Consider the following 115,589-nt stretch of genomic DNA (forward strand, 5'->3'; position numbering starts at 1 on the left):
GGATTGGAAGGGACCTCAGGAGGTCATCTAGTCCAACCCCCTGCTCAAAGCAGGACCAATTCCCAACTAAATCATCCCAGCCAGGGCTTTGTGAAGCCGGGCCTTAAAAACCTCTAAGTCTCTTCCTCTCTGCGTCTCAGGGTAGGTTATTCGGCAATAAAACACCTGCGTCTGACCCATATCAGCTGACTTGGGCTCAGGCTGTAGGGCTATAAAATTGCAGTGTAGACCTTGGGGCTTGGACTGAAGCCCAAGTGTCTACACTGTCATTGTACAGCCCAGGTCAAAGTCAGCTGATAGGGGCCAGGCACAGGTGTTTCATTGCAGTGTAAACATACCCTCAAGTTCACCCTCACCCCCAATCTGAGAACGAGGATAACAATGCATTTGAAATCCGCAGGTGAGACTAGATGCAAAGGAATCTCAAAATGTGCCTACGCATCTAACAACGCAGCTCTTTCATTCCACAAGCAAGGAAGAAAAAGAGTCCAAAGTTAATGATCAACCAAAAACAGTTTCCCCATACCTCTAGTTTCACTCCATATTCCCTACACACTGTCCAACAAGCCAGCGTAATGCATTTTAATACTTTTACTGTCACTTAATAAATCAGAAGCATCGTTGATGCCACAATAGGCAGGACCAATTCCTACCATTCCAGCAAATGCAGGAGCAGATATATAAGCAGTTATACAACAGTTTTCGCAGTCCAGAAAACATTCTTCTACAGTTGCATTCCCTCTCCTATACAGAAGCCAAGCTAAGATGTTTTTGCTGCAAACTGTTTTATTTATGCCTATGCATAAGTTATTAAGCAGGTGGAAAAAAGCCTCCGTTATTATGTTAAAGAAAAAAAAAAAAGTTAAGAAGCTTATTGAAATGCTAACCCTTACAAGAGGGGGCAGGGACATAAAACCTCTACCAAAGGAAGCCATAATAGGTACACTCTTTACACTGAAAAAAAGTTTCCAATGAAGCATGGGCCACAGTTACGCTAGTATTTTAGAGTGACTTTTGAAAAGGATTAAGTGACTTTGAGAAGTCAGTGGGACGCGTGCGGTTTCACAGGAAAGTTTTACCAGTAGAATCCACCATGTGAACACACTTATTCCCGAAGAGTGGCTTTCCCACCACCAGTTTAGGTTCGAATCCCTTCCCAAATGACAAACTGACAGGAGACCCTCTTATTCCAGAATAAGAGTTATACCAGTATCATTTATTAAGCAACCCCCAATAGGAATTGGAAAAGTCCCCCCCACCCAAGAAAAGAGTGACTAAGACACTGACAAATTACATATCAATTGTAAAAAGGAGGTGCTAAGAAGCTACCACCATTTTAGATTATGGGTTAAATTTTCAAAAGGACTTAGGTGATTTAGGAGCCTACGAGTATGTCTACATTACAGCTGTTACAGTGGCAGCTATACCACCGTAGCGTAGACACTCCCTACACCATTGGAAGGCGTTTTTCCTGTCAGTGAGGTTAATCCGCCTCTCTAAAAGGCGGAAGCTAGGTCAATAGAAGAATTCTTCTGTTGACCTTGACGCAGCTACACCAGGTGTTAGGTCACAAAATTTTTCACAGCCCTGAGTGACGTAACTAGGTCGATCTAACTTTTAAGCATAGACCAGGTCTAAGCCCCACCGACTTTCAGTGACACTTCAGAGCCCCAAGACCTACCTACCATTTTGAGAGGGGGTGGATTTACTACAGATAGGATATGTCTATACTGCAGAAGCACTAAGTCACTTTTTAAAAATGGGACTCCGGTGCTTTTGAACATTTTACCCTATGACAGGGTGGGTTGGGAGATTTTTTTTATTTTGTTATTTAAATTATACGGTTTTTATTTTTAAAAATAAACCTGTTTAAAATGAAATCTGAATTGAATACAAAATATATTAAGGCCTAAACTTGTTATAATCTCTTAAAATATGTAAATTAAAAAGATAAATATGCTGTTTTGTCTCTTTAAATTACAGTTACCATCCTAACGCAGCTTGACCCAAATCACGAGAAAACGTTAATTTAGTAACTATATCATTCACTATTTTCTAACACACTAACACGTACAAGAATCTGAAAATATTAAGCTATATTATTGCTTATATAAATGTATTTATAGCATACTCTCCTAAATAGCAAAAAGTTGTACCAAATCTAGTGTAAAGATACTATTCAGTAGTAAATCAACATATTTTAATGGTTATATCAACCAATATTCTTTAGAAAATAACTGAAGTACAAATAGAAAAGCTGATTAAAGTTTGACTTAAATCAAGGCTTTCCAACTTGAAATCAATCCACACTGCCTTATACTAGCTGGATTTTAAGAAACCCAATTCAGTAGTCCCCATTTGTTCTTTTTACCTATTTTCTGCATTTCATTCAACGTGGCTAGTGAAGATTGATCCCCAAATATGGAAATAGATTGGTCACTTGCCTGGTGGAGTATCTGAATTGCAACACAGAGAAAATGCAGGGGGGTTTTAAAACCCAAACATGCTTTCCTTATTGATTTAGAGCCGGATCCTGCAGAGACTTGTGCATAAAGATAACCACATACATGAGAACAGTCCTGGTTTGGGCCCCTGTTCAGCAAAAGCTTTGAAGTTGGTAGGAGTCCAATGTCTTTAAGAGCTTTGCTCAAACAGGGCCTGGAGCCATTAGTTAATACTCCAAATAGTCTCTCTTCAGATACTTCCTGCCTAGGTATGCGCAGTTAGAAAGACTAATTCCAACAACCTAGATACATGTGAGATGCCAGATTTTAGAAATAAATATTTAACTTAATAGTAAAATAAAACAAACGGTTACATGAATTGCATCATGTCAAAATTCCCACAGATTTCTGTTCGTGTTAACCTTCCATTTGTCAGTTTCAAAACAAATGGCGCTTTTGAAAACAGTTATTCAGATTCACACAGACCCACCAGTAAATATTTAATGGCGGACATAAATACAGGAGTAAGGAACTGCTCCTCAGAGCGTGTAATGAATCTGCACCTGGCTGTTTTTCCCAGTACAGTGCCAAGGTATTTTAGAATACTAATGTGCATGTCGCTAGTTTGGTGTTTGGGGATTTGGCCTTTCTGAAAGTTAACCCCTTAGTTTGAGAACGAATGCAAAAGAGTGAGGGAAAGTAGGCAGACCTAGAATAAGCTTTAAAAGGATATCGGGTAGTTCAATCCCCTCCTCCCCCCCCAAAAAATGCTTTTCCATAATGCACTTCTTTGTATTATTTCAAGCACTTTTGTTTGGAGTTAGAAAGTCGCCCAAAGAGCCCGCAACCCAAAACGAACACAACAGCGTTTGTGCTAATGCAGTGGTTTTCAACCTCTGGTCCACAGACTACATCTCCATTTGAAATTTTTTAGGGGTCCACAAATGAAAAAAGGTTAAAAGCCATTGTGCTAGTGCAGGAGTAGGAGAGACTGAAGCTAACACCTGTCCTGTATCATTATTATTCAGACTAAAACATGACGAAAAGCAAGACCAAATCAGCAGTTTTTCTAATAACACCTTATTAAATTCTTCCAGTTAGTAGTCTAAGGACTTTAAGAATCACATATGGTATGTGTGGGGGATTTTTGCATTTTTTTAAAAACCTGTAGGAATATCCAAGACAGACAGATAGATCGTGGGTACTATTTACAGAAGCGCTTAAGTGATTTAGGAGCTCAGAGCCCCATTGACTTTCAACATGTTAGGGGCCCAAGTCACTTAATCAGTTCTGAGAATTTCAACCTATACCAGTAACATGACACATACCTTGACAGCATCTTGAATGTTTTACTTGTATATTGTTTGCCTATTTGCATATTGAGGGTCACGGTGAGCAGCATGAAAAACCCTACTGATGTCAATGGGCTACTCAACACATGAGACTGGCCATACTGGGTCAGACCAATGGTCCATCTAGCCCAGCATCCTCTCTTCCAACAGTGGCCAATGCCACGTGCTTCAGAGGAAATGAACAGAACAGAGCAATTATAAAGTGATCCATCCCTTGGCGTCCCAGCCCCTACATCTGGCCATCAGAGGCTTAGGGATACCCAGAGCATGGGGTTGCATCCTTGACCATCTTGGCTAATAGCTAAATTCATTGAGGATGGGTCCATCGATGGCTAATACTTTTTTAAACCCAGTTATAATTTTGGCCTTCACAACATCCCCTGGCAACGAGTTCCACAGGTTGACCATGCTTTGGGTGAAGTACTTCCTTTTGTTTGTTATGCAGCCTATTAATTTCATTGTGTGACCCCCCTGGTTCTTGAGTTATGTAAAGGGGTAACTAACACTTCCTTATTCACTTTCTCCACACTATTCATGATTTTAATAGACTTGGATCATATCTTTCCTCAATTCTAATATATCTTTTTTGAGATGGGGTGACCAGAACCACACACAGTATTCAAGGTATGGGCATACCATGGCATTATGATATTTTCGGTTTTATTATCCATCCCTTTCCTAATGGTTCCCAACATTCTGCTAGCCTTTTTGACTGCTGATGCACGTTGAGCGGATGTTTTCAGAGAACTATCCACAATGACTCCAAGATCTTTTTCTTGAGTGGCACCAGCTAATGTATAGCTGAGATTATGTTTTCCAGTGTGCATTACTTTGCAATTATCAAGCAAAGATTTCAGCACCGGGTCGTTGGATTATAAGCCCTTTGGCACGACTCAGAACCCTATTCGCCAATGCCCTGCACTTTTTAGTCATTCACACCACAGCAAAAACACACATATAAATACTACCCTTTACAGCCCTTTTATATTCACTTGGCAACGTACAGGGCAGTAGAGACTGAATCTCTCCCTCTTCTTATGTGTGTACAGCTCCTAGCACCCAAAATGTGCTACCACAATAGGAAGCAACTACATTGCAGTATATTAAGATTAAGGGTAAAGTGACCAATACACAGACCAGTTAGTTTTTTTCCAAAAAAATAAAAAGACTTGAGGCCCAAGAGAGATCCTGCAAGTAACTCTTTGCCCCATAATTATCATGTGTTCTCCTAAGTGAGATAAGGAATTGTCAACAGGAATAGCCACACAAGCCGCCCTTTAATCTACCAGAACTCTTTAAACAAAAAGAGCCTATTCAAAACCAGACCAACTGGTTGGGGGGGGGGGGGGGGAGAAGGGGGAAATGAAGGAAAAGAAATCCCCACAACCAACCTGTTAATGTATTCTAAAACAAAGGTTGCTACAGTAGGCTAGAGACAGAGTTATTATTGAAGACAGATACCGAGGGCCAATTTAAAAGCATTATGTAAAAAGGGAACAAGCGAAGGGAGATGCCAGCTCTCTCTGCCTCCCTGGCCAGGAAATAATATTGTGGTATTGGATTAGGACAATTCCTAGCTCTTATATAGCTCTTGTTGTTAGTAGATCTCAAAAGCGCTTTACAAAGGAGATCAGCAACATTATCCCCACTTTACAGAAAGGAATATGGAGGCACAGGAAGTGACTTGCCCAAGGTCACCCAACAAACCAGTGACAGAGCCAGGAATCAAACCCATGTCTCCTGAGTGCCAGTGCAATGAACTACCCACTAAGCCACACTGCCTCCCATGATGCATTACATAATCCTACACTCAGCCTCTAGATACCAGCAAATGGGATAGGAGACTAGGGAGTATGATGGTAAAACTTCAAAGTCCCAACAGAGATCAGAACCCCACTGCACTAGGTGCAGCGCAGCTCTACAGTTCGAGACACTCCGCTCCCCCAAGGAGTTCACAATCAAGACAGTTCTGAGAATTTCAACCTATACCAGTAACATGACACATACCTTGACAGCATCTTGAATGTTTTACTTGTATATTTGCCTGTCTTGATTGTGAACTCCTTGGGGGAGCGGAGTGTCTGGAACTGTAGAGCTGCGCTGCACCTAGCGCAGTGGGGTTCTGATCTCTGTTGGGACTTTGAAGTTTTACCATCATAAAACAATACTAACAACATATTTAAAATGATCTTCTCTTTAAAAGAAAAACAGAATACTGTTTGCCTGTTTGCATATTGAGGGTCACGGTGAGCAGCACTGTAATCCATGAAAAACCCTACTGAGGTCAATGGGCTACTCAACACATTATCCCTAGGAGGCTCCTATGCACAAGGCTAAGCAACTTGCCCAGCATCACATAGGAAGTCAGTGGCAGAGCATGAACTAAACCCAAATGTCTCGAGTCCTACCCACTGCCTTCATCACTAAGCCATCCATCCCCTCTGCACTTAGAGCTTAAAGATTCCCCAACAACTCATGCCATCAGCCTGGGTTTGTGGCAGTAACAAAACGCTTGACAGGAGCGCTGCTTTATTACACAAGCAAGAGCACGGCATTCCTAATTATTGTATATAAACAAAACAGATACCATGCTGAAGGGTGCAGTCTAATTAGACAGAACAGGAGTACATGATGGAATATTTCATCCTTCAGCACAGTTTCCATCCTTGAGGACAGTTTCTTAACTGAAGGCCCTTGACAGAAATGGAACACAAATTAAAAGACAGGTTTCAGAGTAGCAGCCGTGTTAGTCTGTATCCGCAAAAATAACAGGAGTACTTGTGGCACCTTAGAGACTAACAAATTTATTAGAGCATAAGCTTTCGTGGGCTACAACCCACTTCTTATGCTTATGCTTATGCTCTAATAAATTTGTTAGTCTCTAAGGTGCCACAAGTACTCCTGTTATTTTTACAAATTAAAAGAGTACAAGATTTTAAGCCTAAGCCATCTATAGATCAGACACTTGGGAGCTGATAGCAATTCCACAGAAACAATCATTCTGCAAAGACACCTATCTGTTTTGTTTTGTTTTGTGAATGGATTGTATTTTTAAAGTGCCCGGTCAGGACACCTTTTTACACAGCTACAAAATAAATGCCACAAGATGTGGTATCAGAACAATACAGGCATGGCAATGATTGCTGAACCTAATGTATTAACACAATGGGAAGGAATTGTCTTAAAAAAAAGCCCCAAGCCTATAAAGATTAAAAGAATCACAGCATAGTCTTCACATTGTAACCAGCTGCTGAGTGTAAAAAATAAAAAATAAAATCTAGGGCTCAGATTTTTCTTCTGATTGAAAAAAAAAAAAAAAAAAAAAAAAAAACACACTACTGGTAAAAATACCATCCTTCAGAATGAATGTTAAAGGAGGGCAGGGCAGTGTAAGAAGCTGCACATTAAATTTTAAAGATACTGCATTACAGAAATTCTGCAACAGGAGGTGAAACCCAAGTTATAGCACTTTAAGAGTGTCAGTTTGCCTTAATATCAAAATTCACAAAATTTGCTGGGTCCAAGACACTTTTTCAAATTAAGGTTTCCCTGAAGACATTTGTCCCCTCCTTCACTGCAATGTGAGGCCTCACCAGGAGTCTTCACATAAAACAAGATAATGACCATCATGTCAAGTTAGGATTATCCCAGCACTTAGGACAGTCAAGGGTTTGGGTTTGGTTTTTGGAGGGTGGGGGGAGAAGAAAAGATGAAGCAGAAAGATGAAACCAGACAACTCCAACCTATTCACTTGTCATGCAGTTACACACAGCTTCTACGTCTAGGCCAGTGCCACTTGGCTCTTAGAGGGAAACTCACCTTGTGAGAACTGAGCGACTAAACACAAACATTTACAATACAATAACTAGTGCAAAAAGTTCATTGTAATTAATTACAGAGTTGGCAATCACCCTCCACTAGATCAGCTAAAACAGAAGTTCTCATTTGCTTTACATGGCAACTGACAAATACAGAATTCTTCTGTTCAGTGAGGTATATCAGGCTAAGACATTACAGGTTTGTTTACACGACAGTTTTCACAAAGCCTAATCTTGTTCCTTCATCTTCAGTGAAGACAGTTTGTTTGGATGTGAAGTATTTCCATCACACACACACACACCATAAGAGACTGGTGAGGGGCGCTCAGGAACAGCAGCATTGTTCTGAATGCATGGGAACCAGAGAGTGAAACCGAGTAGTGAGTTTCAATGTTTGCTCTAGTTTCGATCAGCTTGGGGAGGGGAGGACAGGGAGGTAGCATAAACATTAGCAAACTGCACGTTCAATTTTAAGAACCCTTTGGATTTTAATCATTGCAGGTGTTGTCGGCAACACGGGGAAAAGATTCTTGTGCGTTCTTACGGTGTCCCTTTAGAAAGTGAACGCAACAGTGTCCACGTCAGCGTAGGGTGGCCAGATGTCCCGATTTTATAGGGACTGTCCCGATTTTGGGAGCTTTTTCTTATATAGGCACCTATTACCTCCCACCCTCTGTCCCGATTTTTTACGCTTGCTATCTGGTCACCCTACGTCAGCGTCACAAGAGATCATATTCAATTCAGCATGAGAAAGATACACACAGGTCTACAATTAGGGCCACAGACCATTTGCTGGTCACTATTTGGAGAACTGTGCTACCCACAATTAAGTTGAGATTTAAACACAGCTACTAGTAACTGGTTAGATTATGTTTTTCTACTGGGCACAGGGCTATTTGTTTGCTTTTAGGTCATGGTGATTTAATGCCGCTCATATCTTTCATCATGACAAACCTGGAGTCCGAAGTCCCCGTTTAGCCACAGGGGCTAAACTGTGTGGAAGTAGCCGGGGCTTCGGCCAGAATCCCTGCCAATGGGCCTCACCAGCAGACAGACCCTCAAGTTCTGTCTCCATGTCTCATGCAGCCTCTCCACTGAGGCTGCTGACATAGAGGCCTGTTATGGCCATCCAGGATGGCAACGTTGCTAAGCACCTGGCCACTAGGAACTGGACGGAAAGCCTGTCACACAAGGGCCACTGAATGGCCATGGCTTTTAGTCACTTCCAGCCTGGGCTAGATTTGAGCAGGGGGTCTGGGGGTGAAGGGCTCTAGATACCTCCCACTCCCCCAAGCCAGCCAATTCTCACACCCCCAATCCCCAGCTGCTGTCACAAGCCTTGTAACACATCTGTGGTGTTACACACACACTCTCTCTCCAGCAGGACTTTATCTGGGTGGGAAAACCTCAGTGGATGCTGCTTCTCTGGGAATAATGGGGAAAAGTTGGGACTTGGGACAGGTGAGCGGGGTGTCTTGTCATAGGAACAGTGACTAGAACAGGGACACACCAAGAGGGGTCCTATAGGAGCAGGAGCCCAATATGAGGAGGGAGGACACACCAGAGTAAGGGGGGGGGGAAAGGTGCATGTGTTGGGGGAGGGAGGTAAGCACATCCATGCACATCAAGGAGAATTAGGGGTTTCCCACAGATGGAACCACCCAGGGAAGAAGGGCTGTTATAGGGGCAGATGCTATAGGAGAGAGATCCCTATAAGGAGAAGTCACTATAGAGGGAGTATAGGTCCCCAGGGGAAGAGTCCTTATACAGGCAGTGACTACAGAGGGAGGGAGCTCCCTATAGAGGCAGTCATTATGGGGGCAGGCACTATATGGGGAGAGCACATCCCCAAGAGAAGAGAACCCCTATACAGGGAAGCCCTATGGGACACTAAGTCACTATAGGGAACCAGCAGGTCCCCAGGAGACAGGGAGGCCCCCTGAATTGGTAAGCCCCTATAGGAGCAACAGCTATAGGGGAAGCCAGCGCCCTATAGGGGCAGGGCGGGTCCCAGGGAGCAGAACCCCTATAGGAGCCATGGCTAGGGGGGAGGGAGCCCCCTATGGGGGCGGGGCGAGTCCCAGACAGCAGAGCCCCTACAGGAGCCATAGCTGCGGAGGAAGGCAGCGCCCCATAGGGACAGGGGGCCCCGCACTCACCGTGCCCAGGCCGCTCCCCGCCGCGAACGCTCCTCACCTCCGCGCCCCACCGCAACCTGTTACCTTCACCCAGGCCCCGCCCCCGGCTCCGGCCATTGGTCCGGGCTCCGGCCAGACCCGCCCCCCCTCTCCGCGGCTAAAAAGCCACGCCCCCACCGCGCGCCACCCCGCCCTCGTTGGCCCGCGGCCAGCCCAGTGGGCGGGGGCGGGCAGGAGAGGTCACGTGACTCCCCCAGGAGGGAGGGGGCGCGCCGCCATCTTGGCGAGGGTGGGGTTCGAAGGAGACGTTAGCAACAAGCCCCGCCCTGCGCAGCCCCCCACCCCCAATCTCCCGGGGCTCCTCCCGAGCTAGCGCCCCTCTGGCTTGGGCAGCCCCCCCCCAGCCTGGGCAGCCCCCCGCCGCTCCCTCAATATCTCCCCCCAGCCTGATCAGCCTCCCCACCCCCCTGTGCTCCTCCCAGTGCCCCCCCACCTGGGCAACCCCCCCTCAATGTCACCCCCCAGCCCGATCAGCCTCCTCACCCCCAATCTCCTGGGCACCTCCCCTCTGGCCTGGGCAGCCCCCCGCCACTCCCTCAATATCTCCCCCCAGCCTGATCAGCCTCCCCACCCCCCTGTGCTCCTCCCAGTGCCCCCTCACCTGGGCAACCCCCCCCTCAATGTCACCCCCCAGCCCGATCAGCCTCCTCACCCCCAATCTCCTGGGCACCTCCCCTCTGGCCTGGGCAGCCCCCCGCCGCTCCCTCAATATCTCCCCCCAGCCTGATCAGCCTCCCCACCCCCCTGTGCTCCTCCCAGTGCCCCCTCACCTGGGCAACCCCCCCCTCAATGTCACCCCCCAGCCCGATCAGCCTCCTCACCCCCAATCTCCTGGGCACCTCCCCTCTGGCCTGGGCAGCCCCCCGCCGCTCCCTCAATATCTCCCCCCAGCCTGATCAGCCTCCCCACCCCCCTGTGCTCCTCCCAGTGCCCCCTCACCTGGGCAACCCCCCCCTCAATGTCACCCCCCAGCCCGATCAGCCTCCTCACCCCCAATCTCCTGGGCACCTCCCCTCTGGCCTGGGCAGCCCCCCGCCGCTCCCTCAATATCTCCCCCCAGCCTGATCAGCCTCCCCACCCCCCTGTGCTCCTCCCAGTGCCCCCTCACCTGGGCAACCCCCCCCTCAATGTCACCCCCCAGTCCGATCAGCCTCCTCACCCCCAATCTCCTGGGCACCTCCCCTCTGGCCTGGGCAGCCCCCCGCCGCTCCCTCAATATCTCCCCCCAGCCTGATCAGCCTCCCCACCCCCCTGTGCTCCTCCCAGTGCCCCCCCACCTGGGCAACCCCCCCTCAATGTCACCCCCCAGCCCGATCAGCCTCCTCACCCCCAATCTCCTGGGCACCTCCCCTCTGGCCTGGGCAGCCCCCCGCCGCTCCCTCAATATCTCCCCCCAGCCTGATCAGCCTCCCCACCCCCCTGTGCTCCTCCCAGTGCCCCCCCCACCTGGGCAACCCCCCCTCAATGTCACCCCCCAGCCCGATCAGCCTCCTCACCCCCAATCTCCTGGGCACCTCCCCTCTGGCCTGGGCAGCCCCCCGCCGCTCCCTCAATATCTCCCCCCAGCCTGATCAGCCTCCCCACCCCCCTGTGCTCCTCCCAGTGCCCCCCCACCTGGGCAACCCCCCCTCAATGTCACCCCCCAGCCCGATCAGCCTCCTCACCCCCAATCTGGGCACCTCCCCTCTGGCCTGGGCAGCCCCCCGCCGCTCCCTCAATATCTCCCCCCAGCCTGATCAGCCTCCCCACCCCCCTGTGCTCCTCCCAGTGCCCCCCCACCTGGGCAACCCCCCCTCAATGTCACCCCCCAGCCCGATCAGCCTCCTCACTCCCAATCTCCTGGGCACCTCCCCTCTGGCCTGGGCAGCCCCCCGCCGCTCCCTCAATATCTCCCCCCAGCCTGATCAGCCTCCCCACCCCCCTGTGCTCCTCCCAGTGCCCCCTCACCTGGGCAACCCCCCTTCAATGTCACCCCCCAGCCCGATCAGCCTCCTCACCCCCAATCTGGGCACCTCCCCTCTGGCCTGGGCAGCCCCCCCCCCACTCCCTCAATGTCCCCCCCAGCCCGATCAGCCTCCCCACCCCCTGCACTTCCCCCAGTGCCCCCCTCAGGCCTGGGCAGCTGCCCCCACCCCCCCTGTGCTCCTCCCATTGTCCCCCCGCCTGGGCAACCCCCCACTCCCTCAAAAACAACAAGGAGTCTGGTGGCACTTTAAAGACTAACATTTATTTGGGCCTAAGCTTTCGTGGGTAAAAACCTCACTTCTTCGGATGCTGCATCCGAAGAAGTGAGGTTTTTACCCACGAAAGCTTAGGCCCAAATAAATCTGTTAGTCTTTAAGGTGCCACCAGACTCCTTGTTGTTTTTGTAGATACAGACTAACACGGCTACCCCCTGATACTTGACACCACTCCCTCAATGCCCCCCCCCCCAGCCTGATCAGCCTCCTCACCCCCCAATCTCCTGGGGCTCCTCCCGAGCTTGTGCCCTTCTGGCCTGAGCAGTCCCCCCCCCCGCTCCCTCAATGTCCCCCCCCCAGCCCAATCAGCCTCCCCACCCCCTGCACTTCCCCCAGTGCCCCCCTCAGGCCTGGGCAGCTGCCCCCACCTCCCAGTGCCCCCCCACCCTGCCCCATGTCTTTCTCCACTTCAGATCTGTGTCTAGGCCAGGGGTGGGCAAACTTTTTGGTCTGAGGGTCACATCAGGGTTCCAAAACTGTATGGAGGGCTGAGTAGGGAAGGCTGTGCCTCCCCAAACGGCTTGGCCCCGGCCCCCTATCCGACCCCTCCCACTTCCTGCCCCCTGACTGCCCCCCTCAGAACCCCTCAACCCATCCAACCCCCCCTGTTCCTTGTCCCCTGACCGCCCCCTCCCGGGACCGCCCCACCCCTAACCACCACCCCCGGACCCCACCCCCTATCCAACCCCCCCTGCTCCCTGTCCCCTGACTGCCCTGACCCGTGTCCACACCCCCACCCCCTGACAGGCCCCCTGGGACTTCCATACCTATCCAACCCCCCCTGTTCCCCATCCCCTGACCGCCCCCCCCCCCACAGAACCTCCGCCCCTCCCCTGACTGCTCCCCGGGACCCCCTGCTCCTTATCCAACCCCCCCACTCCCTGCCCCCTTACCATGCCGCTCAGAGCAGCATGTCTGGCAGCTGCGCCGGAGCCAGCCACACCACTGCGATGCCTGGAAGGAGCTCGCAGCCCCGCTACCCAGAGCGCTGGTGGCACGGCGAGCTGAGGCTGCGGGGGAGGGGCTGGGGGTTCAAGGGCTGGGCAGGATAGTCCTGGGGGCCGGATGTGGCCTGCGGGCCGTAGTTTGCCCACCTCCGGTCTAGGCACTTCTCTGCACCCCTCTCCCTGATGTTCCCTATAGAGGCCTGGGCAATTTCCCCCTGTATCTCTTCTGTTCCTGGGGATGGGAAGGTTCCTCCCACCTCCCTGAACCAGTGTCCCCCAAACAGGCCTGGGGAAAAGCAGCTATCCCAGTGCCCCCTCCCCAGTGTCCTTCCCACCTACTCCCCCCCCAACTTTCTTAACACCGGCCCTGGGCATCCCTGCATCTCTTCCCATGTCTCTGTCTCTTGCCTCCTCTCTCTTTCCCTTTCTGTCTCTCTTTCTTCTGCTGCCCGTCTCCCTCCACAGTTCAATGTGAGCAATTTGTGGGCTTCTTCATCTCCAAGGTGCCCAAGGCACTGTTGGTGCTGTGCAAAATATAGTGCTCCTTTCCCCCCTGCTTTCTCACTGTGACTTAAAGCAGCTGGACTAAATCAATCTCTCTCTGATTTCTTAGCTTGCTGTACTGCCTTTCAGCTCCATGAGCTTCATGGCTTTATCTGCACAGCACCCCTGAAATGCAGATCCCCCCCCCAGGAGGTGGGCACAATGCCCCACATAACAATGAGGCAAGGGGAAGTTTTGGCCGTGGGTCACTTCTGTACTCTTAAATCACTTCTTTCCTTCGTTCCCTCCCACTAGTTTCTCTTTTCTCTCTGCCAGGACTCATGTGGTGTAAGTAAGTACACCTCTACCCCAATATAACGCTGTCCTCGGGAGCCAAAAAAATCTTACCGCGTTATAGGTGAAACCGCGTTATATCGAACTTGCTTTGATCCGCCGGAGTGTGCAGCCCCGCCACCCCCGGAGCACTGCTTTACCGCGTTCTATCCGAATTCGTGTTATATCGGGTCGCGTTATATAGAGGTAGAGGTGTATATAAGATATAAGTACTGAAGATCAGCGATAACTGGGTGAAATCTCCTGGCCTGTGTTATACAGGAGGTCAGATGAGATTGTATGGGCCTTTCTGGCCTTAGAATCTATGGGGGTCTACACTACAAATTTATATCAGTGCAACTGCAGCACATCTGGTGAAGACGCTTTAAACCAACAGGAGAGAGCGCTCCCTGTTGGCTTAATAACCTCACCTCCACGAGAGGTGGTAGCTATGTTGGCTGTGCCTCCCCAAACAGCCTGGCCCCCGCCAGAAGCTGTCCCGCCAACATAGCTCTGTCTACACTAGGGGTTAAGGTCGGTATAACTATGTCACTTAGGGGTGTGGGTTTTTAATACCCCTGCGCAACAAAGTGATATGGAAGTAAGTATGTAGTGTAGACCAAGCCTAACGAATCTAAGGCCATGCCTACGCTTACAACCTTACAGAGGCAGCGCTGTGAAGCGCGAGTGTCGTCGCGACGCCAGCGCTGCGAGAGAGCTCTCGCAGTACTCCACCTCTCCGAGGGGAATAGCTTGCAGCGCTGTGAGCGAGCGTGCAGCGCTGCAGGCGCTGATTACACTGGCGCTGTACAGCGCTGCACTCGCTGCGCTCAGGGGGGGGGGGCGTTTTCACACCCCTGAGCGCAGCAAGTTGCAGCGCTGTACAGCGCCAGTGTAGCCAAGGCCTTAGTTTGGGTTTGTACCTACATGCAGTATTTCGAACTCTTGTGATTTTTATCACAGGTTGCACTGTATTTGGAGTGTTTCTTAAAGCCCAAGGTCCTGGCAACATGCAATTAGGTGAGACTCTCCACTTTAATTAAAAAAACAAAAAACAAAAACCACCAAAGGCTAATGTCTAACCCCCAAGATTGCATGTAAAAGCTTGTAAACATGACCTGAACATGACCCTAAATGCTCAAAAAACAGAAGTCAACTTGTAAAAAAAAAAAGTATGTATTTTTAAAAAGATCTCCTTATTTTAAAGCTCATGTTGTGATTTTTGTTTTGTTTTTATAGCCTGATTCGTGATTTTTAAACATTTGACCATGCTGCATGTGTCTAAGCAGCATCAAGGACACTGGTGCTGTGTTCATTGCCCACTGTGCTGGCCATTCTCCCACCACAGTGCTGAGGTTCCCGTCCGGCCCTATTTAAGATAAGAAATAATGCTGTGGATCTCAAAGTGCTTTGCACACACTCATTTGCAGTATTGCTAATACAGTAATGATAATCCCTAGCTTTTATATAGCGCTTTGTCAGTAGATCTCAAAGCGTTTTAGTCAGCACTTATACAAATGTTGAGTCATTTACCCTCACACTAAATTAGAAGAAGGAAACAGGTGCAGAGAGATAAAATGACTTGCCCTAAGTCTTGCAGTGAGTCCATGGATAGAATCCAAGTTTCCTGACTCCAACTTTTCTAATCTGACTTCTAAACCACATACGTACTTCGAAGACTGGTAAATAATGTGCCTTTGCCACTTAAAACACAAACTCTTTGTAAGCTGTCAATCAAAACATAATGTCAAGTAATAGTGCATAGCCCCTGCGGCATCTCAAAGGTTCCTAATTATGCAAAAGGTGGGTCTGTATCAAAAGAGGATAAAGTCGAATATCATATAAATAGAGGTTAGTCATTTTGCTGGAGGTGCTACTGCCATGATGTGCATGTTGGAAGAACCATACAGAATAGATCAGTTCCTGACGTAAAGGGTTAGGAGTAGCTCTGTGACGTTCATCAGGAGGAAAAGTTACCCCTGACAATTCACAGTGATTGCAAAACTTCAGCCTAATGCAAACTGAAACGAACCCTGAGGGTAGGGCTAGGAGTGCCCTCAGTTCCCAGATAAGATGGGTGCATCAGGCCCAAGAGTACTTTGCCTTTCTCCCAAGGATTTCTGGGCATCTTGTGAATTCCTTCTAAGTGAGGTTTCTTGCGTATTACTGATAGGGGGAGTGAGGCTCAGACAAGTGAAGTGACTTGCTTAAGGTCAATCAGCCAGTTTGATGTCCCCATCCTCTCTTCTAACTACAAGACTAAACTCCTTCTCTGAGTTGGAGATAAAAGGAGGAGTCTTCTGCTTAACTTCTAGCCCACATAATGGCTGTGACACAAAGTTTACAAATCATAGAACGAGATGGTTATATAATGGACTTCTTTATCCTTTTCTCAGAGTGTGGGCGCTGACTCCACTATTGCATTAACAGATCCTGCTAGACTGTTCGATTAAAAAAAAAAATCTAAATTCCGTTTACTAAGGCCAGGTATGTCTACACTTAAAACGCTAAAGTGGCGCTGCTGCAGCCGTGTTTGTGTACCGCTTCAGTGTACACCCTCAATACAGGGATGGGAGGGGTTTCCCCAGCCCCGTAGTTAATCCACCTCCCTGAGAGGTGGTAGCTAAGTCAACGGAAGAATTCTTCTGTCAACCTAGCGCTGTCTACACCAGGGGCTGGGTTCTACAAAAGCGGATAGCAATCAATTCACTCTCAGGAACAGCCTTTTCAAGCATTGCGTTGCTTGGATCTTGGGCCCCAAAATTGGACATGGATGCAACAGGGAAGCAACTCCAAAGCAGACGTGTTCCTGCCCCTCATTGTCAAAGTGGTTCCTCAAAGCCTCTCTGATGTTAATAGCAGCCCTCTGGGCTCCTCTGACAGCCCTAGCATCTGGCTGTTCAAACTGTGCAGTCAAGCGCTCTGCCTCAGTGCTTCACCCATGAGCAAAAAATTGGAATGTGTGCGCCATCAATCGCCCCGCCACAGTTAGGGAAACCCATCTCTGCAAAGCCATCCACTATTTCATGCACATTTCTCAGAGTCACGGTCCTATGCAGCAGGATGCGATTTATTGCCCTGCACACTTGGAGTAATACAGCCCCAACAGTGGACTTTCCTACTCCAAATTGATTTGCAACTGACCGGTAGCAGTTTGGATTCGCCAGCTTCCACACAGCGATGACAACACGTTTCTCTACCAGAAAGGCAGCTCTCAATCTGGTGTCCTTGCGCCACAGGTCAGCACATAGCTCCATGAAAGTTGCTTTACACATTCTAAAGTTCTGTACCCATTGGTCATCATCCCACACCTGCATGACAATCTGTTTGCATTTGGAAAGACTTTTGGATAGACTTGACAAAAACTAGACAAGCCATTTACAACACAAACTTTGCTTCTCTGCAAAGAAAAAAGGACACTAAACTATCTAAACTGCTACATGCCACAAGGAGCCACCACAGTAGTTCCCTTAACCCACCCAACAATATTGTTAATCTTTCCAGCTATACTCTTAGCCCTGCATGACAATGCAATCCCACCAATCAGTGCTTGTTTCCCTAGCCCAAAAGCGATGGACTACCCTACCGTATGCAGCTGCTCTGTGAACGCACAAAGCACGGATAAATTGCTGCCGTCCATATCACACTCGGGTGCCTGCGATTCATCCTCTGCTAACTTTGCAAGTAACTCTGCGAGTAAGTGTGTTGCCATGCACGATGTCCTCACGAAAGCTAACAGCGCATAGGAGAGAAGTGCAAGATCCATCCTCTCTCACTGCAGATGCTGGCGCGCACTACACAGGGCTTAACAAGCTGGTGCTTGGGGCGGCCAAGGGAGAGGAGCGGCACCTGCGGCAATTCGGGGGCGGCAGGTCCCTCACTCCCTCTAGGAGTCGCGGCTTTTTTTTTTTTTTTTTTGCTTGGGGCGGCAGAAATGCTGGAGCCGGCCCTGGCACTACAACAGACTGACAGTTGGAAAAACGGCGCGAAAGGAAGCCAGAGACCTTTGGAGGGGTGGGACACAAAGCGGTGCATGACGGTACATTTTGCACATCCCAGGATGTACCGTGCTCCATTTCCGCATTCCCACAACACCTAGCAACAGATGGTGTCACCAGGCACTGTGGGATACATACCCACAGTCCATTGCTCTCGCTGTCGACAAAGGTGCCCCAAATGTGGACACGATCTGTCGACAGAGGGAGCAAATGTAGACACGCTTTGGCCACTTTGCTTTTGCTGATTTTCCCTTGGCAACATTAGTTTCATCGAAAAAACTTGCAAGTATAGACAAGCCCCGAGAGAGAGATCTGGAAGCAGAAGGGTGAGTTTTTAATTGAATGCTTGGCTACAGTATCCCATGTAATCTGCAAACAAAAGGTGGATAAACAAATGCAAATAGCTGCTGAAGGTGGGTCAGATAAAAAGCATCTGTCACTTTAGATGACTGATGGGCCACATGTCCCCCAAAAAACACAGGTTCTGGGTCCAGAGGTTCTCTCTCTCACCAACACAAGTTAGTCCAATAAAAGATATTAGCTCACACACATTGTCTCTCTAATATCCTGGGACTAACATGGCTACAACTATGTTGCGTACAGGTTCATTCAGGCAGACAGCAGGTAATACTGTGTTGTTATCACCATGCACATCCTGTATAATTAAATTAACTCTTTGCTGGTTTGCTGCAGATTTTCTTTGTCAAGATTTTTTTTTAAACTATGGTGTTCAAAAAAGATCAAAAGCAATATTCGAAATCCCACATTGGGGGCGGGGCAGGGGGAATCTATTATGGTAACAAAGTGATCGGTGCCTACAAAAGGGTTATTGCTTTATGGGAATACCAGTTAGGCCTGGGCAACACTAGAAAATTAAATTGGCTTACCGATGTTGCTCAGGGGTGTTAAAAATCCACACCCCTGAGCGGCACAGTTAAGCTGACCTAAACCCCATTGTAGACAGCGTTCCATTGACCTGCCTACCATTTGTCAGAGCGGTGGATTACCTCTGCCGACGAACTTCTCCTGTAGGTACAGGTATTGTCTACGCTGAAGCGCTACCGTGGCGCACCTGTGCCATTGTAGCAGTTCAAGTGTAGACAAGCGGCAAGCCCCTAGCGAAAGTACCTGTTTCAGTTACTTTCACTCCCCAGGGGATTTTTGGACTTTCATCCGGACCCTTGTCATGGCTCAAAGACTGCTGGTGATAAACTGAGTCAATATTTTGCTGTTATCACCACGTGGTCTATGAACCTTTTGAAATATTTCCTTAATAATACAGTGCTCAATTTCTTTTATGTGCCCAAGTAAATGTGTGCAGGGATTTTTACATTGATTTGAACTGATGAAAAAAATTAACTGTTCCACTCTGGTAAAATGTAGGTCCTTTAATATCATTGTAACATGGCAATATTGTACAGAAGTACCATATTTAAAACGATATCAGTTCACCCCCAAAAATCGATCGTCTCCGAAAGAGCTTTTATTTTGCTACTCTATCAATTACAAAAAAGCGTTTTACAAGTTTTTTTACTATTTTGGGAAGAAAAAACATTATTGTAAATAATCCATAGGTCTTGCAACTACCATAATGCAGCACATGATGGCCTCTTGGAAATCCATTGAGGGGGCAAGTATAGAACTCCGATCTACTGCTCCTGAAACTCAGCCCCCTGCCACTTGAGCTAGAATAATAATACCTACCTCTTATAATCAGTAGATCTCAAACTGCTTTACAAACAAGTAGCAGTATCCTCATTTTGCATATGGAGAAACTGAGGCACAGGGAGGGGCCGTGCCACATCAGTTTGCCATAGGTCACCCAGCAGGCCAGTGACAGAGCTGGGTATTAGAACCCAGGTCCCCTGAATCCCAGTCCATTGCTCTATCCATTATTCATGGTATGCAGTATAGGAGTTATGACACACAGTTGAGCAGTTCTGATCCCTTCCAATAGAGGGCACATTAGCCGACTCATTGAAATATACTGACTAACAGATATGTCACCGTTCATCCCTCTGGTATTTCTCACAGCTACTTTATTGTATTCTGCCAGTTTACAGTAGAAATTCTGAAAGATTCTTAACTATGGAAGATGCTAGGGGGTTTCTACTGCCATAAATACAGTCTATATTTAAACTGTTACAGTGGTATAGCTGCAGCACTTCAGTGTAGATTCTCTTGTTGATGTAGGTAATCCACCTCCCCGAGAGGCGGTAGCTAGGTCAGTGGAAGAATTCTTCCATCAAGTTAGTGCTGTCTGCACCAGGGGTTAGTCTGGCGTAGGTATATCTCTCCACATCTCTGAGAGACGTAGCTATGATCACAGGCACCGACTTTCCAATGTGCCGGGGAGTGCTCGACCCCCAGCTCTGCCCAGGCCCCGCCCCCACTCTGTCCCTTCCCCAAGGCCCCAACCCTTCTCCACCTCTTCCCACCCCCACTCCCAAGTCCCCGCCCCCACCCCACCTCTTCCTGCCTCCACCCACCCCGCCCCACCTCTTTCTGCCCCATTCCGCCCCCTCTCCCAAGTGTGCCTCGCTCTCGCTCCTTCCCCCTCCCCCCTCCAGAGCCTCCGGCATGCCGTGAAACAGCTGATCACGGTGGGCAGGAGGTGCGGAGAGAGAGAGGGAAGCGCTGATCGGCAGGGCCTGCCAGCAGAGGGGGAAGAAGAGAGCTAATAGGAGGGTTGCCGGTGGGTGCTCAGCACCCACCACTTTTCCCCTGTGGGTGTCCAGCCCCAGAGCACCCATGGAGTCTATGCCTATGGCTATGATGATGTAAGTTCCCAGAGTAGGTAACACAATGGATGCCTGAAATAGGTTTGTTGGGAATCCCCAATAATATAGGTTCTACCAAAGGAGAAGGAAGAGAATCACTTCTTTTCTAATGCACCCTGGTGGCACTGCCAGAGACAAAATGGACACCCATTTCCATCTGACTCTCTTGAAGAGTAAAGGGCTGAGAGGGCCAAGGGATGGAAGGTGAGAACATAAAGGGGTGGAAGATTAAAGGCTTTGGGTGAAGTTCATTCTGGGTTCATGCGGCTCAGCCATACAAAATAATATTAGTAACCTTTGATAAACCTGTTCCTGCGATTCCCAATAACACACAATATAAGTCATTTAATGATTACTTTGAAGCGTCCATCTGAGGATCTCCCTTTACAAATATTAATTAATTTAGTTTCACAGCCCCCAGCCTGGAAGGTAGCTGAGAATTATCTACATGCTACAAATGAGGAAACTGAGACAAAGGGAGATCTATTGGCCTAGCACTGCATATCCTCAACCTGCACTGACCTGGTAACACTCAGGCCATGTCTAAGTTACCATTTATGTCAGCAAAACTTATGTCGCTCAGGGGTGTAAAAAACCACACCCCTGAGTGGCATAAATTTCGCCGGCATAAGTTGTAATGTGCACAGCACTATGTCGGTGGGAAAGTTTCTCCCGCCGACATAGCTACTGCCGCTCGTGGAGGTGGTTTTATTATGCTGGCGGGAGAGCTCTCTCCTGTTGGCATAGAGCGTCTACATGAGCCATTTTCCAGCGGCACTGCTGCATTGGTCCAGCTGTGCCAATGCAAGCTCTCTAGTGTAGACATGGCCTAAGACTAGTCAATAGTAGGGTGACCAGACAACAAGTGTGAAAAATCGGGACAGGGGGTGGGGGGTAATAGGCACCTATATAAGACAAAACCCCAAATATCAGGACTGTCCCTATAAAATCGGGACATCTGGTCACTCTAGTCAATAGGGATGTTGACCCAGGTATTTAGGCATCTGGGAGTAAGGATCTGAGGGGGCCTACAACTCCCATTCTTTAACCCTCAGCACAGATTCCTGCTAAAGTCATCGGAAGTGGGATTGGGCCCAGAGTGGTTACGTGGAACGTCTGTGGCAGAACCCAGGTCTCAAGACGTCTAGGCTTGATCCACAGATCTGGCCTTCCTCCTGACAGCTCCTTCCTAGAACACACATCACAGTGGGTAGTTTGCCACGCATTTCTTTCATCCACCATTGTGTTTGCTGTGGGAACTCATCATGAACAGAAATGATGTGTAACTTGGCTCTAAAATGTCATTCAAAGAAGCTGGCTCTTATTATCAGCCCGGGAAATTATTTTCACTGAGTGATTCAGGCAGACATGTGGTTCATGAAACACAGTCTCCAAAATTGTTTTCTCGCTGGGTAATCAGCAGCTCGTTAGCTTTAATCATATCACTCCGCTTGTCACTTCCTTTTCTGTGTGTGTAGATGGCAGAACAAAGCATCACAGTGAGGAGTGAATGGTGCACAAGGGAAGGGGGATGTCATTCTACATTGCTGGCTTTTTGTAAATTGCACTGACAAACTCTTAATTGGATGCTGAGTAGTTTAAACAAGAGATCCCAAAAGGGGAGGCAGAAAGACAGCTGGGATGGATTTGCGTTGTCAGAAGTCAAGAGGAGGGGGTGGTGCAGTGTGCTGGGGCTCAGGCCTTGAACGCATATGGGATTTCAGTCATCATGGCCATTCAACAGTGTAACTTTCCCAGTGCAAATTTCTAGTATACAAAAATGCAAAACCAATACAGGGGCCCCAGTGCAGCTTATTCATGCTAAAAAACTGGGTAAATTGCATCAGTGCAAATAGCAGCTATACCTGTCTACATTAAATTTAGACTGATGCAACTATAACAGTGGCTGTAACTGGGACAAACCCCAACATACAGGAAGGCTAAGTGTTGGGGAATTGCATTCATACCAAGGGTTGGATTTAGCTCTCAACTCATTTGTCTGGTCTAAGTTTTTTAATAGAATTAGATTGGCCAGGGTATTGCACTGAGATGTTGTGACATGATGGATGGCATTGGGTTTTCACTCCATGCTGTTATACCAGCATGCATTACCGATTTGCAGGAAACCTCATGATCTTCTGAGTGGTAGAGGCACATCTTGCGATGCGCCAAGTTGGGATTCTGCTGGGAATATCTTGTTCTGCAACACACAAAAAGAGCAACTCTGAAGGTGAGGTAAATCGGCATCCTTAGGCCAGTCATAACTACAATGGCCAATTATCCAAATAAGACAGTTACATGATTATTATATTTACTTATGGATCATATTCAAATATAGGGGATAGCTTTGGGCAGGGAAGTTCTGGTATCCTAACTAACCTCAAGCCGCATGGCCAGTCCAGGGTAGTGAAATGTTCCTGCTGAAATGACGAGCAATGGAATAGTTAATAGCATTTTCCATGCAAAGCGCCATCAGTAGGGTTCAGAGTTAACACACCATAGCGCTGAATGAGGGCAGGTCACAGCTCCGAGAGTCACTGTTTCAGGGCGGCTTTGTTGCTATCAGGGCCTCGCTCACGGTGGCTGCACCCACAGGCCCTCCCAGGAGGAGCTGGGAGCCAGTCCCCACCCACGCCGCACCCAAGATGGCGCCCTATGGGACTCGCCTGTTTTCTGTGGGGGCCACGCTCAAGATGGCGGCGCCCGGCGTACGGCGCGCGGGAGGGGACAGTGGCTGCTGCGCCTGCGCGTGGCACAGACTCCGTCAGCGTCAGTCCGCGCCAGAGTGACTAAGATGGAAGCCGGGGGGATGCGGCTGCCGTTCTGGGCCGGGGGCGCGGCCCCGGGGGAGCTGTACAGCCTGCCCTGCCTCAGCGCGGCCGGGCCGGGCCTGGAGTCCCAGGCCGGGGGCGGGGGCCCCCTCACGCGGACCCAGTGAGTGACCGGGAGCCGCTTTCGGTTCGGGCCGCGGCCTCATGGGGGGCGGGGGAGAGCGGAGCCGGAGGGGCCAGCCCTGGGGGTGGGGGCCTGCGGGTGGAGGGGGCTTTGGGGGGCAGGGCGCCTGGGGGGTGGCAGAGGGGGCGGGGCTGGGGGAGGGGGAGCTGGGCGGGGCTGGATTGGGGGGGCTCGTGGGTGACTGTGGAGGGGAACTAGGGACTTGCAGATCTTGCGGGGGGGGGCTCTGAGGAGGGGGACGGTGGCTGGGCGAATCCACAGGGCCACGTGGGTGGGGTGGGGAGAGATGGCTGAGAGCAGGGAGGACACAGGTGAATTGCTAAGGAGGGGACAATGTTGGGGTCTTCTGGGAAAGGGGTGAACAGGGTTGTCTCCCCTAAGGTCACTGGAGGCTGGTGTTTCCGCAGCCCCTATTGTATGTGCCTGGGCTGCCCTGGCATTGTGCTTTCTGACCCATTGATCCCCATGTAATCAGCAGCCCCTGGGCCCAACCCCCCCATTGGGTTCATTTGGAGCAGAATTATAGTCCGTATCTGTGAGTCAGGCTCAGGAGAGGAGTAAGGGCCGCTATAGAAGAGTAATGCTGCTGTTGGCTGTCCAACTCAGGGAGCACTGATGGTTTTGCTGGTCTCCCCAGGAATCCCATGGTGACAGGCACCTCGGTGCTGGGAGTGAAGTTTGACGGCGGTGTGATCATCGCTGCAGACATGCTAGGCTCATACGGCTCTCTGGCCCGGTTTCGTAACATTTCCAGGATCATGAAAGTGAACGATAACACCGTGCTCGGCGCGTCTGGGGACTACGCTGATTTCCAGTACCTCAAGCAGGTCATTGACCAGATGGTGTAAGTATTTCTCCTCTGCTGACCCATGGAAGCAGACCTTCCCTCTCTCCGTTAGAGGGAGCCCCATTTCCCAGGCAGGGCAAGCTTGCACTCTCGTGCCTATGCTGCGGATACCTAGACGTTGCTCCGCTAGACTTTACTGTAGTAAAGAACAGAATTATCAGACACATAGATGAACACGATATGTTGGGGAATAATCAACACAGCTTTTGTAAAGGGAAATCATGCCTCGCCAATCTATTAGCATTCTTTCAGGGGGTCAGCAAACATGTGGACAAAGGTGATCCAGTGGATGTAGTGTACTTGTACTTTCAGAAAGTCTTTGACACACTCCCTCACCAAAGGCTCTTAAGCAAAAGTAAGAAAAGCGGGAAGGGCCTTTCCTGGATCAGTAACAGGTTTAAAATATAGTAAAGGGTAGGAGTAAATGGTCAGCTTTCACAGTGGAGAAAGGTAAATAGCGGGGTGCACCAAGGATCTGTACTGGGACCAGTTTGTTTAACATATTCAAAAATGATCAGGAAGAAGGGGTGAACAGTGAGTTGGCAAAATTTGCAGATGATACAAAATTACTCAAGATAATTAGATCCAAAGTTGACTGCAAAGAGTTACAAAGGGATCTCACAAAACTAGATGACAGGGCAACAAAAAGGCAGATAAAATTCAATATTGATAAATGCAAAGTAATGCATATTGTAAAACATAATTCCAAGTATACATAGAAAATTATGGGGTTTAAATTAGCTGTTACCATCAAGAAAGAGCTCTTGGAGTCATTGTGGATAGTTCTCTGAAAACATTTCCCCAATGTGCAGCAGTAGTCAAGCTAACAATGTTGGGAACCATTAGGAATGGGATAGATAGTAAGACAGAAAATATTATTCTGCCAATATATAAATCCCTGGTACGCCCACACCTTGAATACTGCGTGCAGTTCTGGTCGTCCCATCTCAAAAAAGATGTATGAGAATTGGAAAAAGTACAGAGAAGGGCAACAAAAATGATTAGGGGTGTGGAACAGCTTCCATAGGAGGAGAGATTAAAAATACTGGGACTGTTTACCATGGGAAAGAGATGACCAAGGGGGAATATGGTAGAGGTCTATAAAATCATAAATAGTTGGAAGAAAATGAATAGGGAAGTGTTATTTACCCCTTCACATAAAACAAGAACCAGTGGTCTTCTGATTAAATTAATAGGCCGTAGGTTTAAAAACAAACAAAAGGAAGTACTTCGTCACACAACGGACAGTTAACTTGTGGATCTTGTCAGGGATTGTTGTGAAGACTAAAAGTACAACTAGATTCAAAACAGAATTAGACAAGTTCCAGGAGGATAGGTCCATCGATGGCTGTTAACCAAGGTGGTCAGGGATGCAACCCCATGCTCTGGGTGTACCTAAAACTCTGACTGCCAGAAGCTGGCATGGTCAATGGATCACTCGATAACTGCCCTGTTCTGTTCATTCCCTCTGAAGCACCTGGCACTGGCCACTGTTGCAAGACAGGATACTGGGCTAGATGGAACATTCGTCTGACCCAATATGGCCATTCTTATGCTCTCTAGGTTTGCCAGTCTAGCATCTTTCATTAACACTAAAATAAGCAAAATATTTTAAATGAATGTAACACAGATACCCCAAACTAGTGTTTACAAAATTAATTAAACCAGATTTTAGCATCTCTGGAGCTGTTATTTTAAGTGGGAGCTCTTTGTCCGTCTGTCACTGAGAGTGCAAACTTGTCTCCATCCTTTAAGGTCCCACCACTACCACGCCTACTTATCTGGCTTTGAGCATGCAGACTAGCTGGAGATTAATACAGGGCTATTGATTCTTGATCTGCAGTCTCCTTCACCGCAAGAAGGAAATCACAATTTCTGCATGACAAATCTCTCCTCACAGGCCCAGTGTCTCTCCAACAAAGGGCCTATCAACAGGTCTCTCCAGTTACCCTTCATTTACTTTAGATCTATGGCTGATGATCTGTAAGAACGCAGAGCAGGTGTGTGTTTGCTTTAACGGCCTGTCAGGATTTAGTATGTCTTATTGCTAGCCTGGCTGGCAGGGGTGGGGGCTGTGGTTAAATCTAAATTAATGTCAGATGGTTTGTAGGTTTTTCTAAGTTGTCTAAAACTCTTCTCTATACTAGAATTGATGAGGAGCTGTTGGGAGATGGTCACAGTTACAGTCCAAAGGCCATTCACTCCTGGCTGACCAGAGCCATGTACAGCCGGAGATCCAAGATGAATCCGCTCTGGAATACTGTCGTTATTGGAGGCTTTTACAATGGGGAGAGGTAAGTCCCGCACAAGCTATGCGGGATGTGTAGCGTAACTTCTCTGCTGCGTTTCCACTTCAGGGACTCAATCCACTCTCCGCACAATAGAAATAGGTGTCATTTATAGTCCCTGGTAGAATAAAGCTCAGGGCTTGATTTAAGGAAGGACAAACAGTAAATTTGAAAGATCTAAAAATGTTTGTAAAGCATAGGAAAGGGCTTTCAATATGGTCTTATCAAACTTTTGTTATTAACTAATCTGAGGTCTTGGGGCATCACTTTGCTGCCTCTTTCAGATCAGACTATATCTTGTATCATGGTGCATGGATATTTTTCCCTTCCATTGCATGAGCCAGATTTTCAGTACTGGGGCACACGACTGCCTATATAATTTGCATATGCAGTTGTTGCAACTGAATGTGTAATTGCTTCCCTTGTGTGTGCAGGTGAGGCCTGCCTTTTGTATACACAGTTGCATGCTCCTGCCATTATGGCCCTTGGTGTCCCATAGCTCAAATGCACTCTCTCTCCCGCCCCCGTCCACTGAATTTACAGCCTTCTCCTTGCTTCTCCTCAGGGACAGCCTGTCTAGGAGAGAGAGCCCCCATTCCACACTGACTGAGGGCTTTTTTCCTAAACCACTTCATAGGGGAGTGGGCCCTCACTCTATCTAGCAGTACACATCCCGCTCGAATGCAGTCTGCTACAGAGGGAAATACTAGAGGGTATTTTAAAAAGAGGAGTAAGCAGTGTACTTGAAGGCCAGAAAATACCCTGACCCCAAGCAGTTCTTTTGAGTAGTAGTCTGGAAGTTCGTTTGATGCTTGGCCTCGAAAGAACTATCTGTTAAAACAGGAGCCACTGAACATTCCTTCCTTTAGTTGCCTGTGTGCCCAGAGTATCAGCTGGACTTCACCTTTTTCTTGGCTAGCCTGAGGGGTGTTTGCTTTGTCAACTTGTGCTGGAGTTGCATTTGTAAGCTGGCTACAACCCCAGGAGGGTTCTGATGTTTCTTCTGTGCAACCAGGAATGAAAATCTCCATCATTCTGTGTTCAGTTTTCTAGGGTACGTTGACATGTTGGGTGTTGCCTATGAAGACCCTACACTCGCTACTGGCTATGGAGCTTATCTAGCTCAGGTAAGTGCTTGTAGAACATTGATTGGGAACTGTAGAGAGAGGCAGCATAGTTTAGTGGCAAGAGCAGGGAAGTGTGAGTCAGAGGCTTGAGTTCTGTGCTGTGACTAGTGCATGCTGCTCTGTTGCTTTAACTGCAACTTCAGCCTCGTGGAATTGAGTTATTGATTTTTTTTTATTTTTTTTTTTTAAATGCAGCCATTAATGAGAGAAGTCTTAGAGAAGAAACCCATCCTGACGAAGGATGAGGCCCGGGACCTGATTGAGCGCTGCATGAAAATCCTGTACTACAGAGATGCCCGATCATTTAACAGAGTAAGTATCCTGCCTTGGTGTTCCCTGGTCATCCTGCAGGAACTGCAGTGCCTGTTGTGCTGGCTGAACTGACATGCAGAGTCCAGCCTCTAAGTTTGTGTGATTCATCTTCAGTCATGATACTCTGCTGTCTCATAGCAACTTCCTTCCCCTGACTTCAGAGTGGCTTAGAGCTGCTAAGCCTCACAGCACCTCTGTGAGATAGTGAAATGGGGAGTATATTTGTTTGAGATGTGACTTGCCCAGGATGTCACAGGTTGTTTGCAAAGCTGGGAAGAGAGCTCAGTCCTTGTTCCCTGCTCTTTTCAATCCAGCTTTTCAAGACTTGCAGTGGTTCCTCTATCCCTAGCAAAACGCAGTTTGCCAACTACCAGACAGAACTGGCAAGGAATCTTAGTCTCAAGGTTTTGTAAGGATATTTAAGTAGGCAAAATACACCAAATTAGCTGATGTTTCTCTGAACATTTCGGATGCGGGAATTGACATTGGCACTTATTAGAATGAGTCACTCCAGCTAGCTGACTTCAGATAAGGAGTGTCAGGGCTCAGCCTAGTCCTTCAGTTACCTGTGTATGACCACTGCTTTTGTTGGGCAAAAGGTAAAGGTAATTGAATGTGAAGCTAACTGAGTAGTTATGTTAAAGCAAATTAAGTTAACCCTAACAATTTTTTCAGTGAAAGGTGAGCTTCAGATATTCATTATTTGGTCATAAACTATTATTTACTCCATGTCAAAGCACTAGCAATCTCAGATTTCATTTGCATTAGTCAGGCTTTACTGGCAATTCTAATTGTTGATCTCCTCCTTAGTACGAACTTGCCATCGTGACCGAGAAAGGAGTTGAAGTGGAAGGACCTCTGTCCGTAGAAACCAACTGGGACATAGCACATCTTATCCGGTAGCTTGCCAAAAGTCGTACACTTCACTGAACACTCAAACTGACAAATGTCTTGTAACTTAAGGCCAGCTTCTGCCCTCAAGCTTCTGACTGCCCTGGGAGTTGAGCCTCTCTCTGGCCCTCATGGGGTGGGGGTTTTGTAGATTAACTTAACTAAATGCCCCCCCCCCCTTTTTTTTTGTGTTGCTCTGCTCTTGGAACAATATTCCTGCTTGGTGCAATACCTTGGGTGAACCTGGGTGCATGAATGTATAGTTCTGGCCAGGAGGGGGAAAACATTTCTTCTAGAAAACTGTCTTTTCTGCACCAAGGGGTAGCTTCTAAGGTATTTGAGGTTGGCTAAATCTTGGACCGGGTTGCTTTGTTTCTATGGCCAGGTTTTGAAGCCATTACTAGACAAAGGTCCCTAGGGAAGAGAGAGGCTGCTGACTTACCTGTTCACCAGTTTTCCACTTGTCTTGGCAACTGCCTTTTATCAAGCATTGTGTATAACACCTAAAATACCCAAATCTGTTTTTCCAGCTTACTGATGTTGACTCTGGTTTGTGTGTTCTGCTTGTCTTCAAACAACCTGACTTTTTAAAATCTCTTTAACAGGGGCTTTGAATGAAATCTGAAGAATGGCTTGACGCTGGTGCATCCATATCGCCTTTCATATGTACGGTGTAAATCAGTTATCTACCACAGCTCTGAGTGACCCTGAGTTATACAAGTTTTGTAAATGAAATAAATATGTTGAAACAAGTTTGCATGTTTATGGTGTTTAAGCTTGAAAATGTACTCTGCGTGGGACATCTAAAACTGGTGGTGTACCAGAAGAAAAGTCTCATTTTTAGCTTTACTGAACAAGTAACTAAGTCAGAAGCAAAGGGTCAGAGCATTTGAGGTTCACAGGGAGTCAGATGTTCCTCTGTTGAGAAATTAACTACTTCTAATGGTTGGTGGTAAGTGTAGATGTATATGAGCCTCTTCTGGAAGAGGCCAGGATTTAATGGAGCATCCAGTTTGTGCTGGCAAACTTACCTTTCACAATTGTCAGGGGCCTGGCTATGACTTCACCTTCGTTGATAGAAGGCTGTACCTGTTCTGTCCTATAAGCAGAGCATATTTATTATAAGACATTCTCTTAATCATAGCTGCAGCATGGGTGCTATATAGACCCTCTAATGCAGAAACAGATGAGGGATGGACAACAGTGGGGTCTCCTACTCTACACACCCCTTACTGGCCTTTAAGTCTAGCAGTTGGACATCTTGTCTTGCACTGGTCCTGCTTCTGTCAGTACAGGCCACGCACTACTCCCTCTATGCTTAGAAAGTGCTTTTATCCAGTGATCTCACTGTACGTACAGATTAACTTAAAATAGTACACACACTTCTGGAAATAGATCATGGAATGTACCCAGCTCACACAAGACTGTTCAGGTATATTACCTAAACCAACTTAAATTGTGGGCATGTTTACCATACCCTCAGCAGGGAATACTGTAAGCAGGCAACTATATTTTGCATCCATTTAATTTCCTTGTAGAGGGCATTGCACTCCTCCCAAGTACAGAAATCTCTTTCAAAGCCATCACAACATTTGGAATATCCAGAAGCAGTGGAAGACTGGAGTTGCAAACTTGAATTGAGGTAGGCAGACCTGCTGCTGCCCTTTCAGTGACTGACAGCATGGTTCATGGTCGGTGACCAAAGTTTGCTCTATAGGTTCCTATACTGGCTGAGCAGGACGCTTTTAATTGTAGAGGGTCTGTGCTTAGATGGAGACATGCTGAAGACAAAAGCTTCAGGTTATTATAATGAATGTGAAAATATGACTTACTTGCCAAGTTCATCGGCCCTTGCAACAGGAACCCTCTTCATTTCAGATGAGTTAACACTGTTATAAACAGTGTTACCTCATCTGTTTTGCTCTGGAGCTGCTGATCTCCAGAGTCTCCTGCTTATTTACTATGGAACTAGGTTTGATGATATCCTATTCCAGAATCTGGCAATTCAGTAACATTATTTAACACCATGAGGTGATACAGAGCAAAACGTCACTGTTACATCACTTATTCCCAAGACTGGTCATTCTAACCTAAAAGTGCAGTGTTCTCCCCTTCCTGCCCACCATGCTCCACAAGAGTTTAGCAGCTGTAAAGAGATCTTACTAGGCCAGCATTGCATTTACACAACCTGTTACATGCTAATAGCTGAAGTATTAATAAAAACCTGACACTTGGGAAAATAAAAATGTTTTGAGATGCAGTCTCTTTGCTTCCCACGTGCTCAGTTTCACAACTTAAGTAAGCACTCTGCAAAGCTTTAGTGTAGCATCCAGCAGTTTGGGATGACTTGGCATGACTGTAAGCCTGGCAAAACTAAGAGCTACCTGGTTGTAGGCCTCAGTCTCTCAATTTACCTTGAAGCTGAACTGAAATGCATTTCAGAAAAACATCAACCTTTAGTAGAGGTGCACACTTAGAGGTGTGACAACCACTCAAACAACATGAGCAGCCTGGAATACCAACAACTGTTGGAGAAACCGGGTCATGAATTTGTATCATGATCGGTAAAAACTTTTAGCTTACCTTTTAATCCAATACCAGGTGCATTACACAAAGTAAAACTATTTCCCCATTTTTATCCCCCGCCCCTCCCTACGGTTCCTTACACCTTCTTGTTAACTGCTGGAAATGGGCCATTTTGATTACCACTACAAAGTTTTTTTTCCCCTCTCCTGCTGGTAATAGCTCACCTTAACTGATCACTCATTATAGTGTGTATAGTAACACCCATTGTTTCATGTTCTCTGTGTGTATATCTTCCTACTGTATTTTCCACTGCATACATCAGATGAAGTGGGTTTTAGCCCACGAAAGCTTATGCTCAAATAAATTTGTTAGTCTCTAAGGTGCCACAAGTACTCCTGTTCTTTTTGCGGATACAGACTAACATGGCTGCTACTCTGAAACCAATTTTTAATAACACCATATGGAGCAAGTGCTAAACTACACCAGCTAGATAACAACACAGGGCTCCAACCTTTCCTCACAAGTAAGTCTGGAGGGGGAAAAAAAAATCAACGTGACTGCAAGTGTTGACTAGTGTGCCTATTGTCCCCATATTTAAGCACTACGCAGGAAAATTAGACTTGCAAAGACTTACTCACATATGAGTGTTTTATGAGCAGGCTTGTACTTAAAACATATTAAGTAGTCCAATGTCCTGTGAGGAAAGTACTTCAATATCTTCTCCATGGTGCAGATTGGAAAAACTTGATACCAAGAGGTTAAGGATTTCAAATTTTCAAACTTAGGTGCCTAAAGTTGAGCAGGGACTTGGATGCCTAACTTTAGACTCCAGTGACTTGGCCGGGGCTACATAATATCAGCGCAGAGCCAGGATTAGAACTTGAGTTGCTAGCTCCCAGCCTGTGCTCTGGTCACAGGCCTAATGCTTTACTGACCTTTGTAAATAGTAAAAACAAAACCTTTGCTCTTTAGCTTATAGCTGTCTTAAGAAAAAAAGATATTGCCTCCAAAGAATTAAAATACCAGTTCATTCAGTTAAATAGATGGTCTGACACATTTATACTTTCACAAATGATTCTGTATATGGCTGGTCTTCGACAGTCTTACAGCTCTTACCATTCACTGGTCTAACAAGAGGTCCTGCTAACATCAAATTCTAAAGGGACTTGGATGAAGCCCTTGAAAGAGAACCTCACCTCAACAGTGATTACAGTGAATGAACTAAAACCATTTAAAATTAGGAATTTTAAAAGTTCTGTAATCAAAGGGCCTCATCATAATAATAGGAGACAGTAGGATAACTTGGTATGAACATCATACAAAGAACTGCCCATAGCACGCATGGTCTTAAGACACATCATACAAGGACTTAGAGATGAGATGCCTCCACTTTTTTGGGATCGCAGGTCATGTGTCTATCCAACTAATACATTAGGAGGATAGTAAAGAATGCAGCTACATGTAGCTAAAATACTGAATAGTCTGCTTAAACTGGGCCATCTCTTTGCAACTGATTTACTCTTGTAATTATAATTCACGACTGCTGCTTAAGTTTCATTTAAATAGGGTCCATTTATCAGCATTTATGAGGTAAACAACTTAAAAACTTTAAGCTGTAGTTTAAGAATGTAGAGGTTGCAAAATAAAGATGAAATGCAATGAATGTTTTTACAGTAGACTATAAATACGTACGATTTATGCTTTTCAGACTTTAAAAAAAAAAAACACCCTCAAAGTCAGGACAACAGGCTGTCCCACTTAACCTACTGTAGTTAATATATGGCAGTTAGGGGCCAAACTCTGCTAAAGTCACATTGATTTTGTGGAGGGCTGCAAGGTACAAGTGAGGGCAGAATCAGGCTCTTAAGTGTTAACTACATGTAAACCCATTTCATTACTATCCCATCTCTGGCTTTTTTTCCAGACACAGTGAGCTACTGAGTCCCTTCCCAAGCAGGGGATTTGTGTACAAATTGAATCAAATCAGGAATTGGTCATGTCAAACAAAAAACTTCATCAGCTTCACATTTTTTGCAGAGTTCAGAGGAGCAAGAGAATTAATTTAGGATAATATGTACTTTTCTATCAAATTCACAAGAGCTAAATACTTCTCCATAATAAAAACACATGTTTATAAATCCATTTCCCTGGTTTTATTAAATGTTCCACTTATGTACACTTTAAAGATGAACCATTTACAGGTCTGCACATGCTGCCTCCTGCTTTCCTTGGGTAATAGGGAAGGTTCTCAAAAACCTCTATGGAAACAGAAAGGTGCAGGTGCTTCTGATTTTTGTATGTCAAAATGCTTTCAGTTTATACCATAATACATACAATTAAAAAACCCTCAAACATGCAAATTGTAGAAAAATTTAAGCTGGCAGTGAAAAATAAAAACAAACGTCTTCCTTTTGTGCACATCACAGTTTGTTTCATTAAATCAGATTTTCTAATTCTAAGGAACGTAGTGTCTGATGCCACTGGTTAAAGCAGGTTTATCAACTACTAGTAGTTTAAAAAGGTTGTTTAATGGTCCATATAGTTTTAGCTCCCATCTATTGTACAGGAAGATCAAGACAGGCTTGGCTTGTCTCTTCCATCATGTACCCTCTGTCAGTAATTCTTTGGAGCAAGGTGGGTGGGTGTCAGATGGTTTCCTGGGTGGAGGAATGAAACCATCACACACAGTGTCCTCCAGTTGTCATGAAGTCTACTCAAAAACGAGAGGCTGGCTTTAACACTGCACCTAACTCCCTAAATATAGATCTCAGTTCAACCCCAGTTCAAATACTAATGGCTCCTAAGAACCGTTGCTGGCATTGAACAGGCAAAATTCTATCCCCGTGTTTTACCCCGTGTCAAGATTCACAAGCAAAGTCATTGCTCTTCTTTTTCTTTTTTAAAAAAGAAACAAAAACCCAAATCTCAATGGCCAATAATAGAAGGTTTCACACATTAAAGCAATAATTCATATCTAAAGTTACTACAGAAACCTAAATCTCTGGGTCAAATGTTTAAAAAAAAAAAAAAAAAAAATCTGTGTTAAGACAACCAAAAGATTTATATACTGGTTCATTAGCTACATATTTTTTTTTTCCTTTCTTTAGAAATGGTCACATTGACGATGTAGTATAATTCAAAACATTTTTGCACAATAAAACAGAAAACTATGATACAGTGAGGTAAAGAAAACGCAAAAATATTCACCCACAATATAGCGTCAGAAAATACCAACACAGTGATTTCTTTCTTTTTTTTTAAAAAAAAGCACAAAACTTATAAATGAACAGCATAAATGGCTATTAATCTGAGTGATCACCTACAAAATTTCCTAATCCCACAAATCCACAGGGAAGTGTAATGGTCTCATCCAACATTTATTTAAAAAATAACCCTTTCTGGATCATGATTCTCAGATTAGTGCTCAGATTTCCATCAGATCCAAATCAGCATCTTCAAAGCCATAGAAGGATTCAGTCTCGCTTTCCCCTTCAAAGAGCTGGTGGAGGATTTCTGGGTCTGTAGATTCTTCGGCACGGGTCCTATCCTGGAATCCAACTTCTTCGTCCTGCAGCTCATCGCTCAGCTTCAGCTGCTCCTCCAGAGAGGCGATCAGCTCCTCCTGCATGTCAGCATTGCGTGTGGGAGAGTTGGCCGTGCCATCGGGGCCAGGCAGCACGCTAGCCACCAGGAAGGACTGCTGCACGAGTTCAGGACAGTCGCCAATGACTTCCAGAACCTCCGCCAGCCAGCATAAAACCAGCTGGAGGAGAATGTCTGAGTCGCATGTGGAGTCCGCCATTTCCTTGGCTTGCTCTTTCCACTTTTTATGCAAGAAGTTTTTCACAGTCCTTTTTATGCACACATCCAGGGGTTGGATTTTGGAGCTGCAGCCAGCAGGGACTACGGCTGGCAGAGTGCTGGATGCATTCAGTAAGGAAAGTACCTCTTCAGACAGATGTGTTCGGTGGCAATCCAGCACCAGCATGCCCTTGCTGTTCTGGCACTCCGTGTGCTTCTGCCACACTCTAGAAGACCACAGCTCCATGATTTCATCATCGCTGTACCCATTCTCCTTTGCTTCCAATATAATAGACTCCGGCACATTGGCAGGCTGCTCTACGTGACCCCTGTAGAACACTAGTGTTGGCAGAATGCTGCCATCAGCTAAGATAGCGAGGACAACGTCGCACCAGGGCTCCCCGGTCCCCACTGTCTGCAACGCATTCTCTTTCCTGTCGTCGCTGCTCAGTACCTCCACATCAAGGAAAAGAGAGATCTCATCAATGGCTGCGATCATGGAGAGCGGCAGGTCCTGGGTGTGGATCTGCCGCTGCACAAACTCAATGAAGCAGCTGGCATTTTCGTCTACGTCTTTGGGGAGAGGGTGAGCCACCGCTCTGCGGGTGTGCAGGCTGAGGTGGTGCCTGAGCATGAACCTCACTGCCCATTCGTAGGAGATCTTGAAGCCTCCCTCAAGGGACCGGCCAATCTTGGTTGCCTTCTGAAAGAGAGTTTCCTCATTCACAGGCAGCTGCTGCTCTCTTTGTGTGAGGACCCACTCTGCTAGCTTCTCTTCGGCCTCCAAGCTGAGGTACTTGCCTTCTGACAAAGATGCTAAGTTATCTTCTTGGAAAGCTTGAAACCTCCGCAGCCAGCGCCGGATACGCCTCTGAGGATTCCTGAAGTGCTCCGCTGCCTGTTCAGTGTTGCAGCACAAAGCAAACAGTACAACACGGAGCTTTTTCACGGACAGTTGTTCCTTTCTGCTTGCCGGTTCGGGCTCTTTTGCTGGCTGTTCTTCTTCTTGATCATCGATATTTAAGCACTCTTCCTCCTGACTAACTACAGGTCTCTTATATGCCTCTGGCACTGCTTCAGGCTCCAACTCGTCCTTCTCAGGTAACGAAGGCTTTGATTTCACAGTAGCAGCTTTACTTGGGGGATAGGTGGAGTATATGTTCTTCAGGAGTCCGTCATGGGGCTGGCTGTGCCTTGAAGGGAGAGAACACAAAGAACCAGCTTAAAACAAGAAAAACAAAAACAGGGAACAAAAACTAGAAGAGTATTTGGCAAATGAGAGCTGTCAAACAGTTTACCTTGAATGTGAAATCCAAGTGGGCCCTGAAAAAAGAAATATTTGGAGGTTAGTTTGCAAACATCAAGACAAACAACAACAAAAATCATTTTTCTAGGATGATGATCTTGTACCTCTACAGTGCCAGTCATCCTGAAGGATCTCAGCACAATTTGCAAACACTTTATATGTATAATTTCATACCCATAGAGTAATCACTGTATCCAACACTGAAACGCAGCGACCTCTGGGTTGATGCACAGCAGCTAACAATGCACAGTGACGCTAGACAATGACCATTAAAACCAGCAGAGAAATACTGTATTCATTTGAAGTCACAGGAGGAATATAGTTAGGCTGGATATAGGCCAGTAAATTGGAATTTGCCCAGGCCATTGGAGGTAACACCTTCCTTTAGCAAAATGTAATAGGGATATTTAATGACAAGCGTCTAGGATACAAGTTTTAAGCCTCATCCAAAATTGTAACTTCAGCAGCAGTACAATGCCTCTTAGCCTCTCACTGGTTCAATAGTCTCTCAGAGGAAGAGTAATTTACTAACAACATTCATGCAGCCCCTGGATGAGTCCCACAGCCCACAGCAATATAGCTGTAACTATTACCAAAAAAGGAAAGGAGATATTAAACCAACCCCTCAAACCTCCAGAATAGACAAACTCTCTCATTCTGTTATGAAGGGTCCACAACACTACACATCTACCTACAAGTCCTATGGCCTGGGTTATACAGCAGGTCAAAGTAGCTGATCACAATGGTTCCTTCTGACCTAATCTATGAATCTACTCTATGTTTTACATATAAATAGCATGGAAAGCTAGAGGAATACTAGACCAAATTCATCCCAAATAGATACACCAGGGAAGCATCTGGCCCATGGTCTATAAATAATTGCATTATGCCCAACATTACTATTACACTACAGTATAATGTGACATTTCTGCTCCATCTCAAACTCTTACCTCGGAAAATGATGTTACTGAACTCATGTGATGGGTTGAAGACCAGATGCTTGGCCATTGCATCACCTTCAGATGTTGCAAAAAGACAGGAGGCACAAGCCAACTTTACCCCGCTAGGAGGGGGAAGAGAAAAGAAGTGTGTAAGAACACCAGCATCACAACAAACATATGCATTTCATAGAAAGCAGCAACTATTAATAAAGAGATAAGGAAAGTTCTCATGGAGACTACAGAGGCTATAAAAACAGAAAACTTAGTTGAAATCCCCCATTAATATTACCTCCTTATTGACTGGGTATATGTCACCTCGGGATGGTATGAAGAGAGAAAATTTCTAGACACCATTACTGACTGCTTCTTGGAGCAGCTAGTCCTGGAACCCACAAGGGGAGAGGCAATTCTTGATTTAGTTCTAAGTGGAGCACAGGATCTGTTCCAAGAGGTGAATACAGCTGAACCACTTGGTAATAGCGATCACAATGTAATTAAATTTAGCATCCTTATAGGGGAGAAAATACCTAAGAAACCCACCACAGTAGCACTTAACTTCAAAAAGGGGAACTACACAAAAATGAGGAGGCTAGTTAAATGGAAATTAAAAGAAACAGTCACAAAAGTGAAATGTGTGGAAGCTGCATGGAATTTAAAAAAAAAAAACCACCATAATAGAGGCTCAAACTAAATGTATCCCCGCTCCCAAAAAACAGTAAGAGGACCAGAAAAAAGCCACCATGGCTAAACAACAGAGTAAAAGAGGCGGTTAAAGACAAAAAGACATCTTTTAAAAACTGAAAGTCAAATCCTAGTGAAGAAAACAGAAAGGAACATACATTCTGGCAGGTCACACATAATTAGGCAGGTCAAAAAAGAATTTGAAGAGCAACTAGCAAAAGACAAGAACTAGAAGTAAAAAAAAAATTTTTTTTAAGTACATCAGAAGCAGGAAGCTGGCCAAACAATCAGCAGGGCCACGGGACAATTGGGGTGCTAAAGGAGCACTCAAGGAAGACAAGGTCATTGAGGAGAAGCTAAACAAATTCTTTGCATCGGTTTCCACTGGAGAGGATGTAAGGGAGATACCCTCACCTGAGCCATTTTTTTTAGATGACAAATCTGAGGAACTGTCCCAGATTGAGGTGTCAGTAGAGGAAGTTTTGGAACAAACTGATACTTTAAACAGAAATAAGTCACCAGGACCAGATTTCTGAGGGAACTCAAATATGAAATTGCAGAACTACTAATTGTGATATGTAATCTATCATTTAAATCAGCCTCTGTGCCAGATGAGTGGCAGAGAACTAATGTGATACCAATTTTTGAAAAAGGTTCCAGAGGCAATCCTGGCAATTACAGTCTGGTAAGCCTAACTTCAGTACCAGCAAAATGGTTGAAACTACAGTAAAGAACAGAATTATCAGACACATAGATCAACATGATACGTTGGGGAACACCCAACACAGCTTTTGTAAAGGGAAATCATGCCTCACCAATCTATTAGACTTCTTTGAGGGGGTCAACAAACATATGGACAAGGGTGATCTAGTGCACACAGTGTACTTCGACTTTCAGAAAGCCTTTGACAAGGTCCCTCATCAAAGGCTCTTAAGCAAAGTAAGCAGTCATGGGAAAAAGAGGCAAGTTCCTCTCCTGGATCAGTGACTGGTTAAAAGATAGAAAACAAAGAGTAGGACTAAATTATCAGTTTTCACAGTGGAGAAAGATAAACAGCAGGGTCCCCCAAAGATGTGTACTGGGACTAGTGCTGTTTAACAGTCATAAATGATTAGGAAAAAAAAAAAGGTAAAACAGTGAGTTGGCAAAGTTTTCAGATGATACAAAATTACTCCAGACAGTTAGGTCCAAAGCAGAGTGCAAAGAGTTACAAAGGGATCTCACAAAACTGGGTGACTGGGCAACAAAATGGCAGATGATATTCAATGTTGATAAATGCAAAGTAATGCACACTGGAAGACATAATTCCAAGTATACATACAAAATGATGGTGTCTAAATTAGCTGTTACCACACAAGAAAGCAATCTTGGAGTTATCGTGGATAGTTCTCTGAAAACATCTGTTCAATGTGCACCAGTCAAAAAACCTAACAGAATGTTGGGAAACATCAGAAAAGGGATAGATAATAAGACAAAAAATATCATAATACCACCACATATAAAAACATGGTATGTCCATACTTTGAATACTGCGTGCACTTATGGTCATCCCATCTCAAAAAAGATAGATTAGAATTGGAAAAAGTACACAGAAGGGCAACAAAAATTATTAGGGGGATGGAAAGCTTCCATAACAGGGGAGATTAAAAAGACGGGACTGTTCAGCTTGGAAAAAAGAGACAACTGAGGGGAGATATGATAGAGGTTTAGAAACTCATGAAAGGTGTGGAGAAAGCAAATACGGACGTGTTATTCACCCCTTCACATAACACAAGAACCGGGGTCAGTAACAGGCAGCAGGTTTAAAAAAGCATAAGGAAGTACTTCTTCACACACCACACAGTCAACCTGGGGAAGTCATTGCCAGGGGATATTGTAAAGGCCAAAAGTATAACTGGATTCAAAAAAGAATTAGATAAAGTTTCTGGAGGATAGATCCATCGATGGCTATTAACTAAGAGGGTCAGGGATGCAATCTCATACTCTGGGTGTCCTAAAAGAAGCTGGGACTGGATGACAGGGTGTGGATCACTCAGTGCCTTGTTCTGTTTTCTCCTTCTGAAGCTTCTGGCACTCGCTACTGTTGGAAGACAGGATACTGGTCTGGGATAGATCATTGATCTGACCTAGTATGGCCATTCTTATGTTCTTATGACCAAATTCTGCCTTCAACTGCATAAGTGCATTTCCCATTATGTGCCACATGAAGTTAGCTCACAGTAAGGCTATGTCTACACTACCGCGGTAAGTCAACCTACGCTACGCAACTTCAGCTACGTGAATAACGTAGCTGGAGTTGACGTACCTTAGGTCGAGTTACCGTGGGGTCTACACCACGGGGGGTCGACGGGAGAAACTCTCCCATCGACTTACCTTACTCTTCTCTTCAGAGATAGAGTACAGGGGTCGACTGGAGAGCGATATGCTGTCGATTTAGCAGGTCTTCACTAGACCCGCCAAATCGACCACCGGTGGATCGATCTCAGAGCGTCGATCCGGGCTGTAGTGTAGACCTGCCCTAAGAAGTCATTAGGAGTTGCAGGTTATCAAAGGTAAAGTATGACCCAGGATCTTGTGCTCTGTTTAAACACTTTTTTGCTATTACAGAAAAAAAATATTGGATCTTCTTGAGAAGTGGATAATTACAGAAGATGACATAGTTAGAAGATCAGAAAATAAATCACTTTAGATGGTTAGGAAATTAAAATAAGATGTAATCAAGTTTGGCATTACCAGGCAGTATAGTTTTTAAACAAGGCCAAGTATTTTGGACTCTTCCGAGGAACGTGGTTGCTGTAAGATAAAAAACAAAGATATTTACTAGAGGCTCAGGATTATTCTGCATATTTAAGCCAGACAAAAAAATCTTGCACACTTATTCAGAGAAACCTGATCCTATTTTAGAATCATTCTGTTGCAAGTTTCCCTTCTTTCAATTAAGGTTTCAGGGGAATGGGATTCCTATCCCTGATTAAACTGCTTGACCCTGGCTCTGGGGGCAACTGTGCTGCATCCATCGTTTTCTAGGATCTGTAGGCTTGTGCGAATGTAGCATGACTCATTTTTGATCACAAGATAACAGATGTAGTTAATCTTTCAATTAACTATATACTGGAACCTGTTTTAGGAGCAAGACAGCAATATCCCTGCTCTGAAACCCACACCTCTCAGCGATTTGCACCAGAGGGCAGTTATTGACAGTTCTCACCTAGTAATGTCTTATTTGCCACAGTCACTGATGCTTAAGAACTTGGAGAGGTTTTTAGGCCCAATGGTCTAGAATAGAATCACCAAATCCTGATTCTGAATGGGAGGGCAGCTGCAAAAGTTAGACGGGATAGTTCTAGGTGGCTGGCAAATTAATGGGTATGGGTATGGGTGTGGGTGTGGGTGTGGGTGTGTCCCTTATGTGAACTGAAATCCACTGAGATTAATCCTCATCCAGCATTTGCCCTCAACTGTTCTCTCATCTCATTTAGACAGGTGTATAAAGAAACCCATTACCACCCTCTGCATTGATACAAACCAAATGCACACTGCTCTATAACCCACTTCTAGTGAACTGGAATTTACTGATGCCCCAGTAAAAGAGATTGACAATCTAAGGGGGGCTTCCAGTGTATTAGAGAGGTTTGCTTTTCTAGAGAGTCCTTTTATACCTACTTGATCATATGGTTGGCATAAGCTCTGGAGCAGCAAGTGCTATAACGACACAGCGAACAGTGGACGTAGGTAGGAAAGTGGTTTGGGAAATCTGGGATTTCGAAGCTGCACTCCAAGCACGTCTGCCTCCCCAGGACACTCCTGCAAATGAAAGGGGACATTCTCATCAGTGGCTGTACAGATACCTCGTGGAGTTACAATTCCTGTTCCTACAAACCCTTTCAGACTGGCAGACACAGAAGACAAAGCTAATCAGCAAACAGTGAAGACTGTCATTGACAGAGGCAAACTTCTAGAAAAAAAATGCAGTCAAACTAATCTCCTCTGACCTATACTTTCAGCCCTAGCTATATAGATTGTCTTAGTGTTAGCCTTTAGTTTCCCCATTTGTGACACCTCGTTAAGGAATGTATGCCATGTACTCAAATGCAGTGGACTGCCTTAACCAGAAAATTAAGGCTGCAGTGTGGGACCTCTAAGGAAGACAGTATGAGAGGGGGAAGAGAAAGAGAGAGGCTCCTCTGGGCTCTCTACAGGGAAAACCCCACAAAAGAGAAAAGAAAAAAAAAAAAAAAAACTTTTTAAATAATTTGACTTAATCCTGGTCTTGTGGAAAGCTGGCTTCTCCTGGCATGATAGTTCTTCCTGGCAGTGAACAAGCCGAAACTGCACAGTGCCGAGGAGCAGTCTGCCATCAATGGTGGCCTAACATAGCTGACTGCATTTTCTTTAACAACCTTTTAGTTTGAAACTTAGCAAGAAGTTCTGACATTTTCTTGACTGCTCTCTTCTGGATGTTCCTCTGGACGGGTGGGTACAGGAAGATGGGCTGGGGGTCCGAGGAAGTCGTCAGTGGAGTGGCTTCCTGCAAGGTGCCCTGTGGCGCATCATTCGAAGATACTGGCACCGTCCGCGGCTGTCCTCTAGATGCTCTAATTGTAACCTGCAGCAAATGACAGATACAGGCTATACCTCAGTTTTGCATATCTTAAGACACGTGCTGCCCCACTCCTGATCTCTGCTCCTCAGCTTTGCAATGGTCTGCTCAATTTAACATGGAATGGCAGGTGGAATCAGTCTGTTCCAACAGGTGTAGATTTGAAATGATGCACATTCTGCAAACACCTGTTTTATGGCATCTAGTAAAAACCGGTAGAAAAATGCTGCTGGAATTTTTAGGAAGTACATATTGATACTGTTGATATACTTCTGAGGAAATGTAGGAGGAGGAGTGAGGGCTGCTGTCTAGCTTGGATCCCTTACCTTGGTTCCAGGTTTCAGTCCTTCTAGCTGTTTGGGCTTTCGGAAAGTTTTGTGGTGCTGCAGCTTGTGTTCAATTTTATCCTTGGCAAATAGGAATTGCAGACGACACTTGTTACAGTGATAAACACTCTTCTTCTAAAGCAAAATAAAAATGAAATAGATTTAATTTTGGAGAATGGAGGCAAAAAGGGAAGGTTCTTGGGTGGTTTATTTTATTTATTTAAAGAAACCAAAACAATGGCTTCTCTTCCTTTTATCCCCTTGATCCCCTTGATCTCAAGTCCAGCCAAGTTTAGGGGGCATCTGAAAATACTATATTAAAAGTAGTTACTGGTGGTCTTTGTTCAGTTTCCAGTGGGTAAAGTGTCCACATCATAAAATCACCTTCACCCTGGCAATTGGTGCAGAGGTGCAGAGGCACCAACAACTGCAGGATCAAGAAAAATGAACTCTTCTCTTTCTCCTAGAGGGGGTTTTCTCCGAGTCACGGCTGAGGCACACTGGCAGAGCAGCACGTGGAAGCTGCTTGCCTTTCCAATGCCTACCCTATACCTGTTCTGTGGGTAAACTGAGGGCTTCCAGGGTTGTCAATCTGCCACCTGCCAAAAGCATTAACTTTACACAATTCAGAACTTAGAACTACTCACACTTAAAAGAGGTCACCATTCTAAGGCAATAGATATGGAAATAGAGCTTCCCAACGGCTGTAAAAAATGTGGTCTGTGGGATGGAATTTATTTTCTGGAATCTGAACTTTTCACCCAGAAGGATAAACGGCTGATATCACCCACCAACAATTACAACTTGGAAACAAATACCGACAGGGAACACACATGATTTCTCACATTAAATAGTTATTTGTGCTAAGGCAATCGTATGTGTGTGTGTGTGTGTTTTTTTAGGCCCTGATTCAGCTTTAAGCATGTGCTCCACTCCCACTGAATTCTCTGTGAAAAGTGAACCATTTTAACCAAAACTTTGCAAAGACTGTAAATCTAACTCCGTACTTGGGTTACCTGGTGCCTCATGAAATGCTGCTGGAAGGCATTGCCATTCTTAAAGACTTTCAGGCAATAAGGACAGAGCAGGTGCCGTGTGTCCTCGTGGATCATTCGGAAATGGCTATCCACTTCAGAGTAAAGCGACGAACGATATTGACAGACCTGGGGATGGACAAATGCAAACAATTAACATGGAAGTAATCTAGGAATTTATATCACATCTATCACTATAGTATATGGTTACTTTCACTGAAGCATCTAAGCAGCTGCTAACCTACACCCCCTTTAAGTTACTGAATGAACCAGGGCTTATCTGAAGTAAGCAGGAAGGGAGATCTAACAGGAAGTGAGACCTAACAGTGAGTGATCTCTCTCAGTTAAAAATGGGGCTGGTCAATCTAGGTAGATTCCTGAGCACCTGAGGAGTAATGAGCTCTGAAAGGAAGTAAATCTTATGCAGTCTTCATCACTCAGAATACAGGGCTACAAGAAGAGAGAGGTATCTTGAGGAGTCAGGGGGAACATCAGGGTTTACTGGGGGATACCCATAAAGAATAAAAATAAGACACTTGGATTTTTTTTAAAGAGACTACTATACTCTTAAAATTAATAGTTCTAAGAACAGATCTCTCCTGAGAATTCTGTTCTTTCAGATGGTTATAAAATTAGCAGTTAATGACACTATCCATCCAATCTAAAAAGAAGAGAGGGAGTAACATGCAATCAGGAATAATAGGTAGTTACTGAAAAGCAAGTCACAGTATGTCAGATAGAAAAATTCACTCAGGCCCTATGTCACACTGAAAAAGGTTACATTTTAGAAGTTTCTTATTCTTCTCCTTCTCCCATTGGACAGGCAGCAGTGGGGCCAATTTATGGAGGGTAGCATCTTGCGAGTGGATGCAAGCACTGATCTCAGGCTTAGACAGCAACTAGGGATGTAGTGAGTGAGTGACAGAGCCTTATCTTCTCCTCTAGAGTGACAGCTTCTCTTTCCTGAAAAGGCACCAATCTCCAGGCCCTCAATGCAAACTACTAGTGTTTGCTCCCTCAGCACTGACTCCAATGGGACTAATCACCTACTTAAGTGATTTGTTGGAAAGTTCCAGACCTCCTCCTGGACTTCATAGAAACAGTCTAAAGCACAGAGTTTAAAATGTGTGTAATACCTGACAAACGTAGGGCATTTCTCCAGGCTTGTGGGTATCCTTCATATGCTGCAAGAACATTGGCTCACTCTCAAATGCCCATTCACAAATCTTGCACTTCGCTGTAGCAGGAAAGAAAAGCAAAGTAACAGTTAAAACCCCCACAATACAAAGGTTGCAGTGAATGACTTTGAAATCAGATAATATAATTCCTTTAAAGGAAGTAAAATTTTACTGGTTCTCTCCTCTTGGATCTGGGGCATGTGATTTAAATCTATCTATCTATCTATTCTCAGCATCTTCTGGAAGGCATCACCAATATCAACTGAGCAGGGAGTAACCTTCTCTTCTTCTTCGAGTGCTGTCCCTGTGGGTGCTCCACTCCAGGTGAACGTGAAGCAATACCCACTATGGCTGGTGGGACTTTGGAGTTGCGGCAGTGATGACTGTAGACAGTACTGTGTGGCCTACTATGGTGTCTGCCGTGGTATCCTGCATGATAGCATAACGTCTGGTAAATGTGCGTTCAGATGTCCACGTGGCCGCCTTACAGATATCAGGAACGGGTACATTATGGAGGAAGGCAACGTTTGTTGACATAGCTCGAGTAGAATGAGTTCTGATGCCTTCGGGTGGTTGGGCATTCTGAATGCGGTAACAGGATCTGATGAAGTCAGAGATCCATTTGGAAAGCTGTTGCTTAGAGATAGCCACACCCTTCAATCTCTTGGTAGTGGAGACAAATAGCTGCGGGGACTTACAAAATGGTTTAGTCCTGTCTAGATAAAAGGTGATTGCTCGTCTGACGTTGAGGGTATGTAGAGCCGCTTCATGCGGAGTCTCATGAGGTTTGGGATAAAATGCAGGTAAGTATATTGGTTGGTTAAGGTGGACACCACCTTAAGGAGAAATTTAGGGTGTGGTCACAGGGTAACTTTATCTTTAGAGAAGGTTGTGTAGGGAGGGTAGGCCACCAGGGTGCTTATTTCCCCTACTCTCCTTGCTAACGTTATAGCAACCAAGAAAGCTACCTTCATAGACATGCGGAGAAGAGATGAGGTAGCCAAGGGCTCGAAGGGAGTTTTCATAAGACCCAAAGAACTAGATTGAGATTCCAAGCAGTTGCTGATGGATAAATCTCAAGATAGAGGTTTTGCAGGCCCGTGAGAAAGCCTTTTATTGTGGGGTGGTCAAAGAGGGAATATCTGTCCAGCAAATCATGGAAGGTGGTGAGGGCTGCTAGGTGTACTCTGATGGAGCTGAGCGAGAGCCTGTCCTGTTTTAGTTTCAAAAGGTAGTCTAGGATGTTAGGGAGGGTCACGGTATGGGGTGTCAAGTATTTATGGGAGCATCACACGGAGAAGTGTTTCCACTTTTGCAGGTAAGTCTTATGTGTGGAGTCTTTTCTACTATGCAGCAGGACATACCGGACTTGCTCAGAACAGGCTAGTTCGTGGGTCTGGAACCATGAAGGAACCATGCCATCAGGTGGAGTTTCTGGAGCTGCGGGTGAAGAAGCCGGCCGTTGTCCTGAGAAAGCAGATCTGGTCTGTTGGGGAGAGTCCGTGGAGGACGGATGGACATGCGGAGCAGGTAAGGATACCATGTCTGTCTTGGCCAAGCTGGGGCAATAAGTATGACCCGGGTCTTATCGTCGCTGATCTTGCATAGAACCCTGTGTATCAGAGGGATCGGTGGAAAGGCGTACATGAAGAGTTGTTCCATAGGATGAGGAAAGCGTCTCCTAGGGATGCAGTCCCAAATCCCACTTTGGAGCAAAATAGGTGGCATTTGCGATTCTGGGTTGTGGCAAAGAGGTCTATCGACGAGGTGCCCCAGTGGGAGAAGAGCTGTTGTTGTATCGTGGGATGTAATTCCCATTCGTGTTCTTTGGAGAAGTGTCTGCTTAGTGGGTCGGCGGTAGTGTTGTGACATCCGGGTAGTTATGAAGCGGTAATTTCTATGTGGTGTTGTATGCACCAATTCCATAACCGGATGGCCTCCATGCATAGGGAGTGTGATCGTGCTCCCCTCGTCTGTTGATGTAAAACATACATGCTATATTGTCTGCTAGCACCTGGATAGATTTGTTCTTTATGATGGGGAGAAAGCGAAGGCAGACTTGTCTCACTGCTCTGAGCATTAGGAGATTTATGTGCAGACGCGTCTCTAGCAGGGACTAGTGGCCCTGTGCCATGTGTCCCCCCAGATGCGCTCCCCAACCGATCAGGGAAGTGTCTGTGGCGAGCATGGGGAGCGTTGCTGGAAGGGAACGCCCTTGCAGAGGTTCTCTGGTCGTCCACCATTGTAGGGAAGCTAGTACGTTCGCTGGAAGAGTTAGCATCATGCAGAAGCTGTGTCTGCTGGGTTTGTAGTTGGAGCTGAGCCAACCCTGAAGACATCTCATGTGCAGCCTGGCGTACTTGACCACGAAGGTGGTGGCTGCCAAGTGGCTAAGGAGCTGTAGGCAAATTCTTGCCTGTATCCTGGGACGAACGGAGAGCGTATGTATGAGATGTGTAATAGCGAGGAATCTATTGTGTGGGAGTGAGGCTCTGGTTCGGATTGAGTCCAGGTGAGCTCCGATGAATTCGATCCGCTGTGTAGGCGTCAGGGTGGATTTTTGGAAGTTTATTTGCAGACATAAGCTGTGGAAGAGGGAGATGGCGAAACGGGTAGCTTGTAATGTCTCGTCGTATGAGTTGCCTTTGATGAGGCAATTGTCTAGGTAGGGGAAAAGTATGATCCCGTGTCTGCGGAGTTGGGCCACGACTACGGCTAGGGTCTTGGAGAATACTCTCGGTGCTGTGGAGAGTCTGAAAGGGAGTACCCTGTACTAAAAATGGTCGTGTCCTAGTGCGAATCGCAAGAAGCGTCTGTGGGCTGGATGAATGGGTATGTGAAAATAGGCGTCCTGTAGGTTGAGGGCTGTGAACCAGTCCCCTTGTTCCAGCACGGGTATTATTGTGCCCAGTGTGACCATCTTGAATTTCTGTACACACACAAATTTGTTCAGTCGGCGTAGGTCTAGTATAGGCCTCCATCTCCCACTCTTTTTTTGGGTCAGAAAGTAGTGGGCGTAGAACCCTTCTCCTTGATGTTGTGTCGGCACAGGTTCCACTGCACCTAGCTGTAGAAGATGAGCCACTTCTACGCGAAGTAGGTGCTCGTGAGAGGGGTCCCTGAAGAGGGATGGGGAAGAGAGAAGGGTAGGATATAAAAGGGATGGAGTAACCGGACTGAACTATTTCCAGGACCCAACGGTCCTGTGTGATCTGCTGCCAGGCATGGTGGAAAACCTGGAGGCGGTGGCCAAATGGGCAAATAGGCGGTAGAGTCAAGGGGTGGTCGTGCAGACCCTTGACCAACGCTTCAAAATTGTTGTTTGTTTCCCGATGGGTGGGAGGTAGCTGGGTGCGCTTGGTTTTGTCTGTGCCTAGGAGGTCTAGCGCAATTCCTGGCTATATCGTATGGTCTGGGCTGGGGCTGGTGATATTGTTGTGTGCGTGGCCTCTGATAAGGTTGATACTGTTGTCTCCTGGGAAGGGATGGGTAAATGTCCAGGGTGCGCAGGGTCGCTCTAGAGTCTTTCATAGTCTGAAGGACTTTGTCATTTTTTGGTTTGGTTTTTTTGGGGGGGGGGAAAAAGCTTATCTTTATCAAAGGGGAGGTCCTCCACTTTGGTCTGCAGGTCTTTGGGGATACTGGATGCAGACAGCCAGGAAGATCTGCGGATAACCACCGCAGTTGCGGTAGTGCGGGCTGCTATATCTGCCATGTCTAGAGATGCTTGTAGGGCTGTTCTGGAGTCGAGGGCCAATTGGTCAAGGACTGACAAAGTCTGCTTTCCTGTCCTCCGGGATATGGGAGGTAAAATCAAAGAGTTTATTGTAATTGTCAAAGTCGTAGCTTGCAAGTAGGGCGGAATAGTTTGCAATTCTGAATTGCAGGGTGGAGGAGGTATAGACCTTGTGGCCCAAGAGGTCAAGGCGTTTGAGGTCCTTGTCTTGCGGGGTGGGCCAGCAGTGCGGCTGTTTCATCCTGTCTGTCGCTGCATTCACTACAAGAGAATTCGGTTGTGGACGGGAAATAAGATGTTTATGTCCTTAGCAGGAACATAATTTTACGTTCAGCCTTTTTGCAAGTTGGTGGGATAGAGGCTGGAGTCTGCCAGAGGGTATCAGCTGGTTCTAGGAGTGTTTCATTTATGGGGAGCACGATCTTTGAGGGCACAGAGGGTTGGAGGATTTTGAGGAGTCTGTGTTGTGTCTCCTGGACCTCCTCTAAAGGGACCTGGCTGAGTGCCACCCTCTTAAAAAGTTCTTGGAATTGTTTAAAGTCGTCCACATTCTGTGGAGGTGGAGGCATGAGGGATCCGTCTGGAGCTGATGGAGAGTTAAGGGTCAGTGAATCAGGGTATGGTCCATAGCCCACCTCTTCGGGGGTGGGGGGGTGGGGGGATGTCAGGCGCTCTAGAAGTAAACGGAGCTGGAGATAGAGGCGCAGAAGAAGCTTGTGATCTGGTGGAAGCAGCATGAGGACGAGTGGCAGCAGGAGCTGGACAAGGGTACCACTGAGGCCAAGGCATGGGATAAGAGAAGTTAGGTGCCGCCCACCGGGGGATGAAGTAGGGAAACTGAGGCTGGTGGTTGTGAGCCGTGACCTAAGGCGCAAAAGGTTCTGGTGGAGGAGGAGAGGCAGGTGGGGAGAACTCCGCCTGCTGCTGCATATCAGGCTCGCTGTCAGTGAAGGTAGCCAGGTCAGGTGGGGAGAGCGGCTGGTCAAAGAGTGAGCACTGTGTGTCAAGGAGAGTCAGGCTGAGGGGCCACTGAGATGTCATCCTAACTTAAGAATTGCTGCTGCTGCTCCCTGGGCTGTGATCCTGCTGAGCGTGATCTGTGCTCAGAAGCATGCACTGACTTCTGTTTTGCTTTCCCCGGTGTCACAGGCCGTTTGTAGGTGCCCTGTGGGAGGGTCCCTGCCTCTGCGCTCCACAGGAGCCGTGGCTGAGGTGCTGGGACGGTAGGAGGCGCCTGCCTTTGGCGCTGTCAGCACTGAGGGTAAGGATCTTGCAGGAGACCCTTTACCCTTTTGAAAGTCTCTGGATGGAGACAGCTGGGCTTCCTGCCTCTTCGCATGAGAGGGTGAAGCCGCGCTCCCGATCAGTTCGGACCTGGACGGGGAGCGTGAGGGAGAGGGTTTGCTATTGCCCATCCCCATAGGCGGCTGTAGGGATTTCTCCAACAGGAGCATTTTCAGCCGCAGGTCCCGGTCATGACGAGCCCTGGATTTGAGGCTGGTATAATGGACACACTTGGCAGGGACGTGCGTCTCACCAAGGCACTTCACACAGCATGAGTGTCCGTCGGACCATGGTATAGAGCAGGGGTCGGCAACGTTCGGCACGCGGCTCGCCAGGGTAAGCACCCTAGCGGGCCGGGCCAGTTTATTTACCTGCTGACGCGGCAGGTTCGGCCGATCGCGGCCCCCACTGGCCGCGGTTCGCCGTCCCGGGCCAATGGGGGCAGCGGGAAGTGGCGCGGGCGAGGGATGTGCTGGCCGCGGCTTCCCACCGCCCGCATTGGCCCAGGACGGCAAACCGCGGCCAGTGGGGGCCGCGATCGGCCGAACCTGCCGCGTCAGCAGGTAAATAAACTGGCCCGGCCCGCTAGGGTGCTTACCCTGGCGAGCCGTGTGCCCAACGTTGCCGACCCGTGGTATATAATCTTGACAGGAATCACATTTCTTAAATCCTGAAGACCCTGGCATTATTGCACTAGGAATGCCGGGGAGAGTGTCTCAATGGGAGAAGAACTTGAGGAAAAAGAAGGTTTTTTTGTTGTGTTTTTTTTTTTTTTAAACTAGGTAACTATTCTAAAGGAAGGGAAATAACTGGGATGTTACTATTTCTATGTCTTTGTACTTGTTTCCTTCAGAGACCAGGGAAGGGGATCAGCACTGCCCCGAGTCCCGTCTTCAGCCGAGGACGGTTGAGAAGGAACTGAGGGGGGTGCGGGACACGTGCGCTCAGGCAGATTCTAACGAGACCGCAAGACAGCAGCTGAGCGCGTGTGTCCCGACCAGGCACTGCTACCGAAGATCTCCGGTCAATGGCGCCGGGACGCACCATCACCTGGAGTGGAGCACCCACAGGGACAGCACTCGAAGAAGAACTGAGTCGTCAAAGAGCATGGAAAAGCTCCATTTCCTTTGGCCCAGGCCAATGCTGCACTGTTTCCAAAAATACATTTTTGATCAGATTAGTTTAAGCATCATCTGAAGTCTATTTGGTAACCTCTATGTGAAATGAATTTGGAAGGTCACACCTAAGCTTAGAATAACAGAGACTTGATGGGGTAACTGACCTGACTGGAGCACTGTCATGGATGGGTTTAAACTGTTCAGGAAGGACAGGCAGGGGAGAAAAGGTGGAGGAGTTGCATTGTATGTAAGGGAGCAGTATGATTGCTCAGAGCTCCAATATGAAACTGGAGAAAAGTCTGTTGAGAGTCTTTGGGTTAAGTTTAGAAGCGACAGCAACAAGGGTGATGTCATGGTGGGCGTCTGCTAGAGACCACCAGACCAGGAGAATGAGTTAGACGAGGCTTTCTTCAGACAACTAACAGAAGTTTCCAGATCACAGGCCGTGGTTCTCATGGGGAACTTCAATTTCCCTAACATCTGCTGGGAGAAAATACAGCAGTGCACAGACAATCCAGGAAGTTTTTGGAGAGTGCTGGGGACAACTTCCTGGTGCAAGTGCTGAAGGAACCAACTAGGGGCCCTGCTCCTCTTGACCTGCTGCTCACAAACAGGGAAGAATTGGTAGGGGAAGTAGAAGTGGGTGGCAACCTGGGCAGCAGTGACCGTGAGATGGTCGAGTTCAGGATCCTGACAAAAGGAAGAAAGGAGAGCAGCAGAGTATGGACCCTGGACTTCAGAAAAGCAGACTTTGACTCCCTCAGGAAACTGATGGGCAGGATCCCCTGGAAGACTAATCTGAGGGGGAAAGTTGTCCAGGAGAGCTGGCTGTATTTTAAAGAAGCCTTATTGAGGGCGCAGGAACAAACCATCCCGATGTGCAGAAAGAACAGCAAATATGGCAGGCGACCAGCTTGGCTTAACAGAGAAATCTTCAGTGAGCTTAAACACAAAAAGGAAGCTTACAAGAAGTGGAAACTTGGACAGATGACTAGGGAGGAGTATAAAAATATTGCTAAGCATGCAATTGGAGTTGCAGCTAGCAAGGGATGTCAAGGGTAACAACATGGGTTTCTACAGGTATGTTAGCAACAAGAAGGGCTCAGGGAAAGTGTGGGACCCTTACTGAATGGGGGAGGCAACCTAGTGACAGATGATGTGGAAAAGGCTGAAGTATTCAATGCTTTTTTTGCCTCCGTCTTCACAGACAAGGTCAGCTCCCAGACTGCTGCAGGAGGAGGTGAGCAGCCCTCACTGGTGAAAGAACAGGTTAAGGACTATTTAGAAAAGTTGGACAGTCCATGGGGCCGGATGCAATGCATCCAAGGGTGCAGAGGGAGTTGGCTGCTGTGATTGCAGAGCCATTGGCCATTATCTTTGAAAACTCATGGCGATTGGGGGAGGTCCTGGACGATTGGAAAAAGGCAAATATAGTGCCCATCTTTAAAAAAGAGAAGGAGAATCCGGGGAACTACAGTTCAGTCAGCCTCACCTCAGTTCCTGGAAAAATCATAGAGCAGGTCCTCAAGGAATCCATTTTGAAGCACTTGGAGGAGAGGAAGGTGATCAGGAATAGTCAACATGGATTCACCAAGGGCAAATCATGCCTGACCAACCTGACTGCCTTCTATGATGAGATAACTGGCTCTGTGGCTATGGGGAAAGCGGTGGACGTGATATATCTTGACTTTAGCAAAGCTTTTGATACCGTCTCCCACAGTATCCTTGCCAGCAAGTTAAAAAAGTATGAATTGGATGAATGGACTATAAGGTGGATAGAAAGCTGGCTAGATCATCAGGCTCAACGGGTAGTGATCAAGGGCTCGATGTCTAGTTGGCAGCCGGTATCAAGCAGAGTGCCCCAGGGGCCTGGGGCAGGTTTTGTTCAATATCTTCATTATCTGGACGATGGGATAGATTGCACCCTCAGCAAGTTCGTGGATGACACTAAGCTGGGGGGAGAGGTAGATCAGCTGAAGGGTAAGGATAGGGTCCAGAGGGACCTAGACAAATTGGAGGATTGGGCTAAAAGAAATCTGATGAGGTTCAACAAGGAGAAGTGCAGAGTTCTGCATTTAGGACGGAACAATCCCAGGCACTGCAATAGGCTGGGGCCCAACTGGCTAAGCAGCAGTTCTGCAGAAAAGGACCTGGGGATTACAGTGGACGAGAAGCTGGATACGAGTCAACTGTGTGCCTTTGTTGCCAAGAAGGCTAGCAGCATACTGGGCTGCATTAGTAGGAGCATTGTCAGCAGATCGAAGGAAGTGATTATTCCCCTCTATTCGGCACGGATGAGGCCACATCTGGAGAACTCCGCCCAGTTTTGGGCCCCCCACTACAGAAAGGATGTGAACAAATTGGAGAGAGTCCAGCGGAGAGCAAAAAAATTATTAGGGGACTTATGAGGAGAGGCTGAGGGAACTGGGCTTATTTAGTCTGCAGAAGAGAAGAGTGAGGGGGGATTTGATAGCAGCCTTCAACTAGGGGGTTCCAAAGAGGACAGTGCTAGGCTGTTCTAAGTGCTGGCAGATGACAGAACAAGGAGCAATGTCTCAAGTTGCAGTGGGGGAGGTCTAGGTTGGATATTAGGAGAAACTATTTCACTAGGAGGGTTGTGAAGCACTGGAATGGGTTACCTAGGGAGGTGGTAGAATCTCCGTCCATAGAGGTTTTTAAGGGCTGGCTGGACAAAGCCCTGGCTGGGATGATTTAGTTGGGGTTGGTCCTGCTTTGAGCAGGGGGTTGGACTAGATCGGTGGTCTCCAAAGTGGGGTGCATGCACCCTAGGGGGTGCGCAAGAAGATCCTTCGGGGTGCGTGGCAGGAGGAGTGCTGCCGGAGCAGCGCCGCCTCCCCCCCTCGGCAGTTCGGCCGGGAGTCTAAACGGCTTTTTTTTTGCTTCGACAGTTCGGCCGGGAGTGCGTGCTCAAAAATTTTTTACTGATGGGGTGCGTGATCAAAAAAGTTTGGAGACCACTGGACTAGATGACCTCCTGAGGCCTCTTCCAACCCTAATCTTCTATGATTCTTAGCTTATAATGGATAAGTGTCCTGTTCACATTTAGAACAGACCAAAGAAAGAACCTAAGACTTGTATGGAAACAACAGTCCCATCATGCTTTGCAGATAAAATAAAGCTAACTTTAAGGAGTGGAATTTTACTAAGCATTACATTTGGCATGTTTTGAAATTCCTGTGATCGATATTTTAGCAATATTCTAACCACAAAATGCATGCAAGATGTATAACGACTACCATTGTCCAAAGAAAGTTATAAACAATGACTAGTCATCAGGTTTTAAGACAGTTGAAAAGTTACAAGAGATTGAGTAAGGCATAGTACCTGAACTTTCTCATCCCACAAGGTGGCACTGGTGGGGATGGTGTGGGGAAACAGATCTTATGTGTATAAACTGAGGACTTCAGTCTGCTTTCACCTGCACTAGATTTGTTCTATTGTTTAAAAGAATAAATAACGAGCCCCAATAAAAGCTCTGTGGAGCTAAATTAGCTCAGAATTTCATTCCTTTAGGAGGTTCATATCAGAACCTAAACATTATCTGATTATGATTGTTTTGGGTCTTGACAATGAAATCGCTTTGGACTAATGCTACAATTTAGTTTGAACTTTTGCAGGCATGCAAAAAAATGTAATTCCACATAACCCCACATCACAAACTGCATCATGATGGCATGGTCCCAGGATGGATAGACCTCTTTCTCCAGAGACTTACACTGAAATCCTGAAATAAACAAACAAACCACCCGCTACCACCACTTACTGGTTGATTCATAGGGACTGTGAACGTTCTCTAAGTGGCACTGCAGCTGGAAGGGGGTGGAGAACTGCCTGTAACAGTGCTGGCAGATAGTATGGACATCTACCTCCCCATTCTGCTGATCTAGTTCAACATGGTGTTTCATATGATTCATAAACCTGAAGGAGAGCAGAGAGTATGTGAACATAAATCCAAAAACATTCGCATCCATATCAACCCTGGAAATGGTGTGAACCAGACACTTTTACATTGGTTATTTTGGCATTGCTTTCACTAGTAGCAAAAACATTTATTTTCAAATAGCTAACTAAAATAACTCATTTTTGGCATAGTATTAAGATACTCTCTTCTCAGTAACCCTACCAAAACCAGGCCTGACATGACAGCAACACTCCCTCCATCAAAGAGAGATGGACATGACGTCCCTCACTCTGTGGCCCAGAGATGCTTCAACAGCAGTTTATTCAGCTCCTGGATAGCAGGATACATCTGACTCTGCTCTCTAACTGCCCACTGAAGAAGCAGCATCAAGAGGATAACAACTGAAATTCTCCATCTGCCATAACAAAGCATATCAGCTCAAAGTCAAATTTTAATACTATTGTAGCAATAAGACACTAGAGAGGCTTCTTGTGCATTGTACAATCTGTTCCACAACAGGAAATTACCTCTTCTCTTCAGCTCTCATGTTCAAACTTGACTGGATAAAGCAGTGGAGAACACTCTATAGTGGTTTCTAGGGACTGGACTAGTGGTAAGTTAATAGAACTTTTAACATCTGTAATTTCTGATTAGGACTCAGGATTCTATTATTCTAGCCCAGAGGTTCCCAAACTGTGGGCCGTGGCCCACCAGACAGTCCCGGGTGGTCTACTGGCACAGCCATGGGCGGAGTTTGGAGAGGACATTGGAGTTTGTGAAGCAGACAGTGACAGAGTGGCAGCCGGTGATGGCCCCTGCTCAGTGCTGGAGGAGCCCAGCACCCCCAGCAGGTGGCAGAAGGCGACATGGAGCCGTTGTGCGGTGGGCAAGAAGGGGCTGTCCCTGAGAGGTGGCAGCTCCTAGGGTGGCTGGAGGGTTCGTGGCTGTTCCCACTCCAAGCCACCGCACCCCACAATCAGGGTGACCAGATGTCCCGATTTTATAGGGACAGTCCCAATATTTGGGACTTTTTCTTATATAGGTGCCTATTATCCCCTACCCCCGTCCCGATTTTTCAAACTTTCTATCTGGTCACCCTACCCACAATCCATGGCTGTCGGGCCTCCTGGAATATCAGCTCCGCGGCTCTCCCAGTAACTAGGGCACAGCAGTGCTGCTCTGTTTCCTCCTGGACAATGACCATCACAGATAATGGCCGGGCCCGACCCGAGCGCCTGCCTCTGCCCAGCACTGGCGGCCCCCCCGAGCCTCTCTCTTGTTCCCGGGCAGGGGGTGCCTGTGAAGCACACAAGGGTGCTGGGTGGGTGACTCGGGCAAGGCTGCCAGATGACAAGCTCAAGGCACTCAGTGGGCTGCAGAGGCGGAGGGTGTCAGTGGGGGCTGGATGTGGCACCTGCCTGGCCCCTTCACCCTTTTGCTGGCCCTGCTCCCTGCTGAGGCGAGGGGCTGCGCACGCTCCACGATGCCCTCTCCCTGATAGATGCGTGGCAGCCATGCTGCATGCTAGACAGCCCCTTGCCTGATTTCCCATTTGATCACCCTGAGGGGACAATGGCTCACCTGCCTGGTGGGTAAGGTGGGAGGGAGCACTATCAAACTCTATATGTTGATAGTGGGGAGGGCATAATTTAAAGGTTCAGCCGTCCCCTGAACAGCTCAAGTCATACACACACACACACACCTCCTGGAAAGCAGCAAGAAGTGCCAATAGTGGGCCGCAGTGCCTACTGCAGCTGCAGGAGGGCCTCAAGGAAAAATGTTTGGGAACCCTGTTCTAGCCAAAAGAATTCTGGGTTCAGTTCCCAGCTCTCTGTCACTGACTCATCATGTGATCATGGGCAAATCATTTCACCTCTCCGTGCCTCTGTTTCTGACTTACCTACCCTATAAGGGGGGCTTTGGAACTTAATTGATTGACATAGTAACTCACTTTGAGATGTGCAGATTCAAGAACTGCGAGGTATTGTTATAGGGGCATGTGGCATTCCTCTTACCGTATGTTGTTCTTTAGCCTCTTGGTGCAGTGTGGACACCGGAAGGATGTTGGAACCTTGGGGAAGTTCAAAAGCTGAGTCACTTTGCCACCATCCCTGCCATAGTAGAAATCATCTACCAACATGATGAGTTTGCTCTGGGACGAGTCACCTGCATTTTCACTTTGCTCTGGAGCTTTAGCAGGTGGAGACAATGCAGGGATAGGTGTGGAGGAGGGCGGTGAAGCAACAGCTGCAGTTTTTTCTGGAGATGGAGGCTTTGTAGGCTGAATATTTGGTTCAGGTTCCAGGGATTTTCCTTTCTTGAGGAATTCAACCATTTCAGGGCAGCAGTACTTCAGGAAAAAGAAAAGCCACACTAATGATTAGACTGTACGTAACAGTTACTATATCACTACACATACAACGTGGGCTGTGACCTCATTGGTTCGCACAAGCTAAGCAGGCTGGGCCTCATGAGAGCTGGGATAGGGGCCCCCCAAGCAACCTTCAGGAAGTCGTGAGGTGAATGCTCTTCCCTCCAAGTCAGTATGGCTGGGTGAGACTGGTGCTAGGAGGGGCAGTGCTAGTGGAGGGACAGTCCTTTCTAACAAGATATAAGACAAGGTCCTGCCTGCCTGGAGTTATTAAAGATCCTGTGGCAGATTTTCCATTCCCCCATCAGATCGTCCTACCCTTCTGTGGGGGAGAACACTGTTCTTCAGTATTGCCCTATACAATCAACAGTACTGACTAATGAATTCTTCGTCTCAGAATGGTTACTTACACACATATGTCCTCTTAAAGCCTCAGTCACTCGAAATTGGGCATTGCATCTTGGGCAGACTTTCCGGCCACCATCTTGTAAATCAAATGTGGGGACAGGGGAAGAGCTGACTGTAATAACAATAACAATAATAACAACAATAATAAAAAACTGGATAAGCCAGAACTGGAATCTGATACTACCCCTACATTTCAATAAAAACTTGGACCTAACTTTTGGCCCTATTGAAAACGATTCATTTCAAGAGTAATAACGTTAACTGCTAACAGGACTTGAGAGGAGAGGTATGAAAACGTGCAGATTTATGACAGCTCATAGGAGATACACTGCACACTCAGCATTTCCCAGAACACAGTCACTAGTGTCCTAAGAACTTCCTGATAAACATCTTGCAGCTAAAATCATCTTCTCCCACTACTCCAATCACACTCCACTCTCCTTGTATCCTTTCATTGACTTCCTCCCCCCATCCACATCAAGTTCAAACTCCTTGTCCTCACCTCCAAACCAGGGCAGAAGTCCAGAATCTGGATGGCACAAAAGGTGGCTTAAAGCCAACTTTTGCCTCACTCCCACTGAGATGTGCCTTCTGTGCAGGAGAAGTAGCACAGAAGCTGCCCCTTTACATGTCTGTAAAGAGCTCTGTATGCCCATGGTGATATGTAAATAATAATTCTAACAATGGTAGCATGTGCATCGATAACACTGAATACACAGTAATAAATACAAGGAGTAATCAGGAACTCACATGATAAATATAGAACACTCACTAGGAAAAACTTTAGGGCAATGAAGACATGAAATTCAACTGTATAGCTGTTTAACATGTCTGTTTCCCCTTTTATATGCAATCTAGATAACATGCTTAGTTACTTGTTTTCTGCTTCAGAAACTGAGTGTTAGGAACATCTTTAAAAGTCTGTGCTTTCAGCAGAATCTAGAAGGCTGCCACAGACCATACCTTTCAGCGATGAGGATGAGGACTCTGAAACACTGGATCTCTGGGAACCATGTGCAGGGCTGCTATTAGAAACCACAAGTGGACCAGAGCTCTGGCCTAATGAAGGAATGGTATTCAGTGTGTTCACCAGCTTAGCAACCTCATTGCTGTTCTCTCCAGTTACTCCAGGTCTCTTCACAGTCACAAAGCTTGCAATGCTCACTGCCAACAGAAGGGACAATGGAGAAAAAAAAATTTAGGAACACAGGATCTGATATACCAGGCAAGACCCCTCATCTATCATGTCCTACATCCTGATATATCAGATCAAACTATGGATCTAACATGTCCCCCATCATCTACTGTACCACATAAGACCATTAGTCCAGTAGTTCTGGTATCCTGACTCTGACCGTGATCAATACCTGATTCACCAGAGTTGTACAAGGAGGGTTGGGGGAGGACAACACTCTTCTGACCCCCTCCAGCTATCAGCTTACACTATGAAACACAAGATTTGTCCTGTGAATAACTATACATGTTATTGATTGTCATAAAAATTATCCACACCCCTTTTCTGAATCTCACTGCAGTATTTGACTCTGACCTCCTAAATGTAATTACATTGTCTGGACCTCTTGCTGAAAGAAGCAGTATTTTTATTTGTTCTAAAAGTTGTTTGCCATTACTTTTGAACAATCCATCATTCTTGTATTATTGGACATCATAATAAAGGAATGACTAATTTCCGTTGTATCCTTCTTAATCTTAAAAACAGCTTCATATATAATGTTTCAAAACACACAAATAAGCAACACTCTGCGTTTCTTAGGGTCTTTCATCTGAGTATCTCAAAACATTTTATAAACACGAATTAGTTAATTCTCATACCCATCTGGGATATATGGAAGGATTATCCCCATTTTACAGATGGGTAAACTGAGGCACAGAGCAGTTAAGTGACTTGCTCACAGTCACGCAGTGTATCAGTGACAGAGTCAGGAATAGAACCCAGGACTCCCACACTCTAACCACTAGGCCACATATTTGAAGATCAAATTATAAACACTTGAGTCCCACTGCTTTCCCATGGGAGGTCTTACCTAATTTGGGGTTAGTAGCTTGACTGGATTGCCCTGGCTGCTGCACAGTTAACTGTCCAAGTGTTGTTGGCTGCGTTGAAGTAGGAGTTGTGGAGGTGCTGGGAGTGGACTTACTTTGCTGTTGTGCCTGGGACTGTGGTACAGTGCTCCTGATGGTAAGCGTGGCCGGAATGACCGTAGTGAAAGTGTTGGTAGTGGGTCGGACCGGCATGGTTGTACCTGGTCTCACCTGGGCCATTTGAGAGAAAACCTGAGGAACTCCAACGGTTGGTTTAACAAACTGGGTACCTGGGGCTTCAAAAAGAACAGAAAAACTGGTTAGATCCTATGCTCCCACTTGATGTGTCAGATATCTAACTGCTTGTTTCCCAGCAGCATTGAGCTCCCACAACTCCCACTAACTTCAGTGGAGGTTATGAATGCTCAGTACCTTTGAAAATAGTTTCACTTTCCAAGATGAGTGAAATGCAAGGGGAAACATCAGAGAGTGAAAACTACATTTTCATATTCTTCCCTTTTTAATAATTTTGGGTGGGATTTTCCAAAGTAGCACAGTTTTCAATGGGACTCATACTCTTAGTCATACAGACCCTGATCCTGAAAACTCTTACACACGTGCTTGGCTTTACTGCTGTGAGTGAGACTACTCACAGTAGGAAAGTGTTTGCAGGACCAGGGGCTTAGGTGCTTAAGAAAAATCCCACTCTTCAAGGGCTACTGGAAACATAGATAAGGAAACAAATTTCAAGATATAATATTTTTAGTTTATGTTCCTTTAGTTGGATAAACGCTAAACAACAGATTTCTACCACATGCCAGTTTAGTCTGTTTCAACTGATACACTGCTTACCTGGGACTAGGGTAATGGGTCTAACTGTTTGGCCTTGCTGTACGTTCAGAACAATTCCAACCTGATTCATTGTGTTTTGTACAGGCCGGACATTCCTTACTGGAAATCCCTGCATTTAAGAGGCAAAATTATTTTTAACATATTTATTTCAACAAACCAAAAACAGAGATAATCAGTGTGAAGTTTACCTATCACAATGTGGCGTTAGTTTCTGAATGGTCTTCCCAAATTACTTCTTTGAGGTTTGCTAGGTATGTTTCGGAGTGGAAGAGACAAATTCAGCAACCACAGCAGAACCAGTATTTGGTCAGTATGAAGTCTTTGCAACAATTTCAGTTGGCATTAGATCAGATCCTATATTTGCAAAGTCATAAATCCGATTTCTCTTCCTGTAAAAATCTGCTCAAAAAGATCCTCTAACCCCAATCTCCCTCCCACCCACCCCAAAAAGGTAAAGGTGAATGAGGAATTTTCACATTGACAGCACTAGTCAGAGTAAGTCATATGAAGTGATCAGAGTGACAAACTGACATAAGTATTAGCCAAGGCTGGCTATTCTTCCAAGCATTTTTATTCTCAGTTTTCCACAGGGTGTTTGTGTGTTTGTTATTAAAATAAAACTAACAAACAGAACTGACTGATCCAAGAGCCCAGGCTCCTCTGTGCCAGTCAATGGACCAGCACCATTCCCTTGTGTTGCCATAAGTACTGATAAAAAGGACTTTAAATATAAGTGACAAGTATATCGTTACAGAAGTACTTAGAAGTACAAATATATTGTGGAAATACTACTTATGCATTTTATAGGTAAAAAATACAAGTGCAAGTACTTTCAATGACTGTATTCCCTGGCCAATATATGAACAACTACCTAAATAATATAAGCACATAGTAGAAGAGAAAGAAAAAGAGCAATGATTAAACTTTATTTATATACACAAAAGAGAATGGAACAACAATGAAAAAAAATTACTTAAAAACGTAAATAAATGTCCTTTCCATTATATAATTTTTTATATATATTATGTACAAACAGCAGCTCATTGGATGACATGGGCATTTTCTTCAACAACAGTAGACTCTTGAACGTATCATCCTGAAGACAGTTCCTTCTTGGCAAAAAGATTTGTCTAGCACCACTGAATGATCTTTCCACTGGAGCATGATTGGCAGGGTAGTATTAAATTTGATAAAAAGTTTAACGACTACTGGATATTTTTTCAGTTGATCAAATTCATGAGATGTATCACTGAGGAGTTGGATACCAACAATTCTTAAGTGGGAATCAGATGCCCCTGATCATCAAAGCAGTAGAAATTAGTGGCATCTTTGGATGTTGTCACTTGATCTGTAGGCTTTGGTAGGCTATCACAACAAACCAGATCATGTAAAAAGAACTTCCTCTGAAATTTTTCTTTCAATCTGATTCAGCAGCCAACGCAACTTTAAAAAACATCGGTGTAGTACAGAAACAACAACAAATGACTTTGCACTTTTGTTAGTCACAGCTGCATCAAATGTCAAAATACGTACAAACCTTTTCTATGGCCTTCTTTCACATTATCTACCAAGCAAGAATTGTATTTTGGAAAAAATGAGTCAAGTCCTGATTTTAGCACAAGCGTGGTAGGCAGAACCACACCATAGAAAGACTATGTTCTCCTCCCCTTAAGTTTGTCAAGTCCAGTGGCAACTGCGGACATCACCTCCAACAAGTCACCTAGAAATTCCAGCTCTGTGTTGGAGAATTTTGGCAGTGGGAGACGCTCTAACACAATATTAACTCTATCAGGCATGTTGTAAATATGGTGAAAGCTATTGAACTCTGAATTCCATTGCGTAGAGGTAGGTTTGGGGATTGTTTTTCCAAGCGTGTCATTCACAATCTCAGAACTCTTTGAACTCTGGTATGCAGTGTTGCTTAAGACAGAGCACTTACCCACCACACTTCTGAAGAGACACTTGTATTGAGAGTTCTTAGCAAGAGTCCTAGAAGCATCAGTAGTTGCTACCAAGTTCAGAGTGTACGAAAAACAGTCATATGTAGTGGAAAAATATGTGGTGGTAAAATATACATGAACAGTCAGCAGTATCGCTTGTCAAAACTTCATCAATACTCACATGGCTACATCTATCAGAACGTGGGGTGTCCACTTGTTTACTAGCATCCTCCTCCACTTTCTTATCAGCATCATCCTCCAACACTCCAGGTCCTGAAAACAGCTTGAAGGCTTTAACAAAACTGCTAACACTGTCTTTGCCAAGTGTTATTTTTATTGAGTCCAGATCAAACTATGAGTGGATCTGAGTCAACAGAGAAGTGATCTTATTGTTACCAATGTGTTCCAACAAAGTGTTGGAAGCCTAAGACTGCAGACTCTTGTTGGATTAGTAGTCAATCCAGTGACAGGTAATACCCATGTAGCTTCTCGCCTGACGTGTCCACACATCTCCAGTTGTGCAAACATAATGTAGAGATGCCAATTTGTTTTTTATGCTTTCAAGAACCAAGTTGTATTGTCCCGGTAGTTTAATTTTTATTTTTTCGGGTCACATGACAGCAGCCTTGGGAATAATTCCAGTAAATAAAGTGCGAAAGCCACACCCTTCAACAGTTGACAGAGTCAGCATATCACTAATAAAATTGAGAATTAGCATGTCTATTTTTTCTTTGGACACTGCTCCATCACAGAGTCATTGCTGCAGAAAAGTATCAAAACAGGGGGCCTTTCACTTTGGGGTTTCCCCAGATGCTGTGAACAAGTCATCAATAGTTTGCTTGCATCCAAAGTCCTTTTCTCCATGACTTCTCTAAAAAACAAATACAAATCATTTTATTTTATTCAGAGCAACTATGTATATATTAATTTGTAATTATTATTCTGCTCAAATACAAAAGGAAAAACAAATGCTAAGTTGTGTATAAAACATACCATAAATACTGCTTGGGGTCTGCGTTTTACAAAAAAATGAATTAGAGTAAATATGGTATTTATGGCCTTTTCTGGCCTAGTAAATCACAATTTCGGGAAACATATCAAAACAGCAGTTCAAGAAATAATAAATATGTCCAACTGAGGGGAAAATATAGTGAGCAAAAAATGGAATGAACCATATTTAATTAATAATAATTATTTACCTGCATGTTTGGTGAAATCTGAGAACGCCTTCTGTTGTCTGTGAATTTTTGGTTTGCACAAACTACAAACTGCTTCGATAAAGTTCCCATCATCTTCAACAACATCTGAGAAGTAAGTTCTCACTACAATCGGCAACACTATTTTCAGACGCCATTAGTGACTGAAGAGATATTTCCAGATTAAAGAAGACTAAGAATATTTACAATTCAACAGGAAATGAAACAGGAAGTATAATCAATGATACAATGACTGGCAGTGGTGGCACTAGGCGGAAGCTGACAAAACAATTCCTTAGGCCCCAATTTCCCAATAGCCCCTTCAGCATTGGAGCATGCCCAGTACCTGGCAGGCATTTCTTATCCTACTCTGCAGGGTATGCAGCTACTGGGCTTGTTTTCTCAATGCAGCACACTGAGAGGTATGTGCCTGCCTGCTCTGCCCCTTCCCCCATACTGACTCACTCCTCCAATAGGCTGGACCTGTCATAGTGACCAATCAGAAATGAAGAGGGCAGGGCCACCACCCTCCCTGGCTGGTGGAACAGCAGGAACAACAGAAAAAAGCCCATGGCAGCTGGAACTGAGGGCCTAAAGTGCCCAACCCAGGACAGTGGTTTCTGGGGACGAACCAGAATCCAAGACAGTTTGAAAAAGAACTTGCAGATTTTTTTGATTTTTTTTTTAAGTTACTTATGATTTAGGTATCTTCAACAGCACTTAAATACAAGCACGAAGTACAGAATACATAAAAGTACTTAAGTACAGTTATGCAGAGTGCTTCAAAATATTTAAGAATACTTAAGTACATGGGAACAGAAAACTCACCTGTGTTGTTATGAAGATAGGTTGGCTGCTCACTGGTGAATTAGTAACATGGTTGGCATTCTGCATCACCTGAACAGGTCGTAACACTGGCTGTGTTACCATTGTGCCTAGCCCCGAGGTTGGGTTCTGGGTAAGGATTAGTGGCTGTCCACCTTGCTGAACAAGAGGGTTGCCAGCTGGAAGAAGAAAAACAGAAGTAGTTGTCAAATAAGATCTGCTTATTTTACACACCTTAAATTTTTCACACAGATTCCTCAGTGACTAGTTTTAGCCTCCACAATTTGAATTAGTTACACAGAACACATTTTAAAATATATTATCAGAAAGACCCACCTCGCCCATGCATCATTTTACTAGTCTGCACATCTGAGATTTTCAAAGCTGTCCAGGGAACTGGGCATCCAAATCCCACAGGCAGTTTAAAAAAATTTCAAAGATGGATTTCTCCTACCCCCCAATATAGCTGTTGAACATTGCTCCGGCAGCGTCGTGAGACTAGAAAAGTCTCCGAGCTGACAAGAAGAGAATTCCCCTGGCATGCAGGTACTACTTCAGGGTGAGGTAAACTGTCACAGGACCTCTCACAAGCCCCAGTGTAAGGGGTGTGCCAGTAGAACCACAATGCACAGCATCATAGAAATTCTGGGCAGCACTGCCAACCATAGGCAGTCAGAGATGGCTGAGGGCTGCCCTGCCCCCTAGAACAACCCAGTACTGGGAGGGCACAAAAGTGACCTTAAAGCCACCTTAGCCCCTCTTCCTGCTCCTGGACAGTGCTTGCATGTGCTGCACATCCAAGAGACACAGTACACAAACTCACTTTCAGCCTTAATATACAGAAAAACTATTGAGCACGTTTGGATCACACTAGAGCAGGGGTCAGCAACCTTTCAGAAGTGGTGTGCCGAGTCTTCATTTATTCACTCTAATTTAAGGTTTCGTGTGCCAGTAACAAATGTTAACATTTTTAGAAGGTCTCTTTCTATAAGTCTATAATATATAACTAAACTATTGTTGTATGTCAAGTAAATAAGATTTTTAAAATGTTTAAGAAGCTTCATTTAAAATTAAATTAAAATGCAGAGCCCCCCAGACTGGTGGCCAGGACCCGGGCAGTGTGAGTGCCACTGAAAATCAGCTTGCATGCGTGCCATGGGTTGCCTACCCCTAGAGTCATGAGAATATCCTAAAATACTTTAAGGCCTTTGCCCCTTCAGTTCAGAAACTCACTTTTTAAAAAAAAAAAAATTAAAAGAATGGTAACTCTTTTTTTGCCTAGCCTACATGCTGGGCTTAAGACTGTGACAAAGATAGTATCTTGTATCCTTTGAATTCAATATCCTGATATTACATGGTATGTGAAATATTCCATCGCAATCCCTTTGGTCTCAAAGAGTTATTATGCACCTAATGGGTCTCCTTGAGGGAATACCATTGCCTGTTACTATTATATGCAGTGCTGGTTTTGCTACTCTTGTTATAGTTGCCTAACACTTTCCCTTATAAAATGGCATTTTCAGTTGCAGTTAATTTTGCAAGATTTTGACTGTCCAGGCTAAATTTTTCCATGACAGGTGTCTGCCTCAGGCTGAATTTTCTTAGGAAAGTTTCAGCATAAAATGGTTCACCATTTCAGAGAGAGAGAGAGATTAAAAAAAAAAAAAATGTTGTTCTACTCGTTAGAAAAATTCTTACAGTGTTTTGTTGAGAAGTTCTAACATCTATTGGCTATGTAGCAGGAACTTTATATTTGCCAGAGGGATAACAGGGACGGGAGTGAGGTCAAAGGGTCAAACAAAGGGAACCTGACGGGGACACCCAGCAGAGAACCCCGGACAGCACCCACTGCTCCTCGAAGGCGTCAAGGGAGCCAGCGGATGCCGCCCAGAGGAACTCTGCCGGATGAGTGAGCGGATGGAGGATCGGAAATAGGCCCCACAGTCACAGGAGACCTCATCAGCCAACCTCCTCTCCCTGGTTTTACAGATGACCGTTTTAGCCAGGGCCAGGAGGAGGTTGACTAGGAGGTCCCGTGGCTTTGTGGGGCCACGGATGGCTCAACAGAGGTTTGTTAGGCACTGACTCCATTATTCTCCAAAGATTCTGTCTGCACCATCCCCATACAGCTCCTTTATGTCAACCACAGTGACCAGGCACCATTCCCAGAGTGCAACTAAGTATGTTCAGTCTTAGGGCTGCAGGGAACGTAGGGGCTTAGCAGGACTGTCCCTGAAACTGCCCCTCCTGGCACCCAGAGGGCTGCTGTGGCACCAGAACTGAGAACAGGGAGATAGTTTCTCCTGTGCGCTCAATGCTTCTTCAGTTGGCACCCAGGCAGCACGAAGGATGGAGAAGGAATAGGAGGAAACAACCTGACTGCACAAAAGAAAGGGGCTGGGAAGGAGCAAGAGAAGGGAGAGGAAGACGGAGCAGGCTAAGGAGACAGATGCCACAGGGAACTGGACCAGAATGGGAGAGGGACATACTAGGAAAGGGGAAAATAGGGCAAAAAGGTCTTTAACCACTGAAACATACTCTGCTACAGAACCTGCAATAGACCTCAGGATTCTGGAGTCCTATCATACCTCTGTTGCCACTAAATAGCAGTGAAACTCACTGTCAAATGTGCATCTCATTATCCTCCATGTGGGCTAGCCATCTGGGGGAAATAAGTCTTGTTAACTGAAGTCTATGCTGTGGACCTAAAGGTGCCAGTCTTGCTGATGACCCATGTGGGGGTCAATAAAATTCCATGTGATGGAATTTCTGTTTTGCAGTTTACTTGTTTTGTTTTAAGCTTAGGAAGTTAAATTAAAAAAAAAAAAAAAAAAAAAAAAAAGTTATGTCAAAAGAACATTGTGGTTGCAAAGTTCAGCATGTAAAAGTTAGATAATGCCCAATTAAGGTTGCACAGGCAACTTTAATTCACTCCCCTTGTGCATATACATTATGATACAGACTTTAATTACATGATCACAGAATATATTTTCCACAGAATCTCTCCCTCATTCAGTGAACAGACTAAAAGGTGCTCTGGGAATGAATCAAGGTTGTGTAACAAATGAGGCCGTGTCATCTGTATGAACCAGCCTCATTTGTTGCAGAAGTTGGAAAGTGTGTAGTGAATGAAGCAAAGAACTGAAAAGAGGAGAAAGTGGGTTTTGTGCTTATGGCAGTTGAATGTAACCCTAGAGAACAGGAATCTATCCCTGCCTCTCCCACTGAGTTCCTGTCTGATACTGGGTAAGTCACTTAATCCAAAAACTTCTCACAAGTGCCCACTGGATCGTCGTCATTTTCTGGGTTCCCACTTTAGAACACCTGAGACCTGATCTGAAGAAGTGCTAAGAGCTCACAACTGCAACTGAAGTCAATGGAGCTGTGCTTTGAACATATACAGTGCTATAAAAACACTAAGTACTCTGAATAAAAATCAAGCCTGTGGCATCTCAGGTTGGGCTCCTGAAATGAGTGGGGCATTTGACGATTTTGGCTTCAATCTGTCTCACATCCTCATCTGTAAAATGGGGGATAATACCATCTTACCTGACAGGGATATTGCAAAGATGAAATTCATTCACTAATGTTTATGAACTACTCAGATACCACAGTGACGCATTTCAAAGAAAAGCCCACGAGGAAATTTATAATATTGTATTCAGGATTTAAATTTGTGTGCAGTAAAAAAGGCATGGGGTCAGACATTAAATGATGAGGATAAAAAGAAGTATTGCATAGCTACCCATTCGGTCAGCAGCATTGTTCCTGTGCACTGATTGAGGCAGGGGTCCTGCAGAAAAAACAGTGTGATCATGCAATTAGAGAGTGTATCAAAATGCCAAAATAAGATTGTATAGGTAAGAACTCGCCAACCCGAAACAAAGGAATTTTGCTGGGATCTCTTTTTAATGAGTATTTCATATAGTACCATTGGCAATTCAGTAAGAAGTGTTATTCTTCAAATCAGTACTGAACTAATATTAGCAGGTCTGTGCTCGAGGATATGTTATCTTTCAGAAGAGTTATAAAACCAAGGTCCTGAACAATCATGGTCATTAAAGATCCCATGGCAACATTTGTACAACAAGAAGAGTTAGCAGTAGTATCTTGGCCAAAATCCAACTAGAATAGAACGTTACATACGCTGCAGTAACTGTGGTTCTTTGAGAAGCTTTGTCCACAAAGATTTTGCTTTTAGTGGGCACACCCCATCCATGCAAGATAGGATTATTTTGGTCAGCAGTGTTAGTTGGGGCTATGCCTGTGCTCCAGTTGCCCTTGCACCTCCCACACTCCCAAGCGCATAAAGGGCAGATTTCAGAGTAGCAGCCGTGTTAGTCTGTATCCGCAAAAATAACAGGAGTACTTGTGGCACCTTAGAGACTAACAAATTTATTAGAGCATAAGCTTTCGTGGGCTACAACCTACTTCTTCGGATGCATCCGAAGAAGTGGGTTGTAGCCCACGAAAGCTTATGCTCTAATAAATTTGTTAGTCTCTAAGGTGCCACAAGTACTCCTGTTATTATAAAGGGCAGAGTGAACCCAATCACCCCTCAGTTTTTTCACCAATAGAGAATCCCATAGAAGTAGGAATTAGTAGAACTGGGCAAGGAGGATAGGTTGTGTAATCTGTGTGGACAACACATCTCGAAGAACCCAGTTAATATAGAGGAAATAATCGTTCTTTCTTCAAGTGATTGCCCTGACAGATTTTATTCTTGGTGACTAAAAAGCAGTGTAGTTGTCCCATTGCTTGGAGGTGCATATTAGGAGTGCTACTTAAATAAATGACTGCAGAACAGCCCTACTAAACCAGCATCTGATCTGGAAGCTTCTACTAAGGAACAGTGTCTTGTAAGTGTGTGGATTGGACACCATGTAGCTGCCCTACAAATTTCAGATAGAGACATTCCTCAAACAGGCAGCAGAGGTTGCCTGAGCTCTAATAGAATGAGCTCTCACCTTGCTAACTCTCAACATATCCTTAGGCAATTGCAAACATACCTAGGTAACCTCTGAGAGGATACAAGTTGTCCTTTATTTCTATCAGCAAAGGCCACAAATAGTTTGGGTGTGAGCTGAATGATTTAGTTCTAAGTAAAAGGACAGTGCCCATACTACATCAAGTGTGTGAAGTTTAACTTCCCCTTGGGCTGAATGAGGTTTGGGAAAGAAAACCGGGAGGTGAATGGATTGGTTTTCATGGAACTGAGAGACAACCTTGGGTGAGGTCTAAGAGTGAAAATGTCCTTATGAAACATCATATAAGGAGGACCAGTCATGAAGACCTGAGTTGCCTCTACCCTTTGAGCTGATGTAATGGCTATCAAAAATGCAGTCTTCATTGACAAGTGGTATAGTTGCTAAGAGCTCAAAGTGGGGATCATCAATCCTGCTAATACTATACAGTACGTCCTCGCTATAATGCCCTTCATAATAACGAACCTTCGGCTATAAAAAACCCGGTCCCTGAATCCCACTTCGAGCTCCACAACTGCAGTGGAGGCTGACAGCTCCTCTAGCCCTGCCACAGCCACGAGGCTGGAGGAGCTGTCAGCGGCCTCCTCTCCTCTCGCTCCTCCCCCCCACTCCCCTCCGGGCAGCAGGGCTCTTTCACTATAATGAACCACTGGCTATAACAAACAAATGGCTTGGATCCCGACAGGTTCGTTATAGCAAGGGTGTATTGTACTGAAGTCCCAGGAGTGTGGGGCGCCCAAACTGGAAGAAAAGCCATGTATAAGGCCCTTCAGAAATCTTGCCACTGAGGGTGGGAAAATACCCTGTGACCCCTAGATAGGAAGGTGATGTTCAGATATTACTACTAGAGGGAGCCTTCTGGAGCTGATGGAAAGCCCAGATTGTTTCAGGGTTACCAAAAAGTCCAGTATTGGTGATTTTAAGGGAGAAAGCTGGTGGTGATGCCCACACAGAAAACCTCTTCCATTTAGCTTTGCAATTAAATCTAGCTAAATATTTCCTGCTTTGTAGAAGAATGTTCTGAACCTCAGCTGAACAGCTTCTTTTGGTGGATGTCATCTAGCCAGCATCCAGGCTGTCAGATGTAAGGAAACTGTGTCCAGGTATGGGATCTGAATGGTGATGTCCCAGACCATGTCAGGCAGAGCGTAGGTGAAGTCTAGCATGCTGTACAATGTAAGTACATGTGTTCTGGAAGTCTGAGACATGTTCTCACTCGTGTTCCTGCAGGAGTTTCACCTACATTTTGTTTGGAATCTCACTTGATGGTAATCTCTTGCTGATCTGGAGCCTAACAGTGCTCCTATAAATTCTGTACTCCAAATCAGTGTGGATTTTTGTCTGTTGTCTGCCACTCGGATATAGTTTTGTAGGTATGATCATTTCTCATGCTCTTGCTGAAGTCGAATGTCTTGCTCGCCTCGCACCAGAGGTTAACCAGAATCCGGCCGTGTTCCTCTGCCCAGCTAGCAGTGTGCCTGTTGAAGTAAGGCTAGACTGTGATTCCTTGTCTCCTCACATAAGCTGTCACAACCTTGGTGAATGCCCTTGAACATAAAAAGAACATCAGGCTATACTATCCATTCTCAGCAATGGGCATCAAACCTGCTGCCTTGTGGAAACCCCAGTCTGTGGGGCAGCAGAGGACCATTTGCGATAGTATCGGTCTCCTCTTCAGTTGGCTCCGAGGTCCTCCGCGGCCAACTGTAATATTGGATAGAGGAGTGCTTTATGAAGGATGGCTCTTGAAGTGACTGCTTCCTCCTTGGGATCGGGATATAGATGCCTGAAGAGTGTAGTCACCCTTGAATCCTTCAAGGAGTAGAGAGCCTCATCCATTCCAGTGTTGAAAAGTTTGTTACCCTCAAAGGAGAGATCCTCAATTGTTGCTTGGACCTCCCTGGGAATCCCCAAAGACTGATACTATTACCTCCTCATGGCTACTGCAGCAGCCATTGTGAATGCTGTAGTGTTAAACATGTACAGCTCAACCTGTAGGGAAGTGTGGGCAGTCAGCTGTCCCTCTGCCATGACAGACTTTGTGTTCTCCTGGGGTTCCTTGAGAAACTTGTTTATAAACTAAGACAACTTATCCCAGTTTAAAAAAAAACGTATTTCGAGATGAGGGTCTGATAGTCACCCTCATCCGGAAGCTAGCTGACAAATATACCATGCAGTTGAAGAAGGCCCCATTTCTTATCCTTTTTTCTCAGTGTGGACCTAGGAAGTCCCTGCTGTTTTGATCTCTCCTGAACTGCTGCCCCTACAAGAGAACCCAATGCTGGATGAAAATAAAAATACTTGAATCCCTGATCAGGAATGTGGTAGTCCTGGTCAGCTCTTCTGAATGTAGACAGGTTGGATATTTTTTGCAGGCTCCAGTAGCCCTTTATTAATGGGCATGGCAAGCCTGACTAGCATAGAGGGATGTAGAACATCCATGAGTTTGTGCTGCTTCTCTCATATCACTTCAAGGGCTACATCTAAGGTTTCTGCAATATTTTTCATCAGGTCCTAGAATACCTTAGACTCATCAACTGAGGCCAACATGGGTGAACTCACTGCCTCATCCAAGGCACAGCAGGCATCAAGAGTGCCCATCATAAATAGGCATCAAAGCATCACACAAGGAACAGGTCTTAAATCCTGGTGACTTAGATTCTGCAATAATGCTAGTACCCCAGCACAAGGGGAGGGATGTAGGCTAACTTATCTAATTATATAGAAATAAAACCAATGGGTGCAAAAAAGAGAAAACTTCACCAATCAGATATTATACACAAGGCTAAGAAAAAAAATGACAGAGTGTGCAGCGCAAGTAGACATTGCAGGGTTCCAACTCGCTGCCATGGGCAGTAAGAAGGAAGTGAGGGCCAGTTGGGCCTGCTTTTCCCTTTATGCAGTCAGATGGGGAGGTGTGAGGGCACCAAGGGTGACCACTGACCAAAAGAATCAGTCTCCTCCGTGTGTGTGTGTGTGCGTGCGTGTGCCAAAAGAATCAGTCTTCTGCACGGGTGTGTGTGGGGATCAGTGTGTGTGTGTGAAGCATAGCAAGAGTCCAATGTGAGTGGACAATCACTCGAATTAAATTATAATCTGCCTACCAAAATTCCCCTTGTAGTTTTAACTGGGCATAGTATTCTCTCTCACTTCCTGTCCTAAACTGTTGTATTTGCTGTATCCTGTCAGGCTGTTGTTGCGTATTAAAGATGGGGAAAATATTCCCTTATACTGTTTCAATATTTTAAGTGTGTAAAACACTTTGCTTCTTGGGGTGAAAAGTGCTACAGGAATGTAAATTATATTTTTATGTGACAGTGAAATTATTGAATCAAAACTGTCACACTAACGTGGAAGATGGACACCTACCACATTTTCATAAGGGCATTGCTGCTTCTTTTTTTTTTTTTTTTTTTTTTTTTTTTTTAAATTAGGGAACACTGTCAAAGCTGGCAGAAAATATTGGACCTTCTAGCTATATATGTAAACACCAAGGTGGGGCACAGAGGTAGAAGTAGGAATAATTGAAGGAAATAACAGGGAACATGTAGACTGAATGCCAATTTAAAATACTTGCTGGAAGTGAGATGTATTTATGAAAATCTCCCCAAGGAAAGTGGTGGAAGCCTAATCAATTCAGACATTTAAAACTGAACAGTAGGGAACAATCCTGCTCCAGCAGAGAAATGGACTAGAGGAACCAACAGATATTGTCCATCTTTAACTTTTGCAATTCTGTTATTTGATTCATGGACACACAAAGGTACCGCTGTCCACTCCACTATGTCCTTCTACTCCCCTTCTTCTGAAGGAGAGTTAGGCCATGTCTATACTAGTGAGCTTACGGCGATGCAGCTGTGACGCTGTAAGATCGCTCGTGTAGCTGCTCTAGGCTGATGGGAGAGAGCTCCCCCGCTGACATAGCACTGTGCACCCTATCCCGTATGCCTGCAAACGTATGTCGCTTAGGGTCCCCCCCACACACACACACACCTGAGCGACATGAGATTTGCCGACAAAAGTGGTAGTGTAGACATGGCCTTAGAGTCTAGTACATTTTAATACTGAAAAGGACAACATGCCCATAAGGGAATTCCTTCACAGGGTTTGTTACTGTAGGGTCACAGGCCCAGAAGCTGACTTTTTAATCAACATGGTGGATCTTGTTTAAGAGAAGTTAAATTTTAGGTCTGCTAGCCTGCATGCAGCATTGAATAAGAAACAATAATGTATTGGCTAGGAGAAGATGGATGAGCTTTAATGGACTTCTGCAACTCTATTTTGGAATTATTTTTAATGAGTGTAAAGCAAAATGCAACAAGACAACCTAGGGATGTAAAGAACTAACTGCTGAAAGCTGGGATGGCTCCAAACATGGCTCGTTTCTTGAGCCTTCAATGTAGTCTGCAGTTTATAACAGGATTTGACCCTCACAGTTACTGGGCCAGTAGATATTGCAGGGATTGTAGAGGTGACAGATGTCCCTCTGGCACTTTGCCACTTCAGTCCCTTCTGGCAGCAAGCCTAAAGGGATTCCCCTGTGAGCCAAAGTCACATAGTAAGAGATGGCATCAGCTCAAATAACACCACTGCTCCAGAAAGAAAAGTCCACATTCACAGCCAAAGAATTTTATTCTTATTGGTCTTAAAAGTTAATTGGCCGAGTTTTTCTCTGTTCTACCAGTAATCCAATTGATATTAATGGAGAAGTATGACAGCAACCAAAAGAAGAATGTAGCCTAATGTATGTAAACTAATGGGCTCTAGAGAGAGATAGAAAATAGTCATGTTTCTACAACTCCGTTCATCTCAAGGGATTGCAAAGCATTTCACAAACTTAAACTGATATTAGCAACAATTAAAAAAAATACAAAAAAAACCCCCCACCACCACAAAACTAAATTTAGTAGCAGTTAAGGTTGATGGACACATTCCATCCACTTAAAATCTTAAAAGAATGGAAATAAGAAGTTAAGACTTGTGCATTCCTTTCCACTTTCATATTGCCTACAGCGCTCGATAATGCACTCCAACACTCCACAAGACTTTCACTTCCATCTCCAACAGATACCAAAAAGCAATATATATCCCAACTTCATCAAACTCGCACTTCAGCACAATGGTCTACAGACAGTGGTCTCATATACTATTATATCAGCACATCCGACAGTCATGCATTCCATGCATTTGGGATGTTATTCTGCCTCAGTACCGTGTGGTCCTTGTTAAGCTTCCCCCTCAGCTTCTTCAGAGTATTTTCCTCTTACACACACCTCTTTAGTTAAAAGACTTTGCATCAGAATTCTGTAGTAGCCATAGTGTTACTTTTTAGGCCAAATGTTGGCCAAGAAATTGTATGAGCCCTCAGACTCACTCCTCTTTAGAGCAGGGCCGGCTTTAGACCGATTCCCCCGAATCAGGCCCCGCGGGTAAGAGGGCCCCGCGCCTTAGGCTCATACGGCGGCGGTCCGCTCCGGCAGCATTTCGGCGGCAGGGTGTCCGCTCCGGGGTCTTTGGCGGCATTTCGGCGACGGGGGGTCCTTCAGTGCCGCAGAAGATGTGGAGCGGACCCCCTGCCACTGAAGTGCCGCCGAAGACCCGGACCGCCGCCGGGTATTCGAATCGGGCCCCGCAGGTCCTAAAGCCGGCCCTGCTTTAGAGCATCCTGTGGCAACCATAGGTCCCAACATACAGTATTCCACCGTGATCTGAGAAGTAGGCAAAATATTTAGATGCAGCTCGTACGCTCCTGTGCCATTGCCATCCAGAATTGAACAGAGTTTTGGCAACACATGGAATGCTGCACACTATAATTCTTCATTCGTTTCTATGTCAGGTAGCCTGTGACTGAAAGACAGTCTACAACACACGCACACACACACACACACACACACACACACACACGATAGGGACCCTCATTTGGCTTGGCTCAGTCTATGTGACTGAAGTTTTTAATCTCTTCCTTACGGATTAAAAGAAACAGAAGGCAGAGACATTTGCACAGTGCCAATTGCTAATGCATTTCTGTAAGCCAGACCAAAAAAACAAAAACAAAAAAACCCAAGGTCTTAGTTAACTGAGACCACACCTCTTCCTTTTAATATAACTGTTGGAGAGACAGATATGTAGAAATGTAATATCAGCTGTTCATGGCCAGGGCATTAACAGTACTGCAAGCATCTAATTCATTAGGAAGACAATTTTATATACTTCTGTGATTTACAGAACACATACTGAAATTTTCTAACTAGCCTGCAGCATTATGTTAGTAATCTTGCTAAGCCTCCAATGTTCTAGATGCCCAAAGGGTTTGCTTGACACATTCAGACTCTATGCAGCAGGGACTGAGAAAGGAAGAGAGAACAGTCAGGTTTCATTTTCAGATGAGACGTTGGAGCTTTGGATTAGAGTATCATGGCAGCAGTTTTCCAAGATTCTTATTTTTAGACAGCCAAAAAAAAAGGCGGGGACAAAATAAGAGTGTGTCAGACTTTGGCAGGACTATCATAGAATCATAATAATTTTAGATGTGACAAAAAACTATTCTAATTCAATTTCTGTGGCTCCAACCTGTTAGAAGATATTTGGAATCACTTGGATAGTGACCACCCCCTAAGTTAAAAAAAAACACATTTTTGATACTCTTCTAGCAAGTTCAGATTTACTGATTAATGCATATTTCTAACAGACTTTTAAAATATTGAATATTATCAATCAGTAACCCGTAAGCTTTAGTTTATTAGTGTTAATCTAATTAGCATGTCAATACCACAAGGATTTGTATTATTTTTTTGTGATTGATTTAAGGCATCTCCCTAATCAACCTTTATCATTAAAACTATTAAATATTTATCACAAATATGCTATATAGTGATTCTTAAATATATATGGTATTTTTTCAATAAATGAATTACTACTTCAAATAAGGTATAGCACCTGTCCTATTACCTACACATATGATCAATTTTTCTATAAAAAAAATTGGTATCTGATTATTAAGTAGATTTATTGGAGACTGAATAATAATAACCGTGCATTTATACAGCCCCTTTAATCCCAAAGGATCCTAACACTCTTTATTAACGTAATACATTGAAATACAAAGTATAGAGAGAAATTGCTTTAGCCACCTCTGAAATTAAACACGGCAGCTGCTTAACAGCACACTGAATGACAATTTTAGGATAGGAAGTGAAGAAGAATACCATTATTCAATTCAAACAGCAGGAAAAGTTCAAGGAAATAATATTATTCACATTTAAAATTGGCCAATGCACCAGTTTAATATCTCTACTCTTCCAAAATGCAGCACTGGTTCTGTAGTGACCACAAGTGGTCAAGACCTTTGTTTTATACCACATCTGAAAGACTATACAACTGGCAACAGCAGTTTCCCCTAACATGCTGGGGCACTGGATTCAGCATTGAATTAGAGAAAAGAGAAGCATCTACTCCACTTCCAGCAGAAGAGGTTACTCATCTTGTGCAGTAACTGAGGTTTTCCGAAATGTGTCCCCCTGAGGGTGGTCCACTTCAGGTGTCGGTGCGTCCCGGCACCACTGATCAGAGATTTGCGGTAGCAGTGCCCAGTTGGGACGCGCGTGTGCAGTAGTTGTCTCGCAGTACCATTGGCGCTTCATCTTAGCACTCGTGCGGCCCGACCCCCTCGGTTCCTTCTCTACCAAAGTAGAGGGGAGGAGGGCGGGTAGTGGAGCACCCACAGGGACATACATCTTGAAGAACCTCAGTTACTGCACAAGGCGAGTAACCTGCTCTTCTTCTTCTTCAAGTGCTGTCCCTGTGGGTGCTCCTCTTCAGGTGACTAGAGCAGTACCCCATTATGGAAGGATGGGTTTCAGAGTTGGCTGTACAGTTGAGGCTAGTACCATAAGGCCAAGTATTGTATTGGCCTCTGAACTCTGAGTTATTATGTAGTGGTTTGTGAACGTGTGTACGGAAGCTCAAGGGGTAGCTTGGCATATTTCTCTGACTGGAACATTATGTAAGAATGCGGTCCAGGCAGAAATTGATCTAGTTGAATGGGCTCTGATCCCTGTCGGGGTTCTATATTCTGTTGCTGGTAACATAAATGGATGCAATTCAAAACCCATTTTGATAGTCTGTTTCAAAATGGCTGTGCCCTTTGATCGTTCTTGGTGACTTACGGAAAGGTTTCATTCTATCTACGTAAAATGCTAGTGCTCTTCAAACATCTAGAGTGTGGAGAATAGATTCCTGTGTAGACCCAGCTGGCTTAGGGTAAAACGCAGGTAGATGGATAGGCTGATTGAGATGGAATGATGAAGGTACCTTTGGTATGAATTTAGGGTGTGCTCCCATAGTCATTTTGTCTTTAAAGAATATGGTACAAGGAGGATGGGCCATGAGGGCCCCAATTTCATCCACTCTACGTGCTGAGGTGATCGCGACCAGGAACGCTACCTTCATTGATAAATGTAGTAAAGAACAAGTAGCAAGTGGTTCGAAAGGGGCTCTGGTAAGGCCTTGGAGGACTAGGTTTAGGTCCCATGCTGATGTAGGGTTGCAGACTTCAGGGTACATGTTCTAAATGCCTGCAAGTAAGTGTTTCATAATGGGTTGCATGAAGGCTGAAAAACCATCTATCTTGTGGCGGAAAGCAGCTATGACTGCGAGGTATATCTAAGTGAACTAATAGATAACCCCAAGTGTTTCAAATGCAACATGTGCTCCAAAATCGAATGTATCGGCGCTGTAAGTGCTGATATGTGGCTGTCATGACACCATGAGGAGGCTCTCTTCCATTTATGGAGGTAAGTAGTAGCATGGTAAGTTTCCTGCTGTTTAGCAACAACTTTTAAACCTCTCCCAAACAGGTTAGTTTGTCGTGATGGAACCATAGAGGAGCCATGCCTTCAGGTGGAGTTTTCCCAGATTCGGGTGAAGAGCTTGACCCTCATCCTGAGAGAGAAGATCCCGACGGAGAAGAAGGGTGTACGGGGTGCAAAGTGCGGTTCAAGTATGGAAACCATGTCTGTCTGGGCTATGTCGCAGCTATCAGTACAATCCTGGCTCTGTTGGTCCGTATCTTGTATATCACTCTGGATAATAACGGTACCAGTGGGAATGCGTACAGGAGGGGCACATTCTATCGGATGACAAAGGCATCTCCTAGGGATTGCGGTCCTAGTCCTGCTCATGAGCAAAACCGTGGACATTTGCGGTTTTGTGATGTTGTGAACAGACTGATGTGCGATGACCCCCACATGAGGAATATGTGTTGTGCAATGTCATTGTTCAGTTCCCATTTGTGTTCTTGGGGAAACTGTCTGCTCAATGTGTCTGCCATTGTGTTCTGTTGGCCCGGGGAGGTACGACGCAGTAATGGCAATATTGTGGATAATGCACCAGTTCCATAATTTTATGGCTTTTGTGCACAGGAATGAGATCGTGTTCCTCCCTGCTTGTTTTGTAGAACATACAGGCTACGTTGTCTGTCATTATGCCTAGTGATTTGTTTCTTATCATTGGTAGGAAATGTTGGCACGCGTTTCAAACTGCTTGTAGTGCGAGTAGATTGATGTGTAATAACGACTCCACGGGAGACCATTTCCCTTGGATTGTGTGTTGGTTCAAGTGTACACCCCATCCGATCAGTGAGGCATCTGGATGGATGCTGGGTCTTGGTGAAACAGGACACCTGCGCACATATTGCATGGGTTTATGCACCATTGTAGTGACTATGACTTTTGGTGGTAGTCTGTTTAGACTGTGCTTGCGTGGTATGTAGACTGTGCACAGACATCCATGGAGACCGCGCACGTGTAGTCGTTCGTGCTTGATCACAAAGATAGAGGTCACCGTGTGTCCTAATAGTTGTAGGCAAGTGCATGCAGAGACCCTTGGACTGTTTGTGACTGCGGATAAAAGAGTGGTCATTCTGGAGAATCTGTTCAATGGTAACAAAGCTTTGGCTTCTATCGAGTCTACGTAAGCTCCGATGAATTCTAGTTGTTGAACCAGAACTAAAGTAGATTTCTTATCGTTTATTTGTAACTATAGGGTATGGAAAAGTGTCATACTCTTCTATGTGAAGTGTATTGCTTCTGCTCGAATGTCACCCTTCAATAGACAATCGTCCAAGTATGGAAATATCATAATTCCCTGTTTACGTAGGTGTGCTGTTACTATGACGAGGGTATTGGTAAAGACTCTTGGAGCCGTTGAGAGTCTGAATGGTAACACCCTGTATTGAAAGTGGTCTCTCCCAACTGTGAACCGTAGGAATTGTCTGTGTGCGTGGTGTATAGCAATATGAAAATACGCATATTGTAGGTCAAGGGCTGAAAACCAGTCCCCTTCTCCCAATGCCGGAATTATTGACTTCAGCATAACCATTCTGAATTTGTGGGTATGTATAAATTTGTTGAGTCTTGTGAGATCTAAAATGGGTCTCCATCCTCCATTTTTCTTTTGAGTCAAGAAGCAGTGGGGGTAGAACCCCTTCCCTCTGTGTTGTACTGGAACCCAGCTGTACAAGATAGTTTACTTCTTCTCATAGATGATGCTCGTGAGAAGAGTCCCTGAAGAGGGATGGGTAGGTGGGATGGAGATGAAAGGGATGGTATAACCAGATCGTACTATCTCCAATACCCAGTGATCTGTGGTGATGGATGCCCACGCTCGGTAAAATGGCCTTAGTCGGTGGCCAAACATCTGGATAGGTTGTGTAATATGTGCTGGTTGTTAGGGGAGGTCGATCAGACCCTCGACCAAATTGTCAAATTGCATCTTGGCCGGTGGTGCCTGTGACGCAGGTTCACCGCATCCACCACCAAGGAGTTTGGTTGAGGGGGCGAGAATAGGAAATCCATACCTTTATTGGGCACGTAATATTTCCTATCTGCCCCTTTGCCCGTGGGGGGTATGGGAGCTGGAGTTTGCCATACTGATTCTGCAGTTCCAGCAGGGCACTATTAATTGGTAGTGCTATCTTTGTCAATGATGCTGGGTGTAGTATTTTTAAGAGCTGATGTTGCTTTTCAGTCACCTCTTCCAGAGGGATGTTCTGACTTTGTGCAACCCGTTTGAATAAGTCTTGGAATCGTTTTGAGTCATCTGCGACGGTAGGCGGAGGCAGCATTACCGCCTCGTCCAAAGATGAAGATGGGTTATGGGCTGGTGAGCAGCCTTGAGTACTGGAATCCTCCAAATCCTCGGAATCCTCATGCGCCTCCGAGGGCTCAGCGGCTATCACTGCAGAAAGGCAAATCTATTGCCTCTGTGGGGTGTGAGGTCTTTGGGTCTGAGATCTGTAGACCTCCCATGGGTCCCATTGCACACAGTGCATTGGGAATGGCATAGGTGGGCACATCCATGGGTTAGCCAGCCATAGAATCATAGAATATCAGGGTTGGAAAGGACCTCAGGAGGTCATCTAGTCCAACCCCCTGCTTAAAGCAGGACCAATCGCCAACTAAATCATCCCAGCCAGGGCTTTGTCAAGCCAGCCCTTAAAAACCTCTAAGGAAGGAGATTCCACCACTTTCCTAGGTAACCCATTCCAGTGCTTCACCACCCTCCTAGTGAAAAAGTTTTTCCTAATATCCAACTAAACCTCCCCCACTGTAACTTGAGACCATTACTCCTTGTTCTGTCATCTGCTACCACTGAGAACAGTCTAGATCCATCCTCTTGGGAGCCCCCTTTCAGGTAGTTGAAAGCAGCTATCAAATTCCCCCTCATTCTTCTCTTCTGCAGACTAAATAATCCCAGTTCCCTCAGCCTCTCCTCATAAATTATGTGCTCCAGCCCCCTAATCATTTTTGTTGCCCTCCGCTGGACTCTTTCCAATTTATCCACGTCCTTCTTGTAGTGTGGGGCCCAAAACTGGACACAGTACTCCAGATGAGGCCTCACCAGTGCCAAATAGAGGGGAATAATCACATCCCTCAATCTGTTGGCAATGCTCCTAATGATACAGACCATAATGCCATTAGCCTTCTTGGCAACAAGAGCACACTGTTGACTCATATCCAGCTTCTCGTCCACTGTAACCCCTAGGTCCTTTTCTGCAGAACTGCTGCCTAGCCACTCGGTCCCTAGTCTGTAGCAGTGCATGGGATTCTTCCATCCTAAATGCAGGACTCTGCACTTGTCCTTGCTGAACCTCATCAGATTTCTTTTGGCCCAATCCTCTAATTTGTCTAGGTCCCTCTGTATGCTACCCCTACCCTCCAGCGTATCTACCACTCCTCCCAGTTTAGTGTCATCTGCAAACTTGCTGAGGGTGCAATCCACGCCATCCTCCAGATCATTAATGAAGATATTGAACAAAACCGGCCCCAGGACTGACTGACCCTTGGGGCACGCCACTTGATACCAGCTGTCAACTAGACATGGAGCCAATGATCATTACCCGTTGAGCCCAATGATCTAGCCAGCTTTCTATCCACCTTATAGTCCATTCATCCAGACCATACTACTTTAACTTGCTGGCAAGAATACTGTGGGAAACCGTATCAAAGGCATAAGGGCATGTCCCTGTGTAACCAGTCCCTGGCACTTGTGTGCGATAGCGGAGGCTCGGTGCCTGATGGACAGGAGTGCCCTGAATAGAAGACTGCCTCTTCTAGGTCATCTTCCTCATCACTTGAAAATTGCTGGGCATTAGGTGAGTCCATCTGTACCAGTGCAATCGGCACTGGAGAACCGTCGGTGCCGAGTATAGGTGACCCAGGCTTGGATGCTATCTCAATGTCAGTTGAGTGAGTGAGGAAGCGCAATGCAATGGGCATCGGTGCCGTGCTTTTATGTGTAGATGCCTGTGAGGTCGGTCCTGTTGGTCCTGCCTGCTTGTGTGTGGCCTTGGTTGGTGCTGACTTAGTGCATTCAGGCATCGGCTCCGTAGCATGTGGCACCGGTGGAGGTGGCATGGTAATCGGAGGCGCTACTGGCACCATGTTCTTCCTCGGGGTATTCGATGCTGTGGAAGAGGAGGCCAATTTGTGCCTACTACTTGACTCCTTATCTCTGCCAAAGAGGTCCCAGTATGGATGGTGCCGGAGGTGCCTGGAGCATCAAAAGTGCTCACCCCACTGGCCGTCAGCACCGAAGGTAGTGATTATGCTACAGACCATTTCCTCTTCAGCAGTTCTCCATGGGTTGGAGATGCTGCCCTCTTCCTCGATTTTCTGGAGGAAAGGGAACTCGCCCTGTCCAGTGAGGAGGCACCCGGAGAATCCCCGATGGGGTTTTTCCAAGACAGACAGTGGTGTTAGGGATTTCTCCATAAGGATCCTTGTAAGTCTGAGATCCCTATTCCTCCTCGCTCTGGCTGTAAAGTTGCTCCAATGGTTGCATTTTTGAGGGATGTGCGTCTCCCTCAGGCAACGGATGCACTGTGAGCGTCCATCGGAGACAGGCATAGTTTCCTTACACGAAGTACAGCGTTTAAAACCAGGGAAGCCTGGCATTTTCATTGTCCAATTTTGTCATGGTACAAGGAGATAGAAACAAAGAGGAAGGCTCTCAGAGATTTTTTTTTTTTTTTTTTAATGGGGAAAGTCTAAGTCAGGGGTCGGCAACCTTTCTGAAGTGGTGTGCCGAGTCTTCATTTATTCACTCTAATTTAAGGTTTCACGTGCCAGTAATACATGTTAACGTTTTTAGAAGGTCTCTTTCTATAGGTCTATAATATATAATTAAACTATTGTTGTATGTAAAGTAAATAAGGTTTTAAAAATGTTTAAGAAGCTTCATTTAAAATTAAATTAAAATGCAGAGAGTCCCCCAGACCGGTGGCCAGGACCTGGGCAGTGTGAGTGCCACTGAAAATCAGCTTGCGTGCCGCCTTTGGCACCCGTGCCATAGGTTGCCTACCCCTGGTCTAAGTCATTAAACGGAAACCTAAGACTAACTATGAACTAACTACTGGGAATTAAAACTTAACAATAAGATTACAAATCATTTTCTAGGTAAATTTCTGATACGGCCGTTGGAGTTCTGTCTGCAGCCAAGGACAGTTGAGAAGGAACTGAGGGGGTTGGGCTGCGCAAGCGCTAGATGAAGTGTCAACAGTACTGCAAGACAGCTACTGCGCACGCGCATCCCGACTAGGCACTGCTGCCAAAAATCTCCGATCAGCGGCACCGGGGTGCACCAACATCTGAAGTGGAGCACCCATAGACACAGCACTCAAAGATCCTACCGTTTTTAAAAGAGGTCTCCCATCCAAGTACTAACCTGACCCATTCCTACTTAGCTTGTGAAATCTCACAGGATCACAAGCACAAGAGCATATAGCTACCATTATGGCCTAACATTCCCCCCTGAACACCCGCACCCATAACATATTGAAAGCATTTCTGCTTACCATTGTTGTTTGCAAACAGCGTCACTAGTGTCTTCTTAGCACTGTCACTGTTTTGAGCCCCACTGCTACTGACCGATGTAGCTGTAGAGAGATTACCTCCTATGGATGCATGGGCAACAATCGGCAGAGGGGCAGAAACAGGCTGCAGACTCACTGAAACTGCCAGGAAGGAATTTCATAGTCACATTTAGAAAAATGACACAGAGACACTACAATGTTTGCAGAGATGCCATAACAGCATGCTGTTTGGGCATATTGCTATTGTATTACACTAAGTAAAACCTGTAGTTTCAGGTATCCTGTTTTCTAAGCCCAGTATTTCCTACCAAGCAACACAAGCAAAAAAGGCATTTGGCCAGTTCAAGGCCATTGTTACTTATTGATTATTCCCCATCCCCTACTGAATCATTTTCTCTTTGCTGATGCCACTCTGTCTGCCACAGAAATCTTCGTCTAGCTCTGCTCCGGCCGGAAGAGCATGAAGCAGATGGCACCAAAAAGCAGCAGAACTACACCCTCCCTGTTGGAGGCACTGTCTTATCCTACTCACCTACCAACATACCCAGCATCTACTAGCTTGTGGTTTCTTGTTAAAGCCTTGGTGTTGAATCCTTCCCCAAATATCCCATGTTAACAACAAGATGCAAAAAGCAGCTAGTCAAAAGAAGTTAAAAAATTAGCTGCCAAGAACACCTCCAGAGCACCGCATAACAGGATTAGAACCTAGGTTCATAGTAGTTAAAGATGCAATAGGCCAACTACCCTTGAACTAGAGCATGAGATAGTCCCTAAAAGTACCAGATATTAAACTGATGCTATTCTTGATCTTAGCCAAAAGGCCAAGAAAAAGCAATTCAAATGGCCAAACAAAAGACTAATTTATTAAATATGCCAGTCTGTTCCACCCACATGCACAGCTAGGAAAGGACTTAAAAAAAAAAAAAAACAACCCACAACACACTCCAGACTCAAGAATTTGGGATGAACCAGAAGGATAGTGAGTAAATATTTTTTTATTTTATTCATGTTACTTCTACTCTTGAATTTTAAATCAATTATCATCTAGTGATAATTACTTTATACCCAGCCCCGTTCAACATGTTCATAACAGCTAAAGTCAATATTTATGATGCATCATTTTTATACAAATATCTAGATTGGGTAATTATAACTGGAACTATTAAATCAAAACTGACAACACTTCTCATTTTTATCTACCTATTAAGTCCCTTTAAATTAGTCTTAACATTTCTCTTCAAGAAAAACAACAATATAATAAAAAGATATTCTAATCACCAAATTTAATTATAACATGCATGTTTTGAAGTCAATAGAACTACTTAGGGGTGTTTAGAGTTAAGCATACATGCACTTGCACGATCAAGGCCAAAATCAGTTAAAATAGTGAAATAAAGTGACTTTAAAAAGTAATTAACAATCAAACAGGTTGCCATCTTGACAGCCTGACAATATAGGCTAGGACATAGGAAACGCAGTCTGCTGTTGAAATTAGTGGGAGAGTCAGCTTTTCAAAGCTGTTGGAATGAGCATACTACTTAACAGTAACATTTGCAAAAGTATTTGTAAAATGTAAAGCATTATATATACACACATACCCACAATGTTGTTTAATATATTATTCTTACATAAGTTATAAATTGGGTACTTTTTAAAACAATCACTTTGGTTGATTTAACAATAGATGAACAACTGTTAACCAGTTTCCTCCCCCCCCCAAAAAGTCACACCTTCAAATAACTTTGAAAATCTCTAATTCCACATTAATTCCATTGTTAAACTGCATTTCCTGCCTCTTAATAAGCAGGAGGTCCAGTCTGCTGAAGTATCACCAGAATGTCAGCTCCTGCAGAGCCATATGAAAGCTCTGTTCACAGTTACATATCAGAAATTTCTAACTGTTCAGAAAATTTATGTTTTAATATATCTATCATTTGATAGCTAAATATTTACTGAACAGCACATAAAGGGAAACTTCAATGATTAGTTAAATATAAATACTGTGCTATGCAACATCCGTATCTTGCATAACTCTATACTAAAATAGCTTATTACCCGTAGCAGTTTTATCAACTGAATTATAATCTTCAACCACAGAATCTTCAATCACGTCACTGATTTTCTGCCATGGCTCCAGCTCCTCCTCCTCACATTCCATAAAAAGGTCGGTGTCTGCCATCCTGTAAAGGGAAGAGAGGAAAGACCCTTTATTGGGTGTTGAGAAAACTAGATTTCGTCAGACAGTAGAAGTCTCATAAAACAAAGAATCCTAATTCCAGATCCACTAGTAATGTCCATTATTTCTTCACTGGGGTGGGGGAAAATGTGAAACTTGGAACTGAAAATTACTTTTTTCTTTCTTGTGTTTTAGAATTTAATCCACATGCTACTTGAAATGGATTTGTTTGTTCCCATTTCAAAAACAAAATTGTTTTTACCTTAAAACATCAGGATTTCAAATCTTTACATTTCTGTTTCAGTACTGCCAACCATAGGGGCCGACTTCCTCAGTTCCCAAGGGGTGCCTGCCCCAACTCCTCCCCAGGCCCGGCCCCGCACCCACTCCACCCATTCCTCCAAGCCCTGCCTCTTCCCGCCCAATCGCACCTCTTCCTGCCCCCGCTCCTGCCCCCAGTGCCTATGCTGCCAACCCTGATGGTTCAAAAATCATGACCCAGAATCCCCAAATTCATCAAATTTATTTTTTAAAAATCAGGAGATTTAAAAAATAATAATGATTTTTGGTCTATCTTCTGGTTTTTGAGCACTCCCTGACTGCCCTCAGTATGTGTGTGACAACTGCAGGCTGAAAACTTCAATCTTAAATGCATACAAGATGTGCACACACAAAAATGCAGGCCTCTGCTCCCCAACCCTGTCCAGAATCCTCCTCAGCGCCCCACTAGCAGACTTTCACAGCCACTAATTCCCCAGCAGGCTCCTATAGCCATCTCTGTCAACACTATGCTTCCTTGTGGCAAAGAGTTCCACATGTCGATTATAAGCTAGTTTTTAAAAAAGTGGATTTCCTGTTAACAGTCTTATAATCATTTCCTTTCCAATTCACTGAATGATTTTATATTATGAGAATTGTAAATAGGAATGCCTAATTTACTTTCTCTACACCACTCATTTTCTATACCTCTATCATGTCCCCTCTTATCTATATTTTGTCTAAAGTAAACAATTCCAAACATTTTAATCTCTCCTCATGTGGAACTCTCTCTTTCCTGATAATCATTTTTGTCACTCTTCTCTGAGCTCCAATTTCTTCTACATCTTTTTGAGATACAGTGACCAGAACTGAATACAGCTGAAGGTGTACCATGGATTTATACAGTGGTAATATATTTTTCAGTGTTATCCACTCCATTCTTTACACATCCTAACATTTTGTTTGCTTTTTTGACCACCATTGCACATCGGAGAGAAATTCTCACTGAGCTGTCTACAACAATGGCCACGTCTTTTTCCTGTGTGGTTATACTTAATTTAGACCTCAGTGACACATGTAGGAATGCAATACTAACACTTATAGATTGTACATCTTTAAGTTATCTAAACATTCAGACCAGCAAGCCAGTATTAAAACAAGATGGAAACTGCTTTACAGTTTTTGATATTAGCCTCTAGCATCACAAAGAATGTCTCTTCTCAGATGGTAAGACAAGTGTCAGTATCAGGCCTCCAAAAAGCTGGTTTTCATTTTTACTGTTCAGTTCTACATATAGGTCTCCAATAGGGCTTTACACCTTGATAACTCCTGGGCCAACCAAAATGGAAGCATCATTCTTGTAGAACTAGCTCTGCATTGTTTCATTTAGCTGGAATTAGGAGTCTCTAAACTCCATCTTGCCATGTGGTTCACCAAAAAATTCAATTCAATTTAATGGCACATTTATGGCCATGTCTACACTAGAAAGCTTACAGAGGCACAGCTGTACTGATACTGATCGCTTGTGGAGCTGCTCTATGCCGATGGGAGAGAGCTCCCCTGTCAACATAATAAAACCACCTCAATGAGCGGCGGTAGCTATGTCAATGGGAGAAGCTCTCCCAATGACACAGCGCTGTGCACATCACCACTTAAGCTGGTGAAACTTATGTCGCTGGGGGTGGGGGGGAGGTTTCACACGGGGATAGTGTAGACATGGCCTTAGAAATCTTTAACCCAAACCAGTAATTTCAAAAATTGTATTGCATTTTAAACTAGAGGTTTTAATAGGTTACCATGAAAACTTATTTCCTAATCTTCAAGATTACTTTATTGATGTAACCTATTGTCCTTTCCATCTACTACAGACCCACCTGAATGGGCCGAAAGCAGAACAAGTGGCAGTTTGGTAGCATAGCTAAATGAGGCTTCACACTTGCAGAAAGGATTTTTCTCCTCTTGATTATGTTTTGGTGGAAGAGGAGACTGTTGTGATTGCATTTTGTCATCTCTACTACCATTTGACAGCCATTCAATCTGATGAGAAACATTCTGAGACAGATTGGCCAAAGTAAACAGCTGACAATAGAAGACAAGCAAGAAAGTAATCCAGCTCATTTACAGACAATTTGTGTTATCAATAGCCACAGCAGTAGAGCTGACCAGAATGCTTAAATACAGACCCAGGTTTTCATTAATTTGCTGCTGTAAGGCAATTTTAATTTTATACAGTATACCATAGATTAAGTAATCATACTGGGACTAAACTGTAAATGTAACTCAGATCATTGAGCTACAGTCATTTTACTCCTAATACAATCAAAGTTCTAGCCAAACAAAAGTTGTATCTCTCACAAACTTCAGGACATAACTCACTCGAAAGCAACTGTCTAAAGGAGAATGGTATTTAATGCATCCAAATATTCAGTCATGATTGCTTATGAGTATCTGTTTGCTGGGTGATGTTAATGGATCACAGACCTGGGTGGGGTCAATGGGTGTACTAAACACCTTCCATTCAGGCTAAATGAGGGAACCATTAAATGATCCATTGTTTACTGATAATTGAAACAATGGAAACCATCACCTGTGAACTGAAGCAGCATGGCAAGCCTGAACAGTGACTGGACCATGCTGACTAAGGGGTCTTCCTGAAGGCTGATAGCAAATGCAGGGATTGAGCATCCTGGTAGGTACTGAGGGGGGATGTAAGTGTCTGAGAGAGATATGCAGAAGCACCAGAGCAGACAGACTCTCTGAAGTGGCGAAGGATACATCCAGAACCAGCATGGCCCTTAGAGAAGCCTAGGAAGAGAGCTTTTGGGTTAAGTGCTGCTGACTGGAAAGGGGCTTGGAACTGTGGACAAAAGAAACCATTTCCCGTTGTTTGGTTCCTCCTGGGTTCAGGGAAGCAGAATGTTGTAATTCTTTGTAAATAAACAGGATCGCACCAAAGATACCTGACTCTATCATCAATTTCTCCTCCTAAAAGAAACATCCCTCAGAACCCTGAAATTTGGCTACCACTTCCGTCAAAAAAGGGGTAACAATACTGACTTGAATGGGACTTCTTTAAAAAAAAAAAAAAAAGATTGGGTAGTAAGCGGATGAACCAACTCCACAGAATAAAGTTATACACAACTGTTTGCAGGACTAAAGCCTAAATAAGACTATACACAAGGAAACAATGAGTTATGGAATACAACAAATACTCTGTAATTATATTAAAAAACAGAGGAACTCAAGAGGGTTAGGTTGTTAGGGCAACACAGTGGTGGTATGTGGTTAAGCATGAAAATCAACTTGGGGAAAGTACTGAACCATTTTATCTTTTAATATTAGTTCATAGACCTGATTAGAAGCTTAACTAAGTCACATACAGTTTTATTCAGAGTAATAGCAGTAGCCCCCACTTTTCTCCACTTTCATATCTGTACGATAGCAGGGTACTGAGGTAAAAAACAAACTGTTGCACATGACTAGAGATATGGGCTTCGTCTAAATATCTTTTTTTTTTTAATCATTCTTAAAACATATGTTTATGTATTTAAAAATATAACCTGAAGTGACAACTCTTTGCAAAATTAATAGATTGATATAAAATAGGCATTAAACCTGAAACAAATATCTATTAGTAGGAAAACAGATTGCCATTACATATTGTGAGAAGTTTACATGGCATATATCTGTGACATCCTTTTATTTAAAAAAAAAGGGGGGGGGGAGCAAAATGTGGCACTTGGTGTAAAATGTAGTGTTCATATTCCATTGGGGAAGAGTAGGCTTAAAGAACTGGATACACTGTTTCAAAATTGTAATTTTTCATTAGCAAGCACTCAGCAGCCACGTTTTGTGCAGCTCCATCCGTGACATTTTATTTTAATTATTTAAGTAGATAAATTTGCATGTCAGTACAAATCAGTTTTGAAAACATTGTGGATTTAGTGCTCGTGAAAAGTGCTAGACTGAGACTAGATTTCCTTTACAAGTTTCAGAGTAGCAGCCGTGTTAGTCTGTATCCGCAAAAAGAACAGGAGTACTTGTGGCACCTTAGAGACTAACAAATTTATTAGAGCATAAGCTTTCGTGGACTACAGCCCACTTCTTCGGATGCATATATGGGCTGTAGTCCACGAAAGCTTATGCTCTAATAAATTTGTTAGTCTCTAAGGTGCCACAAGTACTCCTGTTCTTTTTCCTTTACAAGGTTTCCCAAGGAGAGAAGCAGGTGTGGGGAGCCATGTGGCTCCTGGGCAGGAGGGGGGGTGTGGTGGTTGCTATAACCGGCCATGTCTGAGCAAGGATCATTCACATAAGTAAGGGTTTTCAGGACTGGGCCTTTCCTCATCACATCTAATTAAATTTTTTTGAGTTTTTTTACTCTTCACTTCTTTCTCTTTTAATCAAAGAATAATTACAGGATACCAGGAACTCTAGACAAGTATGTTAAGTTACATGACAAAGATAGGTCATAACTCCACTGGGAGGTAAGTAAAAGAAAAAGAACAGAATGAGGATTTGAAATTGTACACATTCATCAACAAAATGGCTACTACTGCTTTTCTTGCATATCTAGCAAATAACAAGCAAGTGCATTTATGTAGCTGTTGCTATGAGAATCCATACTAAGAAAAATGATCAATTCACCCCAATAGTTTACTCTTTTTTCTCCTGACAAGATAATGAACAAAAAGTTCATAAATTTAACATATTATTTCAGCCAGGTTATTCCAGTTTAGAACAACCAATCTCCTTTACATCTGTTTAAGCATGTGTCCATTCAGTAACCCCGTTACTCCATATGTCCACTGAACTCATACAAATATTTGCTTAAAAGAAGCTTGTTCAGTGAATAAAAAACCTGGTAACCAATGGGAAAATACAACAAATGAACAGCTGACTGGTAAAAATAATAAGTCAATCTTAATTGTCAAATAAAACATTCGAAAAAAATCCATAACTCATCATCATGCACTTGACTAATTGTACATTAGAGTTAGTATGTTAGGCTTCTGTATTCCTTTAAAAAGAATTAAACAAGTGTTTTTCATAAGAACTTAAGTGAAGATCTCTCACAATATGGAACCAGCTCCAGTATCACTTTCAGGGGAAAACTATTTTTCTTAAGTAAATTATTCTGTTGAATTATATCACCTCTGCTATTTCTATTATTTAAGTATCACTACAGAGCACTCATCAACATAGTATCTGAGCATTTCAGAAACATTACTAATGTATTTATCTTAATAACCCCAGGAAGTAGGGAAATATTCTCCTAATTTTAAAGATGCTAAGACTCAAAGTGACTTGCCCAATATTCCACAGGAAGTCTTTGGCACAGCCAGAAACAGAATCCAGGTCTCCAAAGTCCTAGTCCAGTGCATTAACCACAAGACCAAACTCCCCCTCATTCAAAATAAGAATAATTTCTGGATGACAAAAGATAAGGAAACACACCCTGACAAATAAAACAAAAGAAGGCTCTGCAGCATCAATCTACCTTTAAGCTCTGCATAGCAGGAAAAAATAAGACTCCATATGTCCTAAATACAATTTTTTTCTCTCATTTGGTACAAATTTATAATAATTACATTTGAACTTATTTTAAAAAATCCAAAATCGTGAGATAGATCTATACATGTTTCTAGTAGGTCATTGTCTCAATTAACAAATGCCTGCATATTTGTGATTTTAAATATTCATCCTCTTAGAAACATCTAGAAAAGAATTCCATGCAATAAAGCTCCGCTGAGATAATAAAAGAATGGTGACACTTAAAACAGTAACCATTTGTTTGGAGTCATATTACTCCGTACTAAATGAGCAACAGTGCCTAGACATTATATTGATGGGCACTTTATAAATATTTAAGACAGACAGTCAGATCTGTAAACTAAAGCATGCATAGTACGTCTATCCAGTAAGGTAAAAGCTATGAAGTTTAAAATTACATTAAGGAAATCTTTCCACACATTATTAAGAATACATAATTCAACACCTCATAATTATTCAAAAGACGCTAAGGTAAAACGTTAAAGAGACTGTAGCTACAAGCTTCCTTTGACACTAACTTGCATTAAGTGCGTGGTATTTCATCTGTTCATATCAACTCAACTAAGAAAATGTCTTCTCTCTTCTACAATGTAGCAGCTTTGTTTTTCATAGCTTTGATCTTGAATATTTTTGTAAGTAAGAAGCCCTTGCTCAATAAAATGATTAATCCCAGTGATAAATACTCTACATTTAGCTTTTCAGCAAGGCAGATTGCTTGCTTGCAAATATGGATGCCAAAAAAAACCCAACAACAATCACTAAATGTGCTAAATATACTACGAGAAATAAAACATTTTAGATGCATTCCCCCCCACCCCCGCTGTCAGCTGAAATGTGGGAAAAGACCTTTATAGTGTTAAAAGCCAGTGTGTATTAATTATACATAATTAATTGTCACAATTACAAAATATGGCCCCTTTGGCTTATGTAGACCAACATGGCTCATATTCATCTTTACCACAAGGAAAAAAATCATTAAGCCAATGGTCATTATGTTCTTGTATTAAAAAGGTTAGCATTTGATTATCCATTCTGCTAAAACAGCTACCTTCACTGGTGGAGAGCCAGCAATAAAAATTTGAATTTGCATCCAAGTAGACAGATTACCCTAAATTTGAGAAAGGTCTTTTTTCCTTCTCGCCTAGCAGCAAAAAGCTGCTTGTCTCTTTTCTAATTTCAACTGAAATTTGGCATCTGATCTAAGCTCCAATTGTATTTATTAAAATTAATGAACTGCCATCCTGTACAATTAGATAGATATAAAATGTAACAATTATGAACTGACATTTTTCTCCAGAAAGCTTGAGGAAACAGCTAGGAAGAAGAAGAGTTTTTCTTTTTTGTTTTAAAAATTTAGTGCTATTTTTAAACCTTCAAAAAGCATCTCACCAAACAAAATTCAGTTAATTCAAATCCTACCACCAAAAAAAGGCCACAAATTAAGGATCTGATTCTCAACTAATATAAGTTTTACCCTAGTGTAGCTCTATTAACTTCAATGTAGTTAGTAGTAATTCATAGAGATGTAAGTAAGTGAAGAGAATCAGGTCCCAAATGTGTTTATCAGAAGCACCTGTGGGTACTGGATTCTACATGGCAGCTGTAGAATAAGGCAGCTGTGGCTCACTGAAGTGATATCTAGGTCATGAGATTATATATTTACTATTTCTCTCTCAAGTCTATATTACTTGACACAAAATGAGTTACACCCCCAGACCCTCCCATACAAAAACTTTTTAAGGACTGCAAATTCAAGATTCTTCCTACAGTATTCTTGAAAGCTTGCATGAGAGGACATGCTATAAGTGTATAAGCTTTATTTAAAGTTTTTAATTAAAAAAAATAAATCTATATAAATCAGCACTTGTTAGGCTACTCTGGTGGCCCACTTTCTGCTAAATAGTGACCTCATCTCCAACACAGGCAGTCTTGGGGACAGAATATCGGATCACAAAGTGAATATCCATCCTACTATATGTGGGGTTAAAAAACAACTTTGTTTTAAGATTAAATAATATTTTCTATTTCTATAGAGTCATTTATTCCAGAAATTCAAAGCTTTTTACAAACATTAATTAATCCTCACAACATCCACATGAAGTAGGGAAGTATTTTTATAACCATTTTATAGATGGGGAAAACTGAGGCAAGGAGCTGTGAACTGACTTGCCCAGTATCAAATATAGCAATTTATATAAGAGAATTAAAGAGAATTAAGGAGCTTTGACTTCTGGTCCCCTGATGAAACCACTAGTTAATACTTTCTCACTCAACATAAAGCCCTCCTCATTATTAAAACCAGAATCAAAGCAAAATGGAAACAGATTTCCAGTCTCTGACCTTTCAGCTCCCCCAAATTAATTAATTGCAAATTATGTCATTTTAAACAACATTCACCACCACCAATGCTCACAAATGTGGATTTTAATTTAAAAAACTTTATTCACAAATACAACAAACATGGTGAGAAGTACTTGACGTCATATAAATTTACAGGGTATAAAATGAAGACAGTTATCTTTTAAAACAAGGGAACCTGCAGGGATGATCAATCTAAGTATTGGACCATATCATGTTGTTAATTAATTTTTTAGACAAAATTCTGCATTGATTCCAACGGGGATCTTACACTCATGGCCCACTGTTTGCAATTTAAGATTGAATGCTCATCATGGAAATAACACTAAAACAGGAATGTTATTTAATCTGAACACAACACAGCAAACCTATAAACCCTGATTTAAAAGTCTGGATTTATTTCTCCCCAAAGAATATGGCAGGATAATTTTAGTTTGAACACAAAGAGATGGAATCCTGCAAGTCTTAGGCAAAATATCCATTGAAGGCAATGGGCCCTGATTCATCATTGCCCTGCAACTCCTCTTATGCCAACTAAGGTAAACTGGTGCAAAGGAGGTGAAAGCCTCTCCAGGAGATCTTTGCAACCGCTCTCAGGCTCTCAATCAGAGGGCATTCTGGAATGGGGACAGGAGAGGAGGTGTGTCGGGGGCAGGAGGCATGCCCAGCACACACCTGTGCCCTGATGATTCTGTGCCTACAAAAATGCCCACAGAGGCCCCTGAAGCAGATGCACGATTTGGGCTGTCCTAGCTAAGAATAGGGTTGAATTAGTAGATGCACAAACTGCCTTCTCTCTGTCCCTTCACTAGTGTAGAATCTAATCCAATGAGTTTTGACTAAGAATTGCAGGATTTGACCCAAAATTATTATCTGTATCCCAGAAGATTAATTTTTAACACTAAATTATATAAGCTTTGTGCACATTCCTTGCCAAACAAGTTCATCACCATTTTTTTACACTAGTGTGGATTTGCTACCAAAGATTTTATTCAAGAGCACTTATAATATATCCCAGCTAATATTTCAGTCCTCTCCCGCAACTGTTGTTTTTCTCTCAGTGTGAAAAAATATCATCTGCATTAATATGTAATTGCCACTTACATTTTCTTTCCCATTTACTAAAAAACAAAGACCAGGATAGGCCTGAAAACAAAATAAAGTTAAAAAAAAAAAAAGGAACCCCCTCACTTGAAAAACAAAGCTAAAACCCTAATGATGCTTCATTTGGTTCTTTATCAACGACAACGTTAGACATAAATGGAATGTATAAATGCACTGTCAACCACTCTCCCTCCTCTAAGCCCATCTATTCTTTCCGTCCCACCTCCCTTCTTGCCTCCACACACTCCCCTCACCTAAACTGTCATCTTGTTTCTTGTCTTCTGCATGTCGTCCCCCTATTTTGATTGTAAGCATTCAGGGGCAGGGAACATGTTTTATCTTTATAAGAGCTATGATAATTGATGGCACTGGAATGTTTCTTAATAACATATAATAAATTAACCCCATGATTAGGGCAGGATATATTCCTCTGCTATTAGGACAAATCCTGCAATCCTTACTCTGGCAAAACGCCCATTGACTTCAAGGAGTATTTTGCCAAGACAGCATATTGGATATAAAACTGATACCAGACTGGATATTAGTCGAAAAGCAAAGAATCTATAATGGGTTTTATATGATGTTTTAATTGTTGTTGATATCACTATTTTGACCCATTTTACAGCACCTCAGATGAAGTTTGGAGGGGTGGGAGAGTTGTTTGATATGTCAAAGTCTAACAATTACCTCCTCAAGGACAAGGCAAATTTATTTTTCGTTGGCTGACGTGGTTCATTTTAGTTCACTGGCTACCAGGATTACTTTAAAGGGCATATTAAAATGTGTACAAATGTTATCACTTTGGTGTGTTACATGTTTTATTAAAAGCTTTCAAGTGTGGGATAGCTATTAGTTAAAATGTATTATTATTGTACATTAAATTATCATCTGCTCTTACATTTTGAACTGGAAAAGAAAAAAATATATTTAACTTGCTTTCTGACATACTTGTGCATCTAGACTAGCTTTATATGAGACCCCAAAATTATAAGAGATCCAGGCTATGGGAGAGACTTGCTGGGAGACTGGGCCTGCCCATGAACAGCAAGTCTGTTCAGTCTAGGTTCTTATAACATGCTCATCAACTTTGGCACTGATCTTGCAAATGGCTCTGTGCAGGAGGACTCACAAAGAACCCCACTGACTTCCATAGGGCTCTTTGTGGATTCAGGGGTCTGGCCATATGAACCCAGTTGAAAAATAAGGGGAGTAATTAGTGTCTGAGCATTTGTGATGTGATGCTCATAACTACTAACAATGTATCCATACATACACATAAGCGGGGGCGTGAGAGGGGAGAGAAACCAGAACATTTGCAGAACCCCAACCCAGACTGGGACTCCAAGCAGATAGGGGCCGGAGGCCGTTTGGAATGATGTGGTGGGTGGATGAACCAGGTAGTGTCTAGTGTAATTCACACTGATGTGTGATTTAGAAATGTGCATTGAGATACACCTCGTGAGGCAGATTGTTAATTTCTGTGACCTCCAAACTACTGGACAGTGGGTAGTGGGATATAGATCAGGGCCATTAGTCTCAAATGCCTGCAGGATGTCCCCCCAAAAGGAGTGGCAGCCCCGCAAGAATAAGTCACTTGTGCCCTGCTTGATGTGACTTGGTGACAGCAACTGCTGCCAAGTTCACAAAGCAGAGAGCTGCTTGTTGGTGCATGTGGGATGCTGATGTCTGTACCCATCCCCATATATTCTTCACGCCACAACCTGGCGAAATGGGGTAAGCAGAGGGCAAGTTAAAAGATGCCCTAATGGCAGGTATCTGAGGTTTCTCAGACACCCACCCAAAACAGACACTCTGAAGGGGGAAAAGCAGTGAGGAAGCTAAATGGTTCCACCTCACGCTGGGAGGAGCGAAAAGCATGTTATGGGGACCTCCAGGTTCATTGAGGCAGCCAGGCTGAGGGGAGCCACACTCACTCCCGGGAGGGAAGTGGCTTGCAGGCTAAGGAGACCCGACCCCCTCCACTCTGGGGAGCAGCAAGTATGGCCAGAGCAACCCCTCATTGAGGCACTCAGGCCAAGGGGTACCCTCTGAGAGTGACAGCCAGGCTAAGAGATTCCCCTCCTTTCTCTGAGGAGAGCGGCGGGCAGGCTAAGGGGACCCCATCGTTGAGGTGGGTAGGCAAAGGGGGGCTCACTCTGAGGGTCAGGGGGAGCAGCAGGAAGGCCAACCCCCCCTCACTCTCAGAAGGGCAACTAGGTGGACTCCCCCAGTTCATTTTCAATACAAAGAGTGGGGATGGCACCTTCCCCACAGGAATAAAAACAGACTAGCTTCCATTTATTGCGGCTGCTTGGGAAGAAAAGGTAGAGAAAATAATCCCTGTGCCCAACATGGCCGCCCACCCAACAGCAGCAGCCCTAGGAAGGGGGTGGGAGGCAAGGAGACAAGGGAATCTGCAATCCTTCTCCCCGCAGGGACGGGAACCAGCATGAGGGGAGCGTGGGAGGCACTTTAGGACGGCGCATGGGTTGTTCGGTGCAATGTTTAACCCGTTATGTTCGTCTCCAGCCAGCCGGGAGAGGGGGGGGGCTGACGCGGAGGGAGCAGCCAGGGCCGCATCACTCCCCTCCCCTCAGAGGGAGGAGGGGGTATGCGGATCACTCCGCCTCCCCAGTCAGCGAAGCCGAGAGCGCGAGCAAGGAGATATTCCGCCGCCCAGCGGGAGCAGCTCCTCCCCCCTCCCCTCAGGAACCCCGATCCCTTCCTCCCTCCCTCCCCGCTAAGCGCGTCTGGCGGCCGCTTTGTGTACGGCGCGCGCTGCCCACCCCCCACCCGCTCACAGACCCGGGCGGTTCGAACCGGTTCCAACGGTCACCGCCACCCGCATTCTTGTCGTGCGCGCGCGCCGCCAACCTCTCCCCCCTCGTGCCCCCCCCCCCGAGTCTGATTGATTCTGCAGCGTCCGCCCCCCCACATAACGGACTCGCTCCAACTCACCTTTCTCTCCGTCTCCCGCCGCCGCCGCCGCCTCCTCAGCCGAGCTTGGCTCGCTCGCACACGCTCTTAAAGTGACACGCACCCCACACAACCTCTTACAGGGCGAAGTGGCCGGGAGGGGAGGGCAGGTTGCATGAGCTCCCCCCAAATATTTTTGCCCCCCCTTCCGAAAAAAAGAAGCTGCGGGTTGATACACACAGAAAGGACCAACAGACACACACACACACACAAAAAGGGGACCGGGCCGGCGGAGGGATACGGTGACGTCATTTCCTTCTCGGCTTCAACGCCGTCCTCTGACTGGCTGAATGAGGTGACATCACTGGGAGCCAGGCGCATCCTAACTTGTCATGGGGAAGTTTGTCTGAGGCACAAATTTTTTGGGGATTCTCTGGGAGGGAGGTTGGTGATAGAAGGGGACTTTTTTTTTTAGGTTGATCCCAGTGACACATGTCCAGAAATGACTGGGAAGATGGAGATTTGGGGGGAGGGAACCAAGAAGTGGCTAGTGCTGCCTTTTAAGGGCCTTGTGGCGAGTAGGTCTGCCTCGGTTGTGCTGCCTGATGAAGGCCAAATAGTTAATGGTCCAAACTGGTATCCAATGTATCCTAATTTTTCCTACAGGTGGCAAAGGGAGTTTGGAGGCAGGACTCGAACCCACCACTTGCAGTGGGTATTGCCTTTGGCATGGCTAGTGACGTGGCAGCGTCTCAAACCCATCGCCTGCACCAGTTATTGGCTTTGGCATGATTAATGATACGGCTGAGTCTCAAGCCCACCATCTGCAGCAGGTATTGGCTTTGACATGGTTAACGGTATGACTAGGACTCGAACTCACCAGCTGCAGCAGGTATTGATTTTGGCCTCGTTAGTAACATGGCTAGGTGCCAAATACACCACCTGCAGAGGATATTGGCTTTTGGGTGGTTGGCAACATGGCTAAATCTGGAACCGAGCCCAACACCTGCAGTAGTTAATGGCTTTTGGGTGGTTTGCAACATGGCTGGTACTAGAACTCCCCACCTGCAAGATATAATGTTATTTGGTGGTGTAGTAACATGGCTGGGATTCAAACCTGTCACCGACAGTCTTCCTCCCCCTCCTACCCTTCTTAGTGTAGCCACAGGATTCAAACCCATCACCCAAAACAAATAACATTTCTTTGATGGCTAGTGATGTGGTTGGGATTAGAATCTGCAGCCTGGAGCGTGTAGGAGTTTTTTGTGGTTAGCAATGTGTCTGCAACTTCAAGCTACACTTGTGTCAGGTAACTACTTTTGGTGATTAGTGACATAGCCAGAATCTGAATCACGTTTAGTCAGTCAGGACCAAAAGTCATTACCAGCAGACATTTTTGGGCGTCCGTGATAGGAGTTGGAGTTAAAAAAAGGTTTCATGTCCTCTCCATAAAACCCATAATTCTGTCAGTATTTGGCACTAATTTCTTCCCTCGCTGGTAGCTTGAGCAGAGAGACCAAGGAATAAATGGACCATGGAAATTGAACATCTTTGCTGTCCTCCAGGGGGATTGTTGAAGGACAGGACTCAGGCACACTGACATGGAGATGAGAGAGTGTATAGCAAATCTGTAGGCACTGTCCAAGTGGCTATACAAGCCCTGTTCAGTAGGATGCTTAAGCACATGCCTAACTTTAAGTATGTGATTAATCCCAATATAGTCATTGGGACTACTCAGAGTTTAAAGTTAGGCACTTTCTTAAGAATCTTGCAGGATCGGCACCATAGACTTTTGATTTCCAGCACATAACATGAAGGGCTAAAATTCTCACACACACATGAAATGTTTTAAATCCTTAATAATAGTAATCATATTTATAATTAATACATACATTTTAAAATAATCAGTAATATATTTTATAGTAACCACATACAATTACAAAATGAACAATGACAGTATGCTTAACTGATAATACATATAACAGTAATCAAATAATACATTATTAGGAATATATATTTAACAATAAATATATTGACTAACACGGCTACCCCTCTGATACTTAACAATAAATGTATTATTAATCTTTATTTATCAATACTGAACAATAATATATTAAAATAAATCAATCCTTATTTTGTGTAATAGTAAATAGTTAAATTATATATTTGTTAATCACTATTAATAAATAGCTATTTACATCTTCAGTGCACATTAAAAACATTAACTTATGTTTTTTCACTACACTCCTGTGATGTTGGTGAATAATAGTCTGCCCAAATGGACCAACTTAATGAGGCATTTGCCTGTTGCTAGCATGTTATTTATTATCCTGGAATTTATTAAACATGCATGTTAGTCTTCTTCCGATGGACCTCTATGAATTACCAATCATTCTTCCCAGCTCACACTATGCATCAGGTTACTCGACCACTTATTGGTGGGAAGTGTTTGCCTGTGTATCACTTCTCTGCCATTTAAAGTTCCAAATCTCTGCTGGGGTATTTCCACTGAAGTCAACAATAGTATTAGTAATGTGTATTTATTTGTTTATTTGCACTGCAATAGTACCTAGGAGCCCCAATCATGGTCCTGCACCCCACTGTGTTAGGTGCTGTACAAAGGAATCATTTCAAGAAATACCAGCAATTTTTGCTTGCTTTTCCATGAACATTTTCTGGAGCTAGCTGAACAAAGAGTGAAATATTCAGGAAACAAAAATTAAGAACAGTTCATTAAAGTTAATTATTTTCATTGCTGCTCTACACTTAGAAGTGGAAATGTTAATAAAAATGTCTCTCCAAGGAATTCAGATATCATTAAAATAATGGAACTAAAAATGGCAATATTTTATAACAATAACAGATCAATAACTATTGTGGTAACCACTTAAAAATCAACATTTACCACACCACAATATTTGATTTCTCTATTGTATTTACAATATTTCTTAGAATAGAAAACAGCAGGATTCACTATGACCTCTGTCTTCATCCAATGCATACAATTAGGATATCAAATTCAAGATGAGCCTAATAAGCAGGACAAAAAGAAATAGAGGATTTAACTGTATTCAATCACCTCAGTACTCTCAAGTTGTTTATAACTGTGGTGGGTACATGTGAAACAAAAGGGAAGACAATGCCACTTTAGACAATGTATCAAACCTAGGATTTCCTGGTTGCCACTGTGCTGCACACTAGGCCGTTCAGAAATTCACAGTGATAATAGGGTTAGGATTCAGATCCTCATGCTCCAAAAAGCTCAGACAGATGTCTGAGAATAAGGGAGAATCTTCTTTAACTGATGGCTGTGTAGGGTTTATGACCCACAACTGATCACTCCTGATTCTACCCAGCAAAGAACATTAGCACACAAACACTGGCAAGTTAGTTAGGCATAATATAGATTTTTGGATTTAGGACCTACTATTAAATAAAATAAAAAGACCTAGTAGGCTTACTATTAAATGTATCAGTCTCTTAAGAAAAATTAACTATTTCTCTGAGAGCTTCATGGGAAAATGGGAGTAGGCGAGGTCCAGGTGTGTCAACTAACCTTGATCTACCTATGTCATTATTCCTAGCATGGATGCATTGTAATGCCTTTTAACAGAATTGAGCAGGTTGAGATACATACCCCAACATAACCTCGACACATTTGTCTAGTGTAGACTTGCCCTTAAATTACAGTTTAGCAAAAGTATGAGTGACACAGCAAAGATTAATTGATACATCAAACTAGCTGTTCCAAAGATAGTAAATTGGAGCATTGTGTTTAGCTTCTGCAGTCTGACAGTTTTCTTGGATGCCTGCCATATAGGGTTTTTGCCATGAGTCTAAAATTGGAACCACCTGCAGCTTGGTTGGTGTCAAGGCAAGAACGCTAAAGGTTTCAACATGTGGTTTCTTAACCACTGAGAAAGTCATTGTAAGGGTGTACTATAGCTTGGAAATGGAACAACAGAAAGCTTTGCTACATCAATTCACAAGCATTTTTTCACACCATATAGTCTGGGGCTGACTGGAAGAATCAGTAAAGAGGTCCACAAAGCAGAAGTTGCCACTTGGGATTATGATTTTGTTGTTGTTTGGATGAAACAAATTTATTGAACACATCAGGATTTCGTGGTTTAGAACTTTAAAGAGGCATGAGCAATTATACTTCGACTAAAATGTTTTTCCTACTAATAGTCTCAATTCAGCAAGATACTTAAGTATGTGCCTAACTTTAAGCATGTGAGTCCCACTGCCAATCTAAAATGCCCAACATTACTATAATTGACAGATTAGAGGGAAATTTTTCCCTCTTATTTTTTCAATGTATTTTATGCATTTGTCAGCACTTTGAATATAGTAAGATTCACTATTTCCTTTTTATTCTTGAGATGCTGTTCTCTCTCTACTCATGCAGTTGAATTCACACTTGGGATCTAAAATGATTTTATTTGTGATAAATTAATATATATTTGAGATTTCTTCAGATCTGAAAGTTTCAAACTTCTGCATGTTCTAATATTGCACTTAATTTAGAAGCTTTAAACATAAGAACAGCCATACTGGGTCAGACCAGAGGTCCATCTAGCCCAGTATCCTGTCTTTTGACAGTGACCAATGCCTGGTGCCCCAGAGAGAATGAACAGAACAGGTAATCATCAAGTAATCCATCCCCTGTCACCCATTCCAGCTTCTGGCAAACAGAGGCTAAGGACACCATTGATGGACCTTTCCTCCATGAATTTAAGTTTAAAAACTTTGCCTTTCTTTCCTCCCAAATAAATATTGAAATAAATGCCTCCATCTTTCTAAAATACGCCTCCCTAATCTCCATGAGAAGCATCTGAGAGAGAGCATTCATCTGTTAAGAAGAAACCAACTGCATTACTTTACCCCACAAGATTTGTATTTCCACCTGTCAGAATCTACTTTAATATTTTGCATAATCAGATCCTAATAATACCTAGCTATATTAATTTGTTTAACTTAATTCCTAAATAAATTAAATTAATTTGTTACTCATTTAAATTTACAAGGTATAAAAATGGCTGAATTGCTAATTCTTGGTAAGAATAAAATTTTGATTAAGAATTGTTTAGTTTATATCTATTAATTCCCCCCATCCCCTCCCTACCTGACTCCACACCCCCCAAAAACCCAAACCTCCATGATTTTTAAATGTGCAGAAATAATATTCCTTGGATCACTCACTTATTGATTAAGTATTAGTTTCTGTTATTTAGTATGTTTGCATAACAACAGAATTAAGTCAGAATAAAATTTTTAAAATGCAGTCTGACGCCCATTCTAGCACCAGAGTTGCTTTCTGTATCTGATAATGACTTCTAAGGGTTCCAAAGCAGTGGCAATCAGAGGTAATCCTACCTTGTGTACCTGTGAAGTAAGAAAGGAGATCTTAAACCATATATCTGTAATATGATTACATTTATTCACATCCAACATCTGAACTTTGACACAGTGTTCCTAAGGACCCAGTCTAGACACAATCATTCAACTATCAAAGGCCTAATGTCTAATGATATCATTGCCAGTTGATTTCAATTATCTTTAGACTCCAGTATGATACAGAACCCAATAGTTTTCTGAGATTATCTGATGCTTGCTTCTGTGGAATAGCCCCCTCCTGACCTCTTTCCCTATAATTTTATTTAAACTATTACCCAAGATTTTAGTAGGTACTTTGTAGTCCCTGTTTCACCACAAGGCTATTCTGTAATTAATACGTGGTTTTGGTCTTTTTAAAGTTTATAAATGAAGAAGACCACAGCTTCAGTCTTGGTATCTGATAAAGGTATTCTTTCATTAAATATATCCACCAGATATTGAGTCCAAAAAGTCCTCCATCTGGTGTACAAAATTCCTCTAGTAAGCTATCTTCTCCTGCAAAGTTATACATTTTCAACCTCTTGATATAACTTCATGTAGCAAATAGCCAAGAAAATGAGCACATTAAAAATTGGGAATTTAATTTTAAAGCTATCTGGAAATTATATAATCCAATGTAGAGAGTTTGTACTTTATTTTCAACCCAGCAATCAACATTTACTCTAGAATACATTATATTTATTGTCACGTGTTTTTTATTAAACTGTTCTGAATTGCAACTAAGCACTAGATCGTCACTAGCCCTATGTGCTGGTTTGCTCCCTTGTGCCGGCTTTCCCTACTGCTGCTTACAGTACTTGAAGGGAAACAGACTCTGCAGAGCTGCTCTATTCCCATCTGTTGGGATTTTTTTCCAAGACCTTTTCCAATCGGTTCCCAAGAAATCAGCTCAGATCTGGACTTGTCACTGAGGTGTTTGTTTTTTTTATTGGTATGCAGCAATATTACACTAAGGTGATTAAAGTCAAATGCAGGAGGGAGGGTGTAGGAGTTTACCGCAGCGCCAAAAGCTCATCATAAAAAATCAAATTATATACATACACTAATGCATGCATATTCCATATTGCATTGTATCACACATAATAATTGGTTTAATAATTTTTATAACCAATCCTTGTACAATTCCTGAAATGTCCACAAGCTACAAAATATGCTAGTAAACAAAACTGCAGCTGCAAGCTTATCACACATTATTCTTCCTATTATTTCTTTGTCTTTGAACAACATGTTATTTACAAGACCATTTGTAAATTCATATTTTGTCCATTGTTAACCTCTATTTCCTTACTTCCATTTTCTTTCATTGTTTATGCAAGGCCTACACTGCCTTGCTTAAAAGGGTAGAGAGGGTTCATCCCCAGGATGGCCAGCATAGGTACACCAACATGTTGGACAGTATATAGGGTGCCAAGTATAGATCTGGTGCAGTTTACTTACTCCCTGGAGCAGCCAGGAAACTGGGAGAGAGATTGTGACTTTTTCCTGGGCTGTTCCAGAATCAGTTCTGCACCTACCTACCCACCCATTACTCTGGGCAGATTGCTATCTCACAATCTAGACTGAAAGAAATATAGAGACAGAATGTGATACCCACTGGATAGTACTTGCATCACAAGAGGTCTTGCTGAAATCAATGGGATTTTTTGTGGAGTAAGATACAACCAGTCAATGATCAGTCAGTGTGAATGAGGGTATCACAGTCTGTCCCACAATAATTAGGAATTATGGTTCAGTGGAAATATTGCTTGACCTTTGTCTTTAGACTCCAGTGATTCCCTGTTGATGGCTTAACACCTCTTTCTTAAAGGAGCAACACAGTGCTTATGATTTTATCATGAGTCTTGCAATATTTGATGTTTTCCTTAAAATCCCAGCTGCTGGAATCAAGAAACTATTGTTTTTGTTTTTCTTAAGTAAGCCTCTAGCCTTCATGGTTAGAAAGAAAAGTTTGAAAACATTAAATGAGTGTGCCCTAAAGGCTCAGAAACCAGAAGGCAATTAAAAAGAACCCAAAGTTGGGGCTTGTTTTTGTTTATGTTCCTTAGTAATCATGAGATCTTAAAACAATCTAATGATTTTTGGGGCCTGACTCCTGATTTTTGAGTGCTTGGGGTTGGCAATATTGGAACAGCAATTTGCAAAGCGAATAAAGCAAGAACTTGAATATGACTTGCAAAGGGGGAAAAAATGGTTTTAGGCCCTTTTTGCACGTTTTTGATATATGGAAAGTTCCCCCCCACCCCACCCCCCGCTTTTCCTTAATATAGGACATCCAGGTCTTGTCTGCCTTGTTTTTCTTGGAAAACTCCATGGATGGCTAAAGAACGGGCAGGTTTAGTACATCCTGGATACCAAGAAAATTGAACCTGATTAATTGCCAAGGGAAGTGATTTTCTTTTGACTATTTCTTTGTTTTTATTAACACCTATTTAACCCAAACAGTTGGAAGTCTTTTGTTAAAGACTTCAGACTCTTAAAATTTAAAGATTCAAAAGCCTTCAGTTTGCTCTCAGTCCACATCTGTGTCTTGCAAGGGAGCACAACAGCAAAATTTGACATTCATGATATTCCAAGAACTTTTCAGGTCTTTTTTATGCATCATAAAGAACCAAATAAGGATGCAAGTTTTATTTTATTTCCTCTTTGGGGCATTTAAAAGGTTTATTTGTTTGGGTTGTTTTTATTACTTAAATGAGGTATTTCAGTATGAAGTCCTATGGGACTTTATCTGAGACAGCTGGAGGTATGTATCAGAAGTTACATAATAAAAATATTCCCTTTTAAGCATAAACCGGTCTATGGACAAGTTATATCCTTAAGAGTTCTCACTGAAATTTTTGGGTCCATTTGCCAAGAAGTTCCTTGAGAATTTAATCTTGTATGGTTTAATAGGGTAAACAATTATTTAAATAAATTATTGGCCAATAAAGCTGAATATACATTGTGCAGATTAAACCTAAAGAATTATTCTTTTAAGAAGACGATAACCATGTGATCTAGCAAATAGGAAACTAGAGAACACCAGGGCCCAGATTCTCAGCTGGTGTAGGTCTCTTATTATTCTGGAGAAAGCCTTATTGGACCCCAGAGATATAAATGAAGAGCTTGACTGCTTTTCTAGAAAGCTGCTAACACATGCTGATTAATCTTTTCTTAACTGTTTTTAATTCTGGTCTTGGACAACTGACAATATTATGGGCCAAAATGTGAGCTTCTTACTCGTGCAAACTCCCTGAGGAAAGACAGTAAAAAAATTAGTAAAAATTATGTTAAGGACCTCAGAATTCATACCCTAATGATCCAAAGGACCTTAGGACTTGGCTCTGAACCAGGATATTTCTCTGGAGGAAGCTGTTGTGGCTATAAAAGTGGTTTTTTAAATCATCACTTTTGTTTGTCTCATCAACTCCCAGCTGGGATTTCCTCTTGCAGTTTCTGTAAACATCCATTTGTTATAATTTCAGCATTACAAACCGCAAGCATTTAAAAATCATAAATCAGCCCCTCAAAAATCATGAGATTTAATTTGGGGTCCTTTTATTGGTTCTGTTTTGACTCACACTTTGGCCATGTTTTTAAGTGAATAGGAGCAGAGCAGGATGAAGCTTAAAATTTCTCATGCTGGGTGTCTGCCTTAGGATGAATCTTTTTGGAAAGTTTTAGGTAAAACGGTTCAGGCATTTCCAAGAATGAGTTTAGGGAAAAATACGTTAACAAATTCTTGCAACAGTTTCATTGAGAAGCTTTAGTGCCTTTGTGGTTTCGAACATTGGAGATTTGAAATTTGGTAGGGGGTTTCCCTGGTGTCAGTGATGTGCCTTTTGCTGTACCTGTAAAAATTCGCCCAAATATGGGCAAGTTATGAGTCTCTGAAAATCACAGTTTGCACATGCTCAGCAGAGACTTGTTAGGGTTTGGCAGCTAAGAAGTCCAACGAGTCCATAGGCACTGAGCATACGCCATCCCTCACAGCTCCTACACACCACCAGTCTGGGCATTTACCATCCTGATAGCTCGACTGGGCATGCTCCCTCCATGAGCAGCAGGAGCAGAGATTGCTCCTTCTGGCTGCTGGAGCTGCTGTGGCACCAGGCACAGGAACTGAGGCAGCAAGCATGGAGGAGGAGGAAGCTGCCTGATCCAAGTGCAGAGGAATGATGGTGGCGAGGACTAAAGGGAGAAGAAGTTGCAAGAGCCAGAGGCTGCGGAGGAGCAGGGAGGGAGAAAGGCAGAAGCTGAGCATTGGAGGGAGAGAATAGGAGCAAAGCAGGAAGGAGACAAGCTAGGGGCACAAGGGCTACAGAACCTGGAATTTAACACAGGAGCCCTCAATCTTTGTTCCTTTGTTGTCAGCAAATAACTGTGAAACCCACTTGCAAAGGGTATGACTCATCCCATCTCCAAAGACTGGTCCATGTAGAGGATAACAGCCTACTATTGCTACCAGTTACTCCATTAACTGGTACATTAACTCCATTACATCAAGAATTGTAACTTTCAAAAACCAATAGGAGAGCACTTCAGTCTCCCTGGACACTCAATAACAGACTGAAAAGTGGCAATTCTTCAACAAAAAAACTTCAAAAACAGACTTCAACGAGAAACTGCAGAACTGGAATTAATTTGCAAACTGGACACCATCAAATTAGGCCTGAATAAAGACTGGGAGTGGATGGGTCACTACAAAAAGTACTTTTTCCCTCTCTTGATATTCACCCCTTCTTGTCAACTGTTGAGAATAGGCCACATCCACCTTAATTGAATTGGCCTCATTAGCACTGACCCCCCACTTGGTAAGGAAACTCCCATCTTTTCATGTGCTGTAATAGTTATACTGCTTATTGTATTTTTTCACTCCATGCATCTGATGAAGTGGGTTTTAGCCCACGAAAGCTTATGCCCAAATAAATTTGATAGTCTCTAAGGTGCCACAAGGACTTCTAGTTGTTTTTCCATTAACTGAAGTGATAGAGGTCTGTGTGTGGATCTGAAGGTCTGAACCCTGCTGTTGACCAAATTTTGGGGTCAATATGGTTCCACATGATGGAATTTTTTATTTTTTTCCCCCTTTATTTTTTTAATAAACTAGGAAATTACATTCCAAAAAACTATATTAAAAGAACATTAAGATTGCAAAGTCAAGCACTGACAAGTTAGGAAAAGCCAGAATGAAGATTTTCCCATGGAAACTTAATTTCTCTTGTATGTATACATTATGAAAACAGTCTTTAATTACACAATCACATAGTATTTTTAACACAGAACCCTGTCTCATTCAATGCAGAGAATGTATGGTACTTTGAGGATGAATCACGGTTGTGTAGTGAATGAGTGTTGTCTGTAGGAACTCTGCCTCATTTGTTGCAGAAGCTGAAAGGTGTGCAGGTTTTGTTTTTGTTTGTTTCTATTGTAATAGGGATGCTGCTTTTTATGACAGCTGGGACTGCAACACATGCTGCTGGGATGTGTTGGGAAAGCCAAGCAGCATACATCTTAGTGAATCTTAGGCAACTCTGGGTCTCTGTTGGGAACAGGAGATCTGGGAATAGGAGACAGACTGTGACCTGTCTGTCTAAGTACTTATCTGGACCCCCTGAAAGGTGTGTTGTGAATGAGAGATTGGAAAAAGAGAAAGGATGGTCTCCTGGTTAAAGAAGTAGAATACCACCTTGAAGAATTGAGGTATGAATACAATGTGATAAAAAACCTGCAGTAGTGAGTCTCAAGGCCCTGATCAGCTGGCTCAGATTCGTGGGGCTCGGGCTGCGGGGCTATACCATGAGCCCGAATCTGGTGACCCAGGCCAATCATGGCTGTGCCACAGGTCTTTTATCGCAGTGTAGACATACCCTTGCATAGGCGCCGACTCTCAAGCTCCCCGCCCCATCCCACCTCACCTCCGCCTCCTCCCCTGAGCGTGCCGCATCCCCGCTTCTCCCCCAGCCTCGCCACCGCAAAACAGCTGTTTCACGGTGTAACAAGCTCCGGGAGGGAGGGGGGAGGCGCAGGAACACGGCGTGCTCAGGGGAGGAGGCAGGGAAGAGGCGGGGCAGGGATTTGGGGAAGGGGTTGGAATAGGGGCAGGGAGGGGGCGGGGACTTTGGGGAAGGAATTGGAATGGGGGCGGGGCACGGGCGGAGTCGGGGTGGGGTCAGGGACAGAGGGGGGTCGAGCACCCACCAGCGCCAGCAGAAGTTGGTGCCTATGTACCCGTGGAATCTATCCCTGCCTCTGCCACAGGATTCCTATGTGATGCTGGGCTAATTGCTTAAAACAAAATTTTCACAGCTGGCCACTAATAGGGTGTTCCTCATTTTGTGTCTGCTCAATGTGAGACATCTGGGGCCAGATTTGCACAAGTGCTGAGTGCTTTGATCACTATGCAAAATGCTAAGTGCTCTGAAAAAATCAGACCATAGGCATCTCAAATTGAGCACCTGAAGTTAGTGGACACTTTTGGCCTTAATCTCTCTGTGCCTCAGTTCCTAAGCTATAAAATGGGGTAATAATGCCACCTCATCTCACAGGGGTGATATGAAGATAAATTTGTTAATGTATTTGAAGCACTCAGATGGAAAGATACATCTTTGAGGAAATTAATAACTATATATTCAGTTCAGGGTGGCGGGTTTTACATAAGATCTGGGGCCGCACATTGAATGTGGATGATAAAAAGAACTATTAAATAACTACTGATTCATTGAGCCAGGGGTCCTGTGGAAAATATACCAGGATGATCTTGTAATTCAAGACACATTATCCTTATTCTGCATGATAGTCTTAATTCTAGCATTTCCTAGTTTTTGAAGGTTAAGCTTGAAAAATCAATCAATCTTTTCATGTCGTTTTTCTGGATGTAATTCTGTGTCAGTTCCTAACCCACCCGCATCTCTGAAGGACTGAATTCCTTCCAGTCCTGCACTGAGCCACTTGACTAACATCTGTCACATATAGTTCCTTCTCCTCTCTCTCATCCTCTCTACGGTAAGAGAATTCCGTGTGCAGTAGAATGTTTTGTTTTGGTAGGGGTTTTGTTTTTGGTCCTTTATTTTGATACTTATTTCACAATCAGAAGAGGAAAAAATTAAAATTATTGGGCCAAATCCTTCAGTCCTTACTCAGTCAAAACTCTCAATGCCACTTTTCCTAAAGACTGCACAATTTACCCTCTTATTTTGTAGACATCCATTTAAACATACACAGTGCTTTGCAAACACTCAAAGGACAAGATACCAATCCCAAGCTGCCTGTAAAGACAAATATGAGACAGAAGAGTATTGTTTACAATTGGATGATGATATTTATTTTCCTTGTATGCTTACCCTGACTTCCTTGGCCAACATATTTTGTTTGGATTAATGATATATGACAACCATAAAAGCTGAGGAGAATGAAGGTCAGATTCATGCTTCATGAGGAAGGTTTGCAGCTGGTGTGATGATGGGACAAATGATACAAACAAAGTGTTGCATAATTTTTGGTTTCTTAATGTGTTAAAGTATTGGGTGTGGGGAGAGGTCAGTGATGGGGTAGATAAATAGATTGATGGATGGCCAGTTTCAATCTTGTCTGGGGCAGCTTTGAGCAAAAGTAATTACCAACTCAGATTGTAATTGTTTGTTGACTTGCAGCATGTGAAATATGTTTGATATGTCTCAGTCCAGTTCTTAGTGTAACAATTATTATTATTTGTATCATGGTAACATCTAAGGACCCCATTTTACTAGGCTGTCTGCACACAAATAACAGAGACAGTTGTTGCCTAAGAGAGCTCACGATCTAGTATCCACAGCACACTCTTAATTGGTACAATTGTTGGTGGTCGTAGCACTGAGACCAAAAATTGAAAGAACCTGGGGCAACTCAATGTACATGCTGTCAGCATTTGAAGAATTATAGCTCAGAACATGAGGACGTGCAAATCATCTTGTGCTGTTTGAGAATGGACTGTATAGACTCTCACAAAGAGCTATAAATAAAAATAATGGCATCTGAAGTTATTTGCTTAATACATACCTTCATTTCACATTCTGTACAGTCTAATCAGGCTGTCATCTATTATTGCAAAAGTGGGGAGGGCGGCAGGTATTGTTAAATCTCATGCTTCAGGGCATAAGATGATTGCTTCAGGTATGAAGAAAAACTCAATCATTCATCACATACAGAATTGCACAACTGGCCATGGAGGAGAAGAATTTGCCTTCCTGCGATTACTGGGGATGTGGGACACCAGAACAGATGGGCCAAATGTCTGATTTTCTATAACAAATTCAGGGTTCTCATCAGACATCAGCTGCGGCTCAGATATCAATTAAAAATCTGTGGGCTAAATTAAAAGGACATACAATTTTTGTATTGCTAGAAATATACTGATTTAGAAACTGATATAGTTATTCTAATACAAACCCCTTCTGTGGATGTAGGTATGTTATAAAGGTACTTTATAACAGTATAGCTTATAATCGCCTAGTTGTATTGCTTTAGTTATATTGGTTTCTAAACCAACATAATTATAACAGTACAAAAACTGTGTGTAGATCAGCCCAAAGCGAGGTATAAATGGGTCTAAGGGAATAGAAGTTGGTCATCAACACTTAGATGTCATGGTAATAAGTGCTATACAGAAACCTTAGACAGACGGAGAGGTAGGACCAAATGAAGTTGTACGTTACTCATGTGTTTTTTTGTTCTTAAGCAGAGTTTCTGTCCTGCTCTGTGTGTTATAGTTTTGACCTCAAGGACTGGGTGAATGTGCTGTACCTGACTTCACCATCTTGCACCCAGTGCATTGGGGCTCCCAGCTCCACTCTCCTGGCTCCCCAGCTCAAGGCTGAGCCCAGTTCTTCTCCAAGGTGTATATGTGTGCAATATAATCAAGGCTTAACTACAATTCTGTGCTCATGGTAGACACCTTCCAAGGTGAGTACTAAGTCTCACTTCTTCCACGACACCCACTAGACATAAGTCAACAATATTTATTATTTTATATTGTTATATTTATTATTTTTTTAATTAACTGAGCCAACATGAAGCACACATGGCTAACCTGAATAACAATTTGATCATATTGCTGTAACTCATATCCTTCCTTTGGTCAGACACTCCCTGCTATTTGGCACTCTCGCTCATTGAGTGGGATTTTCACAAGCCAGCAGTAGTCTAATTCTGCTCTCCATGCCTTCAGTGGGTAAAACTCCCCATGATTCCAGTGGGAACAGAGATAGGCCAATGTAGAGCACTTGTGAAAATCCCACTCGGTGTCTAAAATTTAGGCCCTAGACCCCGCAATTGGAGTCACATGAATAGACCCTCGGAGCTGTTTGGCGCCCCATTGACTTCAATGGGATGCTGCAGGAACATATGGGTCTTCCTAGGGAGATCTGATTGCAAGATCAGAGCCTTAAAATGCAAACTCTTTGAGGCAGCTCTTCAGTATATGTTCTGGTGGTTCTTTAACACAGTAAGCATGCCTTTGGGTACTCTAAAAATAATACTAAGGTGGACTGGGGTGATATAGTTACTCTTTTAAATGGTAGCTTGAAAAACACTGAAGTAGGCAACTATTTTTAGCTAAAATTATATGTTAAAAACAAAAAGTTAAGGAGGGAACAGGGTGTGGGGTAGGCAGTGGGGATCCTGTTGTATTAATTTTGATGAAATAAATGGGCCAAAGATATTAACATAACCACAATGTTAAACAAGGTCTGGGTTTGGTATATAGAGACCTCAGCCTGCTTAATACCATGGCAAACACACTATTAAAAGTCCTTTGAACCTTTTATTAAAGATACAGAACAGAAGGAAACACATTTGAAATGTAAAGTATTAAGTAAGGCTTTCATTTTAACAACATCCCTTGTTCCCTTTCCCTGCAGAGATTTAGAAGGAAAAACCTCTTCTTTGACTGTCTTGTAGATGTTGTTAAAGATGGTAAAAACTGGTCTTCTGGGGAAAAGAGAAGATGTTAGTTGAAATGGGCTGGAACAGTTCCTAAAGTTCAAACCGGTTTCATCTCAGGCAGTGTTGGGATTCAGGTGGAGCTGGTCGGGGTTACGACGTCACCAGGGTCCCTCTCTGGCCCGAGTTGGTCAGAACATGTCTAAGGATTAGGACAAAAAGGGTCTGGAGTCCTAGAAGATGGTGGGGGTGGCAACCAGGATGTGAAGCTCACTCCAGTAGCCTCCATCTGTTCTTCCCTCTGATTTTTTTTTTCTATTCTTCTCCCCACAAATTCTTTTTTTAAGGACCCCCAAAGGGAATGGTGGGTGGAATAGCCCATCCCCTCATTATTTTGTCTACCAATTATACCTAATATTCAACATGCCATTTTGGTTTGTTGATTTCTGGTTCCACATATTTTGTTTTTACCAACCATGATTTCAAATCAGTCCTTGAATCATATCATCATGGCCTTTATGTTCAGACTAATTCAGTTTTTCTGTCTCCCTTTTATTCCTTTTCCCATCAACTTTTCTTGTTATAGGTTATTGTATCATCTACTTTTTACAACTGAGCTCACAATTAAAGTACATTTGTCAGCCCAATTATCACAACAGCCCCCAGACATTAAACTGTGTAGAATTTGATGAGGTGCAAAAGTAACTATTAGCAGAAACATCAACCCAAGGACAGGTAGGAGTTGTAGCCTCATGTTTCTCTTGAGTGATTCTTTTTGTCTGATTAAAGGAGTGGCTTTGTTCAGAGCCAGAGGGTGAATGTGCCTGGAGAGCAGGGTGAAGAGTGAGAAAAATAATAACACCTATCTCTTATAATGCTTTTCATCTGTAGCTAACATGGCATTATCCCCATTATTAGAGATGAAGAAACAGAGGCACAAAGACATAGATTCACAGATTCCAATGCCAGAAGGGACCATTGTGATCATCTAGTCTGACCTCCTATATAACACAGACCAGGAACTTCCCCAAACTAATTCCTAGAGCAGGTCTTTAAGATAGACTTCCAATCTTGATTTAAAAATGGTCAGGGATGGAGACTCCACCACAACTCCCAGCAAATTGTTCCAATGAGTAATTACTCACTGTTAAACATTTACATCTTCTGTCCAAAAGACTAGCCAAACAACACCCAGCAGGTCAGTGGCTGAGCTGGGAATACAACCCATACTGGCAAATATTAAATGAATTCTCAATAGAGCCTTGCTAAATTTTCTTGCATCCTTTTTTATGCACTATTCTCAAAGTGTCATTTAAGTGAAGCTTTGTTCATTCAAGCATTTGCAGAAGACAAATTTCAGGCCCATGGTCAACATTAACTTAATCACAAAACAAGCAATTGATAGAGGCCAGAGTATCCAAACAGGAAAGAGAAACAATGCCATGTGACTTAAACGGCCCATCACACAGC

The 115,589-nt window shown here is 44.1% G+C and overlaps 2 protein-coding genes across 2 annotated transcripts; one reads left to right on the plus strand and one right to left on the minus strand.

Annotated features, from left to right (window-relative positions):
• Positions 1–23,362: 23,362 nt before the first annotated feature.
• On the plus strand, positions 23,363–29,763 carry PSMB4 (proteasome 20S subunit beta 4). Its single transcript, XM_065420184.1, has 7 exons — positions 23,363–23,527; positions 24,186–24,392; positions 26,543–26,689; positions 27,729–27,810; positions 28,006–28,122; positions 28,933–29,021; positions 29,619–29,763. The coding sequence occupies exons 1-7, from the start codon at positions 23,388–23,390 to the stop codon at positions 29,629–29,631; spliced, it is 795 nt and encodes a 264-aa protein (XP_065276256.1). The 5' UTR covers positions 23,363–23,387; the 3' UTR covers positions 29,632–29,763.
• A 3,916-nt stretch (positions 29,764–33,679) lies between these two features.
• POGZ (pogo transposable element derived with ZNF domain) lies at positions 33,680–99,104 on the minus strand. Its single transcript, XM_065420015.1, has 20 exons — positions 98,865–99,104; positions 86,513–86,637; positions 84,440–84,598; positions 68,847–68,894; positions 65,105–65,280; positions 61,141–61,249; positions 60,405–60,584; positions 59,209–59,409; positions 58,248–58,357; positions 57,482–57,816; positions 55,329–55,483; positions 45,365–45,465; positions 44,211–44,357; positions 43,195–43,329; positions 42,702–42,874; positions 41,932–42,072; positions 41,002–41,061; positions 37,597–37,709; positions 36,639–36,663; positions 33,680–36,533 (listed from the first exon to the last, which is right to left on the minus strand). The coding sequence occupies exons 2-20, from the start codon at positions 86,634–86,636 to the stop codon at positions 34,964–34,966; spliced, it is 4,062 nt and encodes a 1,353-aa protein (XP_065276087.1). The 5' UTR covers position 86,637; positions 98,865–99,104; the 3' UTR covers positions 33,680–34,963.
• Positions 99,105–115,589: the final 16,485 nt, after the last annotated feature.

Source organism: Emys orbicularis, chromosome 20, assembly GCF_028017835.1.
Source record: "Emys orbicularis isolate rEmyOrb1 chromosome 20, rEmyOrb1.hap1, whole genome shotgun sequence".
In the NCBI taxonomy this organism is placed as follows: Eukaryota; Metazoa; Chordata; order Testudines; family Emydidae; genus Emys; species Emys orbicularis.

Excerpts from the sequence above, each read along its gene's own strand:
- PSMB4 (XM_065420184.1), top strand. The coding sequence starts at position 23,388 with ATGGAAGCCGGGGGGATGCGGCTGCCGTTCTGGGCCGGGGGCGCGGCC. Across the intron at positions 23,528-24,185 it reads GGCCCCCTCACGCGGACCCA|GAATCCCATGGTGACAGGCA; the intron begins GTGAGTGACCGG and ends TGGTCTCCCCAG. Across the intron at positions 24,393-26,542 it reads CAGGTCATTGACCAGATGGT|AATTGATGAGGAGCTGTTGG; the intron begins GTAAGTATTTCT and ends TCTCTATACTAG.
- POGZ (XM_065420015.1), bottom strand. The coding sequence starts at position 86,636 with ATGGCAGACACCGACCTTTTTATGGAATGTGAGGAGGAGGAGCTGGAG. Across the intron at positions 68,895-84,439 it reads GCTGTTTGCAAACAACAATG|GACCCCTGCCTCAATCAGTG; the intron begins GTAAGCAGAAAT and ends TTTTTTCTGCAG. Across the intron at positions 43,330-44,210 it reads AGCATTTCATGAGGCACCAG|AAGAAGAGTGTTTATCACTG; the intron begins GTAACCCAAGTA and ends ATTTTGCTTTAG.